Raw genomic sequence first — 144,179 nt, forward strand, 5'->3', positions numbered from 1 at the left:
CCTATGAGGAAGTTCCCTAAGGACTTACATTCCAGCAACAAAAATATGATACCAACCACAGTCTTCCCTACATCAGGCACTTTTGCTCCAAAATATCCACTTTTGGGGAAACTGGAAGCCAGCTAATAAAGTAACCAAACTAGAAAACAATAAAAGTAGAGTGTCTGATTTGGTTGCCTGGTAGATGTGGATTGTTTAAACTGAAACACAGTTAACAAGTATCTCTGTGTCCTCCAATTAATTACTCACTGTAAGAATCCAATTTCTGTGTTTCACTGGTGAAACACTGAAGCCTAGGAAATGTAAGTCATCCATCTAAGTCAACTCAGCCACAGCGTCCTGCCTGCTACACCAACATCCTTCTTCTATATCCGGACAACAGAGTTTGAAAGTGCCCTGAATTCTAGGAGATCCTGTTCCCAGAGCAATTCTGATCTAGGCCTGGGATGGCTGGAGCTCATCAATCATGGGATGCAAGGGCAATATGACATGCCCAAGGCCAGTGTCACTGGTAGAAATAAGAGGCCCAGAGAAGTATCTCGGAGTTCCAGTTACGAGAAATATTACATCCTAATAGGTAAGGTGATTCACTTTCTACACAGAAAACCCATCTCCCAGGAACTCTCCCCAACGGATGGCAAACTGGGACAGTGGGTCACTCTGATTCACTGGATCATAGAATGTGGGAGAAAAAAAAAAAGAATGCAAGATAGGCAAGAAAGGAAGAGGCAAAGAATGCAAGAGATTTGAAGAAGGAAGGTAGGACTATGCCTGTACACAGGTTCCACAGCTCAGGAGAAACCCATGCTTGCTTCATTGTCCCAGTGTCCTCATCATAAAACATGTGGGACACCATTAAAAAAACAAATTTTCAAACTATAGTAATAGATAACAGAGAAGAATCCTAGGTCAATGGTAAGATCATAGAAGAAAATGTCCCCTAAGCTCAGGAAAGACACACCTATACAGAATACAAGGAAGGAGCAGAACACCAAATACAGAATACAAGGAAGGAGCAGAACACCAAATAGATAAGACCAGAAAAGAAAATCTCCATGGTGTATTATAGTTAAAACCCTACATATATAGAACAAAGAAAAAGTATTGAAAACTGCAAGAAAAAAAATACAAGTCACATATAAAAGAAAACTCATTGGATAACATCGGATTTCTTAGTGGAAACTTGGGGAGCCAGGAGAAACTGAAACAATGAATTTCCTACAGAACCAGAAAGGCCAACCTAGACTAATGTAGCTAGCAAAACTATCTGCTACAGTTGAAGGAGAAAACATTTTCGTGACATAACAGATTCAGCTTCCAGCTATACCTACCATGTCCACTACCTGCTACCAGGCTGTCTCTGACATTGTGGAGCCTAACCTTCTCAAACCACAATCTCAAATAAACCCTAAGCTAAATTCCTAGGTTCTGGAAAGTTTATAAAAAGCCTTGAATCTACCATTCAGTTAAAATCCATTGGCCCTAAATTAACAGTCTATGGAGTAACCAATAAATATAGGTGTGCAACCAGTTTCTCCAGGAGGAAAATATGAAGAGCAAGCTCAAAAGTCCTTCAGGCAGGGGTTAGGGCAGTCGTCTCTAGGGAAATGGAAGATGAATGTGGAGAAACAGAACTTTCAACGGGTTTATATATTTGCCCACAGTGACTCTGGAGCCTCCATGTGAGTAGGGCTGGGAGTCACTCTGCTTAGAATATTTTGTTTTGTTGCTGTTTTGTTTTGTTTTGGTGGCAGAGGTAGGGGGGATTGAGTTGATTTGTCTTGCCAATGGCTAGAGGCAGTTTCTGCCTGGCTTGATTTATGAAAGAGATTGAAGCATGTTTTCTTGCAACACTGCATCTTTCCCGGAGGATTTGTTAATTGAGGTATCACCTCTCAAGAATCATTGAGTAAAACTAATATATTACATTGCCTGCATCTGATTTCCACCAGGGCAATTACTTCAAAATATGTATGAGAGGGAAGACCACGCTCCTGAGCACATCAAATAAAAAGCAGTTCATCCAGGACCAACCGGGAGGGGTTTGATTTCCCTAATTTACACACTGGAATTAGACATTATTTCATTTCTTTATCCTATTTCTAGAAATGAAATCATAAATCCCCCCCTGACAGGTTTAGCACAGATTGGTTTTAAGTGTTCATAATTCAGTTGTCTTTGGGTTGTCTGACCAGCAGTCTGTCAGCCAAAGTCCATCATATAACTCTGAACACCCCAAATTTAACATTTCATTCTTTTAATGTTTCTGAGGTATTCACAATACAGAAGCATCATAAAAGAACCTAAAGTACATTGTGGGGATTCATGGAGCCTAGAAAATGGGGAAATGGAGGTCTTTCAGTTTATTTATATTTATGGCTGCCTAGTGAAAATCCAACAGTACATCTACACAAGCCAACAACAAAGGATGTGTGTTCCCTTATGGCTGTATCATCCAGACTGTCACCAGACATTCTGACTGAGAGTCATTGCTGATAAGGATGAATAAAAAGTTAGTTCTTGATAAAGTCATTTTGTAGGCAGAATATTTTAACATTGGGGGCCATGAGAAAAGTGTTAGCTACAATACTAAGCAGGTTCTTGGGACTAGGGAGTCTCTGGAAACCTGAAATATACTCTTTTTTAAAAGCACCAGAAATATTGATTCCTCTGGAGTTTTCTTAATAAATTTTTTAAAATTAAGTTTACAGGAAAATTAAACAAAAAGTACTAAGATTTCATATACAAAACTCTGTCCATTTAGCACCTCCTGCTTTTGAGGGCAAAGCTATTCCAGGATATGTGTCCTGCTTGTCCGGTCCTGTTCTTGGTTGTTCATCTCATTCCCTCTTGCCCCCACCTGTGACCTAAAATGAACCACACTTGAGAGGAAACTTCCCAAGACAGGTCTCGCTGGCAGTCTAAACAAGCCAAGTGACTTGTATCTTCATATGTTTTGTTAGCAACCATAACTTAGGGTCAATAAATGGCTATTAATAGCTAGTATTTTTCTCTCTTACCCCTAGCATGGAAACACCCTACATTAGCTAGAAGAAAAACCAGATTAGTGAACCTTTGTTAATTAGGGTTTTGCCAAGTGACTTGGTTCAAGTGGTTTGGCTTAAACCTAGCCTTATTGAAAAATCAACCTTGAATGTGTCTATCAAAGTTAAAGGAAAAAAGTCAGAAGAAAATTTGTTGCAGCCTATAGACATGGCTCAATAGTTAAGAGCACTGGCTGCTCTTCCAGAGGTCCTGAGTTCAAGTCCCAGCATCCACATGGTGGTTCACAACCATCTATAGTGAGATCTGATGCCCTCTTCTGGCCTGCAGGGGATATATGTAGATAAAGCATTCATCTATATAAAATAAATAAATCTAAAAAGAAAAAATTTGATGCCTGATAAGCCAGTAGAAGATAAAAACTTTAAAAAGTTTGAATGGATTCATCAGACAGGGACGGACAAAGCTGTTCTCGGTGAGGAGAGAAGTTAGCTCACCGAGTTATTGGTCAGGGAGGCCCTTGAAGCCCCATGCCATTGTTGTTGTTTCCCTATGAGAACTAGAAGATTAGACTCTGTTTCTAGAAACACCATTCTTCAGTTGTAAGATAAAGAAATCAAATTTGAATTGGACTAGAAGCTTCCTCCCTACTGGCTAGCCCTCACAATGCCATCCCTCTAGAACCTGCCAATTTTCCATGAGTCTTGGCGTCCTCAACATGGCCATGCTCATGTCAACAATACACATTCACTCTGGACTTCATTTGTGGTGATATATTATTTATGATTTATTAAAACTTGCCTGAGGTTTCACAAAGCAGTTGGCCACAAGCTCTTATCTCTACCTTAGACTGAATAGCAATCCTGGCCCCACCAAACCTCAGACTGTAATCCCAGGCTTCTGGAGAATCCTGAGACTGAATCTTCTGAAGACCCTACTTCTGTCTTTTATACCTCTCTAGTGCTGGGATTAAAGGCATGTGATACCAAGTGTTGAGATCATATTTGTGTGAGCGGTTTCTCTTAGCACTGGATCAGTTTCATGTAGTTAGTATGGCCTTGAACTAACAGAGATCCATCTACCTCCTAATCCTGAGTCCTGGGATTAAAGGTGTGTGTCTGGCTTCTATGGCTTGTGGCTGACTTTGCTTTCTGAATACTCAGGTAAGCTTTAATAAATCATAAATAATATATTACCACATTCACTTACTCAGGGTGTCCTCTGCTCCCTACAGACCCAAAACCAACCGAAGGCAGTCACCTTGGAACCAATTAGAAAGTCAGATTACTGTGGCCAGGAAAATGCTATTTGAGGACAGCAGACAACCAGGTGCCTGCACCAGTAGTCCCAACTACTCAGAACACTGAAGCAGGAGGATCTCTTGAATGCAAGAGTTCATGGCACCAGGCAGAGGAAGAAGACAAGACCCCAAACCCTAAAAAGCAAATGACAAAAATGTTGCAGCAAACCCCATATTTTAGAACTTAAAAATGTATTTATACAAATACAAATAAAATAAATAAAAGTTTTGAAAGAGTTCATGTACCAAATAGCCTCTACAAGTAAAATGAATCAACTGCCTGGGCTTCTACCATAGACACTGCTAGCATCCTCTGCTGAATGTGGACAGAAAAAGAGACGTATCAGACTGCCTAGCAGCCAGAGTTTGCATTAGCCAAGGGAGCTCTCTTATAACTGACATACTGGACATACCCAGCCAGTGTTGCCCCACACCCGGTGCTCCAATCAGAGATTGAAATGTAAAAACACAAAAGGTACATTTATGATGCTAGCTGTTTGCTCTAACATCTTGAGAATGTAATAAGCTATGTCCCTGGGTTTGCTTTTTCAGAGCTCATTTTCAATGTACTCGAGGCTTCCCATGATAGGGACTCAGGCATGATTCTCTAGTCTACTCTTCTAGCCCCCTGCAAGCACCAATTTTGGGGGCATCACCGGCTCTGACCCACCCTGGAGCCCTTGTTAGGGTGCTGACCTGTCCTTGTAGTGGTTCTGATGGATTCTGTTTTTGAAGCTTCCCCCTTAATTAATGGCATACATGAAATTCAAGTTACTTTCTTGCAATTATGTTATTCAGCAATAATTGGATTTCTGGTTTTAATTGGGCCCTAAATTAGCAATAGCTTTCAAGAAAGCCATTACAGTGATTTCTAACTACAGTTTTTGCTTTTTGAGTACATTATATTTCAAACAGGATGATTGGCCAATAGGAGTCACAGCTGTGTTGAACCTTTACCCCAGATCCCACTAATGATTAGTAGTTAGGGGTTATTTTGTTGTAACCAAAACATTGCTGAAAACTCTGTCCATTGAACAAAGCTGTGTCACAGGGGTGGCTGTCCCTGTTTGGTTTGAGATAAAGAAACAGGCATGTGACCACATATTTAGCTTAGCTGAGTAGAGAAGAAAGCCTGTTTCTTACCCACTGCTCCCATGGATGAGCACTTCACATAACACAAAACACTGTACCACCAATGTATTCTTAAAAGGGGCTGAAGGCAGCATCTTGATAAACTTATAGGAAACACGGCATCACAGCCACCCTCCAAAAAAGGGATTGTCACTCAAGTCATGCCAATAAGTCCCTTCCTAGTACCAAATAGTGACAGTCACTGCTAACTAGGCTAATAAGAGGTAATGTGGTGACACTGGTAAATAGCATGGAGTCCCAGTTCTAACGATCCCTACCTGTGGTGTCAGGTGAGCTACTCACTCTCTCCATGATGCCATTTCCCTACCTATAGGTGTACCACAGTGTCACATGCCTTTAATCCCAGCAATCAGGAGGCAGAGGCAAGAGGATCTCTGTGAAGTAGAGGTCAACCTGGTCTACAGAGTGAGTTCCGAGATAGCCAGAGCTGTTACACAGAGAAACCCTGTCTCAAAGTGCTGTGGACTAATCTTCTTGTACACTGTAAAGATCTGTCACTCTAATTGGCTTAATAAAATGCTGATTGGCCAGTAGCCAGGCAGGAAGTATAGGTGGGGCTGGCAAACTAAGGATGATGAGACAGAGAAGGGCAGAGTCAGGAGGCAACAGCCAGATGCAGAGGGAGCATGAGATGGATGTGCCATGCTACTAAAGGTACCACCACATGGCAGAACATAAATAAGGAATATGGGTTAATTTAAAGTGTAAGAGTTAGCTAGTAACAAGTCTGAGCTATACCATATAATTACATAAGCCTTTGTGTTGTAGTTTGGGAAGTGGCTGCTGGGTATTTGGGAACAGGCAGGTAGGGGAGAAATGTCTGCTTACACAAAAGCAACCCCCGCCCCGGAAAAAAACATATGGTTTGGGATAAATGAATTAAAGATACCCATTATTCATAGGCCATGTACTCCAAGTCAAGTTACATATAGTGGCTGACATCCAACATCTGTATTTTTATTTCCTCTGTGTGTGTGTGTGTGTGTGTGTGTGTGTGTGTGTGTGTGTGTAATGTCAAATTTATAAATTAGACACAGTGGGAGCTTAACTACTAATAAAATACAATAACTATAATAATATGCTGTGATAAAAATTACTTAACACAAATAATTTCTGGAATTTTTCATGTAATATTTTCAGGCCTAATTAATGGCAAGCACCTGAAACCTTGAAAATAAATTCCATTGTTAAGAATGGATCAGTTTCAAAATGACACAGAACCCCCAGCACCTGACGAGCACTTGCTAAACGCCATTTTTGCTACTTAGATCCAAAGGGTGTTGCTTGTCTCTGTATATATACCCGAGTGCAGAAGAGCCATGGAGCGATGGAAGCACATTTTTTGTCTCATGGAAGAAGTCTGAACTATAGGAAGTGCACAGGACAGGGTTTGAGCTGGAGAGGAGCCTATCTGGCAGTACCCTGCTAGGAAATGTGTGGCATAGTCAAAGGGGCTATTGCAGGGGCATTTTGTGAGTTATTACAAAGGCATAAACCAGATCCGGACAAACAACCTCAGAAGACCAGCAATAGTAGAGAGCTGTTCCCAGCTGTGACCTAATGAGGCTCAAAGGCCCAAGAGAGACAGAAGAGCTCCCGCCCTGCACCCTAAGGGAGGATGGGAGGGTAGCAGCTCTTACACAGAAGGGAATCCCCCCTGCTCTATCACTTCTTCCCTCTTCTCCCTCCCCTCCTTTTCTCTCCAGCACCTCTCTTTCTCCCCCTCTTCTCTCTTCCTCTCTTCCACTCTCCTTCCCTTGTTCTGATAGCTAATCCAACAGGGAGCAACTAATGTTATTACTGCAGTAAATAATAAAATCTTGATAGACATAATAACCATCATTTTCAGGTAGCAATAAGAAGAAAATGTTATATAAAATACAGCATTAAAATCTGTGATTCCTATTGCTGACTCCATTTATGGAGGCATTTTGCTTACACTATGACTTGGTGAAGATAAGTATGAGGCCTTTTCCATTCAAATCCATAGAGTCCACATGCCTATTCCTAGTAAGGGTGTTTTAATCTCCCCAACAACAGGGGTTTCTGAACACCTAGGTAAACATAGGTTGAATAAGAGGTCCTGGGGGCCCACTCATTAATCTGTCATCAGCCTGTATAATATATATTCACCCATAAACATGCATTGAGAAAGACACTGTCCTCCATGTTGGGAATACATCAGTTGAACAGCTTTTTAAAAGCCTTGCCCCCATGAAGCTAAGGTGTTGCAGGAGAGGTCAGGTTAAAAAAGCCAATTAATTAAATGATAGCCAAGCATGCTGAAGCATGTCTATAATAGTGGTGGTGGCCTCACAAGCTCAAGGCCATCTTGAGCAACATATTACAACCTCACATCAGAAACCAAAGCAAGGGTCAAGGATCTATGTCACTGGTAGAGTGGTCACCTGGCAAGGACAAGGCCCTGGGTTTTGATACTCAGCACCACAAAAGAAATATTATAGAATGGGAGGTAATAAGTGATATTAAAAACCATATAAGATCTTTCAAAGACATGTAGAGAACCATAGGAAATGTTGTCATTTTTAAAGGTTAATTCAGAATTGGGAAAGTGAAGAAAGGACCTGAATGAGTGAGAAATAATGACCTGTTCCTTTGTGTCAGTGGGGGAAGCATAGTATGATGGGAGCAGCACAGAACAGAGCCACTCCCCGTTATCACCCACCCACACTTGCTTTCAGTATGTGTGAAAGTGAGGGTTTGGAGAGGGCAGCTAAAGTCAGGGAACTGAGGGGGGAGAGGGAGAGAAGATTTCAGAGGCTTATTAGGCAAAAAAGAAACACTACCCCATGTTCAATCCAAGATCTGTTTACATGACGAGACTGCAAATTAGCTTATATTTGAAAAAAGTATTTTCCTACAAACCAAAGAATAAAAGCCTAAAAACTATTAAAGAGTGATTACAGATTTTTTTTAAATAACTGTCATCACCCAGAAGAAAAATGTTAGGAGTGTCACATACCATTGCCTTCACCATTCAGTTCTCAAAACTGGCGGTGACTTTGCTGCCTAGCTTGTATCTATCCCATTACTTCCCACACAGAAGTATTTATGGTGAGGATAATGAGTTTCTAAACAATTGTAATGAAATGTGCATTTTCTTAGGATTGTGAGCACCCGGGATAAACAAGCATCGACTCAGCACCAAAGGACACAGCAGCCAGAATCCAAGAGTGGAGGTTCTCCAGGAAGAAAGGTGAATCTGCTTAGCCTCATCCTTCCCACCACGATGCCCCAAACATCCAATCAGGGGTGAGTCATCTCATTATTCCCATTAAAACAGTCTTCCCACTGACACAGGCATCAACCTGGAGGAATTTCCTAAGTGGCCATAGATCCTCTGTACCAGGTCCTATTCAGTCAGACGTCAGCCACAGCATAGCCACAAGACTGATTATATTGCTGGCCCCATAAATATTCTCCCACCACTGAAGAGATTTACGATATTGTATCTTCAGTTCAATTTTCAGAACGATTTACAGCTCACATACATCCAAAAACTTATTACCAACTGCATTATTTGAAAACAAAGTGATGACTTGCTGTCCTCTGAGGGGACCCAAGAGCCATCAGTGGAGGTTTCTATCCATCTCCACACTATCTCTGCCACTCCTATTGCTATAATATATATAACAAACATCTTAAGTGAAATCACAAAGCCCACACAACGACACGAGTGTAGTGGTCTATTAAGTGAGAAGCCGTCTGAGAATTGCATATTTGTCTTCAAAGTGGGACCAGTGACAAGACTTTTCAGAAAATGGAGAAGCCTAAAGCACAGACTGTGCTGGGAAATGATGAGCCCCTCAGAGCACATTCCTGCTGATAACAACCGGCCTTTGAAAAGGTGACACTTGGCTCAGTGGTTGAGTTTAGTCATTCTGCATACGCTATACTCATCTGACTTGATGGCTCAGAACCTGTCCCTAAAAGATGAACATGACCTTGCAGTAGTGTTCTCAAGCCCCAGCAGCTCATGAGAGCCCCCAAGAGGATTTGCAAAGAAAATATCAATCCCTGCTTATCCCCATGCTCAGCAACTCTGATTTCATTGGTTTTAAATGGGGCCTGGATATCAATGTTTATTTAAACTAAACATGGACCCCTCCCCCAGCACACATGGCCAGATGATTTGAATCAGTAAAGACAAGAACTTCTAACTTCACACCTAGGCTTGAACTTCCTTTTCTATGAGCTGTATTTTACATGCACTCCCTTGGACAGTTGTGCAAGTTGTGCAAGGTCAGGCTTGTTGATTATAATGGTCTGCTAGCACCTAGTGGAATCACCATGCTCTGGCCTTAGCTCTGTATCATAAACACCAAAAAAAAGCATGCCTTCTAAAACTGGAAACAGTTCTAGACAATAAAAGGGTCATTTGACCCTTGTTCTTTCATCCCAAAGGAGTTATTTTCTTTCCTGAGCTGACTTTTTTTTTTTTAATCACGTCCCAAAACAGACAATACTATGAAGTCAGTCAAGTCAGAAGTAGGGAAGCCAGGCAATAGTGGTACCACATCTGTAATCCCAGAACTCGGGAGGCAGATGCAGTCGGATCTCTGTAAGTTCAAGGCCAGTCTGGCCTATAGCATGAGTACCAGGACAGGGTAGCCAGGGCTACACAGAGAAACCCCGTCTCGAAGAAAACAAAAGAAGTAGTAGTAGTATGGAAAGTGCCAGCACCCTGCACTAACCTGTCCCTTTTACTCCTAGATAGCTTCTGTACCCAGTGTCTGTGGCACAAAGGAGAAAAAAGATTCTGTGCCTCTACTTACAACTCTTGATTATTGAGCCCATATTTTCCTCATGGCCAACTTCTTACAGTTACATGTACATTCTTTCAAAAAGGAATAACTACATCCCAGTCATAGAAACCTACCCTCCTTTTATTTTATTTCTTATTCATTTATTATGTAAACAGTATTCTGGCAGCATGTATGCTGACACACCAGAAGAGCGGACCAGATCTCATTATGGATGGTAGCTGTGATATGGTTGCTGGGAACTGAACTCAGGAACTCTGGAAGAGCAGCCAATGCTCTTAACCTCTGAGCCATCTTTCCAGCCCCTTCCTCCTTTTGTTTTAGTCCCAGCAGTATCAAATTCCTTTGCTACCCAACAGTCATGGACAGCCATCTCATCGGCCCATGAAACGGATTCATTCTCACACACAAAGCAGTTACTTTGATCTTCTCCATGAGAGCCAATGGTGGCACAGCCTTGGTGATCTATGCTGGGACTGAGTCCATCTGAAAGAGCTGGACCCTTGGATGCCTGCAGCATGACGAAATGAGTGCCCCTAAATGCAGGCTCAGTAAAAGTGGAAACGGGGAACTCTGAAAACTTAGCCAGCAACTTGACCCTCATAATTAACCAACCCATTTTGTGGAGGTTCCCCTCGAGCCCCTCCACCTCATCTGTGCAGTTACCAACTCAGGCAAAGCTTTTGAACCAGGTGTGTTTCATTGTCACTATTTAAAACTTTTGAGTTCCATTCCGATTTGGTCCCCTTGAAAGCCACTTCAGACTGCTCTTTAAAATGAATAATTTTCACCTCCTCAGCCAATCCTGCTGGCTACTGCCACGTTCTTTTGAGGTTCGTGCTCCCCCAGGATAACCTCATTGCCTACATCTTTGAAAAATATCTGCAATAAAAATTCAAATACATTCAAAAATGAACATAAATAAAACATAATTTCCTCCAAATGATTTATAAGATACTAAAGCATTCACTTCTCTGTCTTTGCGCCTGTCAGAGGTTCAACACCGTATCTCCTTGGGGCTCAGCATTGCTCCAATTCCCTCTCCAGTCTTTCCACAACCGGAGCCTGCACTGCCTTGACAACAGGGAACACGAAAAGCCCTGCCAATGATCAGATACTGTCTCACTTGTCTGTGAATTGCATCCATCTGGAAATGGTACAGCTTTATATTTTCCCCTCAGAGGATGCTCCCTTTAAGAAAATGCCAAGATGTAAAGGTCTGCTGGGACAGCAGTAAGTAGGGAAAAGGGCATAGCACACGTTATTCCAGGGAGGTTTTAGTGGAGCCCCAATCTCAGAACAAGGCACTGCAGAATGTGTTCCCTCCTCTGCTCCCCTCAGTGGTTATCATTCCTCTGCTAATTCTAGTTCCCTGCCTTGGTTCCCCGTGGAGATTCCTACAGTGAGTCCAAGGTAAGGCTGCCAGGCTCACAGCCTCTAGAAGGGTGTGTAAAACAGGGGTCATTAATACCACTGCAAGGTTCCTGATCTGTGGGGTGTAGGATAGTCTGTGAATCTGCATTTCTAATGAGTCCTCTGAGAACTCTGAGGTTCTCAGCAGGATTTAGGAAAAAATGTGGTTACGTTCAAGGACATTTGAAAATATGCCAGATCCAAGCACATACCATTCCAAAGAAAGTCTCCAAAATCATGTGTGTCTTAGATATTTTTCTATTTCTGTGATAAGACACCATGGCCAAGTCAACTTATAAAATAAAATGGTACTTAATAACTGGGCTTACAGTTTCAGAGGGCTACAGTCTATGAAGTAGCAGGAACAACCTGGCACTAGCATCTTGATCCACAACCATGAAGCAGAAAAAGAGCAAACTGGGAATGGTATGGGCTTTTGAAATCCCACCCCCAGTAACACCCCTCCTCCAACACAGCCATACTTCCTAATCTTCCCCAAATAGTTCCACCAACTGGAGACTAAGTGTTCAAATATTTGAGCCTATGGAGCCATTCTCATTCAAATCACCACAGCATAATTCCCAAATGATATCTCTATCTATCTATCTCTGTCTCATACACACACACACATACACACACACACACACACACAGAGAGAGAGAGAGAGAGAGAGAGAGAGAGAGAGAGAGAGAGAGAGAGAGAAGAAAGTTGCAATGCTCACTGGAAATAATTCAGAATAAATTTGACCTTGCCCTTGAATATCTCAGAGACTAATAGAGGAATGAGCACAGGAATGAATAGTTAAAGAGCACATGAAACATAAGTTAGGAAATGATGAATGTTGAACATGGTGCCACACACATAAAACCCAGCACTCGGGAAAAGAAAGCAAGTTCCAGGCCAGCCTATTCTACATGAAATCCTGCCCCAAGAAGAAGAAAGAAGAGGAAGAGGATGACAAGGAAGAGGAGGATGACAAAGGGCAAGGACTATGGGGACAACAACATTCAAAAGCTGTGGGAGCCAACAGACTAAAGCCCAGGAGACTAAGAAAGATTTCAAAACACATAGTGACTAGAGAGATAGCTCACTAAGTAAGAATGCTTGCTGTGCTTCCCAAGGACAAATTCAGTTCCCAGCATCCATGTCAGGTGGTTCATAACTGCCTGTCACTCCAGCTCCAGAGGATCCCATGCCCTCCTAGGGTACCTTCACACCCTGCACATACCCTCACACAGACACACAATTAAAAAAATCAAATTGAATTTTTAAAATAGAGTCAGGACCAGGAATGTGGGTGAGTAATAGGAAAATTGTCTTATGTGTATATGTATTAAGCCTTGGAACTAGCCACCACCAGCAAAGAAAGAGGGAAGGAGGGAGGGAAGGAGAGAGAGAGAGAGAGAATACCACTGAGAACACAAAAAACAACATCAAAAAACCAACACCAAAATGACCCCATTCAAAAGACCCAAGCTAACTGAATGGATCAAGAAACAAAATCCATCTGTCCATTATCTACAATAAACTTAACTTAGCCTTAAAGATAGGCACTGCCTTAGAGTAAAAGAATAAACAAAAGTATTCAAATCAAATGTGATCAAGAGGAATCAGGAGTCACTGCTCTAGTATCTGACAAAATACACTTCAAACTAAAACTAATCAGAATAAACAGAGGGATACTTCATTCTAATCAAGGAAACAGTTAAACAAGAAGGCATTGCTATACTAAATATATATGCACCAAATTAAGGGACACCCAATTTCATTTTTAAAAGTACTGTGGTATTCAAAGATATGGAAGAACATCTACATACTAATAGTAGGTTATTTCAATTATAAATTTCTCTAGCAGAAAGGTCATGTGAACAAAAAACATCAGAATTAAACCCATTAAATAGAATTAGCAAGCATCTACAAGATATTACAACCAAATAGCAAAGAATATACATTCTATTCATCATTACAAGGATGATTTTCTAAAACAGACCACTACCTGAAACAAAAAACAAATCTTTGAAAATTTAAATGTATTAAAACCTCTCACTGTAGCCTATCCGAATACAATGCAATAAATCTTAAAATTGAAATCAAACACATCTCTAGTGAGCACTCAAACTCATTGAGAGTAAATCACTCATTATTGAATGATGAATGGATCAAAGAAGAAATAAAGAAAGAAAGAAACAATCTACTCAAACTAAATGAAAATGAAGACAAGACATAATACAACAAAAACCTCTGGGACACATTGAAAGCATTCCTACAAAGACATTTAAAAATCAGAAAGAGTACAAATAAATGGTTAATGATGCAACTCAAAAATTTTGGAAAACAAATCCAAACATAGTGGATGGCAGAAAACAAAACAAAAAAAATCATATCAGAAATCAGCAAAAATAAATTAAAAAAAACAATACAAAGAACCAACAAATCTAAGAGTTGGTTCTCTAAGAAGATGAACAAGAATGACAAACCTAAACAAGGTTGGCACAATTAAACAAAAGAAAAGAAAAGAGCACTCACTCAACAGAGTCAGAAATGAACAAGGAAACATTACAACAAACACCAAAGAAATTCAGAATATTTTAAGGGAATTTTTTAAAAACCTGTCCTCTATTAATCTGGAAAACCTAAAAGAAATTGAATTTCTAGATTCAGTCAAACCTCTAAAATCAAACCAAGAAGTCAACAACCTACAGGGATGTATAACAAATGGAGAGACTGAAATAGTAATAAAAAGCCTTCCAGCTTAAAAAAAATGTCCAGGGCTAGATGAATTCACAAAAATTGAAACAGGAGAACTCCCAAATTCCTTATAAATTAAAGCTGGTATCACTCTAATTCCCAAACCAAGTGAAGACACACACATGCATGCACGCACACACGGACACAAGAAAGACGAGTACAGGACAATAGCCCCAATGAACACTCAAAAATGCTCAATAAAATGCTTGAAAACAGAATACAGAAACACATAAAAAAGATTACACATCATGACCCAGAATGGAGGAATGTTTCAGCACATGCAGGTCAATAAAGGCAACAAACCACAAAAATGGACTTAAAGACAAAAATCACACTATCTTCTCAATAGATGCAGAAAAAGCCTTTGCAAACTCCAACATGACTTCATAATAAAAATTTTAGAGAGTGTAAGACTAGGAGAATATACCTCAACATAAGAATAAAAGCATTGTATAATATACCTCCAGCCAACATCATGCTAAATGGAGAAAACCTTGGGGCAACCCCACTTAAGATAGGAATGAGACGGGTGCCCACTATCCCCACTCCTTTTCAATGTTGTACTTGAAGTACTAGCTGGAGCAATAAGGCAAGAAAGAAAATTGATAATATACAAGTAGGAAAAAAGATGAATTATTTCTATTTGCATATGATATATTAGAGATCCCAAAAAGTCTACCAGAAAACTTCTAGAAATGATAAACAAATTCAGCACTTGGCAGAATACATACTCAACACGCACAAACTAATAACTTTCCTATATACCAACAAACATATAGAGAAGGAAATAATGGACACATTCCCATTCACAATAGCCTCAAAGAAAATAGAATATCTAGGAATAAAACTAAGCAAGTGTCTTAGTTAGGGTTTCTATTGCTATAGAGAAACACCATGACCAAAAAACAAGTTGGAGAGGAAAGGGTTTATTTGGCTTACACTTACATATTGCTGTTCATCACTGAAGGAAGGCAGGATAGCAACTCAAACAGGGTGGGATATCAGAGGCAGGAGCTGTGCAGAGGCCATGGAGAGGGCTGCTTACTGGCTTGCTTCTTATGGCTTGTTCAACCCACCTTCTTATAGAACCCAGGACCAGCAACCAAGGAATGGCACCACCCACAATGGGCTGGGCCCTCTCGCAGTAATTACTAATTGAGAAAATGCCTTACAGCTGGATATCATCATCAACTGAGGCTTCTTCCTCCGATAACTCTAGCATGTGTCAAGTTGTCACATAAAACCAGCCAGTATAGCAAGGAAAAATGACCTCTACAAAGAAAAATGTAAACATCTGAAGAAAGAAACTAAGAAAGACACTACAAAATGGAAAGATAACCAAAGGCGATGGATTGGTAGACTGTGAAAAGACCAGTTAACCAAAAGCTATTTGTAATGTAATCCCAATCGAAATCCCCATTTCATTCTTTGCAGAACTAGAAAACAAAACAAAAACAAACAAACAAATCTATCCTGAAATTCATATGGAACCACAAAAGATCCCAAATAGCCAAACCAACCCTGTACAATGCTGGGGACATTGCCATTCCAGGTCCCAAGATATATTACAGACCCACAGTAAAAAAGACAATATGGAATTGGCACAAAAATAGATGTGTTGACCAATGGAACAAAATCAAAGACCTAAAAATGAGCACATTTAACCAACCACTGATTATTTGACAATGATGCTAAAGCATACACTGGATAAATGAACACATCTTCCACAAATGGTACTTGGAAAACTAGGCAGCCATATACAGAATGATGAAATTAGACGAGTGTCTATCGCCTTGCATAAAAACTAAACCCAAAGGGATCAAAGACCTAAACCTGAACATTGAAACTTCCAGAAGGAATACCAGGCAGTATCCTATATGTCTCAGGTGTAGGGAAATTTCTCCTATCAATTTCCCAGAGAATTAAGCCGAACAACTGACAAATGGGGTTCATAAATCTATAAAGCTTCTACACAGCTAAAGAAACAATCAAGTCAAGAGGAAGCCCATGGAACAGAGAGAATCTGGGCCAGGTTTACATCTGACAGATTTATATCCAGAATATACAAAGAACTCAAAGACAAAAAAATAAAAATAAATAAATAAATAATTGACCCATTCAACAAATGGATGTAGGATCTAAAGTTAGAGGGGAAATGGCTAAGAAATAGCTCAAAACAATGTTCTTTGACCCCAGCAATTAAGGAAATACAAATCAAAACAACTTTGAAATTTCATCTTTCTGCAGTTAGAAAGGCAAAGATTGGCAGAACAACCAAGTTGGAAAAAGAGAACCCTTGGTGAATGCTGGTACAGTTGCAAACTGGTGCAGCCACTCTGGAAATCAGTGTGGAGAATTCTGAAAAAGATAAAAATGAATCCCGTAGACAGAAGTTTCAGGACTTGGCTGGACAGAAACTTCTGTCAGCAAAATCCACCATATGATCCTTGACATATACCCACAGGACACAACATCCTACTCCACAGACTTTCTTGGCCATCTTGATTACTGCTTTAGTCATCAAAGTTAGGAATTAGAAGTAACCTTGATGGGAGATGTCATTCTGTAAATATGTTTCTCTTACTGGTTAATGAATAAAGCACTGTTGGCAAATAGGGAAGGCAAGATAGGAGGGGCTAGGAGACAAGGAGGATTCTGGGAGATGTGGTAGTAAGGAGAGGCAAGATGTAGGGACCCTCTCTCTGGTAAGATAAGACCATGTGGAAACACTTAGATTAATAGAAATGGGTTAATAATTAAGACAGAGTTAGCCAATAAGAAATGCTAGTAACAGGCCAACAGCTTCATATCTAATACAGTGTCTCTGTGTGTTATTTGGGGCTGACAAGGCTGTGGGACCAGGCTGTGAGAAAACATCACGTAACACAACCTAAATGTTCTTCAACCAATGAGTAAGGAATGAAAATGTGGTACATATACACTATGGAATATTCCTCAGCTCTACAAAAAACTTAAATCCTGAAAATTTTAATGGGTGGAACTAGAAATGACCACACTGGCTGAGATAATCCAGGTCTAGAAACACAAACATTTCATGTTCTCTCTTATTGGAGGCTCCTAGCATTAATCTTCAAATATGAGTACATAATATGTAGTTAACTAAAAAAAAAAAAAAAAAAAAAAGCCCAGGAAAGTAAAACGGAACCATTGATGAGGCAGGAGCATTTGTGAGAGACAGAATGTAAATGCTGGGTACAAGTGATTTAGAAGAAGAAATAAAAAGGGGGCTCTTTAGAGGTGGGGGGAATAAATACAGAATAAGGATGAAGGGGGGTAAAACAAAGATGTCTGAAAAAGTCAGAAGGAAGCATACTATTTTTAATCTAAAAAAATCCCATAATGTACATAATTCTGTGTATAAATATCCATATGTAGATTAAATAACATTTTATCACCTGAACTGACAACACTCTCTCCAAGAGCCAAAGAGCACCTAACAAAAACCCCAATATCAGTTATGAGAAGCCTCCTTTTGATTTGTTGGCCAGAGCTATCCAAGAGACTCCCAAAACATACAGCCTATTACTGTTGCCCTTGGTTACCCTCCAGAGGTCAAAGGTTAAGTTCCTGTTCCTGTTGCTAAAGACACCATTCACTTAAGAGACATGTCCCAGAGACCCCTGAGCTAGAACTGACCTGAATGTCCCCATCCTTGAGGATGAGCTTTCATGTTGTCAGAAGGTGCCATACAAGCTTCTAAAGAAGAAATGCAACCTAGGTCATACCCAGCTACAACAACTATGAACCAGAACAATGGCCAGCATGGTATGATAACACAAAAATGACCAGCATAGCATGAATACATTGCAAAATGATCATCTCCCCCACTTGGACTTATAACCTTGTTAACAAGAGGGTTTCTATTTGAAACTATAATATAAATTATTGTATTTCTATCTTCCTTTTACTCCCTCTAATCCTTCCCACATATCCTCCTTGCTTAAGTCCTAATGGATCAAACTCCTCCTCAACATAAACCCAACCACACTGAATCTCTTAGAGAAAAAGTGGAGGCCCTTCCACCCTGTGCCCAAATATCTTCATAAAAAATGATAGAGACCTTCAAAGACATGTGAGAAAATCCCTTAAAGAAACAGAAGAAAAACCAAACAAAAAATTGGAGAAATTAACAAATCTCTTAAAGAAAGTAAGGAAAGCCAAAAAAATACAATCAAACAGTTGAAGGAAACAAATCAAACAATTAAAGACATGAAAACTGAAATAGAGACAATAAAGAAAATACAAACTGAGGGAATGCTGGAAATAGAAAAACTGGGCAAACAATAGGGAACTACACACGCAAGCATAATCAACAGAATACAAGCGATGTAAGAGAGAATCTCAGGCACTGAAGATAAACTAGAGGAAATAGATTCATTGACCAAAGAAAATCTTAGATGCAACAAATCCTTAACACCAATCATCCAGGAAGTGTCGGACACTGTGAAAAGGCCAAACCTAAGAATAATAGGCATAGAAGAAAGTGAAGAAGCCCAGCTCAAAGGTGCCGAAAACATATTCAACAAAATCATTGAAGAAAACTTTCCTAATCTGAAGAAAGACATGCCTATGAGAGTACAAGAATCATACTGAACACTGAATAGACTGGACCACTGAAAAAAAGACCCCTTGACACATAATAATCAAAACACCTAACATACAGAATAAAGAAAGAATATTAAGAGCAGCGAAGGAAAAAGTCCAGGTAACATATAAAGGCAGACCTATCAAAATTATACCTGACTTCTCCATGGAAACTCTCAAGGCCAGAAGGCCTTAGATAGATGTTCTACAAGTACTAAGAGTTCACGGATGCCAGCCCAGGCTACTATACCCAGCAAAACTCTCAATTACTATAGATGGAGAAAAGAAGATATTTAATGACAAAGCCAGATTTTCATAATACGTATCTACAAATCCAGCCCTACAGAAAGTTCTGGAAGGAAAACTCCAACCCAAAGAAGTTAACTAGGCTCACAAAGACATAGGCAATAGATAATCCCACTTCACCAGAACCCAAAGGTAAAGCAGGGCAAATATATTCACAATACAACTGCCAACAACAAATCTAAAACAAACAAGCATTAACAATCAATGATCCTTACTTTCCCTCAACATTAATGGTCTTAACTCACCTATAAAAAAGACACAGGCTAACAGAATGGATATGAAGACAGAATTCATCCTTCTGCTGCATACACAGAACACCTCTAAGCTTCAAAGACAGATATTACCTCAGGGTAAAGGGTTGGGAAAAGATCTTCCAATCAAATGAACCCAAGAAGCAAGCAGGTATGGCTATCCTAATATCTATCAATTAGACTTCCAACCAAAATCAATCAAAAGAGATGAAAATGGTCATTTCACATTCATCACAGGAGAAATCTATCAGCACAAAGTCTAAATTCTGAACATCTGTGCCCCAAATACAAAGGCACCTATATTCATAAAAGAAATGCTACTAAAACTTAAAGCTCACATAAAACCTCACACACTCATAGTGGGAGACTTCAACACCCCATTCTCACCACTAGACAGGAGCACCAATCAGAAACTCAACAAAGAAACAAAAGAACTGACAGAAGTTATGTCTCAATTGGGTTTACCAGACATCTATAGAACATTCCAGCCAAACACAAAAGAATATACCTTCTTCTCTGCTCTACATGGAGCCTTCTCTAAAATTGACCACATACTAGGCGACATAACAAATTTCAAAAGATACAAAAAAAAATGGAATAGTCCCCTGTATCTTATCAGACCACCATGCTTTAAAGTTGGAATTCAACAACACAAATCACAGAAACCCTACAAACTCATGGAAACCGAACAATGCGCAATTGCACCATACCTAGGTCAAAGAAGAAATAAAGAAATTAAGGACTTCCTAAAATTCAACAAGAATGAGGACACAACATACCCGAACTTATGGGGCATCTTGAAAGCAGTGTTACCAGGGAAGTTCATTGCACTAACTGCCCATATGAAGAAAACGGAGACTAGTCACATTAGAGAATTAACAGCACAACTGAAAGCCTTAGAACAAAAAGAAGCAAACTCACCCCGGAGGAGTAGATGCCAAGAAATAATCAATTTGAGGGCTGAAATCAATAAAGTAGAAACAAGGAAAACAATACAAAAAATCAATGCAACAAAGAGTTGGTTTTTTGAGAAAATTAAGAAGATAGATAAACCTTCATCCAAACTAACGAAAAAGCAGAGAGAGAACATGAAAATTAACAAAATCAGAAACAAAAAGTGGGACATAACAATGGACACAGAGGAAATCCAGACAATTTTCAGGTCATATTTTGAAAACCTGTACTCCACAAAATTTGAAAATTCAAAGGAAATGGAAAATTTCTGGATAACATCACTTACCAAAATTAAATCAAGAACAGATAAACAACTTAAATAGAGCTACAACCCCTAATGAAATAGAAGCAGTCATCAAAAGCTTCCCAACCAAGAAAAGCACAGGACCAGATGGCTTCAGTGAAGAATTCTACCAGAAATTCAAGGAAGAGCTAATACCAATACTCCTCAAATTGTTCCACACAATAGAAACAGAAGGTCCATTACCAAACTCTTTTTATGAGGTCACAATAACCTTGGTACCCAAGCCACACAAAGACACAACTAAGAAAGGAAACTACAGACCAATATCCCTCATGAACTTTGATGAAAAAATACTCAGTAAAATACTGGCAAACCGAATCCAAGAACACATCAGAGAAATCATCCATCATGACCAAGTAGGCTTCATCCCTGGGTTGCAGAGATGGTTCAACATATGAAAATCTACCAATGTGATCTACCATATAAACAAACTGAAAAAGAAAAACCACATGATCATCTTACTAGATTCTGAAAAAGCCTTTGACAAAATTAAACACCCCTTCATGATAAAAGTCTTGGAGAGATCAGGGATAACAGGAACATACCTAAACATAACAAAAGCAATATACAGTAAGCCAACAGCCAACAGCCAACAGCCAACATCAAACTGAATTGAGAGACGCTTAAGGCTGCCCTCTCACTCCATATTTCTTCAATATTGTACTTGAAGTTCTAGCTAAAGCAATAAGAAAACAAAAGGAGATCAAGGGAATACAAATTAGAAAGGAAGGAGTCAAACTTTCACTTTTGCAGATGATATGATAGTTTACATAAGCGACCCTAAAAATTCTACCAGGGAACTCCTACAGCTGATAAACACTTTCAGCAAATTAGCAGCATACAAGATAAACTAAAAAAATCAGTAGCCCTACTATATACAGATGACAAAGGGGCTGAGAAAGAAATCAGAGAAACATCACCCTTTACAATAGCCACAAACAGCATAAAGTATCTTGGGGTAATGCTTACAAAACAGGCCAAAGACCTATATAGCAATAAATTTGTGTCTTTAAAGAAAGAAATTAAAGAAAATACCAGAAAATGGAAAGATCTTCTATGCTCTTGGATAGGTAGGATAAACATAATAAAAATGGCAATCTTGCCAAAAGCAATCTACAGATTCAATGCAATCCCCATCAAAATCCCAGCACAATTCTTCACTGACCTTGAAATGATAATAATCAACTTTATATGGAAAAACAAAAGATCCAGGATAGTCAAAACAATCCTGTACAATAAAGGAACTTCAGGAGGCACCACCATCCCCGACTTTAAGCTCTAATACAGAACTATAGTCCTGAAAGCAGCCTGGTATTGGCACAAAAATAGACAGGTAGACCAATGGAATCTAATTGAAAATCCTGACATTAACCCACACACCTACAAACACCTGACTTTTGACAAAACAGCTAAAAGACTATAGATAGACCCATGTCTATCACCACGCACAAAACTCAAGTCCAAATGGATCAAAGACCTCAACATCAATCCAGCCACACTGAACCTCTTAGAAGAGAAAGTGGGAATTACCCTTGAAAAAATTGGTACATGAGACCACTTCCTGAACATAACTCCCACAGACACTGAGATCAACAATTAATAAATGGGATCTCCCCAACTGAGAAGCGTCTGTGAGGCAGAGGATACAGTTGACAAACCAAATGGCAGCCCACAGACTGGGAAAAGATCTTCATCAATCCTGCATCTCACGAAGGGCTGATCTCCAAAGAACTCAAGAAACTAGTCAACAAAACAACAAATAACCCTATTAAAAAATGGGGTACAGAACTGAAGAGAAAATTCTCAATAGAGGAAATCAAAAAGGCTGAAAGACACTTAAGAAAGTGCTCAACATTCTTAGCTACCAGGGAAATGCAAATCAAAACAACTCTGAGATACCATCTTACTCCTGCCAGAATGGCTAAAACTAGAAACACCAATGACAACTTTTGCTGGAGAGGATGTGGAGAAAGGGGAACACTCCTCCACTGCTGGTGGAATGCAAACTTGTACAGCCATTTTGGAGATCAGTATGGCGGTTCCTCAGGAAAATGGGAATCAGTCTACCACAGGACACAGCAATTCTACTCTTAGGCATATACCCAAAAGATCCACATCCATGCAACAAAGACATTTGTTCAACTATGTTCATAGCAGCATTATTTGTAATAGCAAGAACCTGGAAGCAATCTAGATGCCCCTCAATTGAAGAATGGATAAAGTAGATGTGGCACATTTACACAATGGAATACTACTTGGGGAAATAAACAATGGAATCTTGAAATTGGCAGGCAAATGGATGGAACTTGAAGAAACCATCTGGAATGAGGTAACCCAGTCACAAAACACAAACATGGTATGTACTCACTCGTATATGGATATTAGACATAGAGCAAAGGATCACCAGCCTATAATTCACACAGCCAGACAAGTCCCTCACAGAAGAGGGAAGGAACAAGATCTCCTGAGCATACTGGGAGTGGGGGTGGGATGGTGAATGGAAAGGGAGCTAGAAGAAAGAGAAGGGGAGGAGAGGAAAGCATGTGGGACTAGGAAGATTGCATCAAGGGAGGATTTGACTAGGAGAGAGAGAGAGAGAGAGACAGAGAGAGCATAAAAGAGGGAGCCATTATAGGTTTGAAGAGAAAACTGACTCTAGAGTAATGTCCAGAAACCTATAAGGCTGACCCCAACTAACAATTTGAGCAACAATGGAAAGGCTACCATAAATGCCCTGATAATGAAATTGATGACTAACTTACCCACCATTATAGAGTCCTCAATCTAGTAGCTGATGGAAACAGAAGCAAACACCCACAACTAAACACTGAACCAAACTGGAATCCAGATGCAGAGAGGAAGGAAAAGACCAGGTTACAGAAACCCACAGACAGCTGACCTGAACAAGGAGGAGCTAATGGGCCCCCTAGACTGATAGCTGGGAATCCAGCATGGGACTGACTCAGACTCCCTGAACATGGATCTCAGTTAGAAGGCCCGGGCAGTCTAAGGGACCTCTGACAGTGGAAACAGAATGTATCCCTGGTGTACAAAAGGACTTTGGGAGCACATTCCCCATGGAGGGATACTCCCTTAACCTAGAGGCAGGAGAAAAGGCCTAGTCCCTATTCCAAATGACTTGACAGATTTAGATGACCCCTCCTGGAAGACATCACCCTACATGTGGAATGGGAGGGTAATGGAGGGGAGAATGGTGGTGGTGGGGGGCATGGGAGGGTGGGAGAGAGGAAAAGAGGGAGGGAGGAAGGAAGGGAGAGGGAACTGGGATCAATATGTAAAATAAAAATTAAAAAAAAAAGAAGAGAAAATTGAACAAATTGGTACAGGAGACCACTTCCTAAACATAATACCAGTAGCACAGACACTGAGATCAACAATTAATAAATGGGACCTCCTGAAGCTGAGAGGCTTCTGTAAGGCAAAGGACACAGCCAACAAGACAAAACAGCAGCCCATAGAATGGGAAAACATCTTCACCAACTTCACATCTGACAAAGGGCTGATTTCCAAAATATACAAAGAACTCAAGAAACTAGTCACCAAAACACTAAATAATCCAATTAAAAAGTGAGGTACAGAATTAAAAGGAGAATTCTCAATGGAGGAATCTAAAATGGCTGAAAGACACTTAAGAAAGTGCTCAACATCCTTAGCCATCAGGGAAATGCAAATCAAAACAACTCTGAGATACCATCTTACTCCTGTAAGAATGGCTAAAATCAAAAACACCAATGACAGTTTATGCTGGAGAGGATGTAGAGAAAGGGAAACACTCCTCCATTGCTGGTGGGAGTGCAAACTTGCACAGCAACTTTGGAAATCATTATGGCAATTCCTCAGGAAAATGAGAATCAGTCTACCTCAAGACCCCATAATTCCACTCTTAGGCATATACCCAAAGGATGCATATTCATACCACAAAGACATCTGTTCAGCTATGTTTATAGCAGCATTATTTGTAATAGCCAGAACCTGGAAACAATCTAGATGCCCCTCAACTGAAGAATTAATAAAGAAAATGTGGTATATTTACACAATGGAGTACTACTCAGTGGGAAAAAAATTACATCTAAAATTTCAAATGGATGGAACTAGAAGAAACCATCCTTAGTGAAGGAACCCAGTCACAGAAAGACAAACATGATATGTACTCACTCATATATAGATATTAGACATAGAGCAAAGGATTATCAGCCTGCAATCCATACCTCCAGAGAAACTAGGAAATAAAGAGGACTCTAAGAGAGATATATACATGGTCTCCTTGAAAAGGGGAAAGGAACAAGAGCTTCTGAACAAATTGGGAGCTAGGGGTGGGGTAGGGGAAAGGGAGTTAGGAGAAAAAGTAGGGGAGAAGAGGAGAAAGATCATCAGGGAGCAGGAAGATTGAGTTGGGGGGAGAATAGAAAAAGATAACTTAATAAAGGGAGCCATTATAGGTTTAAAGAGAAATGTGGTACTAGGGAAATGTCCAGAGAGCCACAAGGATGACCCCAACCAAGAATCTAAGCAATAGTGGAGAGGCTACCTAAAATGTCCTTCCCCCATAATGAGATTGATGGCTACCTTAAATGCTACCCTAGAGCCTTCATCCAGTAGCTGATGGAAGCAGAAGCAGAGATTCACAGCTAAACACAGAGCCAAACTCATGGAATCCGGTTGCAGAGAGGGAAGAGTGATGAACAAAGGGGTCAGGACCATGCTGGGGAAACCCACATAAACAGCTGACCTGAGCAAGTGGGAACTCATGGACCCCAGACTGACAGCTGAGGAACCAGCATAAGAATGAACCAGGCCCCCTGAATGTGGTGTCAGTTAGGAGGCCTGGACAATCTATGGGGCCTCTGGCAGTGGAAACAGTATTTATCCCTAGTGCACAAATGGACTTTGGAAGCTCGTTCCCCCGTGGAGGAATACTCTCTCAGCTTAGATACATGGGAGGGCCTAGGCCATGCCCCAAATGATGTGACAGACTTTGATGATCCCCCACAGAAGGCCTCACCCTCCTTGGGCAGTGGAGAGGCAGGGTCAGTGGGGAAGATGGGAGGATGGAAGGGAGAGGGAACTGGGATTGATATGTAAAATAAAATTGTTTCTAATTTAAATAAAATGTATAAAAGACTTTAAAAGTAAAAAAAAAAGAAAGAAAGAAAATGTGAATAAGGAAATTAGGAAAGAGAGAAGAGTTCAAGCACTTGGCTGCTCAGTAAATGGGAACTTGAGAGTGCTATTTTCAAAACCAAACTAATTTGGGTGAAGAATAATCTTGGAAAAAGTAAAAAGCGAACCAAAGAAATTCTTTAAAAGAACCTATTTATGCCTGTGTAAACACACTCCCACAAACATGCCTGTAAAAAATGCTGAAGAAGTAACTTGATGGAAAGATACGAAAGCAGAAGAGGACTGGTCAGAACAGGAGGAGGTTAAACAGGAGGGGGAAACAAGTGAGGGTGAGGAGATGGGAATATGATTGAAAACACTGTACATGTGAATGAGCATGCCATGATGAGCCTGTCATTATCTGTAAACAATGCATGCCAAAGTTTTAAAAGATAGTAAAGTGTCCCCTATTATCCTAAAAAGAAGAATCTATTATGAAGCTATGTTCTAAGCATTAAGATGCAACAAGGAACGAAACCCAAAAGTCTCTACTCTGAAAACTGCATACTGGAGGAACGAACAGATTACAAACAAAACTATGATACTTATATTAGTCACTGAACATACATAACCTAAGATTGTATGTATACCAATTAAGCCTGTGTTAGAAGACTGTACATGTCACAGAAAAAGAAATGTCAGTGTTAGGAATCAAATGTAAACCAAGAGACCAGACTCTACAAGTGTGGAAGCCTACCACTGGTGCTTTTAAGTCTCCCAAACGATTTTCCTGTACAGATAGACCACAGCCCTTGCCCATGGGAACCACCATTTCCAACTCAGTGGGGTTCTTGCCTCGTTTTCTCACTGTTTAGTATATAAGACGTCCCTATATTTTCTAATATAGCTCTAAATTCTCGGGCTTCTGCCATAAAAGACAGAAAGAAAGAGAGAGAGAGAGAGAGAGAGAGAGAGAGAGAGAGAGAGAAAAGAGGCACAGTCTTTGGGTCCCTTGCTGTTCCATGCAGAGGATCATCTCCTTTTCTCTTCTCATTTGAGTTGTCACAATTGTCACACCTTTCCAGTGAGGATGCTGAGCCCTAGTTAAAAGACCCTTGGATGTCACATGCGCTCTGGAGGACTCTTAAGACTTCACTCACTATAGCATTTCCCAGGGAAAGCTTTTGTTCCTGCTTTGTTTCTTCAATGCTTCACGATATAATTTAATGAATTATATTTGAATGGCTCCAAATTGTGTAATTGATTACATTCAGCTCCATCACAAATTGCTAATTTGATTCACACCTGCTGAGGTGCCACCTGGAGGGAGGGAGGCGAGGTGGGTGGGTGGCTAGGCCTTACAGGTCTCCCACACTTGTGAGACTTAACTGCGTGAAATAAATGTTATTTTAAAATATCAGATGGGTCATGACCTGTGATTAGGGAGGCAACATAGCTATCATCGATTTACATGTGGGACACCTGGAAATTACAGCAGTCAAACCCCATAAATCCTGAAATTAATTTCCATTAAATCTCCCTAATATGAGACACATATTTATAGAACATTCCTAATGTTTTGATCAGCATTTCACATTCAGCATAACAGTTATTTTAAGCACACACTGTTACAGGCTGAATTATGTCAAAAACCGTATATATCAAAGCCCTCATCCCCAATACCAACGAATGTGGCTGTGTCTTTAAAGAGGTAATTAAGACAAAATGATACTGTTAGGCTAGGCTCTTATCCTGTCTGATGGAAACCCTTACAAGAAGAGAAAACTCAGACACATCAACACCAGACATGAACACACACAGTGGAAAGATCATGTGAGAACACAACCATCATGCAGCCATCCACACACCAAGGAGAGGTCAAGGGAAAGCAGACTGGGAGCAGCTACAGTCATGCACAATTAGGCAGAGCTCAGGGAACCCCGCGGAAGAGGAGGAAGGAGGATTGTAGGAGCCAGAAGAGTCAAGGACACCAGGAGAATGCCACCCCAGACATCAACTAAGTAGGGCTCACAAGGGGCTCACAGGGACTCACAGAGGCTCACAGAGACAGGCAGTTATCACAGAGCCTGTATGGGTCTGTTGAATGTTCTAGGCCCTCTGCATATGTGCTATAATAGTTAGCATGGGTGTGTGTGTGTGTGTGTGTGTGTGTGTGTGATTCCTACAAGTGGGTGTGGGGTGTCTCTGACTCTTTTGCCTGTTCTTGGGAGCCTTATCCTCCTACTGTGTTGCCTTATCCAGTCTTGATATGAGGGTTTTGGCTAGTCCTACTGAATCTTGTTATGCTGTGTTTGGTTGATATCCCTGAGAAGCCTGGTCCTTTTCTGGAGGGAAATAGAAGAGGATAGGAGGGGGTGTACAAGGAGAGGAGGCTGAGTTGGGGATGTTTCATATGAGAGAAGTATAAATTAAAAAAGAGAATGGAGGAAGGGAAGCAGACTGGCTAGAACCTTGATCGTGGACTTGGAGCTTCCAGAGTAATGAAAAATAAATGTATGTTGTTTTGTTATGACAGCCATAGAATTAATTAATTCGTACATATGTGTATATATATATATATATATATATATATATATATATTGCTTTATGTCTAATGTATAACTGTGCTGTTGGGGGACATCATAGAGCCAGCTCCAAGAATCTAGACAAATGAATGAGATAATTAGAGAACAAAAGGAAGTACCAGGCCACAAGCAACCACAAAGGAAGTATTACTCAAAGGGGACAAAGCCAACATGGACCAGAACACTGCACAAAAAGAAATGGAGTTTTAAAGAAAAGGACTGTCTAGGTGGTCAATACTCAAAATGTACAAGATTGGGAAGTCACTACCTCTTACTTGGTATGTGGCCTTCTCAGTTATCCTCACCTGGAAAGGATCACACATCTGGGCAGACTGACCACAGCTGCAGAGGTGAATTGCTAGCACTCGGCTCTCAATGACTGTCATAGATGTGGGAGAAACTACACAGAAGCTTCCCCCAGATGTGAAACATTCAGGCTGAGGGACAATAATGAGAAACAGAGAGCCCTCAGTCAAGGGCTTGAAACTAACCAGTTTCCCCAGTAAGAAAGATTTCTCCTCTGGAATAATGCTGTTTCTGAATTGGCAATACCATAATGTATTATTTTGAATACTTCATGTATATTCATTTCTCATATACTCAAAAAGACCACTGACATGGGGGCTTATAATAACAATCGTGCCACTTTACAGATGAAAAAACTGAGGTAGAAAACAAAGGATGACGTGATTAGGCCAGAATCATGCATTTACTAACAAAAAGAGATCCATGTATGGCAACCCTATCCCAGAACCCCTCATCCTGTACATTACACACCCACATTCTTCTCAAGGGCACATACAGTGAGTGATCTGTGCAGACCAATTGCCAGGACCTTTTGGTTCATTAGTGGGGGAGCTGGAGTACAAACATGGGTCAAGGCTAAGTTATTCAAACCTGAGCAATAGGCAAGAGCTGAGCTGGGCCTCCAAACCCTGCCTGTGAGCCCACACTCTGGCTCTTCCCTGTGTTTCAGAAATGGGAAATAATGTGAAGTAACTTGCCCATAGCTGCAGTCAGTTGACAGAAATAGGTAGAAACACAGTAACCCTACCCTGGAACCCCATAGGAAGCATAGGTTCCATGAATACTTCGATTTATTTTGAGGGTGGTATGACCTTCCCAAGGACTCTGGTGAGCCCCACCCCACCAGACTCTGGGGACTCCCTACTTCTCTGTCTGACTTGGCAACTATCAGAGCAAGAGGACAAAGAGCAGGATTAAAATATCAATTCTAGGGGCTGGAGAAATGGCTCAGCAGTTAAGAGCACTTGCTCTTCTTGCAGAAGGCCAGACTTCTGTTCCCAGCATCCACATCTGGCACTCAACTGCCTATAACTCCAACTTTAGGAGGTCTAGGGCTGCCTTCTGGCCTTGGAGGACAGCTGCACCCATGTTCTCTCTCTCTCTCTCTCTCTCTCTCTCTCTCTCTCTCTCACACACACACACACACACACACAGAGAGAGAGAGAGAGAGAGAGAGAGAGAGAGAACTTTAAAAAAAATTGTCTATTCTCTTGTAGGTTAGTCCACCAAAGCTGGTTTTCCACAGTATGGCTTATCTGTGGAAGCATCTTGGTGCTTAATGTTTTTAACCAAAATAACTGGAGAAACCTTATATACAAAGCACAGAGAACAAGAACACGTCAGCTCACAAAGAGCCCACTTGTTTCAAGTTCAAGTCTACTGCATATTTGTGAGTCAAATATAAGCCACTCTCTCTGGCATTTCCTCTTCAAACACTGGTGTACAGGGAAGGAAAAATGGCAGCACTATGTGTCAAGCTCTGGGCAAAACTACTTCTAAGAGTCTGGTGGAAAATTCAAATTAGAATGTATTTTGATTTTTCACTAACCAAGAGGAGCAGAAAAGTTACCTTCTCACTGATACTTGTGAAAGCACTCATTTACTTTTCTTTGTAACCCAGAGAGACTCTGTTTTCTTCAGTCTATCACCCTGCATATGAGCTTGTTTGCCTGTGATAGCCCAATGACAGGGTGCCTACAGTACAGCAGTCCCTTCGTTAATGAACATTTATTGAGTGCCTGTTGTTGACAGAGCCTATAATGAAACAGAGAAGTTTGGAAAGAACGATTAAACTGAGTCCTGAGACCACATGGGGAGTGCTCTGAAGTTATCTGGAGACACAGTGACCACAGTACCCAATAGAAACGAACTAAGGGAGGAAAGACCGGTTTTCAACTATGGTTTGGGGCATGAGACATCAGCTGGGGTTGGGCCGGAGTTTCTCACAACTCTTTGATTATCTGTGAAGATGGGACTTTTACCACAGAGGCTACCTTGCCAGGCAGAAAACTACAGGCAGCAAGAGGACGAGACAAAGAAAAAGCAATATCAAACAGTCATAAATGTCCAATTCTTGCTAATGGAGGCAAGGATTGTCCCTAGGAATATTTATCCTGTAAAACTCTAGGCAGCAAAGGAGTAGGTCAAAGCAGATCATTTGTAAGGTTTATTTCTCAAAAGTCAAACATGATTTCAGTTTGGGGTCATTCACCAAGCATGAAGGTTGTGGATAACAGCATTATTAATATTCCATAAATTCTTTATATGGTACTTGGTAAAAAATCATCATTTGTAATATTTATCTGGTGCTTGAATGAGAACATGCGATAATAAGACAATTCAATTTTCTACTTTGACATTTCAGATATGACCGAGTCATGATAATCAATCAGGAACACATTTATCATCTACAGGAAGCCAATTATGCACCAATAATCAGTGAAATTTCGAACCCATAACCTAGACCGTGTGCAGTGGTGACAGAGGAGGTAGAGACATTTGCTTTAATTATGCTGTTATTGCTTCTAACAAAATGTTTTATACCTGAAAGGGCAGGCAGTGCCTTTAAAACCCCAGTTCCACTCTGGCTCTTCATTACAAATTGCCTTTTGAATCAGAAGCTTTTAGAAGGGCAACAGTGGGTACAGCTACAGGAAGAGAGAAAGAATACTGCTGGGAATCACGTTTGGACCGTGGAACCAGCCTCGGCTCTGCATTTACTGAGTAACCTTGAGCAAATGATTTAAACCCCTAGGCTGTGGTCTCTCTATCATTAAGGGCAAAGTGATAACTACCCTGAGGGGTTGCATAAAGATATGCCACAGTGAAGGGCACACATGTGTTCGATAAATACGTGCTATCATTAAAACCCAAAGATTTAACCAAAACAAAACTGTGGGTCATTTTTTTTTTAAGTCTTAAAACATTTTATATAAGTAAGTCACTATGGCAAGGAGAGAAATATTTAAAGCATAGCACCAATTATAATCAAGTATCTTGTTAGATATTCTGATTGCTAGATAATGACTATATGCACTCTTTTAATAGTATCATAGATGGCTACACCTTGGTTTTTATTTATTGCATTTCTGAAATCTCATATTACAGGCATAAACTGAGGTAACCCGGAAGGCACATGCTGAAACATCATGTGATCTGAGGTCTCTGGAAGAAGAAATTCAATGGCTTACTACTTTCAAACGCCACTCACATATGTACTGTGCTTTTATTTGTCTGTGTTTGTGTATGTATGCACTTGCATTTTACCTCACCTTCCCATAGTACCTCACAAGTGTTTTCATTCCAGCCGGGAGTTAAGAATATTGCCTGGCACAAGGCTGGAAAGCAAGTCATCAGCAGGACTGGGCTGAATTGTTCTAGAAAGCATTCCATGAAGGTCTCACATCTCAAACAGCTTGTCACAGGGATACAAGTTTATAGCCTGGAGCCTGAAATAAATGCTGGTTGCCAAAAGTATACTATCACATAGACGTGTGTTTGGGTATCTATTACTATGTGACAAGACATGTCAAGATTTAGAGACATAAAGCAAATTAACTCTCTCCTAATTCACACAGGTCATATAGCACCAGCTGAAAACTACTGGAGTTACCCAGGTTTGCTCGAGCTATCATACACAGGATACTGCTTTCACATGGCTGCCTGCTGTTGACTTTTAGGAGGGAGGATTATATGAGCAAGGTGTATTTTGCATCCATGCAGGGGTCAACCTGTGCCTCAAGAAGGATGTAGACTCTGTGACTGCACCATGGGTGTGTTGCTATTATTAACTGTGTTCCCCTGTGTGGTGGATAAAAGACAAACATATTGAAAGGCCAGATGAACTTTCAGCACATTTTATTCACTAACTTTCCAAGCATGTTATGAAAAACGTATAAACCAGCTCACAAAATGATTAAGAGTGCAAGTTATGCTGCCAGACAAGCCTTATGAGAATCCCTGCACTGGCTGTATAACAAAGAGGAAAGTCACTAACACAGTGCTCCACCTCAAAACCAACCAGTAGCAGACTAGACTATCTTCTGTTCCAAAGAGGCTGAGCTCCCAGCTCACTGGGAGAGCGCCTGTCTAGACTAGGTTCAAGGACAACAAAAGCTGTGTGCTGACACTCAGCTCTCAGAGAGAATCTCATCTTGTAATTGCTGTGGTGTCTGGAAGTAGCTCTCCCCAAACATCCCTTTCCCACCCCCAAACCAGTGGTTCTCAACCTTCCTAATTGTAAATGGACATTTCCTGTCCATGCCCTGTCCCAAATAACCAACGCAGAGGCTGAATATGAATGCTTGGCTGATAGCTCAGGATTGTTACTAAATTAACCCATATTTCTATTTATGCTTTGCCACGTGGCTCATGGCTTGTTATTTCTTTTTTTACACGTCCTGCTTGCCGGAGGACTGGTTGGCTGTTGTCTCCTCTGACTCCACCCTACTTCTTCCCATCATACTCAGTCTGGCTTTCCCACCTTGCTTCCTGCCCAGCTACAAGCCTGCCAGCTTTTTATTAACCAATGATGATACACATTTTCATAGTGTAGAAAGGGTTCTTCAACAGCACCTAATGCTGTGACCCTTTTTTAATTTATTTCTTTATTGAATCTTTGGGAATTTCACATCATAACCCTAATTCCACTCACCTCCCAGTCTCTCCATATTGTTCCCTCATCCCTGCAGCACCCCCCCCAAAAGAAAATTTTCAAACAACAAAATAAGCACACAAAAAATAGCAAAAGGAAAAATTAAAACAAAACAAAAAATACCTCTTCTCTCTATTTTTCCTGCCTCTCCAAGACCTCTTCATTCATCCTGCTGGCATTCATCCTGGCCTCAACATACTGGTCACACATGATGATGTTCCTCTGGCCTACCTGTCATATTCCTTTGGACAAAACTGGCCCAGAAACAGAACCCAAGACCCCTAGAGGACTGGGGTTAGGTAGCATCCCAGGCCAGGCGTTGATGGTGCATGCCTTTAGTCCCAGCACTCAGGAGGCAGAGGCAGGTGGATTTCTTTCAGTCCAGCCTGGTCTACAGAGCTAGTTCCAGGACAGGCTCCAGAGATACCCTGTCTCAATAAACAAAAAAAAAAAAAAAAAAAGTTGTGTCCCCACGCACAATGGGTAGATACAAGGGGCTGCAGCACAATGCAAAGAACCAAAAGAACATAGCCTGTGTGGCCAGGGCAACCAGGACAGGTGGAATGAGGGGAGACAGGAAATCAAAGGGGGATATAAGGTTAAGTCTCAGGAGTAATGGAAGTTCACAGAAAGAACACAACTGGCCCTTCCACTGTTCCTAACCACCTTTTCCCACCTAGAGAGAAAAACAGTGCTGTGTGGCCTCTGGCTTGAACTTAGTCAAGTTTAACATAGAGAATATTAGGATAAACTAGGAGCCCAAAGAAAATTTTACATGGACATTTCAACAAATTCAAATATTTATTTTATGAGAGAGAAAGAAATGAAGGCATTCTCTAACCCTGGATCATGCAAGTGGCTATCATGTAAGGTGAACTGCAAGTGACTTGCATGTAGCATGAACTACGAAAGTGGCTATCCTGGAGGGTCCACTGCAAGTGGCTGTCTTGTAGGGTGAACTAGCCCATTGTACAAAATGTATGAGGTTTCTCCTCCATACTCCAAATCCAACAAGAGAGATGCCTTCCACCTCAAGAAACACTGGAGCTCTCCTAGCTAGAGACATGGGTGTGTGTGAGCATGTGTCATGAGTGAAATAAATCCTAACTGTTGTCCCCAAAGTATAGCTTCCTTAAAATGCAGCTGAGAGTATCTGCCTGTCTCTGCATAACTGTGGAAGGCCTTGCTACACATCAGGCCCAGAATGTAGACCTGGTCCATGATAGCATTTCTTTCCATTCTTGGTTTAAATTTGGAGATTTGCTGAGCTGCCTGCACTCCACTCTCTTATACTTGAGCTATGTGTTAATACTGAACAATGAACATGTACACACTACGTTAGACACTGAAACTGGACTCCCTCTAAGGCTGCCATCTTATGCTTTTGAGACCAACATGAAGAGTCTAAGTTTTCCCTGACTTAAAAGAAGGGAAACCCATTTCCCTTCACATTCCTGGAGACAAACAGATTGCAAGAACTGCCAGGTCCCTGTGGGATTTCTTCAGGGTGCTGACATCATGAGAAACTCTCTAGACAGATTCTAATTAATACAGTGTATGTGGTTTTGATAAAACCCAAGAGATTGTAGCTGATGACTGTGGCTCTGCTAAATTGCATTGCTTTGCTACCCCTCTTCCCTCCAGAGAGATGATTTTTCAAAAGTCCTCATTGACTAGACACCATTTTCATTGCAAAGAAGGACCTCTGTGCTACAGGCCTATGACAGTACTCTAATAAAATGCCTAGGGAGCCATTTATTGCTTAAAAGCATCATATCACTGGAAACATGGGTTACATCCCTCCAAACTATCTTCTGCTGGTTCTACCCTACCAACTACTATGTTCAAATATGCACTTAATTGAATAGAGTTCTGCTAGGCAATAGTGGTAAACCTGTAGCTATTGGGCCATATGGAATCAACTGCCACTCATTAAAGTTATCTTAAGATAAAAATTTAAATCTTTCTCATCTCTTTGCTCAGTATCACTAAAGTAAATATGACTAAGATAGGGGAACTGAAGGAGATTTCCCAGCCAAGAACATTGACAGCTGAAATATAATCATTATAAGATTTATAATGCTATTGACTTTTCTTTTGCATCATAAATTTCACCGCTGTCTGCCTGGATTTTATTATAATATCATATTAGGGAGAGCAGCTTTGCTGGTGACAAATGAAAATCACTGATATGAGAAAACTTCCCATTATCAGCTCATCACCTACCCATATTAGCATCTTTGTATCCTATTATCAACTTTTTACATAAGATAACAGTTCCTAATGGCAGGGATTTCTCTAATGCTATATGAGTGGCGCTAGCATCATTTGTAGTTCTCATCATGCATATCCTATTTGAAAGCATAGTGTATTTATTTTCTAGATAGACTTTGAAAACTGCAAATATTTTCTAGCAGTTCAAGCAAGAACACTGTTTTAAGGAAACAGCATTTGCTTGATGAGTGCCACCGGCACCCTTAAATTTGGTCCCAACCTTCAGTTAATTTTACAGGAACTACAAAACTTGAAGACAGTTAAAGCAGAGAGGAAAAAACAAACTGCTGGCCTACTGAATGCAAAGCAGGGAATACATTTGCAATGCCTTTAGTTATCTTTGCTGTAATCCTCAGAGTCAAAACAAGCTAAGTTCAATCAAGTTGTCTGTTACCTAAAACTGTTGTATAGTACATGTTTGTCAATGCCATTGGTAAGAACTTTTGTTCTTAGCATTCGCCAATATTCTGCTCATGACTGGCAGCCTGCAGGGTCATACAAACTTAGTTTCTAAAATTTATTTATTTATTTTTTAGGATGTGATTGAGTTATTGGAGTTTGTGGCCGTATCTGCAAGACGCTGAGCCAGCCTATCAGCTCTGCAATTTTGTGTGACAAGCAGTCAATGCAGTGAGAAAATCCATTTTATCAGCTCAATGAGCTGAACGGACGCCTGTGGACACATGCAAATCACAACTCTCTGCGGTTTCCCATCACAGCAGGGTGTCCCTGTGTTCTTCACTGTGAGCACCAAAGGGCAGCCTGGCCCTTTCTTGGGCTTTTGAGTTCCCCTTGGTGTCTGACACTCAACAAGGATGCACCACCACCTCAGCCCTGGACCTGGGAGCACATCCCTGCAGCTCTCCACATATCCTGATCTATCACTCTTGAATTTAGGGTCTGTTATAGAAACACATTCTTACCACCTCAAAACACACAGAATTCCTCTCCAAGATTTCTCTCTGGAAGTTTATTGTATGGACTCACTGTAGAACCTCAGACCATGAGAGTCAACCAGAAGACTTCAGAATTCCTGGAATGTTTACACAACGCAGATGGACCTCTCTGACCTTCCCTACATATCACAGCATAAATGCATGTCCATGAAATGGAGGGATCATGTCTTTATATATGTGACATTGGCAGGCCACGGGCTTATTAATCCCTCTAGGTTTTACTTACTACTATAGCAGTGAAACTAAAATTTCAGTTCACATTTTTAAAAAAACACCTGAGGTACTTTCAAAGAATGAAATCTTGGACTCAGTGTCCTAATTTTCTTATTGAAGTCAGTCCTACATTGAGGACAGGTAAATCCTTCCAATAGTCCAGCTGGCTGACAGGCTTTCATTTAAACAGCAGTTGTCTTCAACCAATCTGATTCATCTCTTATTCAGGGGGGGAAGCAAGTATGTAAATGTTTGATGCAAACAAAATCTTGTTAGTTGACACAATTCTGCAATAAATATCCGTCTTTATACTATTTTGATGCATTGTTTGTGTAAGCCTACCTAGGAACGTGGCCAAGCATTTCAAACCCATTTCCAGAATGAGTTTCTTTTCTTTCTTTGTTTCTTTGTTTCTTTCTTTCTTTCTTTTGATACATCTTTTTTTTTAATATAACCAAGTCCATTTAACTGAAAACAAACATTTATAGCCAATATTTGGGAATTTGGGCGTCGTTCTTTCCAAACCATGTCCTGCTGGTAAGGGGCGCTGTCATGGGAGATTTGAAGAAGATTCAGAAATCCTGGCTGTAGTCTGTAAAGCTGCCAGAATAAGTTTCAATGGAGACAAGTCAGAAGGAAGTCCTAGAGAAATCCATGAAAACATTTACACATAGGATACCTGAAAGCCTTGCTGTCTGTCTCCCTACACTTGACTTCCAGAAGTTTCCCCAGCTTCCGCATTTTTCCTGCTAGACAACTGGTCCAGTTCCCTTCAGTTCCCAACATTAGAGGGAGAAGGGCCATAGAGAACCTTGACACTGACAGGCTGGACACAGTCGAAGGAGTGATGGGAGATGTCATTCTGTAAATATGTTTCTCATACTGGTTATTGAATAAAGCACTGTTGGCCAATAGGAAAGCAAGATAGGCGGGACTAGGAGACAAGAAGGAGAGAGGAAGTAGTAAGGAGTCAACATGGAGAGACAGGAGAGAGCAGATGCCAGCCCTACTCTCCAGTAAGTTGAGACCACGTGGAAATACTTAGATTAATAGAAATGGGTTAATAATTAAGACAGAGCTAGCTGATAAGAAACTAGTAACTGGCCAACAGCATTATATCAAATACAGAGTCTCGGTGTGTTAATTGGGGCTGGCGCCATAGTGAGTCCAGGCTGGCAGGGAAAACCTTACTCGTAACAAAGGAGATTGTGAGTGAGTAGGCTTCCTGCAAGCTGGTGGACAGCAGTGCAGACAGTGAGGAGGTTGAAGGTATCCTCCAATTACTGTTCACTCAGCCTTGTGCCGCAGAGATATGGATCAGTGGTAGACAACTAGTATGCGTGTTGTCATATTTTCAGTTCCCAGTACCACAAAGAATAGGATAAATCATTTTGGGTTATCGTGTATTTGTCTGAAAATGTTTTTCAGTTTTGTTGTTGTTGTTCATTTCTTTTACTTTTGTTGATTCTAAGAATTTTGTCTTTTTTTTTTTTTTTCTTGCTCCTGGCTCAGTGTGTGTCTGCATTACCGGAGTTTGTGCAGCAGGGTGTGCTCTGCAATCTCTATTGGGCAGCAAGCTCTCTTAGGATGGAGCCTATGACTGACAGTGTGGATCTGCCACATACTGGCTGTGTAGGCAGGGTAAACTCCTACACCCTGGCTTTCTCATCTACAAAATGAAATAATCACTTCTCCTGAGGGATGGCTGTAGGGATTAAGTGACATGGTCCTTGGAAACTGCTGAGCCAACTTGCACTGTCTGTGTTTGATTCTTTTTGCTTCTTGCACATTACTATTCAGGCTGGGTGCCTACTTCAGCTTGTGATGAATGAAGTGGAAATAGAGATCTCGAGATAGCCATCTTGCCACAGCCAGCCTCTTGCTCCAGCCAACCAGCCCCCAGAGGAAGAGAGATGATAGGGACAGTCAGTTTCCTGCTGAGTATTCTAAGTGCCTGCCACCAGCTCTGCTAAGCTGTGCACCAGGACCTAAACCTGGAGCTGGTGGCCCTTCCTGTGAGTCTGCCCTCTTGTCTTCTTAGCTCTCATGATTTCACCAAACTCTGGAAAGGACTATGTAAAGACAAAACTGTCAGGCAGTGGTGATATACATCTTTAACTCCAGCATTCAGTTTTGAGGCCAGCCTGGTCTACAGAATTCCAGGATAGCCAGGGATACACAGAAACCCCGTCGGGGGGTGTTTGTGAAGCTACCAAGAGCAAAACCTTCACTAAGCCATACTCATGGGCAGCATGGCCCCAGCCTGGTCTACCTAAGGCACTGCTGTCACAATTTTATTATCAGATCTTGCTCACTCATGTCTCAGTTCAAAGGATAAGTTCTGAGGCACTGAAAGGCATGAATTCTTCCAGTTGAACCATATGGCTGCAGTCACACCTATTGAATGACCCAAACCTCAATAAATAACAGGGAAGGAAAGCCACCAGGGAGGGGAGTGGGATCCCAGATATGAGCAGCTGCCCCATCGTCTAAAAGCTCTGCCTTAGAGCCCAGCTGTTCCTTGGGACTCCTTTGACCCTGGACCCTGCCCAACCCTCTTGTCCAGGGAAGATGGTGCTCACACAATACTCTAATGAAGGGTCTCAGCACAGCTCCTCATTGGGAACCCAGCCAGAACAAGGGACTCAAAATAACGTTTCCTTTAGAGTAAGTCTTTCCATGGATTTAAATGCTAACTTGGTTCTCATGGTCACAAAATTCTTGGATAAAGACCAGAAGACTAACAAGCATAATGGAATGAAGCAGGTAGCTCCTCTCAATCAACTGGCATTGGACATTTCCATATATATGATGACTGTGACATGGGAACTACAAACTCAGAGTCCATACAGAAAGTGTTATATCAAAGTCACATAGCATATAAGTAGCTGCCATGGATCCTGAGTCCATCGTGAATTTTAAATCTGTGATTCTCTCTACCACAAAGAGTCCTATTATAGTCAAGTGAATTTTAAGCACCAGTTAGGAGAAAGAGGGAAAAATCAAAGGGGAAGAAACAAGGGTAAGGGGCCCACTAAATAGTACAGGTAGCACCTCACAGGCACACTTTAGTGCACACATGCCCCAGAACTATCAAGCGTTTGGGGTAGGTGGACACATTCGTTCATCTGGAGTTTGTTCTCAGAATGGCAGCATCTCACTCCTCCAAATGTGTGTCTAAGACCTAAAGGGATGCATTTCAGGGCAACACACCCACTACATACAGATGAGAACAACTAGTTCATTTAATTCTGAAAGCAAGGACATGAGTGTACAATGTAGGAGGAAGACATTTTAGTGAGCATCAATATGCAATCCCCACTGGGCACTTTGCACAGAGTGTAGTGGGCACACAGCTGTGGACCTCCCGCCATGCAGCACATCGTGTGGTGAAATGCTTCCACACACCTGGTTCACCTGATCCTGAGCACATCTACCTGGGAGAGAGAGAAGACAGCCAACTGTCCCCACCATACATGTGGAACAGGCTGTCTATCTCTCTTGCTCATACTCTATCTATCTATCTATGTATCTATCTATCTATCTATCTATCTATCTATCTATCTATCTATCTATGTATCTATCTATCTATCTATCTATGTATCTATCTATCTATCTATCTATCTATCTATCTCCCCTCTCTCTCGCTCTCACTCTCTTGTGTTCCACTTATACTACAGGAAAGGTGAGAAGCAAAGCAGTTGAGCCTCCTTCCTACCAGGTCCCTGAGTGCTGAACTTGCAGGGATGGGCAATGCCTGAACCTGGACCCCTATGTCACAGGTCTACTTGCCTCAGAGACACTGCCTTGGACTTGTCCTCACAGCTTGAAGGGTTTTCCTTTCTGCTGACACAGCCCCTCCTTTGATTACCTTCGATCCAGCACATGTGTGTGTTCAGAGCCCAAGGACAGATTTCTATGACACATAGACTTGCTAGGTTCAGGGCTGTCTCCATCAACAACTCACTCAGTCAGCCAACATGTTCATATGCTCATGAGATGTCAGGTCACTATGAAGACACAGCGAACACAGCCAAGAGTGAAGCCAAGTGCTTCTTCCCAGTGACCTCACAGACTAGAGAGGAAGAGACAAACTGGGGACAATGGGACCACTGTCAAAGCAGAATGAACAAAAGGAATCAGGGACAAACAGAATGGCACCACTAGCCAGAAAAGACAGAGCTGCTTGTATGGCCATACAATGGCAGCCAGCAACCAGAATCCATGATAAGCATACCAGCGGAGCAAACCAGTCTCATCATTTATGAACGGGACCTGTTTTAAAATGGAGGTTTAGCACACCTCCAAGTGTATTCTTATATTCACCTAGACACGGGGGGGGGGGAGGCAGACCCTCCTCTGCCCATGTATGAGTCCATCTAGCTAAAAACATAACCACTGTACTTAACATTCTTGCCCCTGCTACAAAAGCATGTCTAGTAGATCTCTTTAAAAGGCTACCTATATCTGCTTGCCAAAGCCAGTGCGTGCACATTTAGTTACAAGGGCAGACTCTGACTGAAAGACTCAAGCAGAGAGATTTCTTAGGACATGGACACAGTCAACACAATCTTCACAAGGCAATATAAAAGATTTGGTTGCTTATAGCCAGTGTGTAGAACGTCGTTTTGACTGAATATAACCAATTACCTTTGACCCCAGATTTCGATTTTGTACAAAGCACAATACCTCAGCCAGCACATACCATGACAGAGCGCCAAGAAATCTTAATAAAAACAGACCTCTGAGGAGGAGAGGGGTTTTCATTTCTCCATGTTTTTGCCCTTCTGTGGGCTCATTCTCCTGAGAGGCCGCCAATGCCTTTGCAGAGAGATGAGCGCCTTAACCCACACAAAGCTCATGTGTGGTGTGAGATAAAAATTCTAAATATGCAGAACCTTCTTACTTCAGTTGCTCACAAAGTTCTACATTAGCTTTCCTCTCTTGAGCTCCTCACTGCTGAAGTTCCATGCCCCAGCCCCTTCACCACGGCCAGCAAAAGGGGGGACGCAGTGCCACCTGCTGTCCACACGTGGGAGACTCGGTCCCTTGGCAGAGCACCGCGAGGTTTCTAGGGAATAACTACATTTTCCAAAGCAAGTTCCTACTGTAGAAAGAAATGTGCAAGAATTGACCTGTCACCGTATGAATTTTAGTACTTTTTTTTTATTTCCTGATTGTTTACACAAACGTCCTCTAATTTCAGTCAAAAGAAAATTTGAAATATAAGTAACAATTTATAATGTTTTAATTTATTCATTTCATAAAGCCTTAGCACACATTTTGTAATAAAGTCTCTCACCCTAATTAGAATTCGCTCCTCTGTACTGAATTTAAGTTCCATGAAATTAACACCATTGCAGATTCTGAAATAGTTAAAATTATAACGGAACCTACAGAACAGGGAAAATAGGATCAAAGAATGTTCCAGAAGAAACAGCACCTTTAACCTACTCTAGTTTTATATATATATATTCAAAATAGATTTTTTTTCATATTGCACTTGCTGATTATGATTTCCACTACTCCTCCTAATCCCTTCCCACACTTCCCTACATACTCAAATCCATAACGATTCTCTTTCCTTAGATCATAAGTAGGCATCAATAATAATAATATAAACTAAAACAAAATGAAAATTAGAAAAAGGCCAAAGGAAAACCAAAAGAAATGCATACAGACACAGAGACACAATTTGCACACACAGAAATCCCACAAAAACAAAAACAAAAACAAAACCATAATATATAAGCAAAGAACCTATAAGGTTAAAAAAAAAAAAAGGCGAAACATTATGAAACAAAGAACCTCCCAAAATGCCACTGAGTTCATTTTGTGTTGGTCTTCTACCGCTGGGCATGAAGCCTGCCCATGGAGTGTTTTGCATATCCAATGAGACTCTCTTGGAGAAAACTGATTTCTCATTTGTGAGCAGTTATCAATTGGAGGTAGTCTCTAGGTTAGGGTGTCCGTCACTTCCCCTCTCAATGCTAGGACCCCATCTGGCCCAGAGCTGTGCAGGCCCTGTGCATGCTGCTCCAGTCTCTGTGAGTTCAAATGTGTGTTAGTCCTGCTGTGTTTAGAAGGCCTTGTTTCCTTGTGTGCTCCATTTCCCTTGCTCTTAAAGACTTCCCACCTCCTCTTCTACAGGGTTCCCTGTGACCTGAGGGGAGAGATTTGGAGATATCCCATTTAAGCTTCTCACTTTCATTCTCTGGACATTGCCCAGCTGTGGAAACTAAAGGCAAGTGGTGCAGGTGTAGCTTTGCTTTCCTAAAACAATATGCACTATTTGCTGATTTTTCCTTCTTAACTAAACTCCGTGTATAACTCTATTTTAATACAAACTGTTTGCACAGCAAACAGTGAGACACAAGTATTCTGTCAACTATGAATGAGAAGTGCTCATTAGGTCTATACATTGGCATTCTAAACTGGCTGGTGCAGACCTTGTAAGTTAACGACCAGGGAACAAAGCTCAGCCCATTTGTCAAGGTCTGCCCTAGCATGTCTCGGAATGTCTAGGTGACATCAACACTCAGATTCTGGGTCACTATCGTGCCAACCCTTGCTCCTGCCTCACTATTGGTCATTCAGCTCTTTACTAGACCATCAGGTGTTTTAGACAGGCAAAGAACCACAGCTTCATCGAGTTAAACACATGCACCATAAAAAAGCAACACATCTTTATATCTTTAAACAAATGTTCCACAGCATAAACAAAAGTAAAACCTTAAAATAATACTCTACAATAATGAGGAAGCTTGGTTCACCTTTCACACAAGCTACATTTATGAGAAGTTATTTCAGACCAGTGTCTTAGCAGCATGCAACAGAATGCACTGGCCAGAATGAGCTTCCAATAGGGGCTGACAGTTCAGTTATCTTGCCACTCAGCTCCCATCTCTGTAACAAATACCCAAGGAGGCCAACTTAAAAGGAGGTGAGGTTAATATGGCCTATGGTTTCAGAGGTTTCTGTATAAAGTCATAGGTCCAACTCCTATGAGGCAGATCATCACGGCGGGGCAGGTATAGGATGCCTGTCACTTTGTGGTGACCCAGAAGCAGAGAAGGTAGGGATGGAATCAGGAAGATAGCCTTCAAATACACACCCCCAAACAACCTATCTTCCTTCTACCTTAACTCTTAGTCTCCCAGAAGCCATCAACTGTCCATAACTCCTCAATTACAGATGGGGACTTTGAATTACAAAGCACAACTCTTCATTCAGTGCAGCCCATAACAGTGCCAAGGACTCTTAATAAACAGAGAAATTATGAGGAGGAATATTGTTCATTTCTTGGTGATGGTATAGGTTTACCCAAGGCCTATAAGCTCCCAGCCATGGGTTCTTAGCCAGATATACAGCACCAGGCCTGTGTTTCCTTCTGTGTAGTAACTTAAATCCAATCAGAAACCAGTTGGCTGTCTAGATAACATTAATGCTACTATTGCACCTATGGGTAATAAATACCTTGTCATTATTATAGCTCCCGGGGTTCATAATTGTGTAGGACTACCTATGATTTTCTGTTTGCCCCAGCAGTCTGCATACTATTTTATAGTACTACGAGAGCCAACAGGTTTAGTACTGACTTGATTTGCTTTTCATGGACATTGGACCACATCTATAAGCAGCCACACATACAGCAACAAAGACTGAAAGCTAAGCTTCAGTATATTCATTGTAAGTGAAGAAGGATAAAAACAAGTCAGACATACTTTCTTCAAAACAGTAGTACAGCTTACCATAATAAAAAGATCAACTTTGTGAATGAGATCATGGACGCTTGCAGACTAGCTCCATAGTGATGGCATTATTTGAGAATGGAGGGAGCAAAACAAAATGTCTAGAGCTTGCAGTACACCTCATCATCTCCTGGCCAGAGTTAGATAACACAATGCCAGCTTCCTGTGGGGGGGGGCATGAAAATATGTGTTGAGCTGAAGAGATGTTTCAGTGGTTAAGACAACTTGTTCTTGCTGAGGACCTACATTCAACTCCCAGCACTCCCATGATGGCTCACAACCACCCACGACTCCAGTTCCGGGGAATCTAATGACCTCTTTTGACCTCTGCAAGCACCAGAAATGTTCTGGGGGCACCTACACACATGCAGGCAAAGCATATAAAGTAATAAAATAAACATCTTTTAAAAGAAAATGTGTATCATTGCTAAGGAGCCCATTGGTCCTGTTGCTGAAGTTGATACCTTTTTAAATTTTTTATTTGTACATATTCAAGGGATACAATGTGATACTGGATGTACAGTGATAAAATCAAGATCCTTAATGTATTTTCTCCTGAAGCACGTTGTTTCTATGTGTTAGAAAACAGAGAGCTTTTCTGTTCTGGTTCTTTGTAAAAATGGCAGTTATGAGCTACAGCATTCCACTGTCATAAGACAAATCACATGCAGTCCTTCCTCTAACTCTACAGTAACACCTGTTCGCCAGCCCTCTGCTACCACCACTACCTGACCATTTCTAACCATTAATGTCCACTATTTTACTCTTTATGTATACAAAAATAACATATTAAGTCTCTGTAAGTACTTAGTTTCACTTAACACTCCAGTTCCACCTATACTGCATGGTGACAATAAATTATTCTTTTGTGGCAAAATATTCACATGGTAGACAGACAGACAGAATAAAGAATTTTCTTTATTCACCTGCCAATGATCAGGTAGGCTGATTCCATACCTTGGCTACTAAAGGTGCTTCCTTCCTTTCTTCCTTCCTTCCTTTCTTCCTTCTTCTTTTCTTCCTCCTCCTTCTTCCTTATCCTCCTCCTCCTCTTCTTCATCCAGTGTTTTACCTGTATGTATGTCTGTGCATCACATGCACCCAAAGAGGCTAGAAGAAAGTGGGGGATCCTGTGGTGGCTATTCTTGACTATTCTGGAATAAACTACAATCCAGAAATGGAAGGCATGCCCATGTGAGATTTTATGCTTGAAGTGGGTGAATCCACTTCTAGTCTAAACCTTTGAGGCAGGAAGACATACTCTTAATGTGGGCTACACCTTCTGCTGGGAGCCTAAGGACACCGAAGAAGGAAGGTTTTGCTTTTTGCCTGTTTGCCCTAACCCTGTCAACAAGAGACTGGAGAGATGGCTCTGAGGTTAAGAGTTCGAGCTGCTCTTCTCAAGGACCACTTGGGGCAGTTCACAACTGCCTAGACCTCCAGTTTCAGGAAATAAATAGTACATTTCTCCAGCCTCCTAGGGTACACTCACCCATATGCACTTAGCACCCTAAAACACACACATATATAAAAGCAACAACAAAAGCTTTACACACAGAGAGAGAGACAGAGAGAAAAGGAGAGAGATCGAAGTGGCTAAAGGATGAGATTATCAGAAAATTCCGATACAAGACATCAATCCAACAACACTGCTCCCTGGGCTTGTTTTAGTGCTCCACCATGTATGGGAAATGATTAGCTTGGATGAAGCCATGAGTGCAGTCTCCCAAGGTGGTGCCAGGTTTCCAGACATGCACAGCAGGAAGCCAGGGAGGTGTTCCACCAGGAAAGCACTGGCCTACACCATGATCCAGGACTCCCTAGAATGCATGCCTGATCATTTCTTTTTGTGAGTCACCTAGGTGGCATTTTATTATAGCCCCCCAAACTGTCCTGGACAGAACTAAGAAAATCCTATCCCCTAAATGCATTATAAAATCTTCAAGGGACCACATTTTTGTCACTATATTCTCAGCCTTTAGATGCCATTGGACAAACACATCATATGGATGGATGGATGGATGGATGGATGGATGGATGGATGGATGATTTCCCCAGTCCTTGCCTAGAGTGCGGCACAGTATGAACTAGCTCTGATGTTAGCTGTAAAGTACACAGAAAAATAGGGATACATTTAACTTTTTTAATGATAATATTTTTTATTTAAATTTGAAACAAGCTTGTTTTACATGTCAATCCCAGTTCCCTCACCCTCATCTCTTCCCCTGTCCCCCTCCCAACCTCCATTCCATCCCCTTTCTGCTCCCCAGAGAGGGTGAGGCCTTCCATGGGGGATCTTCAAAGTCTGTCATATCATTTGGAGCAGGACCTAGGCCCTCCCCCATGTGTCTAAGCCAAGAGAGTATTGCTCCATGTGGAATGGGCTCCCATCCATTTGTATACTAGGGATAAATATTAATCCATTATCAGAGGCCCCATAGACTGCCCAGTCCTCCTAACTAACACCCATGTTCAGGGGGTCTGTCAGTCCTATGCTGGTTTCCCAACTATCAGACTGGGGTCCATGAACTCCCCCTTGTTCAGGTCAGCTGTTTCTGTGGGTTTCTTTAGACAAAGAACAAAGGGTTACTAGCCTACAATCCACACCACCAGAAAATCAAGGAAACAAGGAGGACCCTAAGAGAGACATACATGGTCCCCTGGAGGAGAAAGGGACAAGATCTCCTGAGCAAATTGGGAGCATAGGGGGAGGGGAGAGGGAGTTAGGAGAAAGAGAAGAGGAGAAGTGGAGGGGAGAGGAGGGCGTGAGGGAGCAGGAAAAAATGAGTCAGGGAAAGAATAGAGGAGAGCAAGAAAAGAAATACCATAGTAGAGGGAGCCATTATAGGTTTAAAGAGAAATCTGGCACTAGGGAAATGTCCACAGATCTAGAAGGATGACCCCAACTAAGAATCTAAGCAATAGTGGAGAGGCTACCTTAAATGCTCTTCCCGTACAATGAGATTGATGGCTACCTTAAATGACATCCTAGAGCTTTTATCCAGTAGCTGATGGAAGCAGAAGCAGACACCCACAGCTGAACACTGAGCTGAACTCCTGGAGTCCAGTTGCAGAGAGGGAGCAGTGATGAACAAAGGAATACATTTAACTTTATACTCATTTTTAAGTTTAAATCACTGGTTCCTTTCCTCTAGAGGCAACCATCAGGTGAGCCAAGAAGGGTGTATACAAATACATCCAGGAATTATGGAGGAAGAAGCATATGTGCTTTCTTCTGAGGGTCCATTGCTGGCAATACTGCCAGCTCTCTGCGCTGCACAGGGCTCCCTGCCCCACTCGGCCTGATAAAGTGCAAAAGCTGGGTTACAAGGTTATGTCATGCACAGGATTCAAGTTCGCCTTGGTGGCCACAAATGCCCAGTTCCTAAGGATGCAACTTATGGAAAACTTGTCCATCAAGGAGTTAACGAGCTTAAGTTTGTCAGAAGCCTATTTTCTAGGACAGCGTTGGACGTGATTGTGGGGCTTTGAGAGTCCTGAATTCTTAATTGGGTTGGTGAAGTTTTTTTGAGGTTATCCTCATTGATCTATTTCATAAAGCTATCAGAAGGAACCCTGACACCCAATGCATTACCAAACCAGTCCACAAGCACAAAGATGAGTGGGCTGACATCTGCTGGCCACAAGAGCCATGGCCTTGGAAAGGGCCCATCACACTACTGGCCGCTCTCACCATGCAACCTGGAGAAGGCACAATACTCTGCAGCTCCACCATTACCGCTAATACATGTAATGTTTGTAAAACTCATGCCCAATGAACCATTTAGGGCCATCACAAAAAGACTGAATATCTGCATGAATCCAATCTGCAAATGGCAATGTAAGAGCTACATCTTCAATAATCATCTGTAACAGTTGCAAAACATATAAACCCCATCCAGCTGTCTACCCACATGGGCTGATGCCACCCTCAACACCTGGCACACCTGCCCTTCCACAGCCTTCGTCTGCTGACCAACACACCAACAGGGACTGAGGAAGCTACACTCCTTCCTGACAGACTCCTAGGTCTCCTTGTGCAGAGCACCTCAGTTTTCCCTTGTGCAGAGCACCTCAGTTCCCAGGAGGGGAGCATGCAGGCTTTGGGTAGTATTTCAGACAGCTCTGCTGAGAGAGCTCAAGCCCATTCCAGGAGACTGATGAAGATAAGGTTTTCCCAAAGCTGTAACTGTAACTATTGCTAACAATGGAAGCCAAATGGGCCAGAGATGAGAAGCAGTTTGTACATTCTGAGTGTGGACTCACTGGAGCCAATCATTCTAACAGACACTACCTTGGGTCTGGGAGAGAGCCTGCTTACTGCCAAGTAAACACATCGACAGCCCTCCTGTAATTGAGGAGAAGTCTCCTGGATCACAGATCCATGTCGTAATTACCCTAGGATTCCTCTGAGAAAGTGTCGACATAATTTCCTTTGTGTGTGATTTCCAAAAGGACATGTGTCCTATCCAGTGTTCTCTAAATGCTCCCCATTGATTGTCTCAGTCTACAGTGTGTTGATTTTTCAGCCCAGAGTGTATAAGGTGAAGGAAACAATAACCAAATATAGAAAATATCGATCTGCAACCATTGATTCAAGGCCCCACGGTGTGAAAAGATTAGTTACTTTTAAGAGAAGTACTGAAGGTGACTTTCAACTACTTTTTATTGACTAATACAGACCAGATAAACCTTTCTGTTCAAAGCCATGCCCTCTTCAGAAACCACAGTAAACACCCATCTCTTCCCTTGCCTGGGAGGAACACAGCACTAGGCTTAAAAATGAAAAGTACTGGAGTGTGTGTGATAGAAGGGCCCCAACCCACAGCCTTGAAGGCACTCAGGAAGTGAGCTACATATATCCTCGGCCCCAAACCAAAGAAACACAGTCATCCCACTTTTCAAAAATATATAAACATATGATATATCAAACAACTTGTGATTTAATGATACACCTAGTGTTTGTTATGTCCTGGCAAGAGGCGTGTGTGTGTGTGTGTGTGTGTGTGTGTGTGTGTGTGTGTGTGTATATATATATATATATACAGATGTATATATAAATACATGTATCTGGGCAAGTATACATGTATGTGTAAATATGAATGACCTTGGGTGGCCCTCATTCCTTCCCTGACTCGAACATCTTTTAAATCCACATACAATAAAGATATCCTGCCTTCCTGCATGCCTGAGAGTGCTGCCCTGTGTCCCTCTAGAACCTCCCTGTGATCTTATTTAGGTTTCTCAGCAATCAATTAGTGATAGTAAATTCAAATGCTACCAAAATCCTATATATGGTATTTGTAAACATGAAGGAACTTCAATTCTGCCTTGAGAAGCCCACCCTATGCTCTGTGTCTGTCTCTATAACACCTCTCCTCCTCTTAACTTTCATATTTAAATCTATAGTAAAATTATCTTTATTAAACCTTAACTCTACTTCGGAATGATTACTCCTGGAATTCTTTTCTTCCCTGAAGCAAGGAGCCCTAGCCGGGCTTTAGTTGAAGTCCCTAAACTCTAGGGGAATATCTCCGGTGACTGTTAGTGACCCAGGAGTTGTGCCTCCTGCTTCTGCCACACACAACACTGACAGCTGATCTCCTCATCCATCCTCTAGAGAGACAGCTTCCTCATCACTATGTTTTCTACTTTCTCAGCTCCGATGAGACTCTAGTAGAACTAGCATTTTGTCCCAACCCAATAGAAGAGGTTGAGAGTATAGAGAAAGTGCTAGAGTGTTAGGACCCTCCTCTACACACTAACCCACAAACAGGAATTATTTCCTCACTATAGGGAAATCCAAAAGTCTACCAAGTATTTGAAAGAACTTCCATAACTCTAATGATTACTTTGCATTCAGCAACCATTTGCCTCATTTCCACTACACAGAGTAGACATTCAATAAAAGCTTGAAGGTGGCTGAGGGTCATCTAAGAGGACTTACTGAGAGGAGTGGGAGTGAATATGATCAAAATTCCACCATATTTATGTATGAGCTTCTCAAAGAATTAAAAGTAAAAAAACCACAAGTTGGCTGAATGAGAAACAAATGGTTCCTAATTCCTAATAATTACTGCTGTCCTTCCCAGGGCAATACAATTACTAGCAAATAAGAAATGCCTTCCATCTTCTCACCCAGTCACTTGGCCAGAGTGTGAGCAAGCTGAGCTTCTGGTTCCAGAGAAACCTAACCATAGAAAGGCAAGCCAGGGTCAGACTGAGTCTTGAACAGCCCCTAGATCACGGTCCCAGCTTCTTAGCTTCAAGGTCAGTCTGCGTGCCGTGCCGTGGATGGCCCTGAAACTCCCAGCTTAATTCCACATTTGTGTTCTGCACAAACATTATGCATAGGTGAGAGAGAGCAAAGCCCCACCGCAGCCTGAGCCAACGGTTAATTAGCAACACCTGCATCAAGGAACGATTACCATCTTGCTATTAGGTTACTGTTTGCATTACAGGGGAACTGATTAGACCTGTCAGATTGTGACAGGTGGGCTTCTTCTTTTTTTTTTTTTTTTTAGCTTATGCATAAATGTAGATGTCATCATTTTAATGTCTTTAGACATGACAATGGCTATTTTTGAATTTTAGTTACAGATTGCATTTGTAAGTGACAGGATTAGAGTTCAATTCCTAAGAAAGCTGGCAGTGCATTTCCATGAACAGATACATCTTTTTCGTATTCACAATAGAGTTCCTCCTCTGCTTGGTCTACCTTTCCAATGACCAGATAACAAAGTCTAAAGCATGATGATCCGTCCTTGTGTTTTATAAAACCCACATACCCAGGTGCCTAGGACTGATTTAACAAAACATGCCTTCTGTCCCCATGGTGATGAACCCCGCCCCCCCCCCCATTCTCTATGTTACAGGTTTCCTCCATTAACAACTGGACCTTTCACTGATCCAGACACGGGACACCTCGCTGTACTCAGCACTACATTATAGTTCAACTTTGGGCATGGCACCTGCCACACCACAGCAAATATTTTGTGCTACTATATTTGCTTTCAGATGTCTTACAGGCATAAAGGATTATGACTGGAAGGCTTCAGAGAACAGACCCAGCACAAGGAGGAAGTGTCTGTGTCTCTATGAGTGTGTGTGTGTGTGTGTGTCTGAGTGTGTCTGTGTGTCTGTGTCTCTGTGAATGTGGGCATGTCTATGTCTCTGTGTGTGTGTATGTGTGTATGTTCTGTGTGAATGTTTGTCTCTGTGTATGTGTGTATATTTGTGTGTCTCTGTGAATGTGTGTGTGTGTATGTGTGTGTGTGTCTGTAAGTGTGTATGTGCCTTTGTGTACGTTTGGTGTGTCTCTGTGTATATATTTGTGTATCTCTGTGAGTGTGTGCATGTTTGTGTGTGTGTGTGTGTGTGTGTGTGTGTGTGTGTGTGTGCCTGTGTATATATGGACATCTGAAGACAACTTAAAGAAAAGCAGTTCTCTTCATCCACTATGTAGGTCCCAGGGATCAAACTCGGGTTGTGAGAGTTGGCATCAAGTGTCTTTGCCCACTGAGTCATCTTGTCAGCCTGAGAAGGGAACAACTTTTAGCAGTCTTGGCAACTACAATGAGAACTCACAATACACTTCCAAAAATAAATGAATTTTCTACTTTTCAGGAATATGACCAAACTTGGCACAAAGTATAACCTATAAAGCTTGGACATATTACCATACTGACTCTATAAAATTCATTATTCTATATAGTCATCTAATAGTATTAAAAGTAAGTGCAATTTGAAGTTAATGATGTGAACATTATCATCATTTAATCAAACCACTTTTACAGTTCAACTATTCACCTTGGCTTCTCAGAAACTAATGAAAGAAACAGTGTCCCAATAATAAGGGATGGACCTCGGTTGCCGACCTGGTCCTTTATCATACCTCACTGGACATGTCATTTCACTTCCCTGTTCCTGGAATTTCAGATGAAGAGGGGCACAATTATGGAGAACTTGCTAGAAGTGCAAGCAGTCCTAATTAAGATCAATCTCTCTCTCTCTCTCTCTCTCTCTCTCTCTCTCTCTCTCTCTCTCTCTCTCTCTCTCTCAGACACATACATATACAGGAGAGAACTAGTTTGGGTGAAGGGGGCCAATGATAGTGAAAAAGAAATAAGATAAGGTAACAGGTTGGTGGTGATCAAAATAAACTACATACATGTGTGCAATTATAAAAGGACAAATTACATTTTCAATTAAGAACAAGTTAGTCACAATCCCTGTTCATGACACCTGTATCATAATAGAACAGGAAAATAAAGCAGAAAATGAATGTTTGCACATTATGTTGTCTATGTCACAGAAGACAAGGGGAAAGATGTGCACAGGCTTGTTCACAGAGAGATCAGCCCTGTAGGAGTGAGGACAGCACAATGGGACCACAGATGGAAAGCACTAGACAGTCAACAAAGCACCCAGTGTGGAGGCCCATGGAAGTAGTTCTGCTCTGTCTTGACTTACGGTCAGAGAGTTTGAGCTTATTACTGCTCCTTCAAGGTCAAACAACAGGAGTGTCAGCTTAAGGTGATTGCTGTATGTCTTGCCTAGATAACAGGATGTTTGGCCTATGGTGTAGCTACTGGATGTTTTGCTCCTCAAAACCTAGTAACAGGATGTTTGGCTTAGGGTAGAGCAATTATATGTTTTGAATATTAAGGAAGCAATCAATCGTTTGTTCTTGGTATCATGATTAAAAAAAAAACAAAAACAAAAACAAAAAATCCTTTTGCCCTCCCTTCTGGCTTGGGGAATAAAAGGGCTATGAAAATAAACAGGGTGGATTCAGCATTCACTGGGATGCCCTCCCAACTCTATTTTCAGTCTCTCATCTATTTCTTTCCTCAGTCCACACTCCCCTTCTCAGGAACCTAAGGACAAGTCAATGGGACTGAGACAACCCAGTTTATTATTTCACTGCTTCTAAATAAAATAGAAAACTGCATGGGAAAACTAGGTAAGAAAAGAAAACCCTATGTTCTCCAAATTATCTTTCAGATATATTGATAAAGTGAGAAAAGAATCAATCCTTCTTAATGCGTGGTAAAAGGAGGGAGAGGAGGAAAAAGGAAATGGAGAAGAGGAAGGAAGGGAGGAAGGAAGGAAGGAGAGAAGGAAAAGAAAGACAAAAAGAAGGAAAAGAAAACCACAAAAGGGTTTTCCCAAAACCATGGCTAAAACCCTCATTGTGGCCTCAGTTTTAAACACTGACATGGTTTGGGTTTATTGCTGGGAAGAGACACAGTGACCACAGGAACTTTATAAAAGATAATGTTTACTTGAAGTGGTACTTACAGTTCAGAGGTTCAGTCCACTGTCATCATGGTGGGGAGCATGGCAGTGTGCAGGCAGGTGTGGTGCTAGCTACATCTTGATCAGAAGGCAACAAGAAATAGACTCAGTCACTGGACAGTATCTTGAGCATAGGAAACCACAAAGCCTGCCCCCACAGTGACACACTTCCTCCAACAAGGCCGTAGCTATTCCAGCAAAGCCACACCTCCTAACAGTAATGCTCCCTATGAGTTTAGAGGGCTGATTACATTCAAACTACCATAAGCACTGAAAACTCAGTTGGCCTCAGATCTCTGATTCCATTATCTAAGGTCTTGGGAGTTGATGGCTACTTGGGAATAATAAAGAGTCTGTGACTTTGCATAAGGGATTCTGAATCTCACAAGTTCTCACATTCAGTCCAACAGAAGGCTGGACAGGGGCTGTCTGTCCAGCATCCAACAGAGAGCAAGGACATATATGCCTGTCCTGTCCCACATTTGTTGGTGCCTTAAAATATAAAAGTGTCTCCTCTGGATATACAGACAGTGGGAAGAGAGAGACACTGGGCCTGGCCTGGGGTTTTGAAAACCTTAAAGCCCACCTCCACTGACACCTTCCTCCACCAAGGACAAATCTCCTAATCTTTTCAAAAAGTACCACTCCCTGGTGAGCACACATTTCAGCCCGCGAGGCTCTGGGGGCCACCCTCATCAAACCGCTACACGTCATTATGATTAACACTTAGTCTCCAACGTGCTAAAACAAACTGTTAAGAGATAAACATCAGACAAACAAGATCACATAATCCCAAACTGTAAAACACAATGGCCAGGAGCAAAAGTCAGCAGAAATAAAAACAGGCCCTCAAGGACTCCAATGACTGGAAATGTCAGTTTGAACCCCCCCCAACAAAAGAATGCATAAAAGAAACATATGCCACGAGTTAGAGAGAGGACACAGAGTGTTACATAGGAAGGTTTGGAGAGAGGAAAGGGAAGGGGGAAATGATGTATGTGTACTATAATCTCAAAAGTAAAAGAAAAGTGTTTTTAAAAAGGAAATATACAGTGACACCAAAGTGAAAAATCTGGCAAAGGAGTAAAACATATACACACATGCATGTATACACACACACACGCACACACATGCTACTAAAAATAAAATTGAAACTGAAGTCACATGCAAAGACAATGGACTTCTGAAAGTAGTCATTTCCAAACTGGATCTTACGAAATGAAATTTGGATACTACAATTTTAGGAAAATTAAGGACTGAAAAGTAAACTGTCAGAATAGTCCTTCTGTGATGAACTAAAGAATCTTTGCCTTTTAATACAACAGGATAAGGTGCCCAAGAGCTTGGGCCTTTTTCAAAATTACTTTATTAGCAATGAAACCACTGTCACTTTACAGCTGTCACTAAGATCACCGAGGTAGACACAAGTCCCTAAGAGCTATATATGTTTAGACAACATGGCACCAGCTTGGCTACCCTGTAGGAGTCAGCTAACACGTGACTGACACCTGGTATCAGAGGACTATGAATCAGTATGCAATGGCTGACACTAGACATCCAGGGGTCTCTCAAGGTAAACAGTGATGTAAGTATTATATATAACTATTCCTGGCAGAATGTCACTTTCATGTGGGTTCTCTATAAATATGGCCTTGAGGCCGAAGACCTGAGCCTTTGCCATCAGCAGCCTGCTGGTGTGTCTATCTTTAGGCCAGTGTGTCTTCCTCCATATGGTCAGTGTGTCAGTTTTACCTGTGTTTGGGACTGTGGCCCTGTGTGTCTGAGTGCCTGCCTGTGTGTGCTTGTCTTAGCTGCTTTTGCCTGGAATTAATAAAGCATGTCTTATTTACCCATGGCTCCTCCCAGCCTCCTGTGACCCTCCCTCCTCCAACCCGGCACTGGAGCATGGACCTCACACATTCTGGAAAGAGCTTCTGTTACCAGAAAATTAGAGTGGTAGTCTAATTTCTGCTGTGAATGACACAATATCACAGATGAGGTAAACTGTCAAGAAAAGAGACTAATTCGGCTCACAGTTGATTCCGCCTCGGGGAGCCCCATCTGGTAATGGGTATCTTACTGGCAGAGTCCCAGGCAGTGGCACAAAGTGTAGGAATATGCACAGCTGCCTGGCCTCTTTCCTGCTACAGTCCTCCTAGGATTCAACCACAGGACAATGTCATCTGACCCCAGTCACTTCCCCCAAATTCCCTCTAAGCATCATCATTGGATAACTGGGCTAACATTCTGCTCTTTAGGTACCACACAGCAAAGATTCAAGCAGAAGGTCAAGAACTAGGGAACCAAAAAAATCAAATATTGCCCCCCCTGGTTCAGCTATTCGTAACTATCAAGGTTATCTTTTGAGAACAAAGCTCATAAGCAAATCACTGAGCTCAATTCCCAGCACTGTAACATCCATGCTAATTAGACCAAGACAGGTAGGCCCCCGAGTTAAGTGGGTAGCTTGGTTCAACAGCTAGGACCTGTCACTATGTGGTGGGGTTGTAACTTGAGTTTCAGATAGGGCAAACACAGAGAAGGGCAACCCTGAGGGCATCTCTGCCGGCACCACATTAGGGTCTGTGTAGCGTGACTCGCTTACGTTCAGCGGAGACACAGAAAGTGCCTGGCTTGCTTCTTGAGCTCTGGGCCAGGAAGGAGAACAGTCTGGCAGGAAGAGAATGAGGAGAGTAACCCAGACAATCCCAGGCAGGGACTTCTAGGCTGAGATTGCAGAGCCAGGCAGCATGCGCCCTCTGGTGGAGGTCTTCATCAGCTGCACCGAGGAAAGCCAAAGGAAACTCAGCCTGACTTGTCTTTTTCCTCATCCCTTCCCTGTGCTTGAGGAAGAATACTGAAGAGAAGCCAGCCCTCCCAGCACTTAGAAGAATTTTCATCAGCTGTGAAAAGGAAGTCTTTAACTGTTCCAGAGTGAGAAATTAAAATAATAATAATAATAGAAAACTGATGAGAGCTTCCCAAAGTATTGTTTGGGGGGGTAGAAAATGGAATTTAAAATAGAATTATTAAAAACCAACTTATGCCTTGAACTTATTCTGCATCTCTATTATGCCATTACATGCTGTCTGAACCAGAATAAAAGCATTCTCCAGCTCCAACTACCAGGCGGTTATTAGTCTGGGAATGGAAACTCTATTTACAGACAGAAGTGTACCATCTAATTCGGGAATGAGGAATTCCAGCTGACAATGACCATGTAGCTAAAGAGGGAGTACAGTGTGCACGGCACAGACTGTGACATGAGCTGGGAGAATGGTACTGCTGAAGGCTGCTTCCCAGACAACACAAGACTTGTAGTCGCTGTGCTGGACAGATAAACACAGGTGCACTGATAGACAGTCTCAGAGTGGACTTCAAGGATGGAAGCGATCGTACAAGGAGGGTATAGACGTGGCAACTCTAGCATCAAGGTATTCACATAAAAGAGCAAAAGTCACCTGGCTGGAAGAGTCAAAGGTCAGGGTTCAGAGGCTGTCACCTATCAGCCAAAGGAACATGGACTACATTACAAAGGCAGTAAGGAAACATGAGGGCTTTACCTCAGTTGCTTCTGAGATGATTGGCAAAGGAAGGCTTACAAAAGAGAAGCATTTAGAAAAGAAAAGTAATTCTTTTCCAAGAGGGTAAGAGTATCATACTTCAGAAGAAGTGGCTAACCAAACATATAAAAGGGCTTAAAGAAAAAAGCTACACATTACCAAGCTGCTGTCCACCTGTCTGCTTCCTTACACGGTTAAGATATTCAAGGGTTGAGGCATACCTTCACAGCATGGCAGCTAGAAGGTGGGAAATGGTTCACAGAAAACAATTTGCGTTTGCTAGAAGGACCACCCCAGTCTAAGTGACCTTGCTGCATTTGTTTTCCTCTTGCCATATGTGATGTGCCAGGTCACATGGGGGAGAGGAGGGAAAGGTGTCACTTTTGCTTCAACATGATCAAAGCAGGATTGAGGCCAACACACCAGACATGGGGGGGGGGGGAGGTCAGTGTAGGCCAGTCAGCTGATCTAAGGCCTGTCGCACAGCAGCAAGGCTATCACACAGAGATGATATCAGCCCTGCCAGCCCTTCTCAAGGTGCTACTCCTCTTCTGATAACTGCCAGTTGATTAATCCAACTGGGGGTGTGTTCTGGAGTTACTATCAACAAGACAAATGATATCAGTCTCATGGGTAGGGGCTACAATTCAATTTTTCTTAATTAGGCAGGCTTATCTAGGGAAGAGTTCTCTAAGATCCATCCTTGCCCCTCACCACACACACACACACACACACACACACACACACACACACACACACACACACCACGTGCTGGTGTCTCAGTGTCATTGTCAGTGCATCTGGCTTCTTTTGTCACAAATCCCCAAACATGGTTTACTCTTCATTTACTACATGTGGGGTTCCATTGTGAACTTAGGATGCGCAATTGGTACCCCATCATTATGTCCTTTACCTGGACACAGAAAAAGTGAAGATAGAAGTATGAGTGGGTGCCACAGTGCTTCAGCCATTCAAGACTTCCTGTTATTTCTACTACCTGGCTGCACCTGTTCCACACTGATGGGAAGAGACACTTCCAGAACCATGGCAGTGTTTTGGTCTGTACCCATTTTCCACAGCACCTGTGATTTACACCTAAGATAATTGGGTGATAGTTTTTAAAGTATTGTATGGTGACACCATGGCAGAAGGAAATCCCTCCTTCAACTGGATTCTGGAGAGCTAAAAGTCAAGTGCATGCAATGTAAACTTTAACATTGCATCCTTTTTTGCTGGTTACCTTTGGCATCCTAGAGGCAGGGTCTTACCACATAGCCCACATGAGCTCTGAGATGCCACTGCTTCTGCCTTCTGAGTGCTGGGAAGACAGGTGCATGCCAGTGTGCTGGGCCAGCTGGCTCTAGCTTAACCATTTCTGAGTGTAGTTATGTTAAACAGCCCCACCATCTTGCTGACAATCTCCAGTGCTCTTGTCTGTTGGCAGAACTGAAGGTTCACACCCACTGGGCACCATCACTGGCTCCGCTCTACTTAGTCCATAAGCTCCTTCACTGTGGACATGTCACTGCCAACACTGCACCTTTTGCCCTGTGTTTCCTCTCTGAGCATCCTGATGTTTCTTACCATCGCCATCTCCCTCTGTACTTCCTTGTGTGCCCTGATATCTCTTCAGCACCTAAGTTGGCCAGGGCCACTGTTCTTTTCTCTTCCTTGATTGCTTTGCTGAGATATAGGTATGTGCCACGTCCTTGTTCAGTCCAGATTTCCAACAAAGATCTGTGGTGCTTCCTAGAGGCTGCGTAAACTACTGTAATGCAGCAGTGCTATGAGCAGATGCAGCAGAAACAACTGAGGAGACACTTGTTAGACCTAGGCGAAATTAACATATTCAAACTGCAACTTAGGGATGAAGAGACGGCTCAGTGGTTATGCACATGCTGTTCTTACAGAAGACCTGGGGTCAGTTCCCAGTACCTGTCACTCATTTTTTACATATCCACAGGAGTACCAAGCACACACTATCGATCTCTGTTTAATGGCACTTGTGCTAGGCAGCTCCTGTGTGCCCTCTACCCAGCTGCACCCTCCATCAAACTCTTCCCCAAGTGTGAGGTCTGGGATCAGACAGCAAGGACTCTGTCGTGGGCTCCCTGCCAGGCTTCTCTTTGCTGTTGGATGATGCTAAGTTCTGGAACCCTCTATCTCTGAGTAGGTTAGGACGGGTAATGGCTGCCCACTGCTGTGAGATCCTGTGCTATTTCCTTAACCCTATTTGCAAATACTTGCTTCATTAAGTACCCCATTCCAGTACCTGCCCCCATCACCCTGACGCTTTTCTACTTTCAAAGGTTCTTGTCAAATGACCAGCACAAAGCCAAATTGATCTATAATTTCTAGGTAATTCTGCACAGTACATATGACACTCCCAATTTTTCTGATTTCATGTTCTACATCCTTTCTTTTTGGCAGTGAGGGGTATTTGTGTTCATTGGGTGTCACTATTGCCAGTTAATCTCTGCACGGTTTCCAAGTGCCTAATTCCATTGCTCTCAGGAAGAGGCTAACACTGTTGTTGAGTCGGCCTTGGTCCTCAGTTTGTCCTGCCCTCCCAGTCTTACTGGATAGGCTGTGGTGTTGTAAAGCCAGCGCTGTCACAATGAAGCTCAATGCTCCAGACGCTGTTTATATGGCTGAAGTATAGTCTGTGCTTTCTAAACGATCATAACACTAGACAAAATACAAATCAGTACAGTTAAGTAAGACACAATGTGATACGTTCAGTCACAATCTGAATTAAGCCTCCATCTTCTGGTCTTCCTGTTCGAACATTAATCTCCTTTACTTTGTCCTCCAAGTATATTTGAGGTCCTCAGTGGGCCACTTCACAGGTGTCTAAGAACAAGGTCTTTGCTCTTCTGCTTTGGTCTCCTGGTGTTCTTGTGCTGTGGTCATTGATGACAATGATGCTTGTAAGATTACCACTGTATTGTCACTCCTTCCCCCATAACTTTGCAGAGTGCCTCAGAAAAAATATTACAGATGAGTGTAAGTTAATGTGTATTTGTACACATATGTGGGTGCAGCCATGTGCATGAGTGGTTTGTGTAGAGGTCAGAGGACAACCTTCTGCTGCCACTCTCTTCTTCACTGAGTAAACTGGGCCACCTGGATCACAAGCCTCTAGATCAGTGGTCCTCAACCTCCCTAATGCTGTGACCCTTTAATACAGTTTCTCATGCTGTGGTGACCCCAACCATTAAATTATTCTTGTTGGTATTTCATGACTGTAATTTTGCTAGTTATGAACAAATCATAATATATATATCTGTGTATTCCAATGGTCTTAGGCAACCCCTATAAAAGGTCATATGACCCCCAAAGGAGTTTGTGACCCACAGGTTGAGAAACTCTGCTCTAAAGGTTCTTCTGTCCCCACTTGCCTTTTCTCCATTGGGGTGAGCTTGAATTACACTCTTACAGGATGGCTTTGGTGGGTACTGAAGATCTGAACACAAATCATCCAGATTGTGTAGCAAACTCTTTTATCCACTGAGCCATCTCCTTAGTCCAAAATATAATACATTTAAATAAGAGTTTACTAAAACATCTTGGAATTGTGGTAAGTTACAACTCAGTAACTTCTATTAACTTCTATTGCTGTCTTCATGTCTATCACATGACTAACTTGCTACCTCAATTCATCACAAGCACTGAATAGAGTCCCCAGTGTGGATGCTAAATGATCAAGAAATATGATAGATTCATCAAACATGGCTTCTAAATGGGAGAAGCCATTTGTTATACAAATAAATAAATAAATAAATAAATAAATAAATAAATAAATAATATCCAGCATTTTAAAGTCTACAAACCTCTCTCCACTTCTCTCTCCCTCTCTGTCCACTCCTCTCCTCCTCCCTTCCTTCACTCATGTTCTTTCTCCAACTTTGCTAACATGCAAAACAGTTTCTACCCATACTCTGGGAAGGAATTTTCAGACAGAATCACCTGCAGGTTCCATCCTATCCTAATTTTCCATTCCACACCCAACTCTTCTGCTTCAGTGTCGTCTGCATGCCTCAATTCCAGAGGTGGTGGCAACACAGAGACAGTAGTGTCCTGAGACCTGGCCTCAAGCTCCTCGTTTCTGGTAAGGTGTGATGGAGCTTCTCACATTTCCCAGTAAGTTCCAACTGTCCACCCAAACCAGCTCTTCAGGACAGCTAGCAGCTGTCTTGATGCTCCAACTTACTGCTTCCAGAAGCTCCCCTTTTAATTAGTACATCCACCTTCTTATAATCAGTCCCTCTCGTTACCTTCCTGGTGACTACTTCCAGGACTGAACTCTAATGGATAGGTTGTAGAGGAACACTTTTGCTCTACCCTCCTTGGTCCTGCCAACCAACAAAAGAAAAGTCAGAGGGGAAAGGCAAATTTTGTAGCGAATTCTTACCTCCTGTGTATTTGGAGGTCTTCGGGTAAGAGTATAGACAGGAATAAGCAGAAAGACAAGAGTTTTATGGTATTTCAAGAATGATGAATCAAGAGGGAAGGTAAATATAAGGAAAGCAATGAGAATAGTTGGATTCACCATGTCAATTCTTCTTGGTCATCTCTAGGTCATGAGTCCTCTCAGATAATTAATTCAACCAGTATAGTTTTTCCCAGTCCCACAATTTACCTGCAAACTTAATTCTTTATAGTTGAGTATTATTCCATTGTGTGCACATATTGCATTTCCTTATCAACTCATCAGTTGATAGACATCTAGGTTAGTTCCATTACCTAGCTGATGTGAATAGAGTAGTTATGCCTCAAAGTCAGATGTTACATGTCCTCCAGAATATGTGGATCCCAGATTCAAGCTTTTAGTTTCATGTGTTTAACTTAAAGTAGGTGTAGAAAACAGAAACTAGAAATAGACCATTGGTGTTGTTGGGGAGATGCAAAGTCGAAGTAGAAAGGGGGAATGCTGGAAGAGGGGCTCAAAGAGGCTAGAGTGACAGTAATGGGAAAGATATGGTCCAAAGGAAGGCTTTATCATGAAGTATGCATGAAAGAAGATACTTTGTTATTTATGATCTTGCAATCCAAATATATATATATATATATATATATATATATATATATATATATACACACACACACACACACACACACACACACACACATATATATATATATACACACATACACATACACACATATGGTGAAGGAATAGTAGAACACATGTAATATAAAAAGAGTGTGAAGTATACAGGGATCAAAGATTTATATATATGGAGGGGACAGTGGGATAAGGGAAATGAGGATAGGATTTGGATTAACCAAACCTAAGAATGTATGAAGAAGCTCATGAACCTCATTAGTTTATAACCTAATTTTGTGTGTGTATGTATCTTTTATTCTTTTGGTTTTTCATGACAGGGTTTCTCTGTGACTTTAGAGGCTGTCCTGGAAATAACTCTTGTAGACCAGGCTGGTCTTGAACTTACAGAGATTCACCTGCCTCTGCCTCCCCAGTGCTGGGATTAAAGGTGTTCTCCACCACTTCCCAGCATGTATATTTTTAAAAGGAGTTTTAACAAAGATGACCAACCTATATTAGTGAGCCATGCTACTCCCAAAAGATGTAGGTCATTAAATCAAAAATAAAATCACACTGCCAGGCATAGGTTACTCTAGTTACTGGTCAGAAAAATCCCAGAAGCACCCAACCCAATACTGGTTATGCCCACTGATCTTGGAGGCCCATTTTAAGTACATAGTAAGACCCTGCTTCTGAAGACATCACATAGTTGCAGGGCACAGAAAAGTCAATCCTGAACTGACTAGGAATGCTGAAAGGTGCTATGCATGAGTCTATGGGGGAGGGCACATTAATGGGTTTGTCCAGGACCAAACCTTGCATGCTACAATACTGACTCATCAGGCAGTATGTACCACTGGTACAATAGTGGCAAGATTGCTTGGGGTTGGGGGTAGGGGTGGGGTAAACAGTCATTCTCTTGATTGGATTTTAGGTATGCCCATTACTAGGAAAGCCAAGGTATCTAGGTGTAACTTCCTATTCATTTCTAAATGGCCACTGTGGTGGTCTAAATGAGAATGGCTCCCATAGACTCATATTTGTGAATATTTGGTTTCCCAATTATTGGAATTGTTTGGGAAGGATTCAGAGTTCTGGCCTGATTGCAGATGTGCCACCGTGAACAGCGTTTCAAAACCCCTGCCATTCCCAGTGTCTCTAGGGGAATCTGTCTCTTATTCTAATCCCAAATTATCTTTAAGGGTAACAAACAGGCATTATATTAACAAGAAAGAAAGATGGAGAAAATGCAAACTCAATGGCTTAACAGCATCCAATAGACCAGTGAGCATTTGACCTAAAAATTTGTTGGTATAAAACTTCTACCAAATCAGATATATATTCCAATTTCTCATATTGGCGATCTTCTTTCAAATATCCTTAATAGAGAAGTTTAAGAGTTAACTTTAGTGGTTAAGAGAGGGGGGGGTCACTTACTTATGCCTTTAATCCCAGCACTTGGGAAGCAGAGGCAGGTAGATCTCTGTGAGTTTGAGGTCAGCCTTGTCTATAGCCTTGACTATAGAGGGATACACAGAGAAACCCGTCTTGAATTCAAACAAAAGAGAGTGCTTACTGCTCTATTGTAAAGTCCAGATCCCAGCACCTCCATTGGGCAACTGATACAAATGTGTGCACTGTGTATAATTTTAAGTAGATGTGAGCCTTTGAGGCTTTCTCAACACCACCTTTAAGTCACTATTTCCTTCTGTACTGACAACCCTCCATCTCTTCCCCATTGTTTCTCACTTCATATCACTTACGTTCTGCTATTCCCCTCCCAACTGCACCATTCGACCCCCTTTTCCTATTCTATGGTGTTGTAGAATATTAAGATGTGTTACATTTATGCTGTGGAACATTTGTTTAATGATGCAAATGTGCTGCCTTACTTTAACTGTGAAGCTGTGTTACTTTGCCTGTCTAAACATCTGATTGGTCTAATAAAGAGATGAATGGCCAATAGAAGGGCAGGAGAAATGATAGGCGGACAGGCAGAAGTATATATAGAAGCAGAAATCTGGGAGGAAGAATCAAGGAGCAAGAAAAAGGAGAAGCAAGAAGAGAACAAGGAGAAGAGGATGGTGTGGCCAGCCAGCCAGCCATGTAGTAAGAGTGAAATTAAGATACGCAGAAGAAAAGGAAAAAGCCCAGAGGCAAATAGATTCTAAGAGGGATACTAAGGAAAAGATGACTAGAAATAAGCCAAGCTAATAAGCCTCTATATGTGATTTATTTGGGAGCTTGGTGGTGGGACCCCTGAAGAACAAAGACTAAAAAGCAAAACCAGGACAGCCTCCAAAGCCACAGAGAAAACCTGTCTGGAAAAACAAAACAACAACAAAAAAGTAAGAACAAAACAAACCCACTATGGTCCCTTTATATTTTTCTGGTTTCTGCAGTTATGCAGCTAGGAAGCTAGAAACCTCAGATGAGAGAGAACGCTTGATGTACCTCTTTATCTCATTCAATGTGATCTTTCCTAGTTTCAGTATTTACATGTTTCCACTTCCTTGCTATTATGAATAGGGTGGCAATGAACATGGCTGAGCACGTATCTACAGAACATGTGAACTCCCTGGAGCACATGTTTAGGAGTGGTATAGCTGGGTCACAAGGTAGATTTATTCTTAAGTTTGAGGATTGTCCATACACAAATATGCACTCTGAACAGAACTCACCAACATTTGTTGTCAGCTGTTTGATCTTAGCCATTCTGACTGGGGTGAGATGAACTCTGAGTAGTTCTAACTTGCATTTCCCTAACTGCTAATGAACACATTTTGAGGTGTTTTTTAGGCTATTTTTATCTCTTCAGTTGAGAACTATTTAGATCCCCAGCCCATTTTTTTAATTGGGTAATGTGTTTTCTTGACTCTGTTCTTTATTTGTATATTCTGGATCTTACTACTCTGTCAAGTATGTAAATGAAAGATTCCCTCCATTCTGTGGGCTGCTTCTTCACTTGTTTCCTTAGCTGTACAGAAGCTTTTTTAGTTTTATGAGGTCTTAGCTCTAAATCATTGGCCTTAATACCTGGGCAGATAAATAGGAGGCAGCAAGAAGGCTAAGTAGGTAAGGCACTTGAGTTTGAACCCTGGAACCCACACAGTGGACAGCAGACTACAGCAAGCTGTCCTCTAACTTGCAAACATGATGGTGTGTGTGTGTGTGTGTGTGTGTGTGTGTGTGTGTGTGTGTGTGTAAGTGTAAAAAAAAGGGTAAAAGAATGTTGAAAGTGACAGGCCATCTTTACAAAATATGGTTACAGCAACTTATTAATATTTACCAAGTAAATTTCCCTTTCAATTTAGAACACTAACAGTTACTCATGCACCTGAAGCACACTACAGCTCTACTCACAAATTAGTGTTTCCTAAACTAAATCCGAGCTAGCGGAGAGTGCCGGGATTGAAGCACTTAACAGACCACCACAAGAAGTGAAGAGGAAGCTGCTGCCTTTTACTACAGGGAGTAATGGGCTTATATACCCAAGCCAGGGGATGGGCTAACCATATGAGGAAATCATGCACCACCCACACCTGGGATCAAGGCACAGGCACTGTACACGAGAACAACCTTGTTTGATCAACCTTGAGAGCATGGGAGTTCTACAGCTGGTGGGGAGGAAGAGAGATGTAAGGGACAAGTACTTAAATTTCCCAACATACTAGGATTATAGGTTAAGAGCATGCCTGGCTCTTAGGTGCTGAGGATCCTAATTCAGGAATGGATCTTGGGTCTTCTGCAAGAGTACCAAGTGCTCTTAACTGCTGAGGCATCTGCTCAGCCTGTACAATGATTTTGTGTAGTAAAATAATTATGACACATAAGAAAATCCAATTTTTATTGAGTACATCTTTAGTAACAGCAATACAGTTTCTCAAGAAAAACCTGAGCTGAACCCCTCCAAAACAGAATAAGGCATCTTCCAATACTGGCAAGCTAGACCCCACACATCTATAATTTTATACTCCCCTTTAAAAGAATTTTCAAGATACAAAAGCAACTGAAAGATATTCACATTATTATAAAAGCAGTTTAAAGGCAGTGATGTCTACACAGCATGGTTCATCACGATACCTTCCTGTAGTTTCGAACAACTCTACTCAGCACACTAATAGACTCATGCAAAACGCCTGGCAGAATAAACACCTGCAAGTGATTCCAGATTCTGAATTCCAGCACACAGACCTGATCCAGTGCTCACTGACACCTCTTATGCAGATCTCAGATGTCAATGGTAATTCATGAGATAAAAAGGCATGTTCTGCTCAATTCCAAATGGACAACAGTCTACAGCAATGCTACAAGCTATGGATTATTTTTAAAACATTTCAATATTCCCTGAAAAGGTTTTATACAAAAGTTGAAAACTATTATATTAAAAAAAATCCACTTGTTACATTTCAAATGGAAGTATTTCTACTGAACTATCACAGTGAAACAACTGAGTTTTTAAATGGCATGTAGTTATCACATTCTCTGAAATGAACTTTTAGGAGCTGTCATGGTGTGCTCTATGTGTGAATATGCTCTCACAGCTCAACTGCATACATAATCTACACAGGTCAAAGGCTCCAATCAGCTCTCAAGTTTGGAAGTAAATATCTGGCATTCACAGTATTATTGAAAGAAATTCCCTACAAAGCTCCCCAATTGTTTGAAATGTCAATTTATAGAAAAGTCTAAAGGAAATCCCAGTAGATAACTCGCAATTACTTTGGGATGAGGTGACAAGTTTTTAAAAGTAAACTGTCACTGATATGTAATCAACTGTAGATTGCCCAGGTCAATATACTATAATATGTTTTCTCATAATTTTCTAATTACTATATATTTGAGTAACATATACTTTTAGCTTTTTTTTTTTTTTTTTTTTTTTTTTTGGCTTTTTTCGATAAGATTTCAATAAATGCCATAATGGCCTTGAATGTACCTTAGTTTCCCAAGTGTTGGGTAACAGGTCATGTGCTAGCATGCCCAGACACTGTCTTACTGTCTTAATCTATATAACTTAGTTTTTTAAATCTAGTTTTATCTTCAATGAATTTAAAAACAACAAACATCAGAACAAGTTAGCCAGGCTTTAGGAAACAAAGAGGGCTGCTTTGGCAATATAGAAAAAGATGACTACTGTGATACTAGTCATCTTAGTCTGCCTCCATTAAATATTAAAATGTAGTAAGGCAATTATTACTTAAGACGCTTGAAATTACACCTAATAAATGGATAACTGGCCCCATACCTGACATATTGCACACTTTATTTTTCTTCTCTATTTATTCCAAGAAACCAAAAACATTGCTTGAAAAGGCATATCAACTGTCTTTCTAGAAAGATCTCAGAGGCTTGACTGTGCCTGCACTATGTGTTACTATGTAAGCAACTAAAAAGGAGAATGAGTACTCTTAGGTTTTTTAGATTATTGTATGTGTTTTGCCTGTGTGTATGTATGTATATGGTGTCCACAGAGGTCAGAAGAGGGTGCTGGATGCCTTGGAATTGGAGTTACAGATAACTGTGGGCCACCACATGAGTGCTGGGAACAAGTGCTCGTAACCACTGAGCCCACTCTCTGTCCTGACAATGAATATTCTTTAAGGTTTTGCTCTTGTTTCTACCATCTTCTGTTCTCCTGAATCCACTCAAAAAAGTTCAACCGGAAGTATCCCCAATGAGGCAGGGTAGTGACTCCCCTACTGGCCTCCCATTACCAGTGCTAGTGAAAGTGATACAGAAAAGTTAGACACAATGAAGCAGTTCCCTTCACACAGACTTTCCTTGGAGATGCTGAGGGACACTGAAACAGAAACTGGGACCCAGGGAGAGAACAAAGAATGTTGGACAACTACTACTAAAATACCAGTGAATAACGTCACCAAGAAACATGTCTGATACCAATAAACAAGGTTGGCTCTGCTGTCTCCACCCATAAGGCACGAGTCCTGGCTGTGTTGGTATAAGGCAAGCATTGACCTAGGCAGGGAGACCCCATGTTTCCACACCATTACCTCCATTTCTACATCCCCACTGTCATTCCATCTTTCCTCTTACTCAGCCTTTCCTGATTCTTTTACCCCTCGTTCTTCTTTCCTTCCCTTTTCCTTCACCATTCATTTCCATCATCCTTCTCTTCTCTACTTTCTCTTCCTTAAAGTATGATCCTTCCGCATACCATCAGCAAATCTACACTGGAGGACAAGTTACTCAACCTCAGCAGCTGGCCCTCCGTAAACCAGCCCCCATCAAGACTGGTATGGCTACAGGGCTACAGAAGTTCCTGCAGTCACCCCTGCCAAGCTTCCCTTCTTAGGCACTATGTACAATCAGTGTGCCCCCTCAAGCCTAAGAAGGAGGGAATCCAGGACCCCAACCTGTACTTATCATTACACTGATATTTGACAGGAGGCAGCTAAGAGCCAGGAGAAAGTTGTGTCCAAGACAAGCAACAGCATTGCTCGCGAGCTCTTCTTCGTAAGGGAAAACTGCATTTCTTAAAATATATTTTCTAGAGGATTTCCAAATTCTTTTCATACAAAAGAAGTATGAATGCATTTTAAGGTCCTTCTATACCACCTCAACCAATCATGCTGAAGCCTATGGAGTCTCCAGCTACTGAAAAAAATAAAATCTTAGGGAACTTACTCATATAAATTCCTCTATCAACTGCAACTGCCTCCTCTATCCAAAAATGGTACTTATAATTTACCAATTATACCAATAGTTGTGACTCTAACTTCAACCTTAAGATGGCAAGTAGTTTCCAGTAGTTCTCAAACTATGTGATAACAGAACCTTCTGAGGAACTCGTTAAAAACAGAATCAGCTTGTCAAAAGCACATTTGCAAGGAAGTCTGTTTAAGGGTTGGCTATGAGATGAAACCAAAGGCCAGCTGCTCCTTTTACTAGGTATGATGTGGTTACTGGAATTACTTATAATCATTGAGACATTCACTGCAAGGACATAAAATGATGCCTGAGACTTTAATATAAGAAAAATAAAGGATGTAAATGTGACAAGATGCTGATAGGTAATAGGTAATGGAGTACTACTGTCTGAAGCTCTCAATTCCTTCCCATTTATTATTATTATTATTATTATTTTTGTAGTGCTGGGTCTTGAGTATGCTAAGTAAACACTCTTACTATTGCTTTCATATAATTTTAATCTCTTCATTTAAAAAAATTACTTCTTTATCTTCATTTAAAAATTAACCTCTTCAAATTAAAAAATTCTTAAAGAGCCCTAGTTACAGTATACATAGGCTATTTGCTTTTAGCAAGCTCACTCAGATTATCAGCCAAACTTCAAAGGAAAGTTTCTCATTTTTCTATCTAACAAGCTAAACTTTAACACAGTTCACAGGTTCTTACTTCATTATGGCATTCTGCCAAGGAACTGTGACTGCTCCTCTCAGTCTATCTGTTCTAGAGTACTGAGTTGGCTAGCAATCCCTGTTCTGGGCACAAAGGGACAAATACTTTTTAATTGTATTTTAAATCTTCTCTCAGAATGTCCCTGGCTGAACTTCAGAAGTTGAAACAACTGCAACGAACACTTCTTTTGAACATTCCCCTGCAGAGGATACATGATCTTCATAAATGAAATGGTTCCTTCATAATTTCCCAAGAGAAAAAGACGATACCCAATAGCAGTAGGTAGGATGAGGCCTGTGCCCAGCATGGCACATGCCGCCCACTCAGTTACATTAAGTGTCATGACCAATAGCACAAGGATTAATGTTTCTCATCCTCCAGATTTTAAAAAGGCAGCTGTCTTCAATGATGTTCAGAACAGGAAATATGCACATTACTCAAATCAAAATGATTTTTCTATAGCTAGATATAAAAATCCTGTTCCTCAGAACTGCCCATTACACTTGTCTAATCTAAATAAGGCTCTGCATTTGCCTCTTCAAAAGGATCCTGGAATGCACTTTGAGGTAGAAGGAAGTGTACATGGGTCACTTTTTAATCTCACAGGCTTATACATTTGGTCCACTGCATTTTCCACTGTCCTGCTAGTGTTGCGATTAAGGTTCTCACACTTCATTATCAGCATGGTCTATTTTGCTTCCAGAATACCCAGTAAAGCTGAAATTTTTCACTTAAGGTGAAATGTCCCCAAATATCTTAGAACTTAGGTTTGGCAAGACAGTTTAAAATATACAAAATAAAAACACTTAACTTTTTTCTCAACACACACACACACACATCACACACAAATACCCACCCCCCGGAGTTTTTATTATTTCCCCTCTTTCTCATACAGCTAATTTTTAAATGTGCAGCTTTCTTAAAAGTCTACAAATAATTTTAAACATGATTGTCACAAGATATTGTAGGAGATGAAATGTATGCGGGTACATAGATTGTCAATGGTTACATTGGTTATATCACATTTCTTAAGAAACAGAACTGTTCTGCTCCTGTAAACTTTTTTCTCACACTTTAAAGTGAGGTTAGTGCTGACATAAAATTATTGCTATACTCACAGCTTGAATGTCTCCACTGTGTGCGAGGTACATTTTCTCCATCCATCCCCCCACTGTTCTTACTTACTTGATTCAAGAGCCAACATAGCTCCCGCCACACTGTTCAATGTTTTCATTAACACTGGAATGACACCAAGTAATGTCACAAAAAATCAGAGATCAACATTGTCTTCTTGCAGGAGCCCAAGGGTTTAACTTATTCTTCACGGCGCGAATATACTGCTCTTTTAACTTCAGGACACGATTACTCTGAAGACAGAAAGACCTCCCTAAATCCATCCCCACTACGATTCCTTCTCATCTCTGATGTGCTACACTCCATCATTTAACTCAGCAGGCACAAAGAGTCACCTCTCCTTTGGTGGCGTGTCATAACGGTTTCTTATGCTTTTCATCAACTGCTTGATAAATACTTTGTATGTTTTCCCACAGTATGTGTGAACTGTCTTCTGTAATTCCAGTTCTAAAGGTTTTAATAAGGAACGGACAGCATCATCTTCAAAAGAACACTAGAAAAGAAATAAGTGGGCAACAATACATACAAAAGTTTAATATTTTCAAAGAAACGTCTGCAATAGGTTAAATAGCAACAACTTCCATTTACCTTTTCACATGAAGTACACACTCAAATATTTTCAAAGAATAAACATAACTATTAGAGAGAGATATATGAGTGAGTGACAGCAAACCTCTGAAGACAGGGAAAACTTCAGAAAGAGGCAATGGAAGGGCAGCCCAAGAATGCATTCAAGGGCAGAAGAGATGCAGACAAACAGGGATAAAATGGCTAGCCCTTGTTAAAGGCATCCAGGAGAAATTAATAAAAGCTAGACTCATTTAAAGCAAAGGGGCCAGCCTTTCCATACACTCCATCCCCATTCTTGAAAGGCTCTCAGTGACAATGCTGATGCTGGCCTAGACATGAACACAATAGCCACGGAGCAGGAAGAGGGAAATGTTTCACTTCCCAAAGAAACTCAGCACTTATTATAGTGTGGCTATGGTTCTCCAGAAGATCCACATGGCACACTGGACCCTAGATCATGGTGATACTGGGTGGTGGTGGTAGATTTAAGAGGTGGGGTCTAATGGAAGAAGTTAAATCACTGGGGACCTTCCTTAAAGGGCACACAGGGCTGTAACCACTCCAGTCCCTTTTCTTCCCTTGCTCTGCTCTGTTCCCACCACGCTGTAATGTTTTACCACAGGTAACGGGACAGGGTGACTATGAACTGAAATGCCTGAAACTGTAAGCAAAAACACAAATTTCCCCATACATCCACTGACAAATCTCAGGCATTTCTTACTATAATGGAAAGTTTGTTAACACACTGCACAGACCCAAGGATAAGCACACATGAGAATTGCTAAATACCACTTACTTTTCACTGGTGCTCTTATTGCACATGAGTGTTTACTAAGTAAATAAGGAAACACACCAGTTAAATACTGACGGTCCTAATAATCTCATGGTGTATTTCTGAGCAGCTTCCATCTAAAATGTACAACTTATAAACCTCCAAGTGATACACTTCAATACACTGTAGAAGTAGAAATAACTTAATATCTTTGACTCAGTGTCTTCAACTATTTTCTATTTAAAAGATGGATGGGTCTTGAAAATAAGAGTATTTTACATCAAAACCTGAAGTTAATGAAAACCGAAATCATAAAGAAACTGAACTTGAAATCTGAGGGAAAAAAAAGAACCAAGACCATCCTGAGGGGTGATTTCACCAAGGGAAAGAAGCCAAAGCCCCAAATCAAGCTGGGACTGACCTAGAAGCTACCTCCCTGCTGGCTTACCTTCAGCCATACTGGATCGTGCAATGCAGACCAATGCAGGTAAATGTTACAACTACTGACCTGCTAGGCAAGATATGCCCACTAGAGCAATGGTGGCATGACTATTATGGGGTAACTAACCAACTGCTTTCTGAGAGGGTCTAAGATTCATGCCATAGGAAAGGATCAACATCTAATACTGGAAAATAAAACCTCTCAGCAGCTACAGTAGGAGAAGTCACAGGCTGTACAAGGAAAACTAACTATTGCTATTCTACTGAGTTGATGCACCTCTCAAACTGCCTTCCTGGGTGTGGTGGCGCACACCTTTGATCCCAGCACTCAAGAGGCAGAGGCAGATGGATCTCTGGGAGTTTGAGGCCAGCTTGGTCTGCATGTAGTGTGAGTTCCTGGACGTCCAAGACTACACAGAGAAACCTTATCTCAAAAAAACAAAACAACAACAAAGACAACGATGTCACCACACTGTGTGACATGCTCTATAGCATGCACAGCTGTGTCCCACAGCATGCATGCTGGCATCTCTTTCTTGGAGGCCTCTTATGTCCTCATCTGACTGTACACCTTGTTCTTACACTGCTGTGCCTGACTGGTCCTTACCTTTCCTAGGTCTCTGTCAAGTGTCATCTCTGAGAAGCCCTTTCCATACAGTACCCAGCACACAAAAAGTCTTGCTGTATGTTAGACTGTCTGCTATGAAGAGGTAAATAAATTGTAAGCCTATGACAATCACAATTAGGCATTTGAGGCATTTTGAAAGAATGCAGTATATCTTAAAAGTATGGAAAACTACTAAAACACAGCAAATCCTGCTGCACACAAGGTATGTGGAAGGCCCAAGACTTCTCTGAAAAGTTGGTCTAGTGTGAGGTAAGTGAGAAAAGGTTAAGCACAGGGAGCACGGAAGCCAAGCAAAGGATGACTCAGAGAACATCTTACAGAGCATCCTGATGTGATTTAGCTTTTAATTTTAAACACTATTTATCTTGTTGGGTAGCCACCATTTAACAGGTAGGCATAACTGTAAGGGCTGCCTGCAGCAGGCACAGCCTGTATCCACAGTTCTGAAATGGCTCATATCCTTAGTCATGTTGTTTGCTGCAGACCCTGATTAGACTTCTCTGAAAGTCATGTAAACACCCTTATGATTTTATAAAGTTACACCCTGATGAATTATAGATAAGAAAAGATAAAACACAGAGAGCACCAGAAAAGGCCAATTAACTTCATTAAACCAAAAAAGGACAAATATAGGCTATAGTTAATAAAGATCTGACACAAACACAACATTCATTTAGTAGTTGAAAAACTACTAAAACTATTAAATTTGAAATATAGAACATATTTCTAAAATTACATGTAATTATCAACTTTAAACTATTACTATATATAAGTCAAGAGAAAAAAAATCAAATAAAGCTAGGAAATTTAATTCTCTAATAACAGACTTTTTTTTTAAATGTTCAAAGGAAACAAATTTCCTTTTTATGAGTACTCAAAGTCCCAGAACCCTAAAAGTATCTTTCTTCATTTTTATCAGTTTCTTATAATCCATAGTAAGGCATTATTAAAATGATAATGATTTCTGAAAGCACATAAGACCTTCTATATGAAAGTGAAAACACTATGCATACAATCAAATTTTCATGAACAAACCTGAAAAAATTCACAAACACATGGAAAGGCCAGCCTACAATGCCAGGAGACCTTGTCTACAACTGCATTTGAGGAATACTGGCGTGCTGAACATGTTTCAACTCACATTAACCAAGCACATATCCACCCTTGCCGCACTACTGCCTATTATATAACTCAGTCAGTGCCTAGCCTCTCCAAACCTGCCTAAAAACTCCCCCTAATTTTTCAGGGCCCACTTCAAATAACCTTTCTAGGCAGGACTGCTAGCCATTCTTAGTCCAAGTGCACATGTAATTATAGTTCAGTGTTAATGATTCTGCTGCTATCAATGAAGATTTATACACAACCCAAACTCAAGTCACTAGTAAATAATGAGAACCTAGCAAACAGGCAGCAAGTGGGGGCACCTTCCAAGGACAGCCAAGATAGAACTTCATTTTACCCCATACTTCTCTCCCACCCGTTCTATTCTTCTGGAGAACCTAATACAGAAGCATAAATATACCTAACATCTAGGGTCCATTAAAGAAAACAAAGTACCTCTGACAGATGGCTACCTACAGGGCTACCCAAGCAAAGGATTAAATAAACCTGGACTATTTTGTTGAAGCAGAAGTAAAAAGTTGGTCTAAAAAATGATCAGAACATGTCAAAGTGTACAAGAAGTAGCCAAAGAGAAGCCCCCGATGGCCAAATCAGAAACACCTTCAGCATCAACACACTGGGAAGAAATGTAAATCACAGGAGGGATAAGAACCCCCAGATGTTCATAGTGATTACACAATGCTGGATCCCAGTGTGAACTGCGGACACAGCATCACAACTATGAGAGGAGGCTACGCTAGTGGAAAGCTTTAAGATTAAGAACACATGAAAAATAGACCTGAGTATTATCTATACAATGGTTAATAAAGAAACATCCTTAATCTTACTAAAAAACAATTGCAGGTTTAAGGGGTCAAGAAGAATTATATACAATTCACATTCAGAAATGTATATAGGGAGAACCCAAGCTAAACCAAAGTCAAATTTTGGGAGTTGATGACTTTATACTAAAAGATAAAAAAATTCTTCAGACTCTATTTGCAATCTTCATAATATTATAAATTTTAAGTGACAACTTCAGGGGAGCAAACCTTACATTTCTTAGTGCTTCATACATAGCTCTGAATGCCGGCTGCTTGTCATCATGGTAAACACCTCTGTTTCCATGAAGAATGAAGACTCCTTCCTCTTCTGCTTCTCGGCAGTTGCTTCCATAGATACAATGATCTGGTCGATAATTCCATTGACATGGAAAAACATAAAGGCTTTCTACAATGAAGAAAAGCCCAATAACAGGAAAGATATGAAGCACAAAATAACAGAACACTTGCAAACAGTTTAGCTTTAAAAAAAATTATACTTGATTATTTAGATTTCTCCCAATAAAATTAATATTCAAGTCTTATTCTGCCTCAAAAGAAAATACTGATAACCATTAATATAAGCAATATAATTGTTTGCTGTGGTCCCAAAGACTGAACTGAGGGCACTGTAGGTACTTATCAAGCACTCCCCCAGTGAGTGAGACACTATTTCTTGCTTTCTGATTTTTAATCCAATTGTCTTAGAAATGCAAAGAATTAAAGGAATTTAGATGATTACCTGGATTATGAAAAAACATGATATTTAACAGATCTTGATCACCCCATGTGATGTTCAGTTTGTATTTTTTAAGCAGTGGCATAAGTATGTCACCCCATTGCAGCCGTGCAGTTGTCATATCATTCTATGGATAAAACATTGGAGTTTTAGCATTCAGGGTTAAGTATCAGCATGACAGCTCCCATTCTTCCATTTGAAACCATTCAAAGTCACAAAGAGAAAGAAAACCCCTTTGCTATAAAACCATGTGTCATTTATTACCCTGTGAGGAGGGCCGCCAGCATGAAAAGGGAAGGCAGCACAGAAGGTAAAAACAGCACTGATAAAACTGAGACAAGCAAAAGACAAGGAAAGGCAAGGAGGTAGACAGTTCAACCTCATCTTCACTGTAAAGTAAGGACTATGAAAAGTGGGTTTTGTTTTAGTTTTTTTTTGGGGGGGGGGGCGAGGTTTTGCTCTGTAGTCCCAGACTATCCTCAAACTCATTCATGATCTTCCCACCTCCGCCTCTAAAATGCTAAGATTACAAACTGCACCATCACACCCACTTTGAAAGTTCATAGCTTGGCAAGGCAAGGTTGCTGAGGACATCACTGGTAAATCTGTTCATACCTCACCAGGAAAAAAATTACATAGCAACCCAAACTGAGGTGTTCACTGAGGGTCTTATAATGTATCCCCCTCAGACAGCGAGGGATACTACCAAAAGTACACAAAATTCATTACATTTAATTTATTTGCTCTTTATTTCTTACCCACGCCAATCTATTTTTGTTAAGCTTGTTGCTTTTTTCTTTCTTGAACACACATTCTTATGTAATACAGGCTGGCCTCAAACTTGTGGCCTAAACCTCTTCCTTCTCTTTGTCTCCCAAATGCTGGGGAAACACAGTTTTTTAGTGTTAAAACTTTACTTGTATTTTATTTATTCATTTCCAATAAATTCTAATTATAAAAGAAAACATGGTCCTGATTAAAAAAAAAAAAAAAAACATACAGATGCCAGACACTGTACTGAGTACTTCTTACCACACTCCATCAGGTTCAAGTTCAACTCTAAAACAGACACATAGATACTAAACCCGAGACCATTTTAAGGACACATTCTTCATCATAAAATACACATGTACATGAATACACATATGTGTGCACATAATATACAAATGTGTATACATATATACTATATAAAAATATATATACAAATTATATTAAAAATATTTTCAAGAAGCTGGGGAAATGGCTCAGCATGTAAGAGCGCTTGCTGCTCAAGGATGGGAACTTTAGTTCAGATCCTCAGTATCAATGTAAAAAGGCAACACCCACAGTGCTGGGCAGGGGCAGGAAACAGGAAGATCACTTAGGTTTGCCAGCCACCATCCTAGCCAAGGACCAGTGAGATCCTGACTCAAAAGATAGGTGGAGAGTGACAGAGCAGAATGCCTGCTATCTTATGGCTGTCCGCTAAGCATAAGAGCCTTCATCTTCAGAGTAGCTGTGATCATTTGCAATAGACTGTCACTGTCATCCTCATCACTGTCCATGTCCATCATAGAACAGAAGACAGGAACTTCTGAAATTTCCTCTGCTCACTCCCTCACTTCTGAGCCATTTATATGTAACTGTCTTAACTGCACCCAAACTTGTGGTCTTGGAAGGTCTTAACGTATACAGGAAGTGGAAGGTTAATTAAAGGGGGACTCCCATATGTGTAACTATGACAAAGTTGTCATCTATGCTGGGTGAGACTTTCTGGTAGGAGTCATCCACTTTCTGCTAAAAACAAACAAGCTCTACAACTACGCTCAATAAGAAAGCAAAATAAATTCTGGTTCCCCAAGTTTCATTTTGGTGACATCATTGTGCTGTGGTTTGTCATCAGAGTCATTTTAAGAAAGAGGTGGACATTTATCTCCCCAGAAAAAAAAGTTCCTGATAAAAACAAAAAATAAACCTTGTACTCATTAGGTAGGGAAAAAAAACCAAACAGATCAAAACACCTTCCACAATATAACACATAGTATAGTAAGTACAGTATAGAGTACATACCAGAAAAGAACTCAGATCTTGAGCTCATCATTTTCTAAAAAGGGAAAGATGTGAGTGTGATTGTGCATACCTATAATCCCAGTACTTGGGAAACTGAGGCAGGAGGATTATTGGAAATCTGAAGCCACCCCTAAGCCACAGAGACCCTGTCTCAAAAAAGAAAAATGCTGGAGAGATGGTTTGGTCATTAACACAACCAAAAAGAGAAAGTACTGGATAGATGGCTTAGTGGGTAACATTTGATAGTCACACAAGTGTATAGACCAGATTTTACATCCCCAGGAGGCAGACAAAAATACTATAATCTCAGCATTTGGGAGCACAGAGGACCACCAATGGGACAAGGAAGTCTGGCCATAGACTTCTAGTGAGCTCCCAGAAAGACAATAAACATCAACTTTATGTCTTTGCACAAATGTGCACGCATACATGCAAACACAGGTCATGTACATATATCACACATGCATACACATGTAAGAAAAACAAAGATTCAACATTGCAACTATCAGGACACAAAACCCATGAATATATTAACAGCTTAACCAACATAGTATCACTGCTTACCAAGCAGGGAGAGATACAAAGAACAAAAAAAGCCTTTTCACTGTTTTAATTTTTTAAATGTTACTATAATGTGGCAGATTGGAACTGTTCAATCATAATGGCAAGAACAGGGTGTCAGCCATACAATTTAAATATGACCTTTATTACAGCATGATACAGCATTCATGGATTTGTATGGGACAATCTGGAAGTGACTGTAAGTCAAGTGGTAAAGATCTAAACTTTATGATATATGCCCAAAGTTACTGATTGGGGGGAGATTACCTGGGAGGGGGAGGTTACCAAGCAAAACAAAAAAATTATGTAGAAAATATACTTGTGAAAATATATTTTAAAAATCACTAAATTCTATAGGACCACCTGAGCAAGCTCAAGTATAATACTGAGGAATGATAGGCTTGTTCATCAGCAGAACAGAGCTGTATGAACAGTCACAGTGGATGCAGTCAATTGTACTCACTCAGTTACACATGGTCAATCCACTCCTCCTTTGTAAAGCCAATAGTGCACAAAACAAAAACATTTCACCAGGCTAGAGGAATGGCTCAGCAAATAAGAGCATTTGCTGTCATGCAGAGGACTGGAGTTCAATTGCCAGCATCTTACAACTATAGCCCACAGGGATCTGAGAGCCTTCTGGCCTATACAAACATGGTGTACTCATAGTCAGGAACAAACATAAATAAAAATATAAATAGACCTCTTTTTTAAAAAAAGGGGAAAAAATGAAAGTTTAGGAATTATTTAATCCCCCATATCCACAACTCTATCTAACTAAGACATACCAGAAAGAAAAAGGGAAAGAGACAGCATCTACTCAAGTGGTTGAGAGTTAACTTTAAGTAAATAAAAGATAAATTAAGAGCAGTAATGAACCTGAACTATATAGCCCCATTTTAAAAATCAAAGTGTTAAATTATTTCCATTATTTTTTTTTTGCAATACTAAATTCATAACTCTACAAGGATCAAATACAGCCATGAGAAGTCCCATAATTCTTAGCAGATAATCTTATAGCACCATCTTCTGGCATGACATTACCAAGCACAGGCTAACACTCAGAACAGTGATCATGATGTTATTCTGGCCCCACATAGGACACCTTTATGGTCCATGAAAAGGAAGCATTCAAATCATAAGCGCAAACTAAATGCAATGTTCACTGTTGAGCAAGAGCAGATGCCAGCTGTGATGGCCCATCTCAGTGTCACATTAACTACATCGGGAATTAACTAAAACCCAAGCAGTTAGGCACCCCTGTGAGGGATTTTTTCCTAATTAAATCATTTAAAGTGGGAAGACCTGTCCTTTAATGGTATCTTTTGTGTAGTGACATATTATTTATGATTTATTAAAACTTGCCTAAGGAATCAGAAAGCAAAGCCAACCATAATCCTTAGAAGCCAGGCACAAAACTTTAATCCAGCATTCAGAAGCTAGGAGGTGGTGGTACAAACCTTTAATCCTAAGACTCATGATTAAGAGATAGATGGATCTCTGTGAGTTCAAGGCCACACAGATCTACCCAAAAGTAAATCAGTCTAAAAGTGAATTCCAGCTCACACCTTTAATCTCAACATTAGGTCAGTATATAAGACAGAAGCAAGGTCTCAGAGGCATTCTTTCTCCAGCCTCACTGAGGAGAGGCAGCAGTTTGAGACTTGGTGAAGAGCTTGTTCGTGATCAGCCCTTTCAGCCTGAGCTAAAGGTGAGAGCTAGTGGCAGGCTGCTTTGCTTTTCTGATATTCCGTTTTAAAGCTTGAACCCCAATATATGGGTCATTTATTTTTCATGTTCCATTTTAGAGGTGGGAAGATCCACCTTTTATCTGGGACACAGCCTCTGATGGCAGCCTATATAAAGGACATGGAGGAAGGAAGCTCTTTGCCTTTTGCCTGCTTCCCTGATTCTTGATGGCAAGTCCATTCCTTCACTGGCATTAGAGCCTACTTCTTCAGGATCCTAACACACAATGAAGACCAGCTGACACATGTAGCCTTCTGTTGGTAGCCAGCCACTGTTAGACTAGCAGGGCCACATCCTATAAACTATTCCAATAAATACCATGTATGTATGTGTGACGCGTGCATGCGCACACGCATGTGTGTGTGTGCATTATACATTAAATGAAAATACAGGGTTTTTTCCATTCTATCAGTTCCGTTCCTCTAGAGAAGACTGATTGCATTTATTTAGTTCTAGGAGACAAATTGAATTGACAGCTCAGGTCTTTGTAAAGACTCAGGAAAGTTTACCTGATGAATAGAATATAAAGTGTAATGCACACTATAGAGTGTATGTGTGTGTCTGTGTGTGTCCAGTGCCCTTGGAAACCAGAAAAGGCATCAGACCCCTGAATTGGAATTAACAATTGTGAGCTGCTTGCCACAGATGTTGGAGACAGAATTTGGGTTCTCCATGAGAGTAGTAGGTACACTTAGCAACTGAGCCATCTCTCCAGCCCCAAATCTACGTATGGCTGTTTTTAAAGATCTGGGTGTGTGTGTGTGTGTGTGTGCGCGCGCGCGCGCGCGCGTGTGTGTGCGCGCGCATGTGTGCGTGTGTGCGCATGTGTGCGTGCGTGCGTGCGCGCGCGCAAAAGCCAGAAGAGGGCCTCGGATCCCCTGGAGCTGGAGTTACAGGCAGTAGTGAGCTGCCTAATGTGGATGATAAAAACTCATCACTGTCTAGTGTAAGAGTTCTTAGTCACAGCATCCCTCCAGCCCTTAGTCTAGGTCTTAACAAAAACAAATGATTTCAGGAAAAGGGGAAACTGCAATCAACTGCCTACATCATCAAGTTACCTTAAAATACTTCCTTCTCATCCGTGTCATGTTCATGAGCATCACTCCAGAGTTTACCCCAGTCTTCCCATAGTAAGGATGCCGAGCAAAACGATTATACCATCCTATTCGAGGCTCCTCATGTTCTGGTGCCATCGCAGCAATTTGTGTTGAATTAAATTTCTTTAGTAATGACCAAATATCATCGACAGGTCGTAAGAAAAGGATATCAGTGTCAACATACAGCAGTGAATCAACTTCTTTCAGGATTAACTATAAGAAGAGATATTTAAATAATTAGTTATAAATGCACCTACTCAATAATAGCACAGAAACAGAAATTACACCTAATAAGCCAATTTACAAGATTTTTAAGGAAATTTTCTGAAATTTGACATTTTTGACAAATATAAGTATACTTTATAAATGTTTACACAAACTTCTAGAAAAGCTAGAAAAACAAACCCTAGTTAAAAACCTCAACACTTAACAGTTTAAAAAAATTATATATATATATGAGAGAAAGGTCAGGAGAAAACTGATTTTCAAGATACAAACCGCACTAACTCAAAGTGGATTGACACACTGAGCCTTAACACCAGGTAATACAGATACAAAGTGACATAAAAGAAGGTCTCCCAGACCCACGCCCTCTGCCTGAACACTGGACTGCATCACTCCAGCGCCCACTGCGTCATCACTCCAGCGCCCACTGCGTCATCACTCCAGCGCCCACTGCGTCATCACTCCAGCGCCTACTGCGTCATCACTCCAGCGCCCACTGCGTCATCACTCCAGCGCCCACTGCGTCATCACTTCAGCACCCACTGAATCACGTCAGCATCCACTGAATCACGTCAGCACCCACTGCATCATCACTTCAGCACCCACTGCATCATCACTTCAGCACCCACTCTTAAGTGCAAACTGAGCCCAAACTATCTGTTGCAGTCTATGCTCATTTCTATACACTCCATCAACATATCAAAACCACACACTTAGAAAGAACAAAGATAGGAAGCAGACTTTCATGTTAAAACAGACTGGCTCTTGTACTTTTTAAAGTTGTAAATCTCGAGTTCCTTCCACAGAGATTTTCAAAGTTTTCATTTTTCCTTACAAACTTTTAAAATATGACTGTTGCAAATTTAAATTTGCTGCCTATCCTGGTATATCTATAAAACCCAATGATTAGGTTAACCTAGCAGAAGTATCCAACCTTTTGGTATTTGCAACATAATATCAACCACAAAGTTCACACACTTTATACAAAAATAAATAGTCTCATACTGTTCTATGCAAGTTTACAACTTTGCAATGGCTGCATTCACAGCTATCCCCTGTGGGTGGTAGGGCTGGAATAAGTAAGTTTACAACTTTTAAAATGGCTGTATTCATAGCTAAGCCTTACTAATATAGGATGTTCCTGAAACATTTTAGTTAAGGCACAATGTGAACTAGACTTGATCCTCATTCTGCTACTCTGTAAATTTGTTACCTTTCCTGCAACAGAGTTGAGACATTGCCTCACTGGGCAGGTAGGCTGAAATTCCCATTCCTCTCACTTTGCTGTAGTCTAATTTAGTAGCAGATAGGGAAAATAACTGATACTGATGGCTGAGCCTGAATGGGAAAGGTCCCCTTCCCCCTCCAGGTAAAGGAGGTAAGCAAGGTGGTATCTCTGCACCATCAGAAACAGGATGGGAATTGCTTTTAGGAGTGTTACTGCGTTTTGTTTTGCTTTTGAATCTTGTTATAGAATCCTAGCTGGCTCTGTGTGATTGCTAATCTCAGTTGTCCACTTGACTGCATCTGGAATCAACTAAAACCCAAGCTAGGCACACTTGTGAGGGAGTTTTCTTGACTGGAGCATCTGAGGTTGGAAGGCTCACTGTAAATCTGAGCCACACCTTCTGATGGCAATCTACATAAAAGGACACATAAGGAAGTTTTTGTTTTTTGACTGCTTGCACTCTCTCTTTTTGGCAAACTCATCTATTCTGCTGTGGAGGCATTTCTTTACTGGTATTAGAGCCTACTTCCTTGGGATTCTAATGCAGGCTGAAGACCCGCTGAGAAACTAACCATACTCACATGTTAAACAGCTGTAACACTGCAATAACTCAATTCATACTAAGCCAGATCTGGTGATGCACACCTTCAATCCCAGCACTCAGGAGGCTGGGGCAGGTAGATCCCTGAGTTCAAGACTAGCCAGGTCTACATACTGAGTTCCAGAACAACCAGGACTAATATTGAGACCCTGTCTAAAAACAACAATAATAATAATATTAATAACAACAATAGTTACGTTCATATTAAAAGCTTAAGTCTAAACATCTTAGGTTTTTCCTCATTTCTGTGTTTTAACAGCAGAAGGGAAAATTGAGAAAGATTCAAAGACCCAAATTGTTGAAGCATAGCCTCAGAGATCTCTGGTGAAGTCAATCGATCAGAACCCTAATGTGAAAGCTGGCCTTGTGACCCAGCAAACACAGAAGGCTGAGGCAGGAGGATTACCTCCAGTTTGAGACCAGTCTAAGTTGCAGGAGACCATCTCAAAACAAACAAAAAACTCAAACAACTGGGCTGGAAAGATGACTCATTGGTCAAGACTGCTTCCTGCTCTTCCAGAGGGTCTGAGTTCAGTTCCCAGCATCCACATCTAGCAAGTCACAACCACCTGTAACTCTAGCTCCAGGGGATCCAATGTCCTCTTCTGACCTCTAAAGGGACCCACATGTACACATACACACATATGCATGTGCATACATAAATAAAAAACAATAAACATTAAGGAAATACTAAAATAAAAATAATCACAACTAAAATTTATAATTGATATACTTGGGCATGTTTTGACCAAACAGCAGCAGCAACTGAAGATTCTACCCTATAATTCATATATTTTCCAGGAACTTATGCCCTTTCTTCCTTCTTTCCTTTTTTATTTTTATTTATTTTATTTTTTTTTTTTATTTATTTAAACAAGGTCTATTTTGTAGCTCTGTCCTAATCTCTCTAGGTAGACCAAGCTGGCCTTGAAACCCCAAAGATTCCTCCTGCCCCACCTCAAATGCTGGAATCAAAGGTGTGCATGACTCCTCCTGGCAGAATTTAACACTTTTAACTTCAGCATTTGCACTACCATAAGCATCTTATTATTTATTTTAAATGAAGCAAATATTTTGTTTGTTTACTGGTTTTTGAGACAGGGTTTTTCTGTAGCCCTGGCTGTCCTGGACCTCATTTGATAGACCAGGCTGGCCCTGAACTCAAAAGATGCACAGCCTCTGCCTCCCAAGTGCTGGGATTAAAAGTGTGCACCATTGCTGCCCAGCTACTACATAGTAGTTTATCACCCAAGGTCATCAAAGAAGAGCTCTAGTAAGAAAATGCCTCCCACAACTCTGAGGTCTCCTGCCTTACAGCTATAGAACTAATCCAAGGACCACTTAGGAAAAGGAACTAACTAGGCCTAAGACAGAAATGTCATCGGTGACTTCCCAAGCTGTGCATGCAACAGAGGCCTCCAGGTCACACTCCCTACTGAGACCTGTCCAGCATTCCATTCCATGGTTAAAACAGTTCACAGCAACTAAGTGTAAGCCATTTTTGGAGATCAGTATGGCAGTTCCTCAGGAAAATGGGAATTCCCCCCTGTTAGGTATATACCCAAATAATCCACACATCCATGCAACAAGACATGTGCTCAACTATGTTCACAGCAGCACTATTTGTAATAGCAAGAACCTGGAAGCAACCTAGATGCCCCTCAACTGAAGAATGAATAAAGAAGATGTGGCACATCTACACAATGGAATACTACTCTGCGGGGAAAAAAAAAATGGAATCTTGAAATTTGCAGGCAAGTTGGATGGAACTTGAAGAAACCATCCTGAATGAGGTAACCCAGTCACAAAAAGAGGAACATGGTATGTACTCGCCCATATATGGATTTTATGGATCACCAGCCCATAATTCACACCGCCAGAGAAACTAGGATACAAGGAAGATTCTAAGAGATTCATATAAGATCCCTCAAAGAAGGGGAAAGGGACAAGATCTCCAGAGCATATTGGGGGGGGGGGCAGTGAGTAGAGAGGGAACTAGGAGAAAGAGAAGGGGAGGAGAGGAAAGCATGTGAGACTAGGAAGATTCAGTCAGGGGAGGAATAGATGAGGAGAGAGAGAGAGAGAATAAAAGAGGGAGCCATTATAGGTTTGAAGAGAAAACTGAACCTAGAGAAATGTCCAGAGACCTGCAAGACTGATCCCAACTGACAATCTGAGCAACAGTGGAAAGGCTACCATAAATGCCCTTCCCTGATAATGAGATCGATGACTAACTTATCCACTATCATGGAGCCCTCATCTAGTAGCTGATGGAAACAGAAGCAAACACCCACAACTAAACACTAAGCCTAACTGGAATCCAGGGGCAGAGATGGAGGACAAGACCAGGCTGCAGAAACACATAGAGACAGTTTACCTGAACGAGGAAGAGCTAACAGGCCCCCAGACTGATAGCTGGGAATCCAGCATGGGACTGACTCAAACCCCCTGAACATGGGTCTCAGCTAGAAAGCCTGAGCAGTCTAAGGGAACCAGGATGTATTCCTGGTGCACAAAAGGACTTTGGGGGCACATTCCGCATGGAGGGATACTCCCTTAACCTAGAGACCGGAGGGAGGGCCTAGTTCCTACTCAAAATGACTTGACAGATTTAGATGCTCAAGCCAGGACTTGTGCCTCTCTTCCTGTTGCCTTCAACCCAGAGTAGAACTCTGAGCTTCCTGTCCAGCACCAGGTCTGCCTGTGTGCTGCCATGCCTCCACCATGATGACAATGGACTAGGCCTCTGAACTGTAAGCCAGACCAATTAAATGCTTTCTTTTGTAAGAGTTGCGTGGTCATGGTGTCTCCTCACAGCAATAGAAACCCTCACTATGGCATCATCTGTGGAAGTTAAGTTTCAAATTTAAGAGAGAAAAAGGAAAGCAGCTCACCGGCAAAAACAGCCTCTGGGAAGCACATGGCTTAAAGAGTTTCTTCCACTCCACAGCGCTGTCACTCGGGAAGGTGATGGGGTACAAAGTATAGTTAAATCTTTGTAGAAATGACCAGCTGTCAAGCTAAGAATATAAAAAGGAAAAAAGTTAAAAAAAAAAAACAAACCAAGGTAGATTAGTCTTACTTTCAACCTTCTCTGTAACATCGTAAACCAAGAGCTACAAACAAAAATGCTAAAACTTAAAACCATATTTTATATTACACAGTTAACAGATTCTTTTCCATTACTCTCTTTGTTTCTATTTCAAACCTAAAAATCTACCATCAAGATCTAAGGCACGGTGATTTTTTTTTTTTTTTTTTTTTTTTTTTTACGTCAGTGTTCAGGGTTACTACCATAGATCAGTCCATAAAGCAAAGTGAAAATCTTGAGTTCAGACCTGTTATAAGTAGTTTTTTCCTGCCGACCTGGGCCCAGAGCCGTGCCAGCCCCAAATAACACACAGAGACTCTGTATTTTATATAAATGCTGTTGGCCTGTTACTAGTTTCTTATCAGCTAGCTCTGCCTTAATTATTATCCCATTTCTATTAATCTAAGTACTTTCACGTGGTCTCATCTTAACAGAGAGAGGGGCCAGTGTTCTGCTCTCTCCAGTCTCTATATGCTGACTCCTCCCTACTACTTCCTAGAATCCTCCTTGTCTCCTAGTCCCACCTATCTTGCTTTCCTATTGACCAACAGTGCTTTATTCATTAACCAGTATGAGAAACATATTTACAGAATGACATCTTCCATCACAGACCCCTAGCCAGTGCCACACCAGACTGTCTAAAAAAGGTGAATTCCAGGCCAACCAGAAAATCCTACCTCAAAAAGTGACTGAGAATGTACAGATATGATTGCCTTTCATTTTACCAATGTGAATTTTCTCAATCCTAAACAAATTAAAGTCAGAAAAATTATACTTCATTTATTATCATTGTACATATGATTTTAAAATGTTTATATTAAGTATCAGATTAATACAACACCACTTTGGTTCACTTATGTAAAGTTAAGTGTGTCCTGGTATTCCAATAAACTATCCTAATAAATACCCAGGGTCAATTTTAAAAAACCATTAGAGACCCAAAACACATTTTTAAAAAAATCTACAATGAGTACTCCTCTTTAATGTCCTGAACTCACTTCAAAACACTGACTTGGTCCAGACTCAGTTAAATATACCACTGCTGCTTCAACACGGTAGCCTCCCAACAGGCTTTAGGCTACTGAACTGTAAAACAAGGAGCAGGCACTCTCCAGAGGCAATCCCAGGTCCCTGCCTCAGCCTCCTGATTAACTGCCAACAGGCCCATCTGTAGAACTATTGGTTCAAATTACCCAAAGAACAAATACAAATGATGGGGGTGGGGAGTATAGTTTACACCAACAGAAATGACCAGGGGGGATGGGGTATAGTTTACACCAGTCTGAAAATCTCCCTTTGAATTACAACTGTATTCAAGTACTTATGAAAGCATAAGCATCTTCCAACATAGTTTAAGAATGCTTTTGCTGCAACACCCTGCTTTGGTGTCATGTTAATTATTTTAAAAGAACAGCAATTTCATTTTCCTTTTCAACTTACAGATCACTTAAGGATCTTTTCAATACTAACTTCAAAATGAAGCCTTTGACATTTTTCATTCAATATTGGAATTTTTGAAATTTGGGCCATCATGTACCCATTATTCTTTCATCAAAATCATAACCAAATGTTTAACTTGAAAAGATAGTATAGAGCTGGGTGCAGTACTCGGGCGTATGTAATCCCTGCACTCAAGAAACTGGAACTGGGGATACGGGGGATCAACAGGAGTTAAAGGACAGCTTGAATTACACAGTTGAGACCCTACCTCAAAACAATAAAACATGAACAAATTAGACTTTAAGAAACAATCTAGATAAAGAGAATATGATAAAATATAAAAAAAGAAAACCCAAAAATGACAAAATATTTTAAACTGTTAGTAAACCTTTTTTACCTCTCAATTTTTGATTCTTGGCCTTGTGATAGGAACATACCACTTAATGCAAATTAGGGTTTGTCCCCAGGCTCCCCAGTCCTCTATATTCCTTATACTCTGAAATAAAGTTGAGCTGATTCAACAAAATCTGCTTCCTGGAGGGCTATCTTTGGCTGCTCATGGGCTGCCAAAGCTTTCTGCTGCCCCATCTGCCTCTTTCCCCTCTAGAACTGGTAGCCAATGGGCAGACGGGGAAAGATGGATACCCCAACTTTACAAAAAACTTTGGGTGACTGTCTAGGCAGTGAGATATTTCTGTCAATTCTAGAGTTTATACATTATCCTTCTGAGGTCTTTGATGAAGAAGTTGAAGACAGATAGTTATGATTATGGTTTTCCTTAATTATGATAAAAGGTTAGTTATACATAAAACTTTAGACTCACAAAGACAGGATAGATGATAAAACATTTTCTTTAAATTTTGCCAAATGTTAGTGAACTAAATAGTGTTAAATCCAGTTTGATAACTGTTTTGCTATTTATAATTTTACTATGTTAAAGTTAAAACCTTTCTTTTTATTTAGACAGAAAAGAGGAGATAATGGGGGATGCCCTTCTATATTATATGTTTCTCTTATTGGTTGATAAATAAAACACCAATTGGCCAGACTGAAAGTATAGGTGAGGGTACAAGATGAGGAGAACTCTGGGGAGAGGACACAGAGCGGACCCACCAGGGAGCTGCCGTATTGCTACTGAAGAAGTGACAGGTCCAGACATCCTCCCGTAAGAGAAAACCACATGGAAATACTTAGATTAATAAAAATAGGTTAATAATTAAGAGAGAGCTAGCCAGCCAATAAGAAGCCCGAGCCATCGGCCAAACAATTTATAATATTCCTCTGTATTTATTTGGGGCTAAATGGCTGTGGCACCAGGAGGAACTGACCCCCACATAGCAGCTTGAAAGCTAGACTTAGCAGAGAGGTGAGTGGGGTGAGATGGGATGGGGACATGGCACAAGTGTCATCTCCCCTCCCCTCCCCAAGAACATGGCTGGGAGATGCAGGTCATCTTCCTTTGCATATAAGATTTGTCTTCTCTTTGAAATGTTCCTCATGGACATTTGTTGTTAAGCAGGTTACAAGGCTGCCCTGAGTGGATAGTCTACTTTCAAATATAACAACTAGCTATGATCAAATAACTAACTCATACCAAAATTAGAGGAAATGCCACAACTATTAATGCAAAGTGCCCTTGAAGGAAAAAAAAAAGCATTTTTCCTTCCTCACTTTTCTCTTCATATTGGATACAATATGGTTGTGATGGCCATTTTAAACCATGTGGCAGTCTTATATTGAAAATGGCCTGACCATAGCCAGAAAAAAATAAGAGCCCCTCCTTAGAGATGAAAAATGATAATGTAACAAAGTAAATAAAATCTTCATACTTGGTAGAGGACTTAAGGTTGCCTATTGTTCAAAATCCAATCTTCCTTTACCATGTATCTGGACTCCTCAGAAACACTCTCCCTAGGAGGGAAGACTGCCAAACAGACAGTTCTAATACAGCAGTGGATAGTCGGCTCTGCAGTCCTCACTCTGTGTCAAGTACTTACTCTGTCTTTAAAGCTATCGTGCAGTTGGTCTTCAGCAAAGATATGGACCTGCAGGGGCTTGATGCTGAAAATGAGAGCTGATTTCAGCATGGTCACAGTTTCTTCCAGTCGCTCACCACAGGCAACAACAGCAAGGTGCATCTTCTCAGTGGGCTGTGTTTTCAGACTATATCTAATAGCAAAGAAGCACATTTCCAACAGTTAAGCATGTGTTTACTACTAAACAGTATTTCTGCCATGTTTAAAAACAGAAATTTGTAACTTCTTTTGAAAATGCAAAAGAAGTATCAAACCACACAAAATATTGCAATGCTGATTCAATTATGTACACCTGTCATCTCAACCAGTTTTCCACAGCAACACACATAACTAACTTCACTCATCACTCACACAGGGTGTCAAGAAAGGAAGCCCAAGTAATCCGAAGGCCTTCTACTCAAATATTTTAAAACTATAGTTTTTAACTGAAAGTTTTTTCATTTCCATTTAAAACCCCTTCACATATCTCCTCCAACCCACAATTAGATCATTATGAAGCAAGTCAGCCACAATTTCATCCATAAATATTTCAGTATTACATGTTGTCTTAAACCAGGCTTATCACAAGAAATTGGTTCATGTACCATTTTTCCCTGGCACACATTCCACTTACCAAGTACTCACCAAGGTATGTTCAGTTTCTGAAAGGACCTCACACATACTGTTGTCTTTTTGGAAAGAAAGCTCCTCAGTTCCCTTTCCTGTCTAGGCAGGAACTCACTCCTAATAGAGCAGTAGTGATCTGGCTGGCAAGCTTTTTCCTCCCTCTGGGGTGGACATATCTTCCCAAAGCTCCGCCTGACACACTGAACAAACCTGGTCCCTTCTCTCCATCTGTTCCCTTAATCCTTGCCTCCTATCTGTTAAGCCCTTCATTTCCTAACATGGGAACTGTGCTGATACCACTTAGGCTATGACAAGGAAGCATGGTTCATCTCAAAATAGCAGAAGCCACAAAACACAGCAAAGGCAACTGAGGCACACAACTCTAGAGAATTCTATCTCACCTTCCTGTTAACTGTATTCAGATCCTATTTCTCACAGTGGTTTAAAAAAAAAAAAAAAAAAAGGAAAAAAAAGTTCATTAGAACATCAACCAGAGCTGGGGAGATGGTTCCATGGTTAAGAGTATCTGTTGCTCTTGCAGAGAACCAAGCAGACTGGAGCTGGCAATCTCTCTTCCTTACCACCTCAAACACTTAGAGGCAGAGGCCTGTGTCACCAACCAAGGAAAGATTTTATCTTTATTTTAGTTTTTTTAATAGGCCACCAGGATGTCTGGTTTCCTACATGGTCTCCACTGCCACTGTCCACAAGGTGGCTCACAACTACCTGTAACTCCAGTGCCAAAGGACCTAATACCCTTTTCTGACTTCGGCAGGCACCAGACATATATACAGGCAAAAGATTCATACACATAAAATAGTCTAAGAAAATGAAAACATCACAACCAGGCAAGGTGGTATAAGCCTATAATTTCAGCCTGAAGAAAGCAGAGGCAAGAGGATCCATCCTGGCTCCGTAACAAGATTGTCTTGGAAAAACAAAAGCACAATTTTGAGAATCTCCAGTAGGTTCAGGTTGCTTAATTGGTCAACAAGTAGAGTACACCCCAAAGTCTGAAGTCAAGGACAGCTATTCACTAATCTGTAACAGTCACATGTTGTTCTACACAAAACTCTCTGTAGACAATGTTAAGAAACACTCTATACCTTAAGAGAAAAGTATTCCTCAAGAAATGGGGGGGGGGGGGGGAAATCTGCCTGAAACCCTCAAATGCCAGTCATGACTGTAATACCAGGACTTGGGAATGGAAGCAGATGGATCAGGAGTCCAGGGTCACTCTTAGCTATATAGAAAGTTTGAGGTCAGCCTAGGCTCTGTGAGATCCTGACTGAAAAACAACAACAAAACAAAAATAAAAACAGTCAACTCAATCCCCCAAGCATGTTAGTAAGGACAGCCTAGCTGTGCATCTGCTGGTTCTACTATGACACGCTCTCCCTCTCACAGCATATACTGCAGATTCCAATACCCAAGATGACAAGATGAAACATATGCACTGAAGACGTCTCTACCCACTACCTGATCCCTCAACACCAAGGACAGAAAGAACAACTGCAGAGAGTTACAAGAGATCTAAAGCAAGCTTCTAGACGGCAGAAATTGGTGACTGAAGTCTCCTAAGCATTCATGGGGAAACAGCCACTCCAGTAATTCTGACCCAAATGAATGTCAGGCTCTTCTTCATTATGGTCTGTTAAAACGTGCTTTACCTTAACTAAAGTCCCTGCAGAGATAGGAAATTTTACCCAAAGAGAGTTCTGAAATCAGATCTACTTTCCCACAAGACAAGAAGAAATCTTTAGGTAAGTCAAAGCACACCGGCAGGCTCTTATAATTCAGTAAAGCATAACTTAAGTGGGAAGCATAGCACTGGCTATCGTGAGGAAAGGGACAGCTCGCGGAATGGCCTCAAGTAGGAGCTAGGCCCAGCAGGGTTCCTCAGAGCAGTCTAGTCCTCCACAGAGCAGCCATGGACTACAAAGATGTTAACTGTGCTGTGGGCTCCCTCTGACAGGCTTCCTACCCAGCTTAAATTTTATCAAAGACTCTTCCAAGCATCCCTCAAGTAATTCTGGGACAGCTAAAATTACTGTGTCATAAACTACTGACTAGAAGGCTGTCTGAATTGTAATGATTGATTCTGACTATCAACTTGACTTGATGTACAATGAAAAGGGAAGGAAACTGTCTAGGGTAGGGTGGCCCGTGAGCATGCCCTATGAGTTTCTTAACTGTGTTTACTGACCTGGGAAGACCCACCCTAATATGGGCAGCACTAATTCATAAACTGGGTGGGCACCAGGCTCAGCAAGAAGGCAAGAACAAGCCAAGCACTAGTATGAACAAATTAGTTCACTGCTATCTGTCCTTGACTGGGTGTGGGACAGGTCTCTGCCATCCTGACCTCCCACAACAATAGACTGTATCCTGAAATTTGGAAGCCAAGTAAGCCCATTCTCCTTTAAATTGTTTATGTGGGGTATTTTATCATAGCAACAGGAAGTGAAAGTAAGACAGAAGGGGAACCTCTAAACTGTGTGAGCAATGACCTCACTTTAGGCAATTGTCATCATTGTAGAGTCCTTCCCAAATTCAGTGCACAAGCACCTCTTAAGGGCCTTTGTGGGCACTAGGCACAGTTGTATACATTAAGAAAGAGAGAGAGGGAGGAAGGGAGAGAGGGAGGAAGGGAGGGGGACTGAGTTTAAGATATTTTAGAGAATGATATGATACATACTGCAAAATGGTTTCTATTTTTGTATTCACATGGTATAAACAGATACAGTATTACAAATAGACTTAAGCTACTTGAAAGGTTGAAACATGACAATTATGTGAGTCTATGAGCCAAATATCAGCCTGGGACTGACACATGAAAATCCATGACAGAAACATACACACATGAGAGAGAGAGAGAGAGAGAGAGAGAGAGAGAGAGAGAGAGAGAGAGAGAGAGAGAGAGGGGGGCGCCATACATTTGGACTGGAGCAGGGAGCAGACAGGAGCAGTGGTACAGAGGGTGGAAATGAGGCAAGTATATTTTAATTTTTTTGGTAACCAGCATAGTCACTGGCAAACAGTGAGAATTTAAATTAACCATAAACATATCATAAAAATAGATGAGCCTTAAATGTTTTGGCACTTGAAAAGAGCAGGTCAGGTTATTCCCACATTCTCCACCACTACTGTCTCAGGAGAGCAACTGCCTTACCCCATTCCTACCAATAAGATTCCGTCCCTGAAGGCAAGAACAGCACAGGCCCCAGTCCAACACCTTCTTCCTCACACAGTGACTTAAAAGGTCAGTAAATGATGTCTTTTCTTTTACCCTTTCACGAAGGCTGTTCTTACCCTCCTCGTCCTCACAGACCTCACAGCTACAGCTAACATAATCTTTCCTTAGCTGCCACATGCCCTATGTTTAAGTACACTAGCCTTTTGGTTTTATTACATCTTATTTGTTTGGGGCGGGTGTGCACACAGTATACACATGGAGGCCTAAGGATCATCTTCAGGACTTACTTATCTTCCTGCACTTGGTGGCAGACTTGGCAGCAAGTGTCTTTACCAGATGAACCATCTCATTAGTACTGTATTTAAAAATACTGGGCACTTAATACCTAGTATCAAAGCCCCTATCGTTAAACTAGGAAAGTGACAAATGTATGTGTGTGTACACACACACACACGAACGCACGCACACACATATATACAGAATTTGCATGTTATCTGTAAATGTCTAGTTTACAGATAACCTTTCATCATCTTGTCTTACATAAATCTGATTGTCAACTTGACACTGCTTAAGAGTTACCTGAGAGAAGAGCTACCTAGGTCAGAATGGAACACGGGCATGTTTGTGACAGCCTATCTTAATGATTGATGTGGTAGATTCCAGCCCACTGTGGGCAGTAGCATCCTGAGATAGGTGGACTTGGGATCTCTAAGAAAGGAGCTGAGCAAGCCAATAAGCAAACCAGCAAACAGCATTCCTCCATGGTTCCTTTCTTGAGTTCCTCCCCTGACTTCCCTCAGGAATGAACTGTGGCCTGGAAGTGTGAACTAAGCAAACCCTTTCCTCTCAAGCTGCGTTTAGTCAGAATATTTTATCAGAGCAACAGAAAGCAAACTAGACCATACCTACTTATTAATTTATCAGCAAAGTTCAATCATAAATTCCCCTAAAATTTATAGTCTAGAAAATTTTAGAGCATTTACATGTAATATGAATTAAAATTAACAATAACTAAAAGATGAGATAAAGGAACAGAAAACCCAACCAGAATATCAATTATTGAGTTATATGACATTGAATTGCAGGAAAAGAAACACCGATATGTTTCATTACAGTGAAAGGCTTGATCATCTACTATCTAATCTTACCTACTCTGATCTACCAATTAAATATTAAGGGCCTACCTAAGAGCCGCTTCCCAAAAGCAGTTTATTCCACAAACATCAGAGGGCAGCATCCAATAGGGATTCCAGTAACAGAGAGAGAAATCTTTACACCTGACGGTGAGAAGAAATAACAGTCCTGTATGAGTATTTAGACTGGGTACTACCAAGGAATTTACTGAACAACACAATAACTTTATGTTCAAGTTTACAGCAACAAAACTGCAAATGCAACTGCTAAGGAAAAATTGAAGCATTTTTTAAAAACTGATTTCTTCTTTACTCAGGGTACAGTGTTTTAAATAAAACCTTAAGACCATAAATTAGGTGAGAATGTTCTACAACTGGAAATTTTTCTGGTCAGGAACTCTCTGGATACATTAAAATCTCCTCTGCCCTGATGACATATACAAGACATTAATACATTAATACATCTCTTCTTATTCAAGGACTATGTATACTATCCTAGAAAGTTCATTCCACCCATGTGTTCTGTTTACCACAAAAGTAAAATGTCAAAAATTTAAGTGTAATGTGAGGAGAAGATCATTAAATACATTCATCAACTCAAACAACTCAAACGGAAAAACAAGACATTGTATTGTGCTGACAGTCACGGCTGCTTCATCCCTACATTCTGTTTTTGTGAAGGTAACACCAGTGGGCTTTCTTAAGGCTGGAGTTAAAAAAATGAAAAAGTGTCTCATGTTGCAAAATGTTGTTCATTGTTATTTCCTTCCAAAGCAACCGTCTGACACTCACTCACTACCCTGAAGGACTGAAGGGACTTATATACCAAATCACTAACCTAGGACACTCCACCTCTAAGCACTTTGGAACTTTGTTCTCCATGGAGTCAATTCAAAGTTGCTATTCTAATTATCAAAAGGTCTAGGAAATTTCTGACTTCCCACAAACTTCTATGATCTATGATATGAGGCAGGAGTCTTCAGTCTGAAGGCATCATGCCATCTCTTAAAGAGATGCACACTAGACTAATGATGAAATAAGATTCTGGGACCAGCGTCTAACTGGTGAGTTTTTAAATACTGCCTATGAAATTCTATATGCTATTGCACAAACTACAGCACTGGAATTTTAAAATCACTAGGAAAAGTTATACTGTTACTTGGTTTTCCTTTGAGAGATACATCAAAGCCTACAAAGTTGTGTTCTTCAATTTTTAAAAAGATTAGTCAGGAAAATAAATATGTACCCAACAGTAATGTTGGTGTCTTGATTAGAAACTTCATTTGTGCCCTACCAGGGATGATTGATTGTGTTTAAAGTATAACACTTCCTATAGGCAGCCAAACTCAGTGGTACCCTAAAAGATAACATATATATACTTCTTTCAAATCCAAGTGCTTGCACATCCATTTGAGCCTTGGAACAAATTCTTCAGATAAAGACATTTTCAGTGTTATTTTAACACAATTTACAATCAACATCTAGCATGTACCTTTGTTCTTGTTGGAAAAAAAAATGTGAACTAACCTGATTATTCCATTTCTCCTGTCAAACCACACAATAGGGTAAAAGGGAAATGAAAACTGAAATCTCAAGTTTTCAATAAAAAATTACTTGTAAAACTGTGTATAACAATACCATTTTCTGCTGCAGCTTTTACTCTATTTTGCACTATTATGCAATATTTCCTAAATCTCCCTGGCCCTAAGGTCCCTTATTAGAAATGAAGATACAGGATCCTATCCTCTGCCAGGTAATCAAGCATCAGCAGAGGCCACAGTGGCTGAAAATGTAACCAAGCCTCAAGGCCAAAAGTGAATGAAAACAGTGTGTCAAACAAGAGGCAACATGGGACTCCTGTCTGGAGACAAGCCTAGAAGGAATCCTTAGCACTCTAGAGGCTGAAGCAGGAACTCTTCAGTTCTAGGCTCCACAAAAGAATTTTTCATCAGAAGTACTACATTGGCTCGCCATATATGCATATGGTATATGGATTGCTCCTTGCACCCATTCATCCCCAAAAGTTACCAAAAAAAAAAAAAAAACAAAAAAAAAACTGATTATATAGTACATACTGTTTATTTACAGTAACAAGACTTTCCTCTCTCTCCTCCCCGGCTTCCTCCAGACCCCATCCCCCCACCCCCAACAGCATCTCACTATGCAGCCCTGGCTGGCCTAGAACTTGTTATCTCACAGACAGAAAGGCACCTGCCTCTGCCTCCATTGTGCTGAAATTAAAGATGTGTGCTCATGCCCAGCACAATGTAGACTCAAGTTTGGATGTTTCAATGGGCCCCATGCTCCCCAAGTGCAATTTAAAATTTTTCAAAGTCTAACAAATCAATCATTACTGCTAATACTTGTATATCCTTACTACCTATACTTTTAAGCTACCTGCCTGCCAGGCATGGTAGTACACACCTTTTATCTCAGTACTTGGGAGGCAGAGGCAGGCAATCTGAGTTCAAGGGCAGCCAGGAAAATGTAGTTGAGACCCAACAAAAAATTACCCACAAATATCTCAGTAGGAAAAGCTCATATACATATTGCCAAACCTAGAGAAGTTGCTGACACTGCTCAAGCCTGATTACCTACAAGTAAACAGCCATGTAAGCAGAAGAGGCCTCCTCCAACTCTCCACACAGTGTCCACAAGAGTTCCTAAGCCCAGGGGCTGCTCCTCAGTATCACAGCTATGCTACATCCCAAGTCAACGACTTAATAAAGATGACACAAGGCAGGGTCACACACTTGAGAGTCAAATTCAAGACTGTCCTAGGCAATTAGCAGTCTAAAGGCTTAAATCTTCTAAATCTTTGAGATACACAAAGGTCTCTGAACTTTGCTGGTGTTGAACTCTGGGATCAGTAGAGTAAGGTAATATAAACTCTAGGGCACTCCTAGCAAGAGGTAAGTAGCTTTTATTTTACCCACCCCACATCTAGGTACATTCTCACTGTCTTAATCAAAATACTGCCCTTACCTTTAAAGACAACCTCTATGTCATGTTTCTTAGATCTTTGAACCCAAGGATACACGCTGTAAGATACCCAAGGTGTTTGGAGAAATCACATAAGCGGGTGCAAGGCAGCAATCCAAGCCGGGGTCCAGTGAGAAGCCAGCACTAAATGCCAGCTCTGTGCAAAGCCAACCTGCTGCAGCATTTGCACCCACCAACCTACTGGGGCATCTTCCAGGCACCGTCATCCTCTTGACCACCTTCCTCCTGTCAAAATCCAAGTTCTTTCTCTCCCTGTTTATTCAATAAATTACATGACCAAACACACTGGCAAAACACTGGCAAAACTACAGTGAGTAAAACAAGCACAGATCACACTTGTCTAGTGGGGAATGAGAAAATATCATAGTGGCTATTGCAATGTGGGATACTACCCAACAGTCAGTTCTGCAATTCTCCAATACCACTAACTTATATTCACACTCCTCTTAGGTAAAACAGGAAATCCTTGCTGGGCCTGGTTATCACATGAAAGTGACAACCTGAACTCCAATCCCTCCTCCTCCTGTCAGGTAACCTCTAGGTATATGCAGGCTCCCACCTGTATTCATTTCCCCTCCCTATTACTCTAGAGCAGGAGGCTAAACCATTCTTTCCTACGTTCTCAACTCTTACTCTGTCCTTTGGCAATACCTTTGTATTAAAATATCAAGTTAAAGCCAGACCATTTGTGCCCATGTGCAGATGACTACAAAACAATGACGTAAGTATCCTGACTCGCTAAACTAATTTAGACTTGTCCTCCGATGGGCCTCTGTCGGATTCCAACACCACAAACACTTCACCTGCACTATATATTGTTATACTTCCCTCAGGGGCCCTTAAAAGACCACCTTTCAGCTGGGCAGTGGTGGCACATGCCTTTAATCCCAGCACTCAGGGGACAGGCAGGTGGATCTCTGTGAGTTGGGAGGCCAGCCTGGTCTACAGAGTGATTTCCACAACAGGCTCCAAAGCTACACAGAGAAACCCTGTTTCAAAAGAAAAAAATAAAAAAAGACCACCTTTTATCAACCAGCCCTTCTTTCTCCTTAATCAGAAGCATCTGGTAGACTATCATACTGCTATAATTATTCATCCCACACCCTGAAAGACATGTAAATGAATCCTATTCATCTCCATTGCTTTTCCTATCTCTAAAGGGAACCTGTATTGCACTGTTCACTGTTTTTGTTCTTAAGTTACTTGCTTTGGCCAAAATAACATGGTACTAGAGACTAAACCTAGGGCCTTGAGCATGATAGGCAAGTGCTCTACCCCTGACTTATATCCCCAGCCCTCTCATTCAACTTCTGCATGAGACTCAACATATTCAGTATAAAGAGAGCTTCTGCAGCCTTGGCTTTAAGATGAGATGTCCAATGCAGAGTCAAAGGCAGGCTTGTAATGTTTAAGAAGCTATTATGTTTATTGTTAGTTTATAAACTGCAGAAAAGCTTGGAGTTGCTACAAAGGCAAGGAAGAGTAATATAAGCCACAATTCCCTTTAAAGTAGAAATCTGAACAAGGTGGCTCCACAAGTTGCTGCTATTGATGGACCTGAGTTCAATCTCTGGAACCCACATGGTGGGACAAAAGAACCAACTGCTGCAGGCTGACCTGTGACCTCTACACAATCACTACAGAGCACACATGCACAGGAAAAAAGTTTAAAAAAAACAAAACACTAATGGCTTGAGCAACCACAGCCCACAACTTCCACTCCTAAAACTCCTAAATACTCAACAGCACTAAAAACACCTATGTTCACAAGGAAGATTTTTATATATAATATATAATATATACATAATATAGACATTATATACATATATGCATACACACACACATATATATGTGGATGTTCATAACACCATTATTCATTAACAGTCAAATAGTAGAAACCCACTCAAATGAATATCAGCTAATGTACAAAATGTGTTAGATCTATGAACCCTAAAAATATAATCTAAATGAAAGAGAGCAAGCTCAAAAGTCCATACTTGGTATGAGTCATTCATGGGAAATGTTCAAGATAAGCATGTCCCACAACAGATTTGTAAGATTTGTGGGAGTCAAGAGTTGCAGGACTAAGAAAAGGAGAGGGGCGTTGCTACTTATGAATACTGTGGTTTTTTTGTTTGTTTGTTTTTGAGGTTTTTGTTTTTTTTTTTTTTTTTTTTTTTTGGTGGGGTAGTCATTAAACTCTACTAAAAGCTGATATATACATATCTGGATGGGAAGAATCAAGTTTTAGGCTGTTTCTTGGTTGTAACACCATGTTAGAAAACATGTATACAGACAAGACTTAAAATTCATTACTAGGGGGCTAAAGAGAAAGTTCATCCAGTAAAGTGTTTGAGAAACAAGCATGAGGACTGGGTTGAGACCCCCAGCACCCACCCACATGAAAAACCAAGTGTGGCAGCACACCTGTGACCCCAGTGCTACAGGAAGAGACAGGACGATCCCTGGGGCTTATTATCCAGCTGGCCTAGCTCTAGGATCAGTGAGAGACCTATCTCTACAGTGATTAAGAGAAGACACCAAATGTCAGAGAAGTTAACCTGTGGTACGTACACACGTATACACACATGCACATACATACATACACACACCCTTATAGCTCCAGCTCCAGATGATCTAACATCCTCTGCCTGCACACACATGCGAACACTCACAAAAACACATATATACACATAAAGATAAATCCACAAAAAAAGAAAACACTAGAGATATGCTGGCAAGAAGTAGAATTATTTTAGTGTCTTCCCTTCAAATAGCCACTCACCGACTTGTGAAATACTGCTTTCAAGTCAGGGTTAGTAGCAAACACCTGTAATGCCAACATTAAGAGGCTGAGGCCTGAAGATTCTAAGTCTGAGGCATGCAATGAGCTACATGGCAAGACCCTGTGGGAGGGAAGGAAAGAAATACATGTATGTTTCTGAAGACTATAGTATTATTAAATGCATAAAGGGAGGTGATCAACCTAAAGACAAACAGCAGCTCTACTTTCAGTGACTTGACCATACTCAAACTGAGATTCAAAAATCCTGGGAAATAAAGGCAGTTACCCAGTTTATAACTGCTCAGAAAGGTCTACTAGATGTTCAACACTCACAGCAGTAACTCTAAATAATCAGCATATGGTGAAACTCGGAGGGAAGTGGCTCTGCTATCAGTAAATACAGGAAAGTCCCTAAGTGTTCGTTTGTGGCTGAATATAAGCAAACTTATCAAGGGGTAGCACAAGTCACAGGAATTTGTAAATGTGATTAAGATGCTTAAAACTACACACAGACATAGAGAGAGACACACATATACAGACAGATGCACAAAACATGGTGACTGAATGAGTTCTGGAAACTACAAGGCCAACTTTAAGGTATTAATATTATCCTATATTGATCTATTTTTCTAGATATAAAGAAATCCACTCTAATGTAAAATGTTACTATTAGGAAAACTGTGAAATTTGCCAAAAATGAGTATTTATTTCAGAACAAAAAATTTTTTTAAAGAAAACTTTTTAAAAAGGACACATTTTGAGGGCTGGAAAAATGGCTCAGCAGTTAAAAGCACTGGCTGCTCTTTCAGAGGTCCTGAGTTCATTCTCAGCAACCCACATGGTGGCTCACAACCATCTATAGTGGGAATGATGCTCTCTTCTGGTTTAAGGCATACATGCAGATTGACCATTCATATATACAAAGTATAGTAATTTTTTTTAAAAGACATATTTTTTTTTTCACCAGGCGATGGTATTGCATGCCTTTAATCCCAACACTTGGGAGACAGAGGCAGGCCAATCTCTGTGAGTTCCAGGCCAGTCTGGCCTACAGGGTGAGTTCCGGGACAGCCAAGGCTACATAGAGAAACCCTATTTCAAAAAAACAAATGGAAAAAAAAAAGACCATTTTCAAATTTGTCAGTAATTACAAATTTTTCAAAAATTACACTTTGGAAATACGGGCACACACCTATGATCCTAGCACTTGGAAGGCTGAGATGGAAAGACTAAGTTTAAGCTACACTGAAACCCTGTCTCAAAAATAAATAAATAAATACAAGGGGCTGGAGAGATGGTTCAATGGTTAAAAGTACTGGCAACTCTTCCAGAGGACCTGGGTTTATCTGTAGCTCAAGTTTGGGGCGATCTAAACCCTTTCCTAAGAGTACCAAGCATGCATGTGGTACACAAATACACATTCAGGCAAACCACTCATACACATAAAATAATGATAAATATGTCTTTTATGAAGATGTTTTATTTTTTTGCATTTAAAAGATCATAAAGCCAGGCTGGCTGGATGGTGGTGCACTGCTTTAATCCTGGTATGGAATGGCAGAGGTAGGTGATCTGTGAGTTCCACGACAGCCAGGGTTCAAAACAAAACAAAAACGTGTGGTACTAGCTAGCTGCTAGGGAAGATGAAACCACAGGTTTTGAGTCTATGAGTTGAAAGCTGGTGTGGGTTATACTGAGACCCTGGCAAAGATAAAAACAACAACAAAAGCACTTAACAAGAATGCTCTCCACAGTAACACTTCTCAAACATGAAGCAGACTTAAGTCCAAGATGTCTGCTGTGTGGAACTGAGGAGGCCCTTGGTGAGTATGCAAAGTCTGGAGTGAAATGTGAATGAATCATTGACATGTCAAGGACCTCATGCCTCAGACCCATGGGAACTGCAAAGCCTCTCCCCCTCAACCCTCACCCCCACCCCATGAGGCTTAGAGGGACAACAAAGCCGTCCTCTGGCCCAGTGTTATTGCTAACAGTGTAGACAGACTGACCACTGTGTCAACTACAGCTTCCTCCTTCTTATGGACCACTTATGTCCACCACTTATGGACAACTCTCGTCCTGTGCTGTGGTAACTCTCTATCAGAGTACACATGGCCCTCACCCAGCTTTTTTGTACATGAGTCTCTATACCTGACCTTTCTTCACTCTCTTACTGCTCCAGTCAGGTTTCCAGGACCAAGCCATGAAAGATAAAACAGTCCTCTGTATTTAATTAAACTAAAAGAAGGTTGGTTTTCTTTTCATTTCAAAATATCCATAATAATCACAAGATTGCTGTAAAATCTATACACAACTAAGTTTTCCTTACTCTACAAAGAGTCAAAGAAATTTTCAGGAAAATGTATGAATGTGGAGGGTGAGTGCAGGGCTACAAGGCAACAATACAATCTTAAGCCATGGGCACCCATGACATGCAAGAGACCACAACTGGAGCATGTTAGAGGAGATTATTCTCAGAATATGGGCAACTTTGGGGGTGCTTATGATCTGCCTGGGCAACTCACTTGCAACTGCTTTGGGTCAAGACACTTCTAACTTTCCACCATACCTCCACCTCTGTCTTATGCCTCTAATTTCATGAACACTCACAAAGGGAGGAAAAGGCAGGTACACAGGCAGTTGAAGCTGAAACAACTGTCTAATAACCATCTCAAAAAGTGATCACAGAGCACACACTCTTCCCTCAACAAAAAATAAATCTAGATTACAGATTTAAATGTCTTTTTAAAGAATGTGCAAGAGGAGCAGCACTGGAAGGAAGTTATTCTGTGCATAATAAAGATTAAAAATGAAAAAAAAAAAAAACATAGCCAACCTGAAAACAAAAAAATTTAAATTCATGCAACATACACTTCCCAACCAAACTTAAGTTGTTACTCAGGGAGAATTCCAAAAGACATGACATGGGTAACAGCATTTAATATTTAAAATAAAATCTCTAAACCAGCACACAGTGGTGGCCCATGCCTTTAATCCCAGCATTTGGATAGCAAGTTCTGGGATATCCAAGTCTACAAAGAAACCCCTATCTCAAAAAACTAAAAACAACAAAATACAAAACAAAAACTCTAAGTCAAAAGTACACTTCTTAGTCAAATGAGTATCTCCAAAAGCACATATTACTAGCTTTTATTAAATATTATGGATCAGGATTACAGTAAGTAATCCCCCCACCAAAATATTCTTATCTTTGAGTGACAATTGATGTCAGAGGTGTCTAGGCCTTTGGTAAGTGATTAGAACATGAAGGGCAGTCCCCCAAGAATGAGATTACTGTCCATGTAGAAGCAGCTCTGGACCTACCTGGCTATGTGACAACCCAGCAAGAAGACAGATGTAAGAAATAATTTTCTTCTGTTGTTTCCAATAGACCCAGTCAGAAGAGTTTTGCTATAGCAGCCCAGGTAACACTCAGCAAAGATGTGAAGCAGATACCACTATGTTGTTCAATAAACTAAAATACAGGGTGGCACTGGTGTTACTTCCTCATTAATGAGGCAAAGTAAAGGGGCCTTACCTAAGTATTTCAACTTTCTCCAGTGTTCAGTGACCCAATTACTCTCCTTCAAAATCAGACTCAGGGAAGAAGGGGGAAACAGTACTGCAAAAATAATGGTCAAATCTATCTCTGAGCTTTATCAGTGGCTTTCAGTGGTTTTTTTGCATCTTAATAACAGCCCATGGTTAAAACACAGCTTCCTGGACTTCATTCTCAGGCCTTCTAGTTTAGCAGGTTTCTTGCTGGTAACAAAATTATTTCCCTAAGTAAGAAAAAAAGAAAGGGGGGGGGGAAGATGAGGGAAAAAGTGGGGGTGGGGGGTTACACTGTTACACTGTAAAATTAAAAGTCACCCTTTTATTATACCAGGTACCATACTAAGTAATCTAGGCAACTGTTCATTCCGTTCTCACAAATGGTCCATATCTAATGAGGAAGTCAGCACAGCCAGTATGTGTCAAAGGTAAAGTTCACAACTCAAAAGCCCTCATTTTTCCATGTTTAAATTCTCAGTGTATCCTACCAGTGTTTACAGTACCCAGCAAAAAATGAACTTCATGTCTAGCCAATCTGAAAAAGAGGGAGGGAAGTGACAATCATTTCTGAATATACAAAAAATATCAAGAAGCTAGTATTAAATATACACAACTTTTATCCCAATGTAGCTGAAAATTTATTATCTACATTTTATAGTAAAGAAATTAATACATAACAAAGTAACAATGTGATCAAGGGATCCTGCACCAGTGGGAGAAGGAGAGTACAAGTTTGTCTGACTAAAATGTATACATTGTCTACTACTGTCTACTAAAACCAAGGAGAGAAGGAACTCAGCACCCATGGAGGCAAGTCCTTCACCCCTGGGGTACACAGCCAGCTCTTGGTCTGTTGAACCTGGGTCTCACTGTGTAGCCCAGGCTGGCCTGGAACTCATGAAAACCAGACAGGCACTCAAATTTCCCATTCTCCTGCCTTACCGCCTGAATGCTGAGAATACAGGTGTAGGCCACCAGGACTGGCTTGAAATAATCGGTTCAAACAGTATACACTGAAAAAAGATTTCTCTGAAATACTATTCTTACCATTTTAAATATTTTACTTTATAGAGTTGGAAAGATTCCAACCCCCCCCCCCAAGAACTTCTTGTTATGTAATTCTGGGCAATTAATACTTTAAGATGTGGGCAATGGGGCCTGAGAATATACCTAAATCCCACATTTCTCTGACTAAAATCAAAACAAACTGTAACTCACAATCACCATGCCGCTTTTATTTTGTACCCCCTTCCCTCTGGAAGTGACCATCAACTCTCAGGTGCTACACAATAGCTCACAGAGGATGGTACTTTTATAATTCCCATCTTCTACTCTCCAATATGTTGGTGTCAGAATTGTCCAAAAATACAGGTATCCCTCAAGGCACTGTGAAACGCTCAGATTGTTAAGTGCACTGCCAAAACAGTTTTCCATTTAAACTTCATAATTCTAACCCTGGCAGCGATTTATGCAAATCCACCAAATCTTCATTATGCTGTCATAAATATCCAATAAAAAAATGGTATCTTCATTCCACTACTCCTATAAAATATAAACATTATAAGTACTGCTCATGTTTCTAATTTTTCTTTAGGCTTCCGGGTAAACCGAGTATTTCCAAAACAAAAATTCATAGCTCGTTTATGCCACGGCCAGATTGATCTATGACAGCTAATGAATATGCTAAGATTTACGGTGGAAATTTGGAAACCTAGGAGGTGCGAACTCAATGAGGGCACCAGGCTGATTCTTAAATAGCTCAGCTTCAGCTCCATGGAAACAGGAGGGAATTCCCACTAGCCAACTGTAATCGGGATTTTTGTGGGCCACCATTGACTTCCAACGAACCTTTGAGAAAGTTGCAAATTAATTCAATTTCTAGCTGATCTACACACTTGAATCTGAAGCCAAACACAAAGTACTCGGTGGTGGAAGCAGCGTGGACTCCCAGGCCCCTGCACCCGGCACTGCGGCCCGTACCTGCCCGGCCGGCCGGGGCCCGCGCTGCCCGCGCCTCTCCCGGGGCCGCGTCCGACGTCTGCCAGCCAGGAACCCATCGCCGCGGCTTGCGGCCTGCGACCTCCGGCCGCTCCTTCCTCCAAGGACACTGCAAGCTGGCTGAAGGCGTACAGCAGCGAGCAGAAGCCGCAGGCCAGGCACAGCCCTACGACCCGCAGGTAGCGCCGCATCCCGTACCGCGTTACCGCCTCCGCCACCGCGGTCTCCGTAGCCGCCCCCGCCGCCTCTGCCGCGCCCGCCGGGGCGAACTGCGAGGAGCAGCAACGCGCAGCCGCAGCGTGACCCGCCCAGTTCCCGCCCCACGCCGCTCCTCCCCCTGAATCTGAGCCAGGTCCCACTCCGCCCCGTCCCGCCCCGCCACCACGCCCCTTACCCTGTCATGCCACGCCCCTGCCCCCCACCCACACACCGGCTCTAACCCCGCCTCCGTACCGCCCACTCTGTAGCCCCGCCTCTGTTTCGCTGCGTCCCACCTCCGCACCACGCCCCAACGCTCGCCCAGTCTCTGCAGCTCTTCCGAAAGCGGGAGCTGCGCAGGGGAGCTGTCCCGTGCACGGCGCAGAGTCGCTAGGAGGACGCTGGCGCCCCTTTAGAGCTCGCCCGGCTCTGAGTTGTGGAATTATGTAGCCAAGGAGCGGGGCCCTAGGCCCTTGACTTCAATGTTCTATTTTTCCACTGCGTCATTTGTGACGCTGAGCAGCTTTAATTCTAAGTTATCGCAGCGTGTCAAAAAAGACATTGTGGTTTCCCGCACTCGCTATCTCTTTCTCACCCCATCCTGCTCCCCAGGGACTTCCGCCTCGGGTCGAGACCGTTTTGCTTCGTGCGTCCTCTTAAAGTGGCCGTAGTTCCGGGCTGCTCTCCTGCCCCGTCGCACATCAGATGGGGAGGCAGAACCTATCCTTTACGCTTTTATTATCTTACAATCATTTGCCTCCAAAGCTAAACTGGTCGTCTCCCTATCGAGCCTCCCTTGCTCCACCTCCTCCGACTTCTTCAGTTGCTTCCACCGCGCATTCACCTGCCACTTCCTGCACGGTGAGCTCAACTCACACTGAAGCCTAGTGGGGACATTGGTACTGGGGTAGATATGGTAACTAACTGCAGCTTGAGTACACCGGCTGGTATGGGAGATCTGCGGTGACGATTGTACAAGGCCGAATGACAACTTAAACTTGACGATTATCCTTAGACCTTCAGTCCCTGAATAAGGCATTCATTGACCAACCGTGTCTGACCTTATGACTCAAAACCTTTAAAATAATCTCAGCGGACCCCTTGTTTCCACCAGTTTGAAAACTAAGGATATCATCAGTTAAAGCTCTGAAACCTCTCAGTCTTTCCTCAGTTTACTATAATCAGCCTGATGGTCCAACCAGTATCTGGAAAACGCCTTAACTTCTTTCTTTTATTCTGTGACTATAAGCGCCTTCATGGCAAAACGTTATTCCAGGCAAACCAAATCCATGTTTCCCAGCCATGCACAAGTCATAATTGGCTCAGGATAAATTTTCTTATTCCCTTTCGAAAGTGGCTGTTTTACACAGACAGGATAGTCATCTGTAGGGGTGTGGACACACCCGCAGTGTAGTTGAGGTTTCTTCTCAGGGTGGCCTAGGGAAGGAATTCTGGACTGAATAGAGCAGTGAAGCCAGCTCTTGTATTCAGGAGACTGAAAAGTGTGATGCCAGGGTGAGTGAATGCAAGAGTGGATACAAGGAGTGATAAGACTACTGAAATGGGTAGCAATTACAGTGCCTTCTCTCAGCAAACTCTTGGGAGTTTGATCTGCTTGAAGGGTTTTTAAGGAAGGAAGTAACATGATCACATTTGCATTTTAGAGAAGCAATTCTGGCTGCAGTAGAGGTTGGAACAGAGATTGGAGAAACTGGGTCCAGAGCCAAAACTGAGGCTTAAACATACATTTTAAAGTGCACACAAAAATACATTTAAACAAACACTTAAAATGCACATATACTTAAACGATTCATTTAAACACTTAAATACTTAAAAATGCACACACATAAAACACAAACATTTAAAAATACAGGTAAAATGTACACATTTAAAATATAAAAGCAAACACACATACTTAAAAGCATACACTTAAAAATGCATGCATACTAAAAAACAGACTTTAAAATGCACACACACACACACACTTCATGAGAAAAACCATGCTATTGAATTGTTCAAGTTGCATCTGGGTCACTGAGAAGTTTGTTCACAAAGGACAATGTGAGGGAAAGTGTGGGCACAGCAGCTTTCAATTCCCACACCAAGAGCTGGCTCTGCAACCATGAGAAGTCACTAGATGAATCGTGGACTGTTTTCTCACCTTAAGTATTAAACTTCTTGCCTTACCTAAAAAAATAAAAAAGATGTATGAAGAGAAAGCAAGCATACATTTGTTCATTGAATACGTATTTATTGCATATTTTCTACATACCAGACAAAAGGCTTGGATGCACAGTATTTGGGGATAAAAGGAGTGTCCTGCCCTCAAAAGGGAGTCAGGCCAGTAAAATCAAAGAAAATACTATATCTTTCTAATACACCTTACAATTCTTAGAGAAATAAGGATTAAACTGGACAGAAAATTGCAAGAGCACTAACCAAGAATGGAAAATGGGAGGTTGGGATGCTAGGCAGAGTAACAGTGAATACCCCAGCAAAAAATGGTTCATTTAAAAGATGCTGACTAAAGTTGGCTTGATAACTTACATATGTAATTCCTGCACTCTGGAAGCAGAGGCAGGGGTACCACCACAAGTTCAAGGCCAGCCTAGTCAACATAGATCAAAGTGGGCTACAGAGTGGAGAGAAGAGAGAGATAGGGAGAGAGGGAGAGGCAGGAGGGGAGGGGGAGAGAGACAAAGGAAAGAGAAAGAAGAGAGTGAGGAAGGAAGGAAGGAAGGAAGGAAGGAAGGAAGGAAGGAAGAAAAAAAGGAGAGGAAGAAAAGAGAAACTAAGTTGCTAATATATTACAGCTTTTTTTCCAAGGAGAAAACTACATGTAGGAAAAATGAAGAGTGATCTGACTCAGAGAGTGTTAAAGCCATAAAATAGTATGAAGGAAGCCAGCCAACAATCTATAGCATACAGAATAATCATGTTCTTGACATTGGGGTTCAAGACCATGTCATGTCATCTTTTAAGTTCCTTCTAAAAATAAAAACATTGATATGACCTACACATGAAGTCCCAATGAACTAGTAAAGTGAAGGGAATCACACCCTGTTACTCTCTGGCCAGGATTTGCACACTGCATTTTTATATTCCAAAATTGACTTTTGTTACAAAAACTTTACTTATTTCAACATTGAGTGGGTATTTCTTTCACTTATTGCACTATGTATTCCAAATCTATCTCTAGAACAACTCTAATTTTCCAGTGACAGTCTGGGGAAATCCAAATTCTCAACTCAAAAAGAACAAATGTGAATGAAGCGAAGGACTTAAAATCAGGCATACTCAAGATTTTAATACTGTATAAGTGAGGGCAGGAAATGAAACTTGAAAAGTGATAATTTGTGAAGTTTTAGTTTTCTAAAATTACACAAATGATCTCTACAAGATAAAAACAAACAAAAAACCCTCTGGACTCAAACCAAATCATAAGAATCTTCTATTTTAGAACGTATGGGCCTAGAAAGATTACTTGGAGGTTGAGCGTACTACTCTTGGGGAGGACCAGAGTTCTGTTCCCAGCATCCATGTTAGGCAGCTCCCAACCACCCCTAACTTCAGTTCCAGGGGATCTCATGCCCTCTTCTGGACTTCACATGCATAGACACACACACACACACACACACACTTAACAATTTTAAAAATTGGTGCTCTCTCCAATGGTTCTTTTTGTCCATCCCTCTTAGGCCACTCAAATATGTATGGAGTCCTGCCGATTATTTTCTTCCCATTAATACCTTTTGAGTTTTTTGATTTAAAAAAAATAGTAATCCTTTGGGAGAAATCCTCTTACCTAGGCCTCCCAGATGCGGGGATTACAGGTGTGCATCATTGCTTCTCTCTCCCATATTCCTTTCTATATAGATATCTCAGGATTTTAATAGAGAAAGCAATTCTTACAGCTATCTGTGGTAGTGCACACCTTGCATATTAGCACTGGATAGGCTGAAATGAGAGGTTTACAAGGTCTGGGCCAGCCAAGGCAATAAAACAAGACGCTGTCTCCAAACAAAATACACAATTAAAAATGAAAATTTGGTTGGATGTGGTGGAGCATGGCTTTAGTGCTAATCCTTAGAAGGCTGAGGCAGATGATCTCTGTAAATTCAAGAATAGTAAGCTCAAGAACAGCTACATAAAAAGACCCTGCCTCAAAAACAAGAAAAAGTCTAGTGTCCTTCAGACAATCTCGTTCCATGCTAATCATATAGCCCTCTTTATTCTGTACTCCAGCCCCTCCTAGGCCTGACACAATCACTGAGCTTTTTGTGAAAACTCTACCTGCTCCATGTGATGATGTGTTTACTGTTTTAGTCTTCCTAGGATTCTCTCCTCCCAAGCCAGTTTTCCCTCAAGTAGGCAAAGGGCCACCTCATCGTTGTTCTAATTATGAAATAAAGAGAATAATGAAAACAACACACATGGGGAAGCCTAAACTATTAAATCTTGGTGATCAATAGCTTCTGGGTTTCCCTATTAACGTTTACAGAAAAGTGATGACTGCAAGGTAGTTTTCTTCTATGAGTCATCAGTTGAAAATCATGATTCAACCTTAGGCTCTAGGAGCCACTCCTCAGAAACTGCAGGGGAAGGCAACAGAGGCACTAGTTTTTGCCCCAAATTGACTTTTGCTTTATCCTCACACTTAGAAAGAAAACAATTTGTTTGTTTGTTTGAAGACAGGGTTTCTCTGTGTAACAGCCCTAGCTGTCCTGGAACTAACCCTGTAGACCAAGCTGGTCTTGAACGTACAGAGTCTACCTGCCTCTGCCTCCTGAGTGCTGAGATTAAAGGTATGTGCCACCACCTTCCAGCTCAAGAACAATTTGTAATTATTAGTATAAAGGAGCTGGAAAGATGGCTTGGTGACAAGAAAACTTCTTGCCCTTGCAGAAGACCTGGCTAGGTTCAGTTCCCAGCATCCATGTGCTGAATCACGAGCGTCTACAGCTCCAGTCCAAGGGATCCAGCACTCATCTGACCCCCACAGGCACCCACACAGTTCCCAAATTCACACACAAGCAAAACACATAAAATAAAAATATTTTAATTATTAATTTTAGTCCTATTTAAGAGTGTTGAAGCAGTATATAAGAACAAAAGAAAAACAAAGTCAGAATTGGCAAAATACATATATATATTAAGTTAGAATATAGACAAAATCACTGAGTCCTACATATATTAAAAACACCCAATTTTAGCTGAGATTTCTTCCAACTACATCAAAAATTGAAAATAATAATCTGAATTGAAAATGGCAAATTATTTCTCAGATGAAGTAAATTTGCTGAAATCAATCTGAGTAAGATTTCTAGTTTGGACAGTAATGCAATTATCATCCTTCAATACCTTCACAAAAAGAAAGAGACTTACTTTTAAAAATCGGGGGGGGGGGGATAGAATGGCTCCAGGGATAAGAGAACTCATCTCTTGCAGAGGACCTGGGTTTGGTTTCTGGTACCCACATGAATCCAACATGCATGCAAAACACTAATTAGAAGAAAATATTTCATCTCCTCCCTCCACTATTTCTGTGTCTTGTACTTATTTTTATTGTTACAGGGATATCACTGCATTTATAGATCTCTAAAGTGTAGATTCCACATCTGTGCCCTCTTTGCAATCTTGAAACAGTAAAAGCCAAAATATATTTAATAAGTATCCTCAACTAAATAATACTGATGTGACAAAAAACTAGATCAGTTAAATTCTGTAAAGTACTGAACAGTAAGCTATGATCTATGGAAAGATGCAGAATATAGGGCTGAAAGAATGGATGGGGATTCATTTGAATCTCCAGAACCTACAGCTTTAAAAAAAAAAATTCAGTGATCCACACTTGTAACCCAGGACTGAAACAGTGGAGACAAGCAGTCCCATGGGCTCTCTAGTCAGTCAGCCTATTCTATTTGATGAGCTAGACTCGTGAGAAACCTTGCCTCAAAGAACAAAGTGGAGGCGAGAAAGTTAGGTCAGTAGTTAAGTGCTGATCTCAATGCTACTTCAGGAATAGGGTTTGAGTCTCAGCAACCTAAATGGTGTTTTACAACTGTCTAACTCCAGTCCCAGAGGATCGACCACACGGTACACAAGCATACATGCAGGCAAACACATACATATAAAATAAAATCAATCATGGGCACACACCTATAATCTCAGCACTTAGAAGCCATGAGGCGGGCAGATCTTCATAAGCTCAAGGCCAGCCTGGTATACACACTGAGTTCCTGGGCAGCCAGGGAGACATTGAGAGACCCTGTATCAAAAAAAAAAAAAAAAAAAAAAATTTGGTTTTAAATTTTAAAATGAAAAACAAAACATGGCAGGTAGCATCTGAGGAATGACACTGGCAGCACCTACACAAACATACTTTATACATACATAACGTAGAAAACATGTCCCAAAATACTGACACCTTCCTGAACTCTTAGTTGATTTTCCATAGAACAGTATCTGGTCTTTTCATAGTATTTCAAATGGTCAAGAATTGGCCTATCCCATAAAGACAGGATGATCTACACTGACTAAGTCTAATCAGTACATTGAAATCCTAACAGTTAAGTGATCTAGGCTAGTAGGTATGTAGTCAGAAAATGATTTATATAAAGAAAACGTGTCTGCAGTAGCTTACAGTGAACTGGCTTGATTAAAAAACACTCAATTTCAAACACATTGTTGCCCTACTTAGCACTGTGTGCTGAGGAAACTGCTTTTGACTAATTATGATGACTTATCACTGTATGTCATTAACATGTTCCCAGAGACTAGTATACTGTAAATTATAGTCCAGAAGCCTAGCGACTCTTGACTTTTTCTACTGCCTCTTTCCTTCACTTTTTCCTTTCTTCAAAGCCAACTCTTCCTTACCTATGCTATTAGTGTAGTGGAGCTTGTATTTCCACTCTTAATGTCGAGCAAAAGCCTTCCTTGCTTTCTGCTTTTGAAAACTGTAACTTCCTTGTTTTCTACACCTCTCACTGCTTACCTTTGGCTATTTTTTTGTCACTGATTTTTCTGTACTTAACTTTCCTACACTCTTTGTTCCAGGCTTCTGCACAAGTTGGTGGTATTTGAGAGGGTAAACAGCATGAAGTCAAGGCATTATTTTACTGCTATCCTCACCTCACACAAACATTCTCGTTTTCACTTAATTGTAAAATCACACAGCAAAGATTCCTTTCTATAACTAGTTCCTACATCAGACCATTACAAAAATCCCAAAAAAAAAGAGATAAGCTGCAAAAAAAAAAAAAAATACAATAAGAAACTCAAGCCATTTACCACTTACATATACAATACGACAAAAGTACAATCTTTTAGGCACTGAGGATTTATACCTAAAAGAAAAGTTGACATATGCTATCAACTTAGTTGATTTTATTCCTTCTATCACTATACTTCATCTGGTCTATTACCACTATAATCTTAGGAAAGCACCTAACAAAACCTTTAATTAAACCCAAATTAAAACCTTGAAGCCATTGAAGTCATCCATCCCCACAAAAGGTTTTAAGAGCATATATTCTTGTGTGCTTTAAAGTACACCTCCATTTTTGCTTATCTCTAAGGTAATAAACTCTGAAAAATATCTAAATTCTTTCAGTGTGGAATCTGGTTAAAAGAACCCACTGATGATGGGGCTAGAGAGATGGTTCAGTGGTTAGGAGCAGCTACTGCTCTTGCAGAGGACCCAGAGTTTGATTCCCAGCACCCATACAGTAGCACTCAATTGTCTCTAATTCCAATTCCAGGGAATCCAATACCCTCTTCCAACCTCTGCAGGCACCAGACATGCACATGGTGCACACACATGCATTCAAGCAAACATTTATACACATAAAATAACCAAAAAATAGAGAAGAATCCACCAATGAAACTGTATTACAAATGTACAAAACAGCTACAAATATACCCTAAGCCCTGGCTCTCAGTAGTCTTTTGCATATTTTAACATTCCATGTTAAATTAATGGAATTTGATGCCTTCCTGATATGAAGGTATATTTGAGGTAGAGTGAAATAAAGGAAGACGAAAGGAAAATAAAATCCCACACTAGATAGCATAGTTCAATTCTCCAGTCTCATAGTGTAGTGTTAAGTTCTCCATAGAGAGATGGTCTTTCTGGGACGAGAGCAAACAATGAGAACACTGTTCTCTTAAGATTACCTATGAAGAATTAAGATACTTTGGTTATAAAAATGTATTTTAATGGCATTTTCCCTATGATAGTAAAGGCTCACATTTACCAGAGTGTGCTAGAGAAATGTTAAGGATCTTACATGGGTCAACATTTAATCCTCCTAGAACCACATGCATCAGATATGGCCATTGTTCCCAGCTCTACTAAGTAAGCTTGAGAATGTTCTCAAGTTTGCTCTAGAGGAGCCTCAAGCAGCACACAACAGCACTCTGACTCTCTGCATCACTGTGCCTTCAACCAACACACAGATTAGTGTAACCTACTGAGGTAAAACTCCCCTTCTCTCATGCTGTTCTTTCTTGCAGAGAAACTGAAAATATATTATGAAAATATATGATCTCTATAAGATATATTATTGCCTTTACTTATTTTGTCTTAGGAACTAGAGTACTTCCCCATTACAAGTATTTAAACTTGAATGCACTGGACATTTATCCATGAAAAACAAAGCCAAAGTAACTTGTTGAAAAGAACATAGCCAGATAGCTGGTATTCCACTGGAAGGATCTTAGAATAAAACAAGTTTTATATCTTCATTTAACAACACTAAAGAATGAGGTATCTGAATGTTTTCATCACAGACGTTTACTGTATGCAATAAATTGTATTCACAACTAGCAAGTTACAAGAGTACCACTGTGCCAATAAAAAGTACTGCAATTGAACAGTTACATTACCATGAGAAACCAAATTTCACAACTTTCAGGCTCCACAGTTTTATTATCTTTCCTTCAAATGTTATCATGGTGTCTTTTATGTGATAGGTTATATATATTCAACTTAGGACTTGTCTTTAGGTTGATTTACATTTCAGAAGTCCTTTATAGGTAGATTTATATTAAGCAAATGGCTGGAGAAAACAGGAGAATTTAATAGAATTTAAGAATTTAGTATGTGGTTTCTAAGATAGATTTTCAAATACAACATAACACACTTTATTTACTTGTAAACAAAATGCAAAATCTGAAGTCATAAAAATATTTTATTGGTAATTGTACATAAGTGAGTGGGGCTGTGAATTTTTTTATTTCATGATATTGATAATGCATAAATTGAAAGCTGTATCTGGAAATAGGGTACTATGGTTTTCATTCAAATTGTTATATTTAGTAAAAGGCCAATGAAACGGATTTAAGATTAACCTCCCAACTCTGTGCAATAGTCACCATGTTCACACGTATATGACCATATATGACCGTGGATAGGTTTGGAACAAGAAAACAGTGATACACTATCATTAAGTTACAACTTTGCCAAGGATGGCAAATTCTTTTATGTTTCTGCCTGGTGCTTATCCTTCTTTAACGTTAATGTCTTAGAGAATACAGGAAAAACCAGTGTTCAATGACAATAGCACTAAACCTGAATTAGAAAGCTACACAATCCATGTTTTATTGTTTATAAATCTGCTAGTAAACATTACAATAAATTGATGCTTTGAAAAATAAGCACACTAACAAAAATAAACTGTGAAATGGATAAAACATAACTCAGAATAATTTAGTAAAAACATGTCAAAAACATTGGCAAAGGTTCATACAAATTCTTTATTTAATAACAACTTTCCTATTTAACCACACCAAGTACCAGCAGGTGCATTAAGAGGATAACCATTAAGAAAATCCCATTGCAGCAATAGTTGATTAAGTTGATCTCTGACTTGCATACATATAACTATTTGTTTCACAATTCTCAAATAATACATATTTAGGAAGCTTGCACTATGTAATAAAAAATTTAAACTCATTACATGCCAATAGTAGAGAATTCAATAATTATGTGTTAGAATTCACTAAACTATAAGTGAAAATAGACTTACCAATAACACTGCATAATGAATAAGTCAACCACATTTTCATGGCATTTAACAGCAGAGACCAAAATGTTACCTCTGGAAATTTTTGGTAACTTAAACTGCGATAAGATCTAATAAACCCTGGCAAATTCATAGTTCATGTAAAACTCAAACTATAGGTTATGCATGAATGTGTCTGTCATGAAAATGTGGTAGTTCTTGGCATAATCTGTATTTCCATGGAGGACAGTTGTGACTAAGTAGAGCAACGTTTAGTGAGACTCTCCGTTCAGGGAGGAGGCTTCTCCTCGAGGTGAGGAGGATCTGGACAGGCCCCGCTCCGTGTTGTCTGAGCTGCAGCTGCTCTGGCTGTGCTGATCCCCAGCAGCAGCACTGGAGGCTGGCGCTGACTTTGCTTTCTCCTTAAAGTCTGTAATAATGACTGTTAGATCTCCAACAGTGACTTCCAAATGCTGAGCACTACTCCGATCCACATTTTTTAATCTTGGTCTAAACATAAGAAAATGAGGAGTTTTTAAGCAAGCTCTTCTTAGTGTCAAATTTCTGAGAACACACTAAATAACCAAGGTAAAGTCACAAAATGAGTATTTCTGTGTAAAGCCAATTCATATGTAATAAACCACAAAAGTATCACAAAATATTTCACCTTATTAGCATTAACCAAACAAAATCATTCATGAATTTTGGCCTGGATATAATGCTTTAAAATCATACTGAACTTTTCAGGTAGCTTGATAGTTTTATTCCAATGGATGTTTTAGGGCAACAAAAACACAACTGCACCACAAAAACAGTTAATAAAAGCTAAGGCAGGGGACTGGAGAGATAGTTTGGTGGTTAAGAGGTTATTCTTCAAGAGGACCCTGATTTGAGCTGCCACATGGCAGTTCAAATGTCCCCAATTTCAGTCCCAGGGGATGTAACATATTCATCTGCTTTTAAAGGTACCAGGTATGCACAAAATGCACATACATACATGCAGGCATAGCACTCATACACATAAGCCAATAAAATAAATAAATCTTTAAATTAATAAAATAAAGTTAAGGCTAAGCTAACCTCTCACTCCATTGCTGTACACTGAGTATTATGACAAGATTCATAACCATGACCACTGGTCAATGGTCACACAAATATCCATTCATGAATTTCAAGTACCCCTTATTTTTTTTTAATGAAGGAAAAGGGACATAAATGTATTCTAATTACTAAAAAAGAAAATCTTACTTCACATTTAAGTTTATATTTGGCCTTTTCTTATCTCCAACACAACACAGAAAAATTCTGTGATTTTTATATTGAAATAAAATAGTTAACTTTCACTTTGTGTATAGGAATATAATCAATGTAAAAAAACTATGATAATTTAATTATTGTTATTCTTTCAGAAATACCATAAGACACTTTCTCACCTGGTTTTTTTATGACAGTTCTTTTTGCTAGTAGCTTCCTTTTCACTTTTTTCTTTTTCTACTTTATCTTTCTTCTCTTTCTTTGACTGAGTAGGGGGCACAAACTGTTGAGTAACCTGCTGTGCGACCAGCTGGGAGACAGGTCGAGGTTTCCTGTATGCACAGTAAAGAAAAAGGCTTTTATTATAACTTAAGGATACACATTTTTAGAAAAGACTAGTACTTGTTATGAGGATATATTTTATGAAGATTTCAAGTGTAAAATTCCTCATCTGTAAAATGTAGATTTTCATTCCTGCTCAACAAAATAAAACAAACTATCATAACAATTAAAATTTTAAGTTCCAGATATATGGTCAAGCCATTAGACTGTAACTGTACATAAAGGAACATGTGACATTACTAAAAATGCATATCCATGAAAAGAAGGTACACATGATAATAAACATGAATTGTAGACATTTAACACAAAAGTTTATACTTTAGTTTCTGTTGCCATCAGTGCGGAGGGGGAAGTACAGGACCTCACCCGTGCAAAGTATGAGCTAAGGCGCACCCCGGGCCCCAAGGTGCTTTAGGCCATCCTTCCTCCTGAGCCAGAGCTGAGTCTCTATGGTAACATCTATTTGTCCCCTCTCTAGAATCTTTCGTTCATTCACTGATTATGTGTTTATTGTCCAACTCATTACTGAAATCACTGAGACTCCTCGGTCTCTGGTACAATCTCCCTATACATTTCTGATGCTGAGAATTTCCAACGTCCATATTTTAAAAGTACTTATTAAAAACCTTCTGCAAGACTTATTTCAGGGTACCTGCCTGGCTTCTCCTTTGGATGCTAGAATGAACAAGCATGTATCACCCCAGATCAAGGACCCCTCCTTGACCAATTGAGTCAAGAGCCAGAGAAAACAACCTCTAAGTTCTTAAAAAAGAAAAGAAAAAGAGGAAGACAAGTAGAGAAATAGGGGTAAAACAAAAATATATTTTATAAATGATAATTTTATTGCTGAGAAAATCCTACTAAAAAAAGAAAAAACTTAGAATGTATAGTATTAATGGAGATTACACAATTGTGTGGGGGGGGTGGGGAAAAGTAACACTAGAGAACATTAGACATCCTCCTGTGGTGGAAGGAAGAAAGGAAGGAAAGGAGGGAGGGAGGGAGGGAGGGAGGGAGGAAGGAAGGAAGGAAGGAAGGAAGGAAGGAAGGAAGGAAGGAAAGTTTTCCTTCATCTATAGATCCTAGTCCAGTGGGTGGGCACAGTATAACATGTAGAAAAGAGAACAAGAATTGAGTCATGAAAAGGATATGAAGCTAATTGTTACTCTTGTTTAAACTCCTCATGGATTTTTTTTTCTTTTTTTTTTTTCCCATGGAGGATAAATACATAAAAATAAAAGTGATAATACAGTGTAAAATCTGATGTGACGCTTCATAGCTTCAGAATGGCTATTCTAATTGTATAGAAACTCATTTAGATGTTCAGACTTTTTCTTTTTTCTTTTTTTTTATTTTTTGAGGTTTAGACATTTGACCTGGCTAATATGGGTGTGAATTTTTTCTTTTTATTTGCAGGTTTGTTCTTTCCTCCTCTTCTTCTTCATCGTTGTCATCGTCTTCTTCTGTTTTTTTGTTTTTTGTTTTTGTTTGTTGTTTGTTTTGCTTTGAGCTAGGATTTTCACTATGTAGCTTGGTCTATTGTGAAACTCACTATTTTGACCAGGCTAGCTTTAAACTCAGAGTTCTGACTGCCTCTGCCTCCAAAGTGCTGGGATTAATGTGCAATTTTTTTTACAGTAAAATTTCAATTAAATTTTTATTTTAAAAAATCTTGCCCTATAGAGCATTTTAAAAAAATCTTTGATGTCTTCTTTAATTATAGCAGGACAAGAACTAAGAAATGAGAAAATACTGCATAATCAAACATTTTAAGTTTGAAGGCTAGCAGGGTATAAAGAAGCAGCATGTAAAACAGATTTCAGGAAATAGGCTGTGAACATTTATAGCCTACTTAGTGTGAAATACTGGATAACAGATTTAACAGAAAACAGGATTAGAGTTTAGACTAAGAGTCTCCATTAACAGTGTTTGAAGAGATGGCTCCATGAATCAAGTGCCTGCTGTGCAGCTGAGTGGGATCACCAGCACTCAGGTAAAAAGGTGGACATGTCCCCTGACACACCTTTAGACTCCAGTGCTGGTGATGAGGACAGATGTGCATGACAGCTGGGGCTTGTTGGCATCAGCCTAGCAAGTTCTAGATTCAGTGAGAGATCCTAATTCAAGGGAATAAGGCAGGGGTGGGAGACAGGAACACTAGAGGAGAACACTAGACATCCTCCTGTGGCCTCCACAGACAGGCTTGTGTGCACCTTCACACATGTACACATGCAAGAAAGTTACACATATGAAAGTGATTTGAAGTCATTGTTTTAATGGTTAGCTCTGTTAAGGAAATGAACACAGCAAGGGTTAAGGCAGTGGTTCACACATTAAAGCAATGTCAGAATCTCCTGGAAGGCTTTTGTCTTGCCAATTCCTATATCCACAATTTTTGGATCAGTAATTTCACGGTGAAGACCAAGACTTTGTATTTCTGGCTAGTTTTCAAGTAACACTAACCTGATTGACACAGGGATGTCATATGCAAAAACTCTTTCTGGGGAGATACAACACCCAGAGAGGTTGGAACCCATGACAGACAAAAATACAGACACTACCAAAGTCCAATTTAGTGAACCAATGAGTTTTATTAGGTTGTTTACAGGAGCAGAAATGATTCACAGACAGCTGCATCACCAAGGCCCACACCAGCATGCTAACAGTTCACACAGCTAGGAACCTGGAACACACTGCACACAGCCTGCAGGAAACTCAACAGGACAGAGGGTGTCCTTCCAGGGTGCCTCAGCTGCTCTAAAACTGGACCAGACGGCTCAGCTGATTTCTCCTTCTTCCAGGCAGCTGGTCTGGCCTCTGAGTCTTTTTTGCAGCTTCTCTCCTCTTGGAGCCATCTTCCCAGCTGGGCTTGTCTAATGAGAGTCTTCTTTGCAGCTCTGTTCTACTAGTCTCTAGATTAGACTCAACTTTCATTGCTTACTGTGGCAGGGAGGGGCCTCTTGAATCTAGTCTGTTTCAGGAACTTCCTGAAGTTCTTCTGAGTTGTTTACCTTCCTGTTTAAGGAGCCTCCCTGCAGGATGGAGTGTTTCAATCAGAGGAAACTGCCAGACAAGAGATCTTTCTGGAAAGAAGTTTCAAGAAATGTAAGACATATAGCGAGTTCTGGTACTGCTGCAGCAGAAAGTTCCAGACTGCTGAGAGCAACAGAGGAATGAAGCATGCAACACATAGCAACTGGAAGGAAGTTAAGGAGTATTAGCTGTGAGAAACAGAGAGTCACTGGAGAAACTTAATGAAGAGTATGTATATGAAGAGTATGTATAGACATCAGTCTAAAGTAAAAAAGGTTGTACAAAACAAGAAAGTTGTTTGTTAGCTCCTTTAATAGACCAGGAAGAAAGGTGTTCTTTTTTAAAATGCCAAAGGAAAGTAAACTGAAAAAGAGAAAATAAACAAATAAAAAATGTCTAAAATAAAGAAGCAGTAATGGACTTCAGATTGTCTGAAGAGTAAAATCAAGGATGTGTAGTAACTTACTAGCTGTGCCCTCATCACTTCTAACCAAGACACCCCATAAACAAGAAATAAAAATTCTTGACTGCATGTAACCAATATTCCGTGGGTGAGTACTATGGTCTGAATGTTAATGTTCCCTTAGATTTTTATAGTGGGACATAATCCCAATATGACTAAAAACAGAATGTGAGGTTAAGTCCTGAGGACAGAGTCCTGACAAAGGCTTCAGGTAGCCATTGTGGCCCTTTCACAGCCACACAAGAGTCACAGCACACACACACACACACAAAAAGGAAGCCGGCATCAGACACCCCTCACCTTGACTTGTAATTCCCAAATATCAAAGGTGGGAGAAACAAATTTATTATTCATAAAGTGCCTACATTAAGGTGTTTCTACAGTATTTTGTTACAGAAACAAAAATAGATTAAAAGAGGGAATCAAAGACAAAAAACAAAAATAAAGACAGACTCTTAAATCTGATTAAATGCTATGTACAAAGTTTAAGAAACACAATGAATGTTAGGAAATAAGATATAATGTTAATTTTAGGTTTCCCGACCTAAGCTAGAACCACCACCAATAAAGGGAAGCATGGGTGTGAGCCACCACCATGTAGCTACTGCGTTACTACTGGACACCAAGAATGAATGCTGAAGGATGTTCTTACCGACACATAATAATGTACATGTGGTACAGTGTGACATCTAAATAGCTAGATATAATGCACATTATCAGATCTGTGTACCCTGCATATCACCTTCTGATGTACATCCTTAAGATATAGGGTACTGCCCCTAGGCTTACTGGCCAAGATCAACTACTTGTTACATAGTGGTAAAACACAATGTGAGGGTAATAGTTTTTTTTTTTCAGTTATACCTAAATATGGAAAAGAAAGCTGGAAGGTATGGCATGGTTGGAATATGTTTCATCAGGCTAATGTCTAATAAATAGTCATTTAAAAGTAAGATCCTTAAAATAGAAAATGTAGCTAAGAAATTGTCATGGCATTATAAATCTCTGGGTCTGTCCATTAAATTACAGGTCTGTCACAGTCATATACTATGTCTTGTATTGTCATTACTATTACCTCAAAATTCAATACAAATGGTATATAAAAGTATTACTGAAATAAATTTAAAATGGAAATCCTGGGGCTGGGGAGATAGTTTAGCTCTTGCAGAGGACCCAGGCTCAGTTCCCAGCACATACACAACAGCGCAAAGCCTCATGAAACCCCAGGTCCTTGCGTCCTCTTCTGGCCTTCTCATATTCTGTGTACACAGGTGCACACAGCCAGGGTGTGCATATACACGCATAGGAAAAACACATACACATAAAATAAAAATAAATCTTTAAAAAGTGGAAGTCCTAAAGTTTCCAGCCATTAGCAAATTGAACTGCCTTATTGTCACTATAATGTATCTCATCAATGCCAACTGTATTTACTGTTACCTTTAGAGAAAAATGAAGTTACATAGTTTTCCTAGATGAAGGGACTCTGACCAGCGTGAGTACTGCAAGCATAGCTCTGGCAGGCCTTGCCCTCTCTCCCATTCCTTCTGTCTTGCTAAAAAACCGTTAGATTTTGTTAGTCAGTAGTGGTGCACACCTTTATTCCCAGCACTTGGGAGGCAGAAGTAGGTGGATCTGTATGAGTTCAAGGCCAGCCTAGTCTACAGAGTGAGTTGCAGAACAGGCTCCAAATATACAAAGAGAAACTCTGAAAAAAACCAAAATGGGGGAAATAAAAGCAACAACAAACAAACAAACAAAAATTGAATTTCATTCCTAAAGCTAGTCACTAAGATCTATTCCCTTATTTTGCCATTTCCTCCTCCTGAGGAGCAATCAAAAGACCCCTTTGGTTCACCAATTAAAATTAAAACACCTCATCCTAACAGGGTTTCCCCTTGTACCTTTATAAACTGTCATTTTCCTGTGTGTCATGTCTGCCCTCTCTCCCTTTTTCCTTTTCCCTGGTTTCTTATCCTCAATCTCCTGTCTTTGTCTCTTACCCCTGCCCTCTGTCCCTCTGGTCTTGGGTCCTAAGCTGATATCTTTTCTTTCACTAGGTACATCAGCAATCACAGAGTACACCATGAACATTCTTAATTCAACCATTATGCTGTACTGTTGTGCTGAGTAACTTTGTGACATGCTCCTCCCCACACACACAGTAGTTTTACAATGTCATACTCCCATGTTCATGCATGAAGAAAACAACATTAACTGTGCAACTCACAAATCTTACAAGATAGTTGCTACTCTGTCTTCTTTATTCTTTTAAGTCTTATTTATTCTTTCTTAACTGATATTCTCTCACTAGAATAATTATCCCTTGTGGGGGCAGGAGATTACATGCAGGTTAACCACTGTAAAAGACAGTATCTATTAGAAAGGTATAATTTACATCATATATCCATAAAGTTAAATTAGAACCTTTATTTTAAATGAACTATCAATCTAGAGCATTTCTAAAGTACTGTACTCTCAAGTACAGTAAGAATATAATACTTGAGAATACGACAGTCCAGGAGGCAAAACCAATGGAGAACTAGTTGAATTTGTCAGGGAAGAAATACAATGTATCAGGGTATAAATATTATTAGATCTCTACTATGGTTCAGCAAGCTGGAAGTGAAACCACACACTCTAATATATACCTGGATATACAGGGATAAGGAGCTGACTGCTTGGTATCATCACACAAAAGGCTCAGGTAACACTACAGAAGAGGGAGTAAAAAGAATGTAAGAGCCAAGAGCCAGAAGACAAGGAGAAGGGCTGAGATATATTTTCTAGGCATGATACGGCCATCACAATTGTGATCCCATAGCAGCTGTGGGTACCTAAGCTAGACCTATACAAGAATGGGCCTCTTAACAGTCAATCATGGATGGGGAAAGGGGTCACGGGTGTAGCACAAATAATAAAAGCCCAGAGACAGATATTGGGGTTCAACCTGAAGATCAAAGAAGCAAAGAGGCCAAGCTACCAGGGAGTTCTTACCTCTACCAAGGATCAGATCAAAAGGACAATCCTGTCCTCAATGTGACCAAAAACTGAATACACTGCACTCCTGCCTCCACCTGCCTTATAGTCCTCTCCAGTGCTGGAATTAAAGGCATGCACCACCACTGTCCAGCTTCTATGGCTAACAAGTGTGGCTGCTGGGATTAAAGGTGTGTGCTACCATTACCGGGATGGCTAGTGTGGCTAACTCTGCACTCTGATCTTCAGGCAAGTTTTATTTGTTAGATCATAAACAAGATATCACCACACATAGGGCCTTACCCATTATTGCTGAACTACTGGTTACCAATGGCTCCTGTGGGATAGATAGAGTCATTTGCCTTCCGTTGTTTACCCATTAGAGAGCTGACTAGACTCCAATAGAGAGTTCCAGACCCAGAAGGCCCTGGTTAAACTACTGTGTCACAAAACAAAAGAAAAAATTATGAATTTGGCAAAGGGGTTTGCAGGGAGAAGGAGGGTACTAAAGGGGATAAGAAGAATGTAAGAGAAGACACAGGGTGAGTCACCAGAATGCATTAATATGCACAAAACTGTCATGTAACTTTTTTGAAGTTTGAGTAATTTTATCTCTTATCATGGGCTTTTCTAGATGTATATTATATAATACGCCATTGTTTTATTCCTGTTCTAATGATAAGGATTCGTTTCATTTGAACACTTTAACTTTACCCCAATATTCTAGATTATTTCATCTGATTCAACTTTGAAATGAAAAGGAGAACGTGAGGGAAGAGATTCATCAACTGAAAGTTTCTCCTGCTGTTCACTGACAGCAGTGGTGATACTTCCTGATATAACTTTAGGATATCCCCATGATCATAACAAAGTATGAGCTCTCCTCTACCTGATGAGATGGCCTGGAACACCTCATCTCCCGGAGTGCTGGGATTATAGGCACGTACCACTATGTCAAGTTTCTGTATTACAGGAGACCAAACCATGGCTTTGTGCATACTACACACTTTACCATTTAGCTACATCCCTAGCCTTAAAATGCATTTTAAAAATCTGTATGTTCATGTGTATGAACACAGGCATCTGTATAATATAGAGCAGGTTTGTTCATTTACCATAATTTTTTAAAAGGGAGTTGCAATGGTTAGTTTTTGTCAATTTGAGACAAATTAGAGTCATCTAAGAGGAGGGAACCTCAACTGGGAAGCTTCTTCCATCAGACTGACTGTGGCCTGTCTAGGAGGCATTTTCTTGATTGATAAATGATGTAGGAGGGGCCAGCCCATTGTGGACAGGGTCGTCCCTGGGAGGATGGGCCTGGGCTGTATAAGAAAACTAGCTGAGCAAACTAGGGAAACAAACAATAAGCAGCATTCCTCTGCAGCTTCTGCTTCAAGCTTCTGTCCTGGCTTCTCTTGACGATGGACTACAGCTTGTTAGATAAACTCCTTCCTACGTTGCTTTTTGGTCATGGTTTTCAGCACAGAAATAGAAAGTGAACTATAAGAGGAACTCACAAAAGTGGGTAGGATGGGGACTCCCAGGAAACCAGGTGGGGTAAGCGGTAAGCATCTATAACCAGCACTAGGAACAACATGTGGGAGGATGTCACAGGAGGATTCTGAGTTCCAAGACAGCTAGGGTTACAGAGTAAGAACTTGTCTCCAAACAAAGAAATAAAAGTATTTTTTAAGGAAAAATAAATTTCAGAAAACAGTTCATTGGTATTTAAATTTTATATGTGATACATTCGAGAAAACAAAAAGATTATCAGCAGGATGGAAGGGACCAAAGAAAAAGGAAACAGCAGAGGAGGAGGTCAGGAAGAACAAAGGGTGATACAAATGTAAGAAAAGGTAACCCATCACTGATAGTGTTAAATATTAATTTAGGGCTGGCTGGGGACATGGCCTTACAAGATTAAGAGCATTTGCTGCACCAGAGTGTGGATTGGAATTCAAGTCTCCAGCCCACATTAAAAACTAACAGCCTAGTGTGGCCTCTAGTGAGGCTATAAGGATAGTACTGTGTGGCCAGATACAAGAGGGTCACTGGGACCTGCTGGCCAGCCAGGATGACTCTGAGAGAGAGGGGGGGGAGAGGGAAGGAGGGAGGGGGAGGGGGGAGGAAGGGAGAGAGGGGGGAAGAAGGGAGGGAAGAAGAGAAGGAGGGAGGGATTGAGGGAGGGATATGCTGTATTAAGGGAATATGGTGGAAAATTATAGAGCATAGCACCCAATATCTTCCTCAGGATTCCAAATATACACACATACTGGCCCACACCCTCTCCCATAAAAAAAAAAAAAAAAAGGTAGAAAAGGTTTTTTATGATAAACACTTAAAAATGGTGCTTTGCTTAGAGAAATATGTTATAAACAGAGATAAAATATCATTCCTTAGTCATTATTGTGCCAAGAAAGAAGAAAAATGAAACTTTATTAAGGCTTTTTTGAATAATATAAAATGTATAAGCCTATTTAATCCCATAATAATTTGGTTTTGAAGATACACCACTGTCCTTTAGTATTTACAGAGCACTGTTTCTAAGAGACATTGTATATACTTCAAGGCTATTAAAATCCATAGACACAGAAAGTCCCTTATATAAAATAGTATAACATCCACATATAATATATACATACCCTCTTGTACTTATGTTATCAAATATGTTACTTTCAAAACTCTTTTTAAATTTTAAAAATCAGACAGCCATTTTCTTTGTTTGAAAATAACATGTTTTCTTTTTTGCTGTTCATTATTACTATAAGTTTAGCAGTGCCAGAATATGATTTTAATTAGTTTCATACATATTTTGATAATATCCACTCCCTACCATATCTCTCCAACTCTTATCCCCCCCCACCAAGATCTTCCTTCCTACTTCAGACTTCCCCTCCCCCAACTGGGTGCAACTGGTTCTGCCCATATGCACATGAATGTGAGAACAAGACCCACAAGTAATGGACACTTGAGTCAGGAAAGAGGATACACAACTGACTTTCTAGTTTTAATTCATGTTTTTGTAGTGAGTAAGACATAAAAATACATTTGATAGTGAAAGTGTAAAAGCCACTGTGAAGTCCCAAAACCTCATAATGGCTACTCTAACTGTACAGATGTTTAAGATGCACACACTTCAGGTCTGATGTTGGATTTTTTTTTTTTTTTTTGGCAAGTTCTTTACAATAAAGCTTTAATAAAAATTTTAAAAGAAACCCATTGTTCACTTAAGAATTCATGAGTTTGAAAAAAGACAGTGTAGGATACTATCATTTGGAGATTTGCATTCTAACAGTTCCCTGCTGTGGTCTATTTCAGCATTATCATTACAGGTCTAGGTCTTATCTCTGCATCAACCTTTGACTCATCTAGTAACTGTAAAATGCCTTCATCTGTCCATCTTCTTCTCTTTACCTCTATGGAAAAATAATACTCCGACTTTCATCATATTCAAGAAACTATAAAGACTCGAGAGAACAAAGACTACAAAAAATGATGACCCTAGCCAGTCATGGTAGCAGACATCTCTACTCCCAGAGGCAGATAGATCTCTGAGTTCAAGGTCAGTTTGGTCTACACAGTTCAAACACAGCCAAACTAAAAAGTCCTTGTCTCTTTAGTCTTCTTTTATATTCCCTTGAGATTGACATGATAGCCCTGAGTTATCTTAGAGCTGCATCATCCTGCTTGATTCATTGCATTGCTTACTGTTTTTGTACTTTTTTTTTTAACCACTTTGAAGAATATAGTTCAGGCCAGATAGTGGTGGCACACACGTTTAATGCCAGCACTCAGGAGGCAGAGGCCAGGCAGATCTTTTTGAGTTCCAGGACAGCCTGGTCTACAGAGTGAGTTCCAGGACGGTCATGGCTATCCAAAGAAAGCCTGTCTCAAAAAACCAAAACCAAATGAACAAAAAGAATATAGTTGGAAAAATTGATAAGCAAAGATGAAATTATCCATAGGAAAATGAAACAGCAAACTATTCTGGCTGAACTCCAGTATGTGGGAGGCAGAGGCAAGAGGATCTAGAATTCAATGGCAACCTGTCTTTAACAAGACTGTTTTTTATTAAAAAGAAAAAAAAGAAAAGAAAAGAAAGACCCCCCCCCCAACAGTAGTCAGGGAAAATTCATTAGGTTGCTCCCAGGCACCATCCTACTCAGAAGGAATCTTCATCTCTAACATAAACTTGGGATCTGTTTCTTTGCTAAGATGTTACTGGTAAATGGTAAGGGAGCTTTAAGGTTTCAAAGGACTCAACTCATGACTTTTGAAATGTGCTCTTTCTCTGCCACAAAAGTCTCTGCTGGAACCAACCTGAACGCCTCCTTCCTGAAGGCACCATGCACGCTTCCAAAGGAGAGAAGAAACCAAAAGTTCTACCCAGTTACAACACCCATGAACCACATACTAGCATGGCATGATAACCCTAAGTAACAGGGTGCAATAGTGACATGCATGCATTGGCAGTAACAACAGCTCTCTACTTAGACTTGCAACCCACTCAACAATAGGAATACCAAGCCTAGTACTAGAAACCTAATTAACAATTCAGTAATGGGGGGAATCTATAATCTCCAGTTCCAGGGGATCCAATGCCCTCTTCAGGCTGCCACAGACAACAGGCATGCAGATGGTACAAAAAAACATGCATACACATAATTATGAAATTATGACTAAAAACACCCCTCAGTGAGACATTACCCTTCATTTCTAGATGAATTTCAACCTAAATAGCTACAATTATCTGAACAGTCAGTGCCTGTTTTCAATTCAGAAGTCTACAGTTTAATTAGACAACTCAGAAAATGTGGTGCAAAAATTAGGAAAAGAAATAGACTAAGGATGTGATCTAGAGTTCAAACTCATGAGCTCTACAAAGAACTGAATGAAAAGCATACCTTCCCTAGACCTGGCTTCCTATACTACTACTATTTGGCTTAAATGTGATTTTTTTTTTTTAATTTACGAGAATATGACATACACTTCCATATCCAGTATGTTCCAAGGATACTAGAAGACAGAGATACCTGGGATACAATAGTATGATATTCAACAGTTTGATATGAAGTAAGACTGCCTAGAACTTTATTTATTAGACTATTATTAATTAGTGTGTATGTGTGCATGCATAATGTGTTGGGAATCAAAGCCAAGCCTTCACATACTTGGACAAGCACTCTAGCACTGTGCAACACCCTCACCTCCTTTCATGGTGTTGGAATGTAGCCAGTGTTAAGAACTGACCTAGCAAGTTGAAGAACCTTGGTTTGATCTCCAACACTGGGGTAAAGAGCTAATTTTTCTTTTAAAAATGGTAACTAAGAGTAGCAAAATTTTATATAGCACTAAATGGAAGACCAGAAACCCTAAGCTGATAGAAAAGAAAGTGGAGAGTGGGCCTTAACTCACTGGCAAGGAAATGACTTTCTGAATAGGATGCTGATAACACAGCCATTAAGACCAACAACTAATAAATGGAACCTCATGAAACTGAAAATCTTCTATATGGCAAAGGACACCATCATTCATATAAAACAGCACCCTATAAAACAGGAAAGCATCATTATACTTTTGAGAGAGGATTAGTTTCTAAAAATATATAAGTAAGAAACTGAACATAGTCCTATTTGAGAAAACTCAAAAGCTGTTTGTCTTCTCTGACTTCCTTTATCCTGGTTTTCCCAGCTCCACAGGAGGAGTCAGGCAACTGCTGCTTTTGTTTTTTCCCTTCATTCTCCTGGTGACTAGACTCTCTAAACAGCACCCAGTGAGCCTCACACCTGATGCCACACACCCCCACACACACACATTGCACACTACCCCAACCCTAAAACAGCTCAAACTATCAAATTACTAAAGAAATGACCAAGTGGGACCTGTAAGTCTGAGTCACTTCTGCCTTATTCATCTGGATTACTTGCTCTGGGGAGCCAACTACTATGACTAAAGGACTTGCTTAGCAGCCTTATGGAGATGTGCACATGGCAAGAAATTAGGCAGTCCTGTCAACAACAGCCAGTGTGTGTGAGCCACCTTGGAAGTAGGTATCCCAGAGGTCAAGCCATCAGATATGTGCAGACTCAGCATCTTCTTTCCTGATTTCTTCCCCACCCCATCCTTCCTCCTCAGGGTCTGACTAAACTGGTTAATCTGGAACTAGTCATGGTCCTGTCCCAGTCTTTTTAAGAGACTGGGTTATAGGCATGGACCACCAGGACTGGTCTCAGTGAACATTAACTATAACCTCAAAATCATCTGGAGCCTGAAATATCTGCTAAAAATTGAGGCAAACTTATGATTTATTGAAATTGAGAAAATAAATTTTAAAACAATTTGTGGCAAATAATCGTAACTGTTTACTAAAAGATCTAAATAAGCCAGGTGGTGGTGGCACATGCTTTTAATCCCAGCACTCAGAAGGGAAAGACTGTGGCTCTGTGAGTTCAAGGACAGCATGGTCTACAAAGAGAGTTCAGGGATAGCCAAGGCTGTTACGCAAAGAAACCCCGTCTCGAAAACAAAACATAATCAAAACAAGAACAAGAAAAATCAATGAAAAAAGCAGTAGTTCCTATTATAGGAGAGGGAACACAACAGAAAAAACAACAGGGGGCTGGAAACATGGCTCCTAGGTTAAGGGCACTGACTACTCTCCCAAAGGACCCAGGTTCAAATCCCAGCTCCCACATGGCAGCTCATAACTTTAACTCCAAGATCTGATGCTCTCACACAGAGTTACCTGCAGTCAAAATACCAATGCACATAAAATAAAAGTAAAAACATTTTTAAAAAGAAAGAAAACAGCAGAGCAACAAGACACAGCACACAGCTCGTCAACTCTCTTGGGTCATTCACTCTGGGGAACCAACTGCTATGTGAAAGTTGGCAGAAGAAACCAACGGCACTCAAAAACATATTAGGCTACAACTGTTTCTATGTTTCTAAGACCATTCAATTTTCAAGTTTGTCTTTACTGTTTTATAAATCTTTATTGTATTTATCTGCATTCATGTGTGTATGTGACAAGCCACAGTGACTGTGAAGGTCAGAGGACAACCGTTGGGAGAAAGTCTTCTTCTTTTATCATGTGTATCCTAGGGACCAACTTAGGATTGTCAGGGCTTGGAAGCAAGCACCTTTACCTGCTAACCATCTCACTGGCCCTACTTTATAAATATTTTTTCATATTTTACTTTTAGAAATTAAAAGAATAGCACATGTATGATTTTATAATAGTTTGTTTAAAGACAATGAAGTTCAACTGTTGAAATCACAATTCAACTTAAGGCTTCTACATGCAAAATAATATGCTAAACTGAAGAGGGCCTCCTGAAGATGGTGTGGTTTCTAGCATTAATGAGAGGTGATTTAAAGGTAGCAACAGAAAGAATCCAGTAATGATTTCTAACATAGCATATTCCCAAGTACTTGGAATAAATATGAGACAAGAAACATAAATAACACCTCAACACCTGAAAGTGAAGGGATGTCCAAAGACTTGTTTCTGAAAAGGGGATTTCCAAATTAGGCCCTGGGCAGGGTTTCAACAGACTAAGCTGAAAAGCAGGGCAGTTAAAGGAGAGGAAGCCACCATGGGAAAAAATATACATGGAACGTCTAAAGCACTTTCAGGAAAATCTGTCAAGAGCTAGCTGAGAAATAGGAGGTAGAGTTTCAAGAGGGCTGCAGGAAAAATGGGGATCAGGCTGTGGGAGGCTATACCTGACAGAGTGGGTCTGTAGCCTGAATCAGATTCTGAGGATAGGGTGTTAATTTTCACTAATTTAATCCATGTTAAGATGTTTAATTATTCTATTTTTACAATTTAAAATGTTTTCTAAAGAATAATTTGAAGATAGTCCACTTCAACTCCTCACTCCTGTCACCTCAAGGGGACTGGGGACAGGTTGAAAACAAGAGCACTAGGTGCCTGTCAATACACCGTCAAATCAAGCCATCATAAGGTGAGGTCTATCTGTTAATCTTCATCTACATATAACTTAAACATGTCATATAAATACTTTCATAAACAATTATATTTATATATAACATTTTTACATCAGATGCAAAAGCTTTGGATTCTTATTCCCCCCCCCCCCCCAATTACACAACAAAGCTTTACTCATCCTCAGCGGCTAAAGAAGGGCTAGCTCACGGGTGCTTCACTTGAGTATGGTGTCACTTTCTGCCAGTTCTCTCTCAATCCGTTTCAGCTCATCTAGTCTCTTCTTTTCCTCCACTGCCACCCTCCTCTCCTCCTCTGCCCCGGGTTTTAGGTAACTATAGCGTTTGGTGCCGTAGGCCATGCCGAGGACCAGGGCTGAGTACCGGCCGAGCTTGATGAGCTTGATGAGCGGAGAGACCTGAACAGGGGGAACCATCTTGTCCGTGACCTTTGGGCCAGAAGCTTATCTGAGCCGCAAAGCTTTGGATTCTTTTTGTTAAATATTTATTTTTATTTACACGTGTGTGGAGGTATGTCTGTGTATGCCCAGTTCACACAAGCTTTGGCTTCTCGTTCCAAAGCCAGTGAAGAACCACCAGGGATTTTGTCAAATTAAGCTACTTCCAGATCAGAAGATGAAAAGAAAGTTGTAGTTCTAAGTGAATTTCTTGCTTCCTACCTATATTCTACTAAACAAATCTTATTTTAACACAGAGAAAGCACTAAAATATAATTCCTGCTTTAAACTAACAAATGCATAAATATGAAATAGCAATGAGTCAACCAGCCAGCAGGCATAAGTAACTTGAGACCTTTAAGAAGATTAGAAGTAAATTAAACTACCCAGAATACATAGGAAACTTGAGATAAACTTCACTATCTTGTACTACGTACAGATGCAGGGGGACCACATGAGGGCATTTCTGCATGTAATAACTATACTCTTGGTAGTACATTATCTAATTACATACAATGTACTTTTACTACCAATTAGAAGTTAAATGTAACTGAAATCATAAATGAACAGATAATGAAAAGAGCAGCAGCAAACTGTCAGGAGAAACAAAGGAGACTAGTGTGATGGAGGAGGTCCTTCTGTATGCTGTGAATCTATGTTTCTCTTATTGGTTGATGAATAAATGCTGATTGGCCAGTAGCCAGGCAGGAAGTATAGGCGGGGCTACAAGACTAGGAATGCTGGGAAGAGGAACACAGAGAGGAGCCACCAGAGAGATACTAGGTAGCTACTGAGAAGATGGACAGCTGGGCATTCTCTGGTAAGCCAAGACTACATGGAGATACTTAGATTAACAGAAATGGGTTAACAATTAATAGAAAGCTAGCCAATAAGAAGCCTGAGCCATTGGCCAAACAGTTTATAATTAATATACACCTCTCTCTCTCTTCTCTCTCTCTCTCTCTCTCTCTCTCTGTGTGTGTGTGTGTGTGTGTGTGTGTGTGTGTGTGTGTGTATGTATGTATGTATTTGGGACTGAACAGCTGCAGGACGGGGCAGGACAGAAACTCCATCTTCTTGTGGCACCCAATGTGGGAGGAATGAAAGTGAGAAGGGGAAGGAAAAGAAAATAGGTCAGAATTGGAAGGGGAATATACACCAAGTCCATTCTGTATCTGCAAGGAAATGACCTGATTTAACCTTATATATTAATTTTCAATTACTATAGTAAAAATTCAGTTACAGATAAATGAAGTACTTAGATAAAATTGATTCTCTAGTTGACTAAATATCTTATAGCTTCACTACCTTAATTACATAAAAGCTATTAACTTTAAGGATCCCTTAAGGCAGTGGTTCTCAGCCCTCCTAATGGTAAGAATCTTTTACTAAAGTTCCTCATGTTGTAGTGATGCCAACCATAAAATAATTTTGCTACTACTTCATAACTATAATTCTGCTACTGTTATGAATTGTAATGTTAAAAAAAAATCTGATATGTGAACCCAAAGGGGTGGTGACCCACAAGTTGAGAGTCATTGCCTTACGTGACATATACAACAGATTATACAAAACTTTCTACCTTTATTTATTTATCCACTGAATTTTAAATTCTGCTTTGTGTGGAGAAACCTGTCATGATGCCTTTCCAAGTCTCAAACAACTCCAGGTCTGCCAAATTCTAAAGTGCACCCTTCCACATACATAAGGATGTGTGTATCCAAGATGACTCACAACCACCATTTGGAACCTAATACAAGTCTCTCTGGACTCATTAAGATTTTTCTGGGCCATCTGCACAGACTTGAAATAGCACTTCAAGAAGGCTGTGTCATTCTAACTACTGATTCTCCTGTCTCCTATCTTCTCAGTATAGCTGCTTCTGGCAACTTCAGTCACCCATTAACAACTTGAGCCCTTCAAGCTACATATAAAGAACTAACGGGCAGGGATACAAGCTCATTGGCTAAAGTGCTTGCTGTGAAAACACAACGACCAAAATGTGGATCCCCAGAACCCAGACAAAAGGAAGGCAGGTGTGGCACGTGCCTATAATCGAAGCACTGGGGAGGCAGAAAATGGGGATGCCCAGCTTGGGACAAGCTGGCTGGCTAGATGAGCCAAAGTCAGAGAGCTCCAGGTTCAGGGATCCTGACCCCTCCCCACAAAATAAATTAGACAGCAATTGAGGAAAACAATATCAACTTCAGGCCTCCATATACATGTGTACACATTTCCATATACAACCACATATGTATTCACATACAAATACATATACACATATACAAGTATACCATGTATACATGCAAAAAAGAAAAGGCTACCAAAAATAAAAAGACAGGGTCCTGGCTGTCCTGGAACTCGCTCTATACAACAGTTTTGTTAATACATTATTAAGTTGGCCTCAATCTGTTTCTGCCTCTTAAATGCTGGCATTAAAGGCATGCACCAACATCATTCAGCAGTGCCTGTTATCTTATGAAGCAAGTCTTGTATGCTAGAGCTACAAACTGGGACAGGGAAAACTGGACAGCAAAGGACAGTGGCTTTTAAAGCTGCCTGGAGCATTCTGAGTAGTGGAAAGGAAGGTGCAATGTCTAAGCCCTTTACAGCCACAACAGCTCTGTCTTGGCTTCACTATTAGACCAACTGAAGAGGCTATATGACACCACCAAATGGGAGTACAACTTCAGCAAGGCAAGTCATTCTTAAGCATGAGTTACTGATCTCCCACCACAGCCCTGGACATTATATCAAAGTGTCAGGCTTTCTTCTGTATCACATTTCTTTGGTTTCTCCAAGATTCAGCACATTCATCATAATTATAATAGGATAAGAGCATTTCCTTCATTTAATCTCTACTATAGCCTCATGAGCACATTCTTGACTGTGGTTTTAATTTTGCTAACATACTAAGTTGGTTTTCCTTCCCCCAAAATGAATGTCCAACTCAACTAAATCATTTTAAAGCCTATAATTTTCCCTTACTAATATACAAATTGTCCTATATGTTGGCAACTCTAGAATATTCTACTTAGACACAGCACAGCTTAAATGTTCTATGTGCATTGTGTCTACTGCTGTTATTTCTGTGGCACTAATATTTATTGTGTTCTTTCAGTATGTTAGGCATAGTCTAAGTAGTATATTCATACTAATTTGTTTAGTTTCCATGGCAACCCGGGATATTAAAGTTTTAGAAAAACAATAGGAAATTTCAACTTTGACTTTCTTCTCAGTCAGCTTATTTACCAGATAGTTCTGTGAGGGGAAAATTAACTTTTTATTGATTCCTTATGGATTTCACATGATGCATCCTGATCTCTCCAATTTAATTTCCCCATCACCTCGATTCTGCCCTGTCCTTGCAACCTAAGCACTCCCCCCCAAAAAAAATTAAAGCAAAAACAGAAATCTTTGCATGAAAGCTGTAGTGTGCCCAGTGAATCACACAGTATACCCTTTTAGTACATACATCTTTACTTGTAAGTGTTCATTGCAATGAGTCACTGGTCTGGTTCTAGGTCTCTGGCTTTTGCTACACTATGATACTGGGCCCTCAAGAGAACTCCTCTTGAATATCCTACCGTTGCCTTATGTCATGGAGATTCTGTGGCTTTGGATCTGCAGGTTCAGCCCCTTCACATGCCTCAACTGTTCATAGATGAGGTGGGAGTTAGGGTGGGCTACATTGTAGCCCTGGTTCTGGGCCTGGGTGGTAACTGGATTGGTCAGCCTACCAGCTTTCCCTTATTGTCACCAGCTGGGCAAGCTTTCCAGTACTACTCCAGCTAGCTCACCCAATGTAGCAGACATCAAGGAGCTGGGCCAGTTCTCCTGCTCTCACACCCTCTGGATCACTCACCACACCACCAGGGCCAGGTCTACTGTTTTTCCCATGGTGTTACAGGGCCCATTCTTGGATTGCTGCACTTGGTGAAGGGCATGACCAGCTCTTCCATTCTCATGCCCCGAGGCCTGCTGTCCTGTCTGTTGTGGAGGGGTCTTATTTCCCTTACCCTTGCCACCCCATGGCATACACAGTGGGATCATCCAGGGATCAAACTCAGGTGGTCAGGCCTGTGCAGCAAGCACCCTCACCTGCTGAATCATCTTATGGACCCACATTTCTTAATCCCAGCAATTGAGATTTTGGTTTTAAGGTTTAGAAATGTGTTTTGGTTTGCTTTCTAGCTCTTGCATTTATTAACTTAAAATCTCATTTACGGTGTAGACGGAAATTTCTGTTCCACTCTATCCTGCAAGCTGGTCAGTCCCAAATAAAAACACAGAGACTTATATTAATTACAAACTGTTTGGCCTACTGCTCAGGCTTATTACTAACAAACTCTTATAACTTAAATTAGCTCATAATTCTTATCTATGTTTAGCCATGTAGCTTGGCACCTTTTCTCAGTAAGGTATTCTCATCTTGCTTCCTTTGTGACTAGCTGTGACTCCCTAAGGCACCTGACTGCTCCAATAAAAAGCTGGACAGCCAAGAGCCAGGCAGGAGAGGGATAGGCTGGAACTAGCACAAAGAGAGCATAAACGGAAGGAGAAATATAGGCTCACGTAGAAGAAAGAACAAGAGAAAAAAAGAAGACAGGAGAGGCAGCTGCCAGCTAGTCAAACACAGAGACAGCAGGAAAGTAACAAATACAGAAAAAAAAAAAAAAAAAAAAAAAAAAAAAAAAGCCCTGAGACAAAAGGTAGATAAGAGAAACCGGTTAATTTAAGTTAAAAGAGCGAGCCAGAAACAAGCCTAAGCTGGGATGGGCATTCAAAACAAGTTAAGTCTCCATGTAATGATTTGGGAGCTGGTTGGTGGCCCAAAACTTTCAAATACCTTGGCAATTTTGCTCTAGAGTTTTACTATTATAAGCATCAAGTGCATAGCTGCATTTAGTGTTTAATTTAATATTGAACCTTGGCTAATAGCTAAGCTTGTACGGTGGACATTGATAGTTTTAACAAGCATGTTCAGTCTGTTTTTTATGTTTTCTTTAATTTGTTTTTTCCTTTCACACTTTCTCCCTTTTTTACTTCTGTGATACAATTAATTCATAGATTATGTAAATATTTATGGAGTACCCAACTGCTTGAGAAACATGCTTAGAGGAATATAATGGTAAACAAAGCATTAGCAACATGCACATAATGGTGCTGCTCATTTCCCCGCCTCACCTCAACACTGTAAGATACTTAGGGCATCGCTGGGCAGTGGTGGTGCAAGTCCTTTAATCCCAGCACTTAGGAGGCAGAGGCAGGCATGTATTAGAGATGGAGGGATAGCAGCAAGTGAGTACAGTGTGAAGGAGAACTGAACTTGAGAAGCAGGCTATGTGGGAAAGAAAACAGTAAACATCTGAGGAGACAGTAAGGAGCCAGATTACATACTGTCTTTCCACCAGACACAGAAAGAACTTACAATTCTATTCAAATTTGAATGAGAAATTAAGAGGCTCTAATTAAGAAAATAACATGATATGATAGTATTAAAATAATAATTACCTGGCTCCAAACTAGAGACCAGTGGGACAAGGGCAGAATAAGATCTGATAAATCAGTAGCACTGAGCAAGAAGAAATAATCACTACTTACCCTGTAGTGGTAACAGCAGATGGAGTCTCAGACACTTTAGAGGTGTGTCACACAGAACTCTCAGATGAACAGACAAGAAAGACACTCTACAGAGGAGGAGGACGTGGGGATGGCAATCTGTGTGGAACTGTGAACATGCAAAGTGTAAGATGGCTACGGTAGAATCCTAAATAAATGCCCAGCAGCTCACAGGCGAAGGATTGTTCATGCCTTGCTGGTCAAAAACACCAACTTACAGTCATACTTTAAATGTGTGTACTGACGAGAAAGACCTTATAACAATGACACTGCTAATGAGACAGACAAGGTTTGGGTCTTTACAGTTTACTGTGAAAAGAAGAAACAAATACACAAGCAATTAAATACAGGCTCTTAGGGCTGGAGGGTTAAGAGCACATACTCTTCTTCCTAAGGACCTGAGTTTGATTTCCAGCATCCACATTAGGAGGCAGCTTTCAACTGCCTGTTACCCCAGCTCCAGGGGAATTAGATGCCTCTGACCTCTGTGGGCACCTGCATTCATGTGCCTATGCACCCCCCCACACACACATATATATACACATAGTTAAAATAATAAAAATAACCTGGGCAGTGGTGGTGCACGCCTTTAATCCCAGCACTCGGGAGGCAGAGGCAGGTAAGATCTCTGTGAGTTGGAGACCAGCCTGGTCTACAAGAGCTAGTTCCAGTACAGCCTCCAAAACCACAGAGAAACTGTCTCAACAAAAAAAAAAAAAAAAAAAAAAAAAAAAAAAAAACAAAAAACTAGTAGTAATAATAATAATAATAATAATAATGAAAATAAATCTTTAAAAAGTAAAATATAAAATAATAAATTTTAAAAAAATGCTTTGACTCCAAAATTTAACTTGAAGAACAAGTTACTGGGGAAAAGGATTTCTATTTTTGTTTCCACAGAAAATGAAAAGATGTGGATTCCTTCCAGACTAATGTGGTTTGATCACGCCAGACCGTCTGAAACAGAGTACAAACTGATCCTACATTCAAAACAGCTGGACAAAACAGCCCTACAGACTACAGCTAGGATATCTGAATCTTCTTCGAATCCCCCAAGACAGCGCCCCTTACCAGCAGGAAGTAGTTTGGAAAGAATGACGCCCAAATTCCCAAATATTGTGTATAAAGGTTTGTTTTCATTTAATTGGACTTTGTTATATAAAATTAAATAAAAAGAAAATGAACAAGGATAACACAATAAAATGTAAAAAAATTTAAAAAAAAGTAAAATACAGGCTCTTAAGTCCTACTATAAGTGAAATCAAAAGTGAAAGGAGAAACTTAGGCACAGAATAACAATATGCAGCTACATACAGAGTTCTAAGTGAATGAGGGAGGGAGAATAACCAAGCAAGTAAGTAGAGGTCTGGTCCATGAATACATACACTCTGGAGAAATTATCTTAGCTAGTAACATACAATTAAACAAAGTGTAGGTTACTGACAATCTTAAATGTCTTGTGAATGAAAATGTCACAATGAATGTAGGTTTAATTTAAAGAAAGATACACAAAACAATGCCAGATACTAAAGTGAGAAGTCTAGAGTGAAAAGTGAATGTGCACTGAAACAGGAGGACACCGGAGTGTGTGTGTATGTGGGGGAGGTTAGTCCCCAAGCAGATGGGGAGGGGCCCAAGAGCCCCCTGTAACTAAGGAGCCCTTGACAGCTGCTAGCTGCTAGCTGCTAGGGGAAGGATTCGGGTTCCTGTCAGGGTGCCCATACTCCAAAAGATGGTCCCATATTGGTTATCTATCAGTCAGACAGTCAGAGAGGATGTGAAGAAGGGGTTGGCGAAGAGGGCTGACAATGATCATAATACATGTACACATATATGGAATTCTCAAAGAATAAACTTTGCAAAATGCACTGGACACACTCCAATATTGTTACTGTGTTACATTCAAAGAACTTTCTGATTAACTTTGTGATGAAAAGGACAGAGGAAAATAGCTATGAATCCAGAAGGCCAACTGAACTTGAGTATGTGGAAACCACTTAGAGTCATCAATGGACAGTTTACCATGCTGGCCCATTCATGTCATATTCTTCCAACCTGTTCAGTGGGGGAATTCAGCTGTGGACTCGGGATAGTGTAGGAACCTGACAACCTGATGCTGTGGTGGTGTGAGCATTTCACTGCCTCTCAGGAGCAAGAGTCAGGCTTGTAGTATCTTTTAAAGTGAAAAAATTAGGACATATTCAAATTTATTAATGCTTTGGGTGAGATCAAGGGATTCTACAGATTTTTAGTTTGTCATGAAGATAACTTTTTAATTAAAATTTACAATTAAAAAAAAGACTACTAATAGTAATAACAATACAGAACTGGGGAGATGGTGCAGTCAGTGAAGTGTCTCCCGTGTAAGCAAGAGGACCTGAATTTGGTCCCTAGAACCAACTGTCAAATGCCTGGAGTACAAGTGCATGCCAGTAACCCAGCACCTGGAAGGCGACAGGAGGAGCCCTGGGTCTTGCTGGTCAGGTAGCCAAATCAGCCAGTTCAGTGAGATCCTTGAAAAGCCAAGGTGGAGAGTGATTGAGGAAGGCACTCAAAGTGAACTGCTGGCTTCCTGCACACACTCAAGTAACAGTAACAACAGGAATAAAGAAGCACTATGTACACATGGAACAGGTTTGCCAAGTTTAACTACATCTACCTAACTCTACCTAGCATCACACTATGATTTATTTGGGATCTTATTTATTTGGGTTAATCTTCACAAAATGAGATCTCAACACTGTTCACTAGGACTTATTCAATTTACCCCTCCTTAGCTTTTAACTTTTAGATAAATTTTGTTCTTTTGAGGATTTTACATCTTTTAGCTCATTTAACATGCATAAAAATACACTCTTCCACCTATGAAGACAGGAAATAATAGCATCATTTTTATAAGACACAATGACAGATTTGAAAGGTGTTTACTTCTCATATTATAAACCTTACTATCATCTGGAAGTAGTTCATGGTCCCTTGACAACTTGAAAAGAATGTGGCATGCAGAAATCAATTTCACTAACAAAATACAGGACATAGGCAGTTTTATAAGATAACACTGATTCAAAGGCAATGGACGCATAACAATGAAACAATTCCACTGTCCCAAAATTAGTCGACTAATTTTTCAAAGTCAATCCAGCTGATTGTGGTGGTAAATGTTTTTACTATCATCACTTGGAAGATGCAGGTGTATTTCTGCTAAGTTTGAGGCCAGCCTGATCTACATAATGAGTTCCAAGACAGTCAGAGCTATGTAGGGAGACCTTGTCTCAAAAATAAAGTTAAAAAAATAGATAAATAAGTAAATATATCAAAGTCAGAACGTGAAAATGATATGAATTTTTGAGAACTAGAAATTCTTACAGACTAAAATAATCATTGTCAATGTTTTGCACGAAACAAGTCAGGGATTTATATAAAACTCAGTAAAACTACCTTTTTCTCAGCCACCAAAAAAAAGAGAGGGAACCAACAGAAAATGTCCCAAAGAGCTTAAGGAGAACTTTGGCCAGAGGTGCTAGTTAATTTCAGACTGAAGTATGAAACTGCATCGGTATTCATTTAAACATCTAAGACTCCAGTAAGTATGAGACACCATGCTGCAGCCAATTGTGGTGATACACATTTGCAATCAATGCATTCAAGATGATGAGACAAGAGGATCCCATATTTGAGGTTAGTCTAGACTTCACCCAGAGTTTAATGCATAACTGTAACTTACAAATTAAAAATATATTCTAAATGTTGGAGATACAGTGGTTTAAAAAAATAAGTACAATCTCTGTGGTCACTACAGAATTTAATCTTTGGTGTTTTGAAAAAGACTAGGAAGTGAAATCACCATTGATGTGCTATCGCCTGTTTCCCAAACCTTAAATCAGGACATCACTATTACTCTACAGAAGAATGAGTGAGTTACTGCCACAGTTGGTATTCAGAAGAAGAGGCAGTGACAGAGAAACAGGAGGGAGAAACGTAGATCTCCATCTGGCAAAGAAAGTGAATCCCTTGCCTCATCGTCCTCTCTGTAAAACTCAGAAGCATTTAAAGAGAGGCTGAACCTACTCAGTTCTTTTCTGGAGATTCGTTGAGTGCCTGCCGGCTGTTGTCTCACAACTAGGTTAATGGACAACAATATGCCAGGGTGTTGCTTTATTTTTCTACCATAGGCCAATATCAAGGATAAAATTAGAACTATAAAGTGCAATCCTTGTGGTGTTTCTTTTTCAAAAATAAATTATAAATTTTGGGAAACATGTGGTCTACAAAGCTAGTTTCCCTTTCTTCCCTATTGCTAGATCTCCCTCACTTCTCAAATCCACCCAAAGGTGATCATCACCACAAGTCTGCTGTGGTGAATTACACCAGTGTACTCTTCATTCTGCAACTCCCTTTTCTTTGCATTCATAGTCCTCGCCATATGCTGAGCTCTGAGAGGCAATGGGGCAGAGTGAACCCTGGAGTTGGACAACTGAGATTCAAGTCTCAGTTCTGAATCTCATCTCTGCTGTCTGCTTGCTGTAAAAATACCCCATGTGTGCTAATGCTGTAGTCTGGATATGGCTTAAGAATGCCAGCAGAAGCTGACGGCCTTGAGAAATCAAGGCTAGAGGATGAAAATTGCAGAGCATCTTCAACTATATAGAATGAGTCCAAACTAGGCATGATGGGACACAATTTAACTCAGAAAGGAGATGTAGGCAGATGAAGTTGAGCTTGGCCAACATTAGAACTCAGCCAGGGCTACACATAAGACTGTCTCAAAAAAAAAAAAATATTTTTTAATTAAAAAGAAAAAAAAGTTTAAGGTAAGTATGGATACAAGAGACCATCTCAAACAAAATACAGTGTAAGTGTATCCCAAGGTTCATGTGACAGAAACTTAGCCTACAATGTGGCCACCTTAGAAGGGGTTAAAAGCTTTAAGTGGGGTAGAGTGGAAGGAAATGAGGTCATCTGGGCCACCACCCTCCACATCGATTAACCGTTTGTCTCTCAGGGTAACTTGGTTCTCATATGAACGAGTTGTTAGTAAGTGGAAAAATAACTCAGTAAATTATTTGCTACACAAGCATGAGGACCCGAGTTCAAACCGTGACACTCACAAAAAAGGCCTGGCATGGTGGTTCACACTTGCAATCCCAGCTCTGAGAAGACAGGCAGATCCTGAGGCTCACTGGCCAGTTAGCCTAGCCTAATCAGCAAAGCCCTATGTCCTAATTAGAGATGAAGACAACATCTCCTGTGGAAAGACATCCATCAGAGGTTGGTGTCAGACCTCCAAACTCTCAAAAGTACCTGCAACACACATGTATCTACACCAGCCTGAACTCCCATA

General features: G+C 40.6%; 2 protein-coding genes and 1 pseudogene across 3 annotated transcripts in view; 1 reads left to right on the plus strand and 2 right to left on the minus strand.

Moving 5' to 3' along the window:
• Nucleotides 1-27,583: 27,583 nt before the first annotated feature.
• LOC127225639 (60S ribosomal protein L15-like) lies at nt 27,584-48,425 on the plus strand (annotated as a pseudogene).
• Nucleotides 48,426-66,425: 18,000 nt separating this feature from the next.
• Gxylt1 (glucoside xylosyltransferase 1) lies at nt 66,426-106,768 on the minus strand. 2 transcript variants are annotated; one of them, XM_051189703.1, is made up of 8 exons: nt 106,515-106,768; nt 95,243-95,335; nt 90,218-90,389; nt 86,584-86,709; nt 81,597-81,848; nt 76,183-76,306; nt 75,677-75,849; nt 66,426-71,600 (listed from the first exon to the last, which is right to left on the minus strand). In XM_051189703.1, exons 1-8 carry the CDS (start codon nt 106,721-106,723, stop codon nt 71,439-71,441), a joined length of 1,311 nt encoding a protein of 436 aa, XP_051045660.1. In that variant the 5' UTR covers nt 106,724-106,768; the 3' UTR covers nt 66,426-71,438. The 2 variants fall into 2 exon arrangements, with proteins under 2 accessions (XP_051045660.1, XP_051045661.1); XM_051189704.1 differs by lacking the exon at nt 95,243-95,335.
• Nucleotides 106,769-115,906: 9,138 nt separating this feature from the next.
• The window catches only part of Yaf2 (YY1 associated factor 2), a 60,687-nt gene continuing 32,414 nt past the window's right edge, over nt 115,907-144,179 (minus strand). The window contains 2 exon segments of the mRNA XM_051189705.1: nt 115,907-117,247; nt 118,171-118,323. Coding sequence (XP_051045662.1) covers nt 117,010-117,247; nt 118,171-118,323 — 391 coding nt within the window. The 3' untranslated portion in view covers nt 115,907-117,009.

Source organism: Phodopus roborovskii, unplaced genomic scaffold (assembly GCF_943737965.1).
Source record: "Phodopus roborovskii unplaced genomic scaffold, PHOROB, whole genome shotgun sequence".
In the NCBI taxonomy this organism is placed as follows: domain Eukaryota; kingdom Metazoa; phylum Chordata; class Mammalia; order Rodentia; family Cricetidae; genus Phodopus; species Phodopus roborovskii.

Bases quoted from the DNA above. Each gene is read 5' to 3' on its own strand.
- Gxylt1 (XM_051189703.1), bottom strand. From the start codon at position 106,723: ATGCGGCGCTACCTGCGGGTCGTAGGGCTGTGCCTGGCCTGCGGCTTC. The intron at 86,710-90,217 runs GTAAGTACTTGA...TTATATTCTTAG, and splicing joins ACGATAGCTTTAAAGACAGA to CTTGACAGCTGGTCATTTCT. The intron at 81,849-86,583 runs GTGAGCTGCTTT...CTCTTCTTATAG, and splicing joins CCCAGAGGCTGTTTTTGCCG to TTAATCCTGAAAGAAGTTGA.